Below are 144179 nucleotides of genomic sequence, written 5' to 3' on the forward strand. Positions count from 1 at the left end.
GACCTACACATTCACCTCTCTGTTCATGTCTCTTGCCCGTGTAGCTTCTCTCTCCCTTCTTCTTCCTTGTCTTCCTTCTTCAGGAGGAAGAGTTTCAGTCCATAGTGTTATGTCTGTTACTTCTGGGCCTGTGTTAACATGGAGCATCGTGGTTGGACCTGCCTCCCTCATGGCAGCTGGGTCACAAAAAGAAGGCCTTGTTGGCTTCCTCCAAGTAGCACGATAAACAGCTGTCATGTTCCAGACACAGGAATAAGCAGAAGGATGGAGTTTGTCCTTGCTGTGCAGCAAGCAACTCCCTCCCTAAGCAGAAAGGACTGCTGAGAGACACCTTCAGACAAGCTGAGCTCCCTGAAAGAGGCTGAGACCACTTGAGCTGCTGAAAAGAGGCCAAGACTACCTGAGTGACCTGAAAGAGGCTGAGACCACCCGAGATGCCCAAAAGGGGCCAAGAACATCCAAGATGCCCAAAAGAAGCCGAGACCACCCAAGATGCCCGAAAGATGCTCTCCGACCTGTTCAGCTGCCTACAAATTGTAAATTGGCTCCATGTTTCCAGCTTTCATGAGATTCTGGGTTTGGTTTCTGGTGGTACAGCTGTCTTTGAGTCCTTTCTCCTCCAATAAGTAACCCCTCACTAATACTCCTGTACCTTCAATAAAACTCATTGGTTCACCAAGCTACACTTCAATGTATCCTTACTTTGGTCTGCCATTGGGTCCCTATCTGGGATGAGTAGATGTCTGTTCATGTCTCCCAGGAATATTTCAGACAACAGTCCTTTCCTGTGACTGTCTGTAAGAGAGAGGGTTTTCCCCTAGGCTACCCAGAAAGCTGCCATTTGCACCTCATTAGCTGGAATTATGTCACCTGGCTTTTCTTGAACCAATGTGTGGTGAAGGAAATGAGAATTCCTGTAACCCAAATAGATAAGCTTAGCAGCAGCAGCCAGGTCATCATTCCTGAAGACAGCATTGCTCCTTCCTGCAAAATTCCCACTGGTGCCTTGGTCCTCAGGCAAGGCTTTCATAGGGAACTCGCCAGACCTGGGCTCTGGCTGCTACTGCTGCTTTCTGACAGGATGGATGCCTTTGACTTCTCAAAGGCTGTGGAAATACTCTTGTACACTGGAGAGATTTGTCACTCATAGCAGGTTAATATAACGCTGACTGACCAGTAGCGAGGCAGGAAGTATAGGCGGGGCAGATTAGGAGAATTCTGGGAAGAGGAAAGGCACAGATGCAGAGAAAGCAAGATGAAAGTGCCTCACTGAGAAAAGATACCAAGCCACGTGACTATACATAGACAAGTATTATAGGTTAATTTAAGCGTAAGAGCTAGTTAGTAATAAGCCCGAGTAATAGACTGAACAGTTTATAATTAATATAAGTCTCTGTGTGTTTATTTGGGACTGAATGGTTGCAGGACTGGGCAGGACAGAATCTTCCATTTACAAAGGTCATCCAGTCTCCTCTAGCCAGTGTAATGGTAAGCCCACTTGTAAGATTCAGGAAGCACCTTGTCAGTTTGAGGTGAAAGGACTGTGAAAATGCAAAGTGCTGAGCCTGCTGAGAGCTGACTCTCCTCAGTGGCTGTTCTAGAGCAGCCTCGCAGGGAATGTCTGACCCCTTACTCCGGACTGCCAGCTGCCTTCACTCAGGCCCATTCCACCATCATTGCTTTGCTGGGGGCCCAGTGTCTCCCTGCCTTCCACAGCCATAAATATCTTTTAAACTGAAGACTCTCAAAAAAGAAAAAATCATTGGGTGGTGGTGGCACATGCCTTCAATCACAGCACTCAGGAGGCAGAGGCGGGTGGATCTCTGTGAGTTCAAGGCCAGCCTGGTCTACAGAGTGAGTGCCAGGACAGCCAGAGCTATTATACAGAGAAACCCTGTCTCAATACCCCATCTCCCCCAAAAATAAAGAAAAAAGCCCACGCCTCTCTGCTGCCCATGCTTACAGACTCCTGAGCTCTGTAAAGGTCAGGCAGGAAGATTTCAGAAAACAGCAGTCCATAGCCTACGCCCAAGAATTCACATTGCTGCTAGAATCTGAGCTTTGTTATTCAATAGGCCATTGATCGAAGGCAAATCATGTGACATTTTAACTTTGGTTTCCTTGACTTTACAATGAGAAAGCTGTGTACCTCAGAAGGCTGAACTTGGATGAAGGCAACATTCAAATTGCTTCACACTGTGCAATGGCAGAGCAAGAACTGGTCACAGAAGCCGGGTGTGTATAACATGTGCTGAAGAAGTCCCAGAGCCGCCCAAGTCCAGCTCCTCCGCTCCACTGAGAAGGCAAGGACTTGGGAAGAGTCTGGGCTCCAGGGCCGGGGTTTCTCTGTGTGTAGCCCTGGCTGTCCTGGCACTCACTCTGTAGACCAGGCTGGCCTGGAACTCACAGAGATCCACCTGCCTCTGCCTCCTGAGTGCCGGGATTAGAAGCAGGTGTTACCACCCACCCCCTCAAATAGTTGAGTTTATATTTCCTTGTTTCTTTTTGTTTTTTGTTTGTTTGTTTTGTTTTGTTTTTGTTTTGAGACAGGGTCTTGCCATATAGCCCTGGCTGACCTGGAACTTGCTATGTCGACCAGGATTACCTCAAATGTATTGAAATCCTTTGCCACTGTCTCCCCAAATGCTGGGATAGGCCTGATTTGATCATATTTCCTTGTCTATAATGTGTCAAGGGCTGTGCGGAGTGAGTCTGAGCTCTACCCTTGTGCTAAATGTTCATGGGTTTTCTTTTGTGGCTTCCTTGTCTTCCTATGACAGGACTTCCAGGCTCTTCTCCTAATTCTGGTTTTCCTAAGTGGCTCTTGGGGCCTGTCCACCTTCTGCCCCTTACTCCCGGGGTCCTTGCCATCCTTGGGTACAGGTCTAGCCTCCACATCTCCATCCAGGGGCAGCTGCCCCTCTGGCATCTTCTTCTGAGGCTGCTCCTCGGTTTCCAGGAACTTGTCACTCCCACCAGGCCCCCTCTTTCCTTTGTCCTGCTCAAATTCCTGGCTCGCTGGGCCAGGTAAGAAAGCAGTTTAGCTGGATCCAAGTTGGCACTTCCTCAGATCCTCCCCTGCCTCTGGCACATTCCTTGTGCTTGGGCAGGACCCAGGGAGCTGGAGAATTCCTCTCCCTCCTTAACGTGGGTCTTCGTGTTGGCATGCCAACAGCCCCAAATATTTAAAGCAATCATGAAAATGAGCTCAGAGTCCCATGCCAGAGCCTTGAAAGGAATTAGGCTAAAAACGGGACAAAGGAAGAGGTGAGGCCAAACGGAAAATGCCGTGAAAGGCACTGCCCAGCATGGCTGGGGCCCAGGACGCTCCTCACTGGCTCCATTCATCTGTAGCCAGGCACTGTGCTGGGCACTGCAGAGGCAAAGTTGAATGAGTCACTATCCCAGCACTTGAGGAGCTCACAATCGAGCCAGGGAAGCCTCCGACAATCGCAGCTCAGCACGGTAAGGATAGATAAGAAGCCACCAAAGCAGCCTGCACAGTGGTGCCTCTCCCGGAGTCTGGCCCCAGGCCTTACTTAGGGCAGGTATCCGCCCTGGAGACAAGATAAAAGATGTGCTGCTTACAGGTGGAGGTGAAGGTACAGAGAAGCTCACGGCAGCTTGGGAGGAAGAGAGAACACAGGCGTGACTGCTTTATAAACTGCAAAGACCCAGCCTCTCCACAGGCATGTTCATGCACACGTAACATACAGAACAAAACGTGGAATTAGACTTAGCTTATGATTTAAGGTTTTTAAAAATGCTGACAGAATTGCACTCTCGAAGATCGAAGCAAGGTTTTGAGCAGAAAGCCTTTCTCAGAAGATGCCTTCCAGCAAACAGGGAGAGCGGGGCTGTGCAGCCAAACAGCCGTACCTTCCTGCGGGCAATCAGGCAGGCCACCCTGCTGGAAGGGGCATGGGTTTACTATATCACAGGAGCACAAGAAGAGTGTACTTGTCAGGCTGGGTAAATTGGCAGCCCCCAGGAACCCAGCACAACACCGAGGAAGGTGCCAAGGTCCGTAGAGGTAGATGCCTGAGTGGAAGCTATAAGGGAGACTCGGAGCACCTGCTTACCACGGAGAGGTGGAGGAGAGAGGCGGGTCTAGTGCCTCATTCTGCCAGAGCCCATGCCAGTCCTCAGGACAGGGGTAGAGTATGGCGCTGACCTGAAGCTGGGGTGCTGGGCAGCCACAGCGAAGCCTCCTGGAGAGGCTGATGGTAGCACCAGCTGATGGTCCCCAGGTGCTATGGAAGCCCATTATGAAGAAGTTCCCCAATGCTGACTGGTGTTCTCCATCATTAGCATTGACACTTTTATTTCTTCAAATGTTTCTAGCATTTACTGGGCATTAAGGAGGTAGGCTATGTTAAATCATACGTGTGCTTAATCCTCACAAAAACCTGAAGAGATCAGAATTCTTGTTCATTCCATTTTACAGAGCAAATGATTCCCAGAAAAAAATCAAGATTTGGGCCATGCGTATTTAACAACAGGAGAATGCCATGGGCTAAACTGTGTTCCTCACGGGATTCCTGTGTTAAAGTTCTAACTACTAGCAATCACAGTATGGTGGCCTTTGGAGCCAGAGACTTAAGAAAGAATCATTAGGTTAGGAGGCTATCCTTATAAGAAAAATATTTTTATAACAGAGACAAGTGTAGCGAGACCATGTGAGAACAATGGAGTGATGTTGGTGTCTCCAAGCCATGGAGAGAGGCTCCAGGAGGCACCATCTTGCTGCCACCCTAATCTCGTAGGCTCAGCCTTCAGAACTGTAGAGTTGATTCCTGGTGTTTAACCCCCAGCTGGGTGCTCTATTACAGCGGTCTGTGCAGCTTAGCATGGAAAGTGTTAACCAGGAGTGCCATAGAGATGGGGGAGCATGTTTGCAGGGAGTGGGGTACCCACACAGCACTATCTACTAGTACCTTATTCTCAGCTGTCAGGAGCCAGAGGACCCTCACCATCTTCCACTGGGTTCTGAGAGAGGAAGGCCCAGGATGCCTCGGAGCTGGACAGCAATAGTTCCATGGTATCTTCTTTGATAGCATCAGGACTTGAAAGCAACTGATCTCTTTAAACCTAAAGAGACTAAAACCCAAAGCCTAATGCAAGGCAAGATCATCATAACCTTTCCACTCCAAGTCTTTGTACATTCAAACACCATGAAAAGTGAAGTCAGGGGCAGGCTAACCTAGCTTGAGAAGTCAGACTGATTCCCAGTGAGACAGCAGCCCCACTCTCACATAAAACGGACCCTATCGCAGAGAATGAACCCTCACAGGAGACACCGTTAGAATGAGTCAGCCCCTCAGTCAGCAGCCACTATAGCTAGTCTCTTGGACTCCTCTCATCCAGGCACAAAAGGAAGAAGCAGAAATCTCTTCAGGCTTCCAAACTAAAACTGGTCTAATCAGAGGGGTGAGGAGCAAGGTTCCAAGAACCCCGACCTGCCCTCACTTTTATGTCAGAGTGCCAGGTTGCCTTGAGCTCTTCAGTCAATGTAGAAATCACCAGAAGTACAGAGGGGTGAGGTTTGCTGACCTGAAGACATGGGACAAAGGCATCCTGCAGCTCTCAGGAGTTTGAATTCTCTGGTAAGAACAGACTTCAACAGGCACAGGCCACTAGGATAGAGAGCAAGGTAGCTAAGGAACGAAGTCCTTTCAGAAAGAGAGGGCGCTGAGGCTCAAGGGGAAAGCCTGAGTCTCAGAGGACAAAGGAGGGGTTGTCCCTTGGAAGGTATGGGAGAGGACAGAGGTCCCCTCTGGGAAGTCTAGAGCTAGCAGGGTGTCTAAAAGGTGTACACGTGCATGCACACACATTGTTTTCATGGTACATATGATGTGTGCTCACATGATCTGCATGTTTGCCTGCATGGTGTATGCAAGGGACATGACATGGCTGTGCATGTGTTGTACATATACTGCATTTGTGCGTGCATGTGCACACACACACACACATCTTGGCATTTTAACAGTGTGGATAACTTGGAGAAACAGTTCTGATGAGAAGTCAGGCTCACAGAGCCAGAAGCAGCAGTGGGGTTGGAGTAAGCTGGGGAGGAGGGCATCCAGCAGGAAACTTCCATAGGGAATGGTGCACTCTGGAAGAGGGGTGTGTTGGGATAAGAGTCAGGACAGAGACCTGCTGGATTTTCCATCAGAACTGTGGTTTGAGATGAAGTTCAATTGCTATCCAAATGTCCCTGTATCTATTTCATCATTTTTGTGCTCCCGGTAAGCAGGGCTTACCATCTGCACAATGTCCAGCCAAAGGAACATGAACCAAGAGGAAATTGCACTACCGTACAGCATAATCTGTCTGATCCTCCAGGACGTTAGTGGAGACATGTGAGTCTTCACTCATCTGAGCCCTAATGTCCGGATTGCTTCTCAGCAGGAAGTTTCTCATTTCATCTGGCTGAGAGGAGAAAAGAGTGCTCGTTTTCTGGTCTCACGGCTCCCTCGCTGCTCCTGAATCCCTCTGCCCCTCAGTGGCTGCAAATGACTCTCATGTGCTGACAGGCCAGACGCTGGCCGGCCGGAGTGGGAGTCTGTAATAGTGGGGAGGTGAAGTGCGATGGGTGTCAAGTGACAGGGTCGGAGCCTACCTGCCCACTCTCCCCACCCTCCCTTCTCCCTGCTGGCTTGTCCTCTGGCAGCCCTGGAGGAGGGCAGTGGCCCATCTTAGGCAAGTCACATCAGCTATGCAGACCCAAGCTTCTTCGAAGAAAAATCAACAGTCCCAGAACCCTTTATCTTACATGACTGTGGGGAGGCCCCTCACACAGGGCAGGGCACACAAAGCACTTGGCCGGTAACAATAGCGATTGCTGGTGTGGCTTTCCTGTAAGACACGAGAGGTAAAAGGCATTTCAGGTACAGGAAGCAACTGAATGTTCAGTCCTGTAAACCCAGCCACCATCACTGTTGTCACCTCACAGAGGAGGAGCCAAAGGTGCCAAGAGCTCCTGTAGCTTCCTGTGCTCACGGTGCTGAGCTTCTAACAAAGGCAACCAAGAAAGTTGAAGTATTGGTGGATGGATGGACAAAAATCATGGCCTCCTCTGTAACCCAGAGGCTGGAAATGTTCATCCCAGCACCTCGATGTCCAGAAAGCACAACTAAAGATTTAATGCTCCTACATAGTAAATGGCCTTGCCCACCTTAGCTGGAAGTGAAGTGGCCTCTCTTTTCATTTGGCTTAGTGTGTCAAGTTCAAAAGGGCAGTCCTGAAAAATCTCGAGGTTTGCTAGATCCTCGTTATACACCAGAAGGAAATGAGATGAGAGAAATGACAGAGCAGTCAGACGTGTCTGATGGGACCTGGGCCTGTGCCCAGCCCTGTTCCCACTCTCCTGCCACTCTGCCTTAGTACATACCACAAAAGTTGCATTGAGATGTACGGAAGGAATGAAGAACGTAAACACGGATTTGGTGGCTCTGACCCTGTACAGAACATTCCTTCAGAGTGAGTGGACTTACTTTGTTATAAGGACATACCCATTTTTGTGTGTCTGGTAAAGCCCTCGGACCTGCCTCTCTCCTATTTTCTGCCTGAATTCAGATACACAGAAGTCTGGGATCAAGGGGGCAGCTATGTAGATCATAACCTATCCCTGGCCAAAGGGCTACCACTGCTTCCCACGCATGCCCAGCACATTCCACATGCCCACCAAGTGACATTGGCTGATTGCTGAATCCTGTACCCCTAGCCCCAGGGTTCTCTGAAGACTTCCCAGCTATCAGGTCCAGAAGGCACCCTCCAAGTGCAAGGATCATGTTGGAGGGAGATAAATTTCTGGCTCCTGTGTTGGCCAGGCCAAGATCTGTCTTCTGTTCATGAAGGTATATTTGTTGATTGCTCCCCCCCAGGCAATTCCCTGTCTCCATTTCCAACTTACCAAAGTGGAATCATGATAACCCCTCGTGCAAAGCTCATAAGGGTGAAACTGGAAACTAGATTCTGGAACAGATGCTGAGTACCAGGTACAGGCTGGTTACAGGTGTGACATGTTCCAGATGCCTTCATCACTGCTCTTGTCCACAAGCCACAAAGCACCCCATGCTCCAGACATCCTTGGACAGCATCTATATAGACAAGGGTACCATCTGCGCTAGCACTGTCAAGCTGGGTGTCACGACTGCCTCCTTTGGAGATCTTATTCCACATGCCATTTTGACTCACGTGGTTTGGATCCCATCTTCTTGCCCTTCCTAAGGGGATGCCCATCTGTTATCAAGGACCATGGTAAGTATACCTTTCATTTGCTGCACTGAAGGACAAACTCAAAGTCACAGCACAAAGTCAAGGTAGGTGCATTAAACTGACGTAATCAAAAGTTAAAAAAGAGAGAGAGAGAGGTGTGGTGGCACACAACTTTAATCCCAGAACTCGGGAGGCAGAGGCAGCCGGATCTCTGAGTTTGAGGCCATTCTAGTCTACAAAGAGAGCTCCAGGACAGTGAGGGCTACACAGAGAAACCCTGCCTCAAAAAAAAAAAATCAAAATAAACAAATAAAAGAGAGAAAGAAAGAAAAAAAGAAAGAAAGGAAGGAAGGAAGGAAGGAAGAGGTAAGGAAGGAAGGAAAGAAAGGAAGAAAAAAGAAAGGAAGGAAGAAAGGAAGAAAAAAGAAAGAAAGGAAGAGGGAAAGAAAGAGGTAAGGAAGGAAGGAAAGAAGGAAGGAAGGAAGGAAGAGGAGTCCTCTGTAGCAAAGAGCAGGAAACCCAGGTTTTGTGGTGGCTGTCTTTATAAACTGTCTGACAAACAGTCAGAGCTAAGATCATTTACTCTCCGTTATGGTATACTAAATCCTTTAAAGTAGACGCAGTTATCCCTGTGTATATAGCAAAAGTGAGGAACAGGGAGGGGAAGGCACCCATCAAAGGTCAGATGCCAAGTTTGTATCAGAGCTGAAGTGTGAGCCCAGATCTACCTGGCTCCCAACTTTAAGCTAGGGACAGGTACACTACCTTCTACTATCTGGCCAAAGCCCATGTTTAGTATGGTCTTAAACTAAAATGGATTTTACATTTTAAATAGTTGAGAAGAATTTCATATCACATAAAATTGGATGAAATTATCTTAGTTTTATGAACTTCTATTAGGACACAGCCCCATTTGTTCATTTATGCCTTGTCACCTGCCTTTGTGCTGTGGGAGACAAGCTAGGATGTCTGCAGAAGAGAAGGCATGCCCTCCGAGCCTGGAACCTGAATTCTTGACAAAAGACTTGATACCATTTGCTGTATGCCACACCGACCCTTACAGACAGACAAACAGGCCGTCTTCACAAGTTTTTCTTACTTCAAAAAAAGCTTCCACTTCCACAGAATGTGCGCTTCTAGAAGAGCACACATCCCCACTGCAGTAAGCCTTGGCATGGGGACTCTGACTTTCCGTATGCATGCTGACCCATCTCTAATTTTTTGCTGTCACTGGCTCCCAAGGGGGTTCTGAAGGCCTTGCTGGGGGAACCACCGGCCTCTGGGAAAGGAGGTACGACAGGCCAGAGCAAGCCTAGAAGCAACGGCAAAGGGATTTAGAGCCAGAAGCCAGCTTAGCTTCACGAATTCCTTTGCCCCTTGATTCATGTTTTCTTGCCACATCTTGTTCAGCTGTGGACATGCCTGGGCCCCAGGCAGGGACAGGCAAGCAGGAGATGATGAAAGCACAGGACCTCCAGGCCCTGAATCCTGCCTCCTGCCTCCACCCTGACCGTTGACAGAGCCCCACCTCAGCAGATCCCTCCCCACCGTAGTCTCAGGCTCTATGGAAAGTGAAAGGTTGTCTAGGGTCTTCTGATATGCACACCTTCCTCAGATGAATATGTTCTGTATTGATTACGTAACACCTTAGACCCCTCCACTGCCTGTCTGCAGGGTGAGTCCAAAAAGCAGACTCCATTCTTTGGGGCATTCTTTCTTCTAGTAAGGGCTTTTGGGGATCTGCACATGTCTGGCTCTGTAGAGATACAAATTAAGAGAGAGTAAAGGTAGCCTTCTTAAATTGTTTTAGGAGCTACATGATGACCCAGGCAAGTCAGGTCCCCAAACAGGTGCTGAGGCCCGGTTTAGATTCAACAGACTCCTGGTGCCTTGATTTCCACAAAGCACAACTGTGGCCCAAGCATCCTAGGTCCATTTTACAGATAAGAAAATGGAGACTCAAAGCCGGTCAGTGGTGGTGCATGCCGTTAATCCCAGCACTCAGGAGACAGAGGCAGGCGGATCTCTGTGAGTTGGAGGCCAGCCTGGTCTACAAGAGCTAGTTCCAGGGCAGCTAGGACTGTTACACAGAGAAACCCCATTTCGAACAAAAGAAAAGAAAATACAGACTGAAAAGTTATGTGGAACTAAATGGCAGACTATCTTTTAGGGACCCCAGTGAGGCCAACAGTTAGTTTTGATGGAAATTATCAGGAAGTTAAGCCAGGAAACATGGGTGTCCTGAGTGCTGTCAGGAAGTTCAAAATCTAATTGACACACTAGGTAGCACACACCTGTAACCCCAACACTTGGGATTCAATGCCAGCCACAGTTATGTAGTTAGTTCAAGCCCAGCTAGGGCTATATGAGATTCTGGGGTTTTGTTTTGTTGTTTTGGGAGGTTTCTGTTGTTTTGTTTTGTTTTGTATTTTGGTTGCTTTTTGGGAAGAGTTTGCTTTTTGCTTTTTGGTTTGGTTTTGGTTTTTTGAGACAGGGTTTCTCTGTGTAGCCTTGGCTATCCTGGAACTCACTTTGTAGATCAGGCTGGCCTTGAACTCATTGAGATCTGCCTGTCTCTGCCTCCCAAATGCTGGGATTAAATGTGTGCACCACCACCGCCCAGCGAGTTTCTGTTTTTTAAAACCAAGGTAAATAAAATAAAACGTAATTTGACATCCCACTAGCAACTCAGATCTCTCTTTTGAAAACTACTAACAAAGCAAGGGATTCCTGTAAAGCCATTTGATCCTAGTAGGCCTCATAGTATACAGATGACTTGAAACATTTATAATGCCAGAAAGTGAGGAACTAATTTTTTTAAATCCTCAGAATTACCAAGTCATTATGACATTATGGTATATGTTTTATTCTGTGGTTCTTGGCTCATAACTCCATATTTAAAGAAAGCTAGAGAAACTAGGATTTTTTCTTCCCAAGCAGGGAACCCTAATCTTCACCCCTGTCTTAGAGGTGTCTCCAGAGAAATGATCTGGCCCACTGTGTTTGATGGTAGACCAGAAGACCGCAATTCAGAAAGGGTCTAGCTGCGTGGGGCAAGCATAGCATGGCGCCAAGGACGGTACAGGCAGTGCTGTCGGGCCTCCCTGTTGTCCAATCACACTTCCCCAGGGTTGTCCCTGCTTCAATCATACTTACTCAGTGATGGCGCCACAAAACTCAAAGGACAGGGTTTAGAAAACTTTGCAATAGCTAAACATGCAGAGGAACCTGGAGGGTTGTACGCCCCACAAATGGAAGTTCCCTGTCCAGTCCCTTCCACCTCTCTCAAACACCTCTTCATTTGAACCCTGCATAAGTAAGCGTACCTCCGAGCTCTTGTTAGCTGTTTGAGTCCTCAGCCCCTGAGGGCTGACGGTCTCCAAGAGGAATGGTTATGACTGGGCTGTCGGATGCAGCTGATGTCTGCTGCAGGCTTTACTGCTTACCCACTGGTGGGGAGACATATCACAGACTGGGGGTCACCAAAGTGATTTGTGCTGTGAGCAAACGGTAGGAGAAACGGGCTTGGTTTTTCCTCTCTATCCTTACTGTTGTCAAAACAAGGGAAGCCCAAGAAACTGTTGTGTCTGAGAAGAGCCTGAAGGCAAAGAAATGTAACATGGCTTCCTAGATGGGAAACGCATGTAAAAAGACAAAACTTGAAGCCAGAAAAAAATAACATGTAGCTCTTTGATACTTTAACACTAGCCTTTGCTGGAAGAAATATATTTTACTGTCTTTTTCCAGAGCAGAAATCCAGCTAATTGTGCTTGCTTTGCTTTCAACTGCGTCTATGTGACAATTACTAACAGATGGCGCCCATGAGCAGAAAAGGACATTGGGAAAAACTAAGGAAATCTGAGAAAACTATGGATTTTTATCACATGATGACATAGCAACACTGATTCGTTAATTTTGACAAATACAGTGTACTGATGTAAAAGGTTAAAAATGGAACGCTATACAGATGAGCGGACATAGGAGAACTTGGTGTACTATCTGCTGAAAATCTCTTTTATCTAAAATTGCTCGAAAATGTAAAGCCAACTGAAGTGAAGTAAACTCAAAAGAAAAATGTCTGTGACATTAGTGGACACTTTGTTAGAAATTCAGTCTGAGGCTCCTGCCTCAGAACCTGCCTTCCTCGAGCCAGAGATGGCGATTGCTTGAAAGAGCAAAGCCAGTTTGCCTGGGCTTGGGGGGGTTTGCTCACAGTGGGACTATGGGCGGGATCACTCTCTCCTCTTGTCCAGCCAGTCTGGCGTGGAGCTACCCAACGGTTGGCTCCATCCTTACTCAGGTTTCCCCAACCCAAACACCCCAAATCTGAAATCCTTTAATGTTTGAAAAGTCTTGAGTGCCATGATGATCCCACTCATGCCTGACCTCACATGACTGGGCTGCAGTTAAAAATAATGTATAAGATTCCCTTTGGGAGCCAGGCAGTGGTGGTGCACGCCTTTAATCCCAGCACTTGGGAGGCAGAGGCAGGATGATCTCTGTGAGTTTGAGGCCAACCTGGTCTACAAGAGTGAGTTCCAGGACAGGCTCCAAAGCTACAGACAGGCTCCAAAGCTACAGAGAAACCCTGTCTCGAAAAAACAAACAAAAAAAAAAAAAAAAGAAAAAAGAAAAAAGAAAAAAGAAAAAAAAAAAAAGATTCCCTTTGGGGCTGGAGAAATGAGTGACTTAGTGGTTAAGTGCGTTGATTGCTCTTCCAGATGTCCTGAATTCAATTCCCAGCATCGAAGCATCCTCAGATGCTGTAATCTGTAATAAGACCTGATGCCCTCTTCTGGTGTGCAGATGTATATGTAAACCACTCATATATAAAATATAAATTAATTAATTTAAAAAAGCTGCACAATGGCAACACATGCCTTTAACCCCAGCACTCAGGAGGCAGAGGGAGGTGGATCTCTGTGAGTTTAAAGCCCGCCTGATTTACAAAGTGAGACAGCCAGGGCAATCCTGTCTTGAAAAACAAAAACAACAACAAAATTCCCTTTGAGTTGGGGTATAAGATGTATGTGACATATAGATAAATTTAGTCATTTTGATGGGCATACAATGTGTATGTGACATATTGATAAATTTAGTCATTTTGAGGGGCATATAAGGTGTATGTGACATATAGATAAATTTAGTCATTTTGAGGGGCATATAAGGTGTATGTGACATATAGATAAATTTAGTCATTTTGGACCCCATTCTCAAAACAGACCCTCATGTACTGCTTTATGCAAGTATACACAGAATAAATAGACCCCAGAAGTAACCGGGGAGGAAAGGGAAGGCAGATGAAGATTAACTGTGCACAGTAGAGAAGAAGTGGAAAGACCTTTGCAGGCTTTAGCAGCTGTTTTCCTGCAGGCTTTACGATACAGCAAAACATCTAAATGCAGCCATTTTGGGGGTGTTGAGATAGATCAGTGGTTAAGAGAGCATATTGCTCTTGCAGTGGACAAAGTTTGGTTCCCAGTACTCATGTCAGGTAACTCAAAACCAGCTCCAGGGGATCCAACACCTCTGGCCTTTGTGGGTATCTGCACTCACCTGCACAAGTCCACAGACAGACACAAGCACAAGCCTTGTCCACACAGTCTCTACAGCGTAGTTCTGATGCTGCTCTTCAAGTTTAGCTACCAGTAACATGAAATATATGGTTTCTATCCAGGGGTAGCTGTAGATGCTTGTGAACCCAACTAAAGATGAGATGACCTGTGGGGTCCAGGCCAGCCTATACTACAAGCAGGACCCTATCTCAACAACAACAACAAAAACCCCGAATTTATAGTTGCTTAAAATTCTTGGATGTTTATTTGTTCCTTGTGATTTCTGAAAAATCTAAAAACCTCAGTCAAAAGATAAACAGAAAAAAATATAAATGCTTAAAGAAATAGTTAATGGAGAAGTTTTAGCTCAGCATTTATCCACTTTGATCTCATGGTTTTCTTCTGGTATCTTCTTTTCTGGGAACTTGGGTTTCTGGATCTGGGAAAGGCTCCTAAGAAGCAGGTACTGTGGGCAGTGACAACGGAGGCACCAGACATATACTCCATCTCCGCAAACAAGGTCCCTGCAGAGGCCACCAGGGAATGGAGACACGACAAATGCTGGCGGTGGTGACAGGAAACTGAGTCTCCCCTGCTCTGTCTCGGATCCCGAGACAACTCACTGCCTCTTCCCCCTTTCAGCACCTCCTACCAGCCATTAACCACCAAGGCTCTATACAAACCCTGTTCAAGAGCTCCCCAGAGAACCACTATCAAGAAAATAAATGGTGTGTGTGTGTTGGGGGAGGGGGTGCTTCTTAGAAGCTACCCCTGGCATGATCCAAAAAGAATGAAAACTACAGAGTGCCAGGCTGGTACGGACGCAAACTGTGCTCTGAAGAGCACAGCTCAGCAGCCTTCCTATGGCTGCCTTCTTACAGCCTTTGAAGTCAAGCAGGATAGGTAGACATGGGCTGAAGTCGGGATTATACCAATGGATGAAGCGAGTTGAGGCTTGAAGCAGCCAGAGGGCCAGAATATAAAACCCATGATCATGGTCACGTCTTCTCTTTCCCTCTGGAGACCCAAACAGTCCCGCAAATCACAGTCTGTTTTACAGGATAGGGAAGAGCACTGACCGCTGTGTGACCACCACACTCTCCCACCTCAGAAAGCACAAAGGGAGCAGAGTCACCCAACCAGATGTGCAGCCATCTGTCCATGGTGTGTCTAGGGGCCAGTGCAACATTCATTGATGGTATTTGTTTAGGCGATTAGTTCCTGCCAAGCTCAATGCCTTTGTGTGTGCACTGTGTGTGTGCCTGTGTGTTTGTGCGTGTTCTTGCATTCATGTACGTGAGTATGACATGGATATGGAGGACAGAAGACAGCCTCAGGCCAAGCAGTGGTGGCGCACACCTTTAAACCTAGCCGTTGGGAGGCAGAGACTGGCGGATCTCTGTGAGTTCAAGACCAGCCTGGTCTACAGAGCGAGTTCCAAGACAGGCTCCAAATCTGCAGAGAAACCCTGTCTCAAAAAAAAAAAAAAAGAAAAAAAGAAAAGAAAGAAAGAAAGAAAGAAAGAAAGCCTTAGGCATCAGTTCTCATTTTCCTCCTTGTGTTTCAGACAGGGTCTCTGTTGTTTTTCTACTGGATATACATTCAAGGTAGCTGAGCTGTCAGCTCCCAGAGACTCTCCTACAGGTCCAGACACTTGAACATTTTCCCTACTTGTGGCACTGTTTGGAGTGGTTATTGGGAGGTTCAGCCTTGCTGGAGGAAGTACATCACTGCAGGCAGGCTTTAAGACTAAAGACCCAGGGGGCTGGAGAGATGGCTCAGTGGTTAAGAGCATTGCCTGCTCTTCCAAAGGTCCTGAGATGGTGGCTCACAACCATCTGCAATGAGGTCTGGTGCCCTGTTCTGGCCTTCAGGCATACACACAGACAGAATATTGTAGTAAAGACCCAAATTCAGTTCCAGGGATTCCAAAGAACAATATGTGATAGATATATATGTGTGTGTGTGTGTGTGTGTGTGTGTATGTATATATGTATGTATGTATATATGTATATATGTATACATATATACACACATATATATTCTTTGACAATTTCATACATGTCTATGTATGCAATGTATCTTCATATATACCCCTAATAATCATACTCCATCCTGAACCCCCAATACATCTCCCTCCCTACTTCATGTTTGAGTTCAGTTAACACTTCTTACACAACTTGCTATGTGGTTTCTTGGTATTTGAACTCGGGTCCCCACACTTTCACAGCACTTTTACCTAATAAGGCATCAGCCCAGCCCCCTTAGTTGTCTTCTGGTTGTTGTGCCAAGTGAGGTGGTACCCCGTGCTCATGCTCCCCACAGAATAAGACAGAAGTCTTCAACTGAACTCAAGCTGTCCTCAAGCATCCTGTGCCTCCACTACAACTCCCTACACCCCTGAGGGATGTCTGTGTGGAGTAGCCAGCACTAACTCAGCAGAACACATTCCTAAGGTCTCACAGCAGCCCTGTGGTGTGGAGGGTGGCGACAGGCTTTCTCTCCCATTCAGCCAATGAGGGAGCTGAGCGTAACAGGAGTGAAGTTTGTCAGTGGTCACTGCGAGCGTTTAACAAAGGCTGTGGCTCACGTCCTTAGCTGCAAACACCAAGCAGAGAGTGAACTAGAGGAGGGACAAAGCTTTAAACTCTCCAAGCCCAGCCCCAGTGACATACTTCCTGAAACAAGGCTTCACCTTCCCATAATCTCTCCAAACAGTGCCACCAACTAGGGACCAAGTGTTCAAGTGCCTGAGCCTGTGAGGGACATTTCTTATTCAAAATACCACAGTCCCAAAGGTGGATTTTTTATGTGTTTATTTTCACATACTGATCCCAGTTCCCCCTTCCTCCGTTCCTCATGCTCCTCTCACCTTCCCCCCACCCCACCCTCCACCCACTCCTCAGAACGGGTGAGGCCTCCCCTGGAAGTCAACTAAGTCTGTACCATCACCTCATTGAGGCAAAACTAAAGCTTGTTTCCCCACCATGCCTAGGCTGAGGAAGGTATCTCTCCACAAAGAATGGGCTCCACAAAGTCAGTTCATGCATTAGAGTTAGATCCTGGTCCCACTGCCAGGACACCACATACTGCCCACTGCCACCTGCACTCAGGCAGCCTAGTTTGGTCCTATAATAGGTTCCTCAGTTGTCAGTCTGGAGTCAGTGAGCTCCCACTAGCTCAGGTCAGCTGATTCTGTGGCTTTCCCCATCGTGGCCCTGACCCCTCAAAGGTGGATTTTTGAGGCAGTACATCATTTCTCAGTAGTGGCTTATGATCTACCTTGCATGACCTTGGGCGATTTGTCTATTCTTCTCCCTATCCCCCTCCTGAGGCTAACCTGTAAGAAGAGCTATCCCCACAGCATCACGTGAAGGTCAAATGAGACAATCTGGGTTTGTAATCACTAAGGCTGAGATGTCATTATCTTCCACTCACTAATCACTTCTATCCCTAATTGGCTGTTCTTCATAAACAGATTCTGCCATTAAATTATTTTATTGGAAGAGATGAAAGGGATAAAAGGGAATACATCCACATGTCTGCACATGTATGCACACACACACACAAACACATGCACACACACACACACAGTTACCATTATAAAATAGGCTTGGAGCAATTGTCCTGAACTGATGTCAACACCAGCCTTGAAAAAGAAATGTCGAGTTCTTCAGCCTTTGCACCACACTACAAAAGGGCATTGGCCCTGACTCACAGGTAACACAAATATTTTTTACTCCAATGTGTTTCTTTGTTCAATACACTCTTCCTGTCTCCTCTGAATCCTCTTCACACGCATCAATCTCATAGCTACTTTTGAGTAGTGACACAAAAATTCGGAATTTGATTGTAAAAACATCTCACAGGCTTCTTTTTAAACCTTCGGAGTCCCAAACTAGAGGTTTTGATCTCCAAATGAGCACTACAAATAAGCTTTTGTGAGACTCGTGTGTTCTTTTAGTCTTAAAGAGAAACCTGTTCCTTAATTAAGGATGCACATTGTCAGAACCCAACATGCAGCAAAGACAGCACTAATAAGTAAGAACTATGAGAAGACTGGGGCCACCTTCTAATCACGGTCATAGTTCCCAACATTATTTTATAATTTCAATAATACACACCTCTTCTAAAGAATCAATTCTAGAAGCATTACTTTCTCAGGTCTCTTTTGGAGCCACCAGCGACCCTTCTTTGTGGCTTCCCCGCTTACAGACACACTCATCTTACATCACCTCTGTCGCCTGTCATTTTCACTATTGCTCTAGATCATACGTTATCACGAAATTAGCAGGGTTCGTGGAATGAACCACGAGGAGACTGGACTAGCATAAGGTGGGTGGGAGGCTCTCTGAGACGGAAGAAGGTGAGCGCTCTGTAGTATGTGAGTGCTTCTCACTCTTAGGATGAGCCATAGAGCTGTGAAGCTGATTTGCACTGAGTAGGAACTTTTACTTTAGATCATTTGAGAAATCATTACAAGAAGTGGGCATTGGAGATGTTCTTTCAGTGTTGTAGAAGGGATATTTAGTTCTTCATACTGATGTTGACATCTTGGGCTTGTGTCTCACGCAAAGTCATCTTTGCTGATGCAGCAGACTATTATAAATTATACTATATTATTCTTCACCAAGATCTGGCTACCTCCTTATAAGAAAACCGTGTTCAGCCACGTTGTGGCACATCACAACCATGTTTGACAGGTGGGCAGCAGTGATCTGAGTTACTCTAAGAGTTAGTTGTGGAGCTGGGTGGTGGTGGCGCACACCTTTAATCCTAACTTGGGAAGCAGAGGCAGGTGGATCTTTGTGAGTTTGAGGCCAGCCTGGTCTACAGAGTGAGTACCAGGACAGGCTCCAAAGCTACAAAGAGAAGCCCTGTCTCAAAAAGCCAAAAATAAATAAACAAATAAATAAATTGTCAGTTGTGTATGTCATCTGCTGACATCATGACGATGATAATAGTAGAGCCCACGTCTAAACATACAGACACAAAATGTGGGCAATTGACATTTGAAAACTGTTACCAAGATGTAATCCGGCCTTTCTTGGTTTGTGTTCAGATGCCCACATGGTCAATTATGTTCAATGAATGAAAAAAAAAGACTACTTATACTCAGCTATATTGGCTTGGTAACACGTGTTGTGTGTGTGTGTGTGTGTGTGTGTGTGTGTGTGTGTGTGTATCCTCTTTGGGACTCAGTTTGGAGCCTATGAAGTGAATAAGATAATAATAATATAATAATAAAAATGCCAAACAGTAATGAATACTTATGAATCAAGCTCAGGACTTTTGAAAATCATCGCATTTACCCTCATAAAAGCAAGATGAAGATTATTATTAAGTTCATCCGATAATCCAGAAAATAGACATGGACAGGGAAGGACACTTGCCCAAGGATGCCACAGATACTTTGATACTGAAAATAACTTAAAAGGCTGAGAATTATTGATGACAGATGGGTAGTTGTTGACATGGCGTCCAGCCTTTTGACATCTGCCATTCACCAGGGTCTCTAAGACCTTTTTACCTCGAGGATGCCAAGACTGTGACACTGTCACGTGGTCAGTGGCCTCTCGTCTTCAATTGTGAAAGTTGAGCCTCACTTTCACCCCTGCCCTGGTCTTTCAGGGTGGAAAAACGGAGGGGCTGCCTGGTCCACAGTGGAGGCTGGGTCTCCCTGCTGAGGAAGAGGTCTCTCCAGAGTAGCATCTCACTGTGCACCAAATGTGCAGCCAGAGCACAAAGCCTTTCTGCTCTTGCCAGGAGGCTTCTCCAATAGGACAAAAATCACCTAGTGGACAGTTTGGGAAGTACTGGGCTGGAGGTCATTGTGCTGTGTTTCGTAGTCCCGAGTTTACAGGCCTAAGGAATTTCGTTCACTTTATCCCTTTAATGCTCACAGCAGATACTCAGGAAGAAACAAGGGACAAGAATGGCCCCAGAATGAATGTCTCCTCCTTACCCAGGGCAGCAAGCAGTACACACACAGCCTTCTCACGTCCTGTGCCCAGTGAGGCCCTTCCCTGCTATCTCTCCCTTCTGCCAGGCAGGAATCAAGCTCTGAGAGACTATTCATGCTCCCTCCTGAGCTCTCTGTCCCTCCCATCAGTCTTTTGGGAATGAAACAGATTCAAGTCTTTCTGACTAGAGAAGGTACTAGGTCCTCAAGAGGAACAGAAATCTCAAACCAAGGAAGGTTCCCAGGACTCCCAAGACCTCTCAGAGCTAGGCATTGATTGGCCCTTATCCTCAACTCTGCCCATAGCAGCCCCAAACTCTCTGGAACCCTGAGTCCTTCTATAGGTTTGGTCCTGCATTTAGTCATAGAGAAAACTCAGGATGCAAACCCTGTCATCATTGTCTGGTATGACTGTGGGAAAGTCACTTCCCAGCACTACATCTCCACTTTAAAATGACAGGGTTAATTACCAGGTGTGACAGCACATAGCTTTAAACCCAGCAGCTGGGAGGCAGAGGCAGGCAAATCTCTGAGTTTGAGGCCAGCCATGGCTACATAGTTAGAGCCTACCTCAAAATAATAGATAGATGATAGATAGATAGATAGAGAGAGAGAGATGATAGATAGATAGATAGATAGATAGATAGATAGATAGATAGATAGATAGATAGATAGATGACAGATAAATAGACAGGCAAAAATATAGAGCTAAGTTGAGGGTGGCAAGATGGCTCAGGGGTAAAGTACTTGCTAAGTGCCTGGTGATCTGAGTTCAGTGCTGGCACTCACATAGCGGAGAGAACTACTCTCAAGATTTATCCTCCAACTTGCACACGCATCCTATCACCCTCTAGCATGGACACACACACACCTGGGGATGGGGATGGTACATCTGCCTTGCGTGGCTGTCAGGAAGAGCGGTATCTGTCTGCTCTCATCCTACATGTTTCTGGGTGGGCTGACTTCTCCTAAGCTACGTCCTTCTATCTACCTTCCAGCCACACACAATTCTCTTCCTTTTCTCACTGCTCAAGTGTGCTATGGGTAAGGAAGTGAAGATGATGGTGTAAATGCCACCATCCACTTTGTTTGATTCTCAGCAGTTTTGCAAAAGTGACATGTCTGGCCTGTGTTTGAAGGTGTGTGAAAACTGTACCCATATGTCTTCTCTGTGTCTCCCATTGAGACTCCATTTTGTCATCTTTAACAGAGTGGAATTGATAATATCCTTAACCATCAGACAAATGCAAATCAAAACAACTCTGAGATTCCATCTTACTCCTGTCAGAATGGACAAGATCAAAAACAATGATGACAACTTATGCTGGAGAGGATGTAGGGTAAAGGGGACACTCCTCCATTGCTGGTGGGAATGCAAACTGGTATAGCTGCTTTGAATATCAGTACGGCAATTTCTCAGAAAATTAGAAAACAACCTACCTCAGGATCCAGCAATACCACTTTTGGGTATATACCCAAAGGATGCTCAATCATACCACAAGGACATGTGTTCAACTATGTTCATAGCAGCATAATTCATAATAACCAGAACCTGGAAACAACCTAGATGCCCCTTGACTGAAGAACAGATAAAAAAAAAATGGCACATTTACACAACGGAGTACTACAAAGCAGAAAAAAATGACATCTTGAAATGTGCAGACAAATGGATGGATCTAAAAATATCATATTAAGTGAGGTAACCCAGACCCAGAAGGACAAATATAATATTACTCACTCATAAGTGGCTTTTAAACATAAAGAAAAAAATCCAGTCTACAATTTACAATCCCAGAGAACCCAGACAACAAAGAGAGGACCCTAAGAGAGACATTAATGAATCTAATCTACATGGAAAGGAGAAAAAGTGTAGTGATAAACGGCAGGGCTGCGTTCCTGCTGCCCTGGCTCCCGCATGGCTAGCTTTACACGCGAAATATCATCACACAAATTGTATTCCTTTAAATACTGCCTGGCCCATTATTTTCAGCCTCTTACTCACATCTTGACTAACCCATATAGAATAATATGTGTAACACCACGAGTGGTGTCTTACCGGGAAAGATTTAGCATATCTGACTCCATCACATCTGTCTCAAAGGAGAAGCACGGCAGTCTGGCCCAGAAAGGAGAGGCGGGGCAATTGTCTGAGCCATCTACCTCACTTCCTTCTTCCTGTTCTGTCTACTCCACCCACCTAAGGGCTGGCCAAGGCAGTTTCTTTATTAACAAATGAAATCAACAGATAGATAGAAGACACACCTACATCATTTCCCCTTTTTCTGTTTAAACAAAAAAAGAAAGGCTTTAACTTTAACATAGTAAAATTACATGTAACAACAGTTATCAAGTAAGAATTACAGTTACAGTATTTATATCTATTTTATCTTTTATCATAACTAAGGAAAACTATAACTATCTATCTATTCTTCAGCTCCATCAAAGACTCCAGAAGGACACAATATTACCTAAGTAAATAAGAAATATGCACTTTCCAAACTCTAGAAATGATAGAGATATTTCACTGCCTGGACAGTCGCCCAAAGTTCTTTTGTATTGTTGGGGCATCTATCTTCGGCCTATAGGCCCACAGTATCCAGCAGACTTTCCCATGAAGCAGGAAATTTCAAAGACAGTTCAGTCAGTATCTGCTGTGTCCTGTAGAATGTCTCGCAGACTCTTTCATGAATCAGGAACTCCAAAGAATCATCTCACATTTAGGCAAGTTCAGCAGTCCTCTCTCTGTGGGTTCTTTGTGTCCAGTTTCTGCAATAGTCCAGGCAAGAGCAGTTTCTTGCGCAAATTGCTATCAAACTCCATAAGGATCCTCTTCGATGCCCATCATCTTCTTGAAGTAGATTGGTGCTGCCAGGAGCAGACGTGTCTCATTGTCATAAAAAGCCTTAAGTTATTAAAACATTTAAAATGCCATATTCTGTAGTCTTTGGAAGATATGAAGAATGCCTATTTAACTGAAATATATCTCTACATATCTAGAAAATCTAACTAACATAACTACAAGCTTTACTATTATCAATGATTATTCATTAACAACCTATATTTCCTAATTATACATTTTTAAAATGAACTACACAATCACAATAGCTTAATCAAAATCAGAAATACATACACATATAACAAAATTGACCTTAAAATCCATACCAATGCAAATTATTCATATCTATATCATATCCCCCTTTAAATGTAAAAGAACATTTATAAACAATATTTGGGAATATGGGCGCAGTTATTTCTCTCCAAACTGCTTCCTGCTGAATGGGGGTGCTGTTAATCAGATCTTTCATGGTGTAACCTGTGTGCTAGATTCATCTCAGTCGGCAGTTGAGTGAAGTAATGTTTTGAGGGTGTTCATAGCAACCTTTCAGGAGGGCGTGGTCTATCATACCATATTGGGATAGATGCAATCCCTAGGGTCCCATTTTCTGTAAAAACAAAAGAAGAATCTCTTTTCCAAAGTATCATATCCTTAGATCCAAATTCTGAAGTCAAGGTATTTTCAAAATATCTATGTTGGATTAGTTCAGCAGCATTTGTAAACAAATATCTTTTAGCAGCTGTTGCTTCTTCCTCAGCATTCAAACAATTCAAAGAGAGAATAATAGCATACAGTATCAAGATTTTCTGTGTATTTTCCATCTTTATGTGGCTTTACTTTAACTTCTGGTTCTTTTATTTTTACTTTTTGAGACAGGTTCTTTTTATATCTTTGTCCTGGGATAACTCTGTAGACCAGGCTGTCCTTGAACTCTCAGAGATCCATTTGCCTCTGCTTCCCAAGTGCCGGGATTAAAGGTGTTCTCTACAACACCTTGAACTCACAGAGATCTGTCTGTCTCTGCCTCCTAGGCAATCGGATTAAAGGTGTGTGCTACCACACCTTGAACTCACAGAGGTCAATCTACCTCTGCCTCCCAAGTATTGGGATTAAAGGTGTGTACTACCACAACAAACTTCTCTCTTTTTTGTTTGTTTTTTAAGAACTTTAACCTTTAGCCTGCATATAATTTTAACATACTGTAAACCATTTAGAGGTTTTCTTTGTCTTTGAATCTTTCTTTACTGTATATTTCTCTTTTTCTGACCACACGAGTCTTTAATTTATCAAGCAATATAAGTAGGATTAAAGCCATGGCTTTGACAGCTAGATCCAGCCCATTCCTTAGCTTTCTACGATTCCAGCCTAGTGGCTGAGGTACGGGCTGTATCCCTGTTTATCACCACAACTCTGTGGCCGTTCAAGGTCCCTGCCAGCAAGCAAGCTGCAACAGTGTCAAACAACAATCAAAAGCTCCATAGTCAGGACCTCCTGCTTGAAAGAGGCAGCCCAGGATGGCCCAGAAAGCTGGCATTTTAAAACAGCACAGCTTTTTTCCTGCTACGGCTGAAAACCGAAAAACACATGTTCAGGACCCAAGAAATTGCTGCTACCAAGAAGCCATGCTTTACTCTATTCTTTCCCAAGCTTTCTCAAGCTTTCTGTGGATTCAGTTATCCACGTTGGGTGCCATTCTGTAGTGATGAGGTGTGGGCAGGCCTGCTTTTCATCCTGCCCAGCTCCTGGCTGCCTGGCTAGTTTATGCCCCGAAATAACAACACACAGATTGTATTCTTTTAAACACTGCCTGGTTCATTAGTTCCAGCCTCTAACTCACATCTTGACTAACACATATCTAATAATCTGTGTAACACCACAAATGGTGTCTTACCGGGAAAGATTCAGCACGTCTGACCTGGTGGCTGGCTTCATCGCATCTGTCTCTCTCAGGAGAGGCATGGCAGTCTGCCCCAGAGAGGAGAGGCAGGGCAACTGTCTGAGCCATCTACCTCACTTCCTTCTTCCTTTTCTGTCTACTCCACCTACCTAAGGGCTGGCCAAGGCAGTTTCTTTATTAACAAATGAAATCAACAGATAGAAGACACACCTACATCAAAAAAGACAAGATCTCCTAAGTAAATTAGGAGCATGGGGATCATGGGAAAGGGTAAAAGGGGAGTGGGGGAGGGAGGGAAAGAGAAAAATACATAGCTCAATAAAAACAATTACAAAAAACAGTGGAGTTGAAGCATGAGACATGACTGAGAATTTTTAGGATCCTTAACATGAATTTGAGTAAACTTCTGAGTTTTCCTACAAAAAAGTGTTCCCTTCACACCACAGGTCAGAGGTCCCATTACCACTGAAGCCCTTTGCCCATGTTTTCTGACTATATACACCCCAGTGCTCTCCGCTCATGGCTCACTAGCATGTCTTCCTCTGAGCCACAAGCTTCTTCTGCTCTCCCCAGTCTCCCCTTAGTCTCCCACCCCAGTCCTCCCGGCCCAGCTCCCAGCTGATCTTGGCCTTGACTCATTGGTGCTGACTCAACACAGAATAGCAGACCCCCGGGCAGCTGGACAGTGGACCAGGGCCAGAGCCTGCAGGAATGGGCAAGAAGGCAGGCCAGGGGCAGGGAATCCATCAATCAGCTTGTCACCAAGTCTTTGCTGAGCCCCCCTGAAGACTTGGTCTCATGCCGAGCTGCACAGTGGGGGTCCAGAGAAAGAGGGAATAGAGACGGAGATGGGGCCTTTTCTTCTGTAACAGCTCAGGATTTTGAGTTGGAGTTCCTTGTGTTTGGGGGCCACCAAGCACAGCATTGCTCTGCCCACTGTCACACAGAGGGAGAGATCACATGTTGTGTGCTGTATGCACAGGGAAGGTGAGAAGGCATCGCACCTGGAGGGCATCAAAGCTGCATGTGCGAAGCTTTGGGCATGAGGTTATGGTAGCTGTTTATAAATATGGAAGGGGGTTGAACAGAAACTGGAGGTTTTAAAGCCTCCACAATCATCCCTCCCAGGCCTGCTGGGTGTGGGGCATTGCCTTTGAGTCAAAGCATTGTGTTTCTACAAAATGAACCTGCTATATTACTCCGAGAAGGTCTTTTTTAAAGATATATTTTTAATTTTATGTGTAAGAGTTTTGCATGTAGCTAAGTACACTAAATGTGTGCAATGCCAGTGGAGGCTGGAAAAGAACATCGGGTCACCTTGGATGTCACAGACCATTATGAACTGCCATGTCCTTTGGAAGAGCAGCCAGTGCTCTTAGTCTCCAAACCATCTTTCCAGCCCAAGAAAGTAGTTTTCAAACCCCACTTGCACATGCAGAATGGGTAGAGAGCCATAAGGGATACAAAGGTGTAACAGGGACCGGCACGAGAAGGAAGGGCTGCATTTGGAATCCCAAAGCTCTAGAAACTGGAATCCTCGCACCTCTCTTTGTGCACAGCTGACTTACGCTGTTCAGTGATTCGGTTCCTGGGCTTTGCGAGCCTCAGGTCATAAGGAGAAAGGGGCAGCAATCTCACTGGCTTTTGGGAGGCAGTAGGGCTGTGGTCACTTTCGTCAGGGAAGTAAGATGTGTGCACTGAGATAAGAGTGAGAGGATCACCAGGGGACCGCACTGTCATGCTTGTGAGCCTCCAAGGCTTAGCAAGGGCTCCCCCTGCTGTTCACAACCTGTACTTCCTTTGTGCGCTCTTAGCTTGAGGTACAGAATGTACTTGGCCCTGGGTTAATCAGCAGAACCCTACTGGGAGGTCATTAACAGCACGTCATGGCAGCAGCACTTTCTCTCCTTCCTATTGTAATCTTTTAATCTTCTGTCCTCATCCCTTGCTGAGATTGGCCTCCAGTCAACAAAATCCCTCACCACACGCCACTCTGTCCTTTAGTCTCTTCATCTACAAAAAGAGAACAAAGTTTTTCTGATGCCCAAGCTACTAAACAGGGAGAGGAGCTGAAGGACACAGCTCGCGAATGAAGTTCACTCTCTCCCCATTTGTTGAGCCCCATTTGAGGTGAGAATCCTTAGGCAGAACGAGGAAGCTTTCTAAGAGTCTGTGGCAGCCATAAAATGGGGAAGCAATCTCATCCATTTTGGGAGTTTAGAGTAAAGCAGAGAAGAGAGTGCAGAAAAAAGGAATTTGATGCCAGATAGGCGCTCTGATAGTAGCTACAATACACGGGAGCACAGAGTATGTGGCTCCGGTGTGGCTGACACTTAGGGAGGAAAGAGGACATGGTGGCAGGTGGGGCGGGCTGGATACACAGGGCTCAAGTCATGAGGAGCCCTGTGAAGTATCCCCGCACAGTTACCCAGAGCAGGGTAGCTGTGAGCATTAAACAGGTAATACAGCCTGGGTGATACAAGGTGGATATGCTAGGTATTTCTAAGCTTCACCCCCAAAGCTAATCGGGACCTGGAGAATGAAATGTGGCAGCTTACAAACAGAACGGAGCTGAGCTGTGAGTTGAAAGCATAATTACTTGGTGGAGGAGAGGTGTAAAAGGCTTCCCAGAGCAGGCTGGAGTGGAAATGCCTGTAAATCAGTGCTCAGGACGGCTGAGAGGCAAGGATCGAGTCCCAGGTCAGTCTGGACTACTCAATGAACCCGTATGCAGTCACCACCATCGCCCAAAAAGACAAATATACAAATAGCGCCACCTAATCAAATGACAGCCAAACAAACCCAAAGAAACTTAGAAGGACATCAAAAAAGAAGAGACCCACATGTAATCCTACTACATCAGTCATGTACTGGCCTTCACGTGTGGACAATTTCCTGTGTCCCCATGGGCATACAGTCTCAGAGCAGACAGTCTTCCCATCGGCTCCCTTCAGACTATACTTCCATGGAGCCCACCACCAGCTCCACCCAGAAACAGGGATCTCCCTGAGTCACTGGAACCTCTTGGTGCCCTTTGGGGGTGAGGAGTTTGCTTAGCTTTTCCCAGTCTGTCTGTCTTTACCACTCTACTTATATAGTTACGAATTCCAGAGGACAAAGCAGTTCAAGTCCCTCCTGTACTGACGTTTTCGAAGGGAAAACATTCCGATGACCCCTCGATCTGAGAAACTACTGACAAAAGCTTATTCCTTGGGATATATTTATTTTATGGTGCATTTTTCCTGCAAAAGGGTTTTTATAATTTTTTTTTTTTTTTTTTTTTTGGTTTTTTGAGACAGGGTTTCCCTGTAGTTTCTGGAGACTGTCTACTTAAAATGAAGACTTTTTTCTAACTAGCAGCTCTAGAAAACACAATGAAGTTCACACGGGACCTATAATTAACTCCTTTGAGCGTATTTCTTTACCTTCATTAACTTGGTTACATTCTGACATTGTGGAAATCTAAAACGGACTTAACACTTACTGGCCTGTAACTCTACACCTGCTAACTGTTTTGAACATGAACTTACAATCCTCTTTATTCTGAATTCAAGAGTGCTATGCACTTTTCCTCTTACTCTATAGCACCCCCTAGCGTTCTATATGATGCTTGCAGTCACTTTATGGCACACTTTCCTGCTTTGCTGAAGGGAGAAACATCTCTAAGTAAATACTTTTATGATTTATAGATTCCCAAAGAATTTGTGTAAAATTTTTAGGTCCCAAGGTCAAAGTGCACCACATAAATCTCCAAAACTTAGAAGAATTGCTATCTTTACCATAACCTGTTAGGGGGGTAATTTCCAAAGCCAGTAAACAAACTAGTGGGACACATTGGTACACATAATTATTATTTCTCCTTCCCTGTTCAATTTTTAGGTATGCCTCGATGTTTAATACAAACATAGGAAACAAAATAAGGTGAAAAGTCACAAAGCTGGGGGTCGCTCTAGCCCAGCATTCAAAAAGGTTTCCTTGGTGAATCCCATGACAGCATGTCTCAAGTGCTGCAACATCTTGATATTTTTACTTTTAAATTGCTTTTATTTGGCAGAGATAGCTATGTTTAGAAATTAGCTCGCGAGCTAGGCAGTGATGGTCTAAGTTTTTAATCCTAGCACTTAAGGAGGCAGAGGCAGGACTTGGTCTACAGAACAAATTCTAGGACAGCCAGGGCAGAACAGAGAAACCCTGTCTTGAAAACACCAAAAAGATAAAAGCAAATTAACAATAAAAAAACTCACTCCTGGTTTTAGATTACAACTGCCCCAGTTCGCCGGCTGGCCTTGCCCTTTGGCATCACGGTCCCCTGCAGCCGGCAGTTCTTCGAGTCCTCTGGGTCTTTACTTTGCTCCCAAGAACACCTTCAAAGACACCGAAGTGTACTCACTCATTGTTTCAGGTTTTATCTGCTTCCCAGAAACACTGAAAGCCATGCAGGTGCTTCCAACTGCCTAGCAACGTGCAAGTCCCTCCTCGTCATTAATGAGACTGTGTTGTCTGAAAGCGAGTTCGTCCTAACTTCTTATTTTCAATGTCTCTGTATCTGTGTGCTTAGTGGTCCTTCTAGTCCATAACTTACATCTAATTCCTTATACTTTAGGTCTTTATTCAATTTATACTCTATGTGGTTTACTCACCTATTTTTAGCTTTGACTCATGTACATGTGGTCTTAGGGTTTCTATGGCTGTGACAAAACATGACCGAAGAGCAGATCAGGAGGACAGGGTTTGTTTGGCTCACACGTCAGCATTGCTGTTCAGTGAAGAAAGTCGGGACAGGAACTCAAACACAACAGGATCCTGGAGACAGGAGCTGATGTATGGGCCATGGAGGGGAGCTGCTTACTGGCTTGTTTCCCATGGCTTGCTCAGCCCACCTTCTTATAGAACCCAGGACCAGCAGCCCAAGGATGGCACCACCCACCATGGACTGGGCCCTCCATTGATCATGAAATGAGAAAATGCTTAGAACTGGATCTCTAGTGATCTACCTGCCTCTGCCTCCTGAGTGCACCACACCCAGCCATTGTTTTTGACACAGGGTCGGTCCAATGTAGCCCACCCAGGTTGACCTCAAACTTGCTATGTACCTGAGAGTGACTAAATTTCTGATTCTCCAGCCTCTGTTGTGGGATAATGCTCTTGGGCACTGTGAAGATTTGTCACTCATATTGATTTAATAAAACGCTGTTGGCCAGTAGCCAGGCAGGAAGTATAGGCAGAGCAACTACACTAGGAGAATTCTGGGAAGAGGAAAGGCAGAGTCAGTCAACAGCCAGATGCAGAGGAAGCAACATGAGAATGCTTTACTGGGAAAAGGTACTAAGCCACATGGCTAAACATAGACGAGAATTATGGGTGAATTTAAGTCATAAAAGCTGGTTAGTAATAAGTCCAAGCAATGGGCCAAACAGTCTATAATTATAATTATTATAATTATAAGGCTCCTAGCCATTATCTTTCCTTTTCATTCAACTCCCGTCTCACTGCCCATCTTCACAGCTCCTGTGTCACTTAGCTGTGACCTGCCATGTGAGTGTTGTTAAAATCTTAACTACAAAACTTGTCATTTAGGGGGTTGGGTGGCTCAGTGTCCAAGAGCACACACTGCTCTTCCTGAGGACTGAGTTCAATTTCCAGCACCTACATCAGGTGGTTTACAAGTGCTGGCAACCCCAGCTCCAGGGGGATCTCACACCTCTCACCTCCGTGGGTACCTGCATCCACGTGCACATATCCCACATACACATAATTAAAATAAAAAGTAAAAATAATCACAATGTGTGGTGGTACACATTTTTAATCCCAATACTTGAGAGGCAGAGGCAGGCAGATCTCTATGAGAGGCTAGCCTGGTCTACACAGCAAGTTCCAGGACAGCCAGGACTATATAGTGAGACTTGTCTTTAAAAAATAACTACAACAAAACATTTTGTAGGAAGAATACTGGATGAGAGGAACTTGAACATTCTTAACAAAATAATGCTGAAGGTCCAACTAGAAATTTTCTTTCACTACACAGTATAAACATGTATCAAATTATCACACTGTCCTTACTGTAACAAAATACTTGAGACACTCATGTTAAAAGGCAAGATTTGTTTTGGCTGGTAGCTTCAGGTCATCAATGGCCCAGTTGTTTTGGGGCCCAAGGTAAGGCAGTACATGTTGGCAATACAGTAAAGCAGGGCAGAGCTGCTTACCTCAGAGGGCAAAAGAGAGGAGGAGGAGTGAGGATATCAAATCCCTTTCAAGATCCATGCTCCCAGTGACCTAACTTCTTCTAAGCTAAAAATAAAAGAAAAAAAAAGTCACAGGCAAAGATAAGGCTCTCTACGAATAGCAACGGACAGTCAACTTGTCAGTGGTGGTGCAGGCCTTTAACGCCAGCATTTGGGAGGCAGAGGCACGTGGATCTCAGTGAGTTTGAGGCCAGCCTGGTCTACAATGCAAGTTCCAGGACAGCCAAGACTGTTAAACACAGTCTTTCCCTGTCTCGGGGGGAAAAAAAAACAGCAAAAAACAAAAACACAAGACTCCATCCACAATAGACAGACATCATCCCTGTAGGCGAATGCTCACTCAGGAGTGACTACTGATACAGAAGACACCCTGGTGCGAGACAGTCTCCTTAGACTCGCTCAGGAGCAGGAAGCAAATATTCTCCTCTGCTACATCTCTGCTTTCACCTCCCAACAGCTGGACCTGAGAAGCCAGAAGACAAAGGGACAATGAATCTCCTAGAACACACAGCAGACTACAAAATGTGGTACCTCTAGAAAGATCACCTTTTCTGTTAGTTTGATGGTACAATGAGCCCAAAGTAATCAGACTCAGTATTTTAATTTAAATATAGCCAAAATAGAAGAAATCCATCATTTCTTTAGGGCTCGGCTCTAAGCCGGTGCGTCAGCTGGTGTCATCCTCCGTGGGCTGGGTCCGCCTGCATCCCTTGTTTCCTCGTGTGCCTGGTTTGCGGGTAGACAGCACCCCATGCCAGCAGATTTTTAAGATACTCACTACATCTTGTAGAAAAGTATCTTAAACTCAGTGAAATAGTCCCAGCTGGTGCTATCATTGAGCCTCCAGAAAACCAGTAAATCTCTCAAACAAGTTATCTGGATAGGTAAGGGACACACAGTAAAGGCAATCCCCTCCCGCCACCCCCGTTGAGTGAGAGCCTATTGCAATTCCTCCATTTTAAACACTGTATACTATCACAGTGATAAGCCCCTTCAGTAGACATAATGCAATTAAGAAAGGCAAATCCAAGCTGGGCAGTGGTGGTGCACATCTGTGATCCCTGCCTGGTATTCAGAGTGAATTCCTGGACAACCCTATCTTAAAAACATACAGCAAATCCATACTGCAACACAGGTCAAACACAGCATATTTTGGAGAAGGGGTCAATGCTAAGGAATGAACCTTGGGCCTTGTACATGCTAACCAACCACACTTAAACACTGACATAATTACACACCTGCCTACACGTCTACCAATAAGATAGCATACTGCTATTCGCTTAATAATGCATACAATGCAATCACTTGGCCAGATGATACACCCAGAAATGTTGAGAGCAGCTTATTGCCCTCTGGAGGCTCAGTTTTGATGAGGCTCACACACATGCTCTACCTATGCTGATTGTTTTGTTCCTGGGCCCTAAGTACAACAGCTGACATTCTCAGAACAAGTCCTTTAATAAGAGCAATGGCCTTGCAGCAGCTCACTGTTGGGCATCACATGGGATACAGATATTTTCCTTTCTGTACTTGCACCTAGGAGGACCAGCCAGGGTCACAAAGAATGTCTCCAAACAGTGAAAATCTCTTTTCAAATGGGGGGAAAAATGTAGCATATGCCAAAATAATTAGCCACAAACAAGGCAAAAACTGTCATGTAAATTAACCCATTTATTTAGTTGGCTGTGCATTATCGAGTAGGCTTGGGTATCAAATGCTAGCACTTCTACTGGTCCTTCAGTTCCTTCAGTCTTCTGATGGCGGACTTCACTGTGACGGCAGAAGTCGTGCTGTAAAGAAAAGGTTCCAACTCAATTAAGCAGGCTAACACGTGAAACACAAGTCTGACTTTCTCCTGGAAAGAATTATACCACGTTGTAGTGACTCCCAAGACCTAAGGACTAGTGCTCAGAAGTCACACTGGCATGATGGCAAACCTTAAAAACCACGACTTCAGGCACTTGAAGAATCCTAACGTCCTTCTACACCTGACTTCTTACAAATATCTTAAGGTACTTTCCTTTGAAGATAGTATAGCAAAGGCAGACCACAAGTTTCAAGACGCACACCCTCAAGTCAAGCAGCTGGAGCACAGATTCTATTTTACTCTACTCTTGCTTCTTTTGCCATGCTCCTCAGCACCAGCCACACATCACACTACCCAGACTCTAGGGACCTCGGGGCCAGCACAGCAAGACTAGGACAAGCAAATGCCAGAAGGCTTCACCTCCCTCAGCAGCACCATCCTGCCCTGTCAGGGCCACACCACTAAGTGTGTTCAAAGCTTGTTGATAAAGGTGTGCCAGCCCAAATAGCCTCAAATTTTCCTATGCAATCCCAAACTAACTAATCTCATTCCAAAACTATTTTATAGAAATAACTTGTCAGTTCTGTGAGATGTGAGACTCAGACAGTCCTCCAGCACCATCTTTGCCTGCATGCCAGCATGCTCACTGCCCTGATAATGGACTGAACCTCTGAACTATAAGCAAGCCCCTTCAATGAATTGTTCTCATTTGTAAAAGTTGTCTTGGTCATAGTCATAGTGTCTCTTCAGAGCAATAAAAAACATAAGACAGAAAAAAAAGAAATAATTTGTCAGCCAAGGTTGAGCAAACAAGGATATCAGTAACAGACCCACAGAGACTGTACAATTCAAAGCAATACATGAATCAAATCCCAACTCTCACTTCTAAGAGCTTTCCAATTTTAACCAAAAGTGGCCCTAAATCATATTTACTTCTCCATTCATAAATATTAAACTAGTCCAGTATGTGCCACGACTTGGAGCATGGGCTGTGTGGTCCACACACTTTCCCACAGCACAAAGAAACCACTCACTTGTAGGTTCCAGGCCCCGCCAGCCACTGTTTTCATGCAGGAACCACAGTGCCAGATGCCAACGTCTCGTCTCTTCATCTTGGTCTGGAAATATTTAAAAGGTCGCGATATGAATACGTAAAAACATAAATCTCTAAAGTTTTCAGAGCCTAAACTACGTAAACAAACAAACAAAAGCCACTTGTCTGCTAAGCAGACAAATCCTAAGAATCCAAGTAGGACAATTAGATGCAGACTAGATAGATGGCACAGTACAGATGCTAACAGTCATTTCTCACTGAGTCGTTCAGGTTGTGCCTTTTCCCTCTCTAGAACCAATTAATCCTTCGGCATATCCACATAAACGAGGAATGCTTCGCAAAAACTAACCCCAAACCCCCTATCTTATACCGGCCCACCGCTTACAAACCACCTTGGGTGACAAGCAATACACCCCTCCCGAGGCCAACCTACCTTGCCACAGAAAGAGCACGTGTACTTGGCGTGCTGGCTGATTTCAATTTTCTTTCACCATTTCCGGAGGGAGGCACCATAGCGGGTCCCGTATTTCCCCTACGATCCCGACCTTCTTTGTGCGTTTAGCCTGTGGCAGAGGAAATGACAGCGACACTTAGCGATGGGAAAGAAGTCCGTGCACGCACACAACCACACAGATCCTGCTAGGACCGAGTTTTCCCCAAACTCAACCCGCAAAAGCAGCGTGCACGGGGTGAGCAGGGGCTCCGCAGCGCGCATTCACTGCCGAGCTGGGCCGAGTCCCGCCGAGCCGCCTCCGGGGCTCCAGTCGCGGCCTCCGGGGCGCCAGACGCGGCGAGGACCCCGACAGCCGACGGCACAGGGGACAGCAGAGGCTGCCCCAGACGGGTGAGCGCGGAAAACCACAGAGAACGGCAGATGCGGACGGATAGCGACTTCCAAAGCAGTAACGCAGACACTCACCATGTCGCCGGAACCTAAGCCAAGCACGGAGAGGAAGAGACGCAATGCGCAGGCGCGGTTTTAGACCGTGAGCGGAAGTGACGCCAGCGGCTTCTCTAAGAACTGAACTCTGTGCTCTGGAGGTTCACTCACTGACCCCTGGCGGTGCATTGGGAGGTGTTTAGGTGGGCTGGTGTCCCGTCGGCTGTTCACAACTGAAAGCACACCCTTCTTAGCTGGCACATACACCAAAGTTATACAAAACGGGTGTTATGTTTTTAACGGGTGTGATTTTTTTCTTCCGTTCTATTCGCGAGGAAACAGGTCTTAGGGGACTTGCTTTCAAGTGTTTAAATCATAACGTTTTGACTCTCATTGCTTAACCCCACTAGGTTATACTTTGACCAGATGCTGACCATAGTAAAAGCCTAGGATCCGCTCTCAGGGGAAGTTGCAGTTCATCTGGGAGTCGGTCAAATTCGTCACAATTAGAGGTTATGAAATGTTGCTGATCAGAGCTCTGTGGGTAAGGTAAGGAAGAGGGTCCACTTGAACCCAAGACCCTAGAGCAGCGGTTCTCAACTTGTGAATCAAGACCCCCCCCTCCCACTTAGAGGTCGATCGATCTGTTCACTGGAGTCGCCTAAGACTGTTGGGAAAAGATATTACGATTCATAACAGTAGCAAAATTAAGAGTTATGAAGTAGCATCGAAAATAATTTTAGGTTGGGTCATTCAACTGTATTCAAAGATCACAGCATTAGAAAGGTTGATAGCCACTGACCTAGAATCTGGAATTTTCCAAGAAAAATGTGCTTTGGGTTGGAGACCTGGCTCAGCAGTTAGCGCTGGCTGCCATTCCAGGGCACTATGGCTGGAGTTGGCCAACATGGACGCTCACAACCTTAACTCCGGTTCCAGAGCATCTGACCGCTTCTGATGGCCTTTCTGGGCACCAGACACTCATGTGGTACACACAGTCCTTACAAGCGCCTACATTACACATAAAATTGTTTAAAAGAAAAGTGTAATTGCAAAGCTGAGACAAGTTACAGTCACTCCCGTTTTGGCCTACGGTTTGGTCCTTTGGTCTACCTGGGACTTTCTTCCTATTCGTTCCAGAAACCTTCCCCTGGTGCTTTAGGCAGCCTGAACCAAGCCTGAACCTTAAAACCCAACATCTTACTGTGATCACCATCTATTACCTCCCAGCTTTCTCCAAAGATCATGAGTGAGGGTCTGCTTTCTCATTCAAGACAGTATTTCTTTACATACAACACATTTTTGTTATGCCCAAATCCACGAAGTCCCCTCAAAACCAATAAGGAAACTGAGTCCCTTATGTAAAAGCAAAGAGCCTTTATTTTAATTAAGTTTGCAAACTTGGTCTCTCCGCACGTCCAACGTATTAGAATAACTGGAGAGTCTCAAGCTCAATTAGAATTGGGTTTTTATAGTAGTAAAGGTGGGGGTGAGGGGTCTCTAAGGTTCAGGACCCCTGACGGGCTGACATTTGTCTAGGGGTGTCGTGGTGAATGTGCGCTGGCAGGTGATCCTATCTACAACACTTGGAATGTCAGGCATTTCCTTTGAATGGTCTGCTCTTGGGTGGGGGTCAGGTTATCTCAGCTTGTAGTTCTTTCCTGCTCCCAGGTATTGCTTCAGGATAAACTACTGAGACTCAGGCCTCTTATTAAATTTATCGAGAGCCCAGTTCTACTCTGGCAGGAGATAAGGGTTGGAAATAAAGAACTTCCTTTAGGTGACCTGTCCATACTTAGCTTATCATGGCTGGCCCCACACTTTCAAATTTTGGGCTGCCTTTTCTGAAGGGATGTCCAGGAGAAAGGAAGTTCAGATAACTGTTAGAACATAAGAGTGCAAGAGAGACTCCACAAGATGCTGCTAGGCACTGTGGCATTACCTGACCTTGTTCCCAGTCAGAACTCTGGTAGTAAGTAGCTTCATTTCATATAACTAAATATTAACTACCTCAAATGATTCTTCTCTCTCTCTCTCTCTCGCTCCTCTCTCTCTCTCTCTCTCTCTCTCTCTCTCTCTCTCTCTCTCTCGACAGTTAAGACAGTTTCTTTGTAGCTTTGGAGTCTGTCCTGGAACTAGCTCTTGTAGGTCAGGCTGCCTCGAACTCACAGAGATTCCCCTGCCTCTGCCTCCCAAGTGCTGGGACTAAAGGCACACACCACCACGGCCCAACTTTCAAATGAGTTATTCTGTGTTTTTGTTTCTTCACAACAGCCTGCAGACAGGCATGTGTTTCATATCTTTGCTTCCTTAGAGAAGTGGTTGAATTAAACATTGAGTTTTTCAGGAGCTGAGAACCGTGCTGAGAGGTCACAAAAACCCCAGAGCAGCACAGAAAGCAATAATGATACCAGGTGACCCTGTTTGAAAGGTGCTGTATAGTGGGAACAGTCTAAATGTATGTTCCAGCTAATGTCATTATGATCACTTACAGTTGGAACAATTTCAGTCTGCATTGTTAAGATAACAAATTTTGCTGATCAGTGATGGCACACATCTTTAATCCCAGCACTCGGGAGGCAGAGGCAGGTAGAGCTCTGTGAGTTTGAGGCCAGCTGGTCTACAGCACGAGTTCCAGGACAGCCAGGGTTACACAAGAATTCCTGTCTCAAAAAAGAAAACAAAAATTTCATATGTTGTTTAGGATGCAGGCTCTGTAATTGAAAATCTGGGCTTTTCTACTTACCAGCTACGAGGATTTTGACCAGTTCTTTCTTCTTTCTGTATATTGGTTTCTCAACTACAAAATCTGCATAAGTAATACCTACTTCAATAAAAAAAAATGAAGTTGCGAGTGGGTGGTGACACAAGCCTTTAATCCCAGCACTTGGGAGGGAGAGGCAGGTGGCTCTTTGTGAGTTTGAGTTCAAGGCCAGCCTGGGCTACAGAGCTAGTGACAAGACAAGCTCCAAAGCTACAGAGAAAGCCTGTCTCAAAAAAACAAAACAAAAAATGAAGTTGTGAAAAGTCAATGAGCTGAATGCATACAAAGTGTTTCTCACAGTGCCTGGAACATAGAAAACACCATACAGCTGTGAATATCACTGTCCGGAAGAAGAATTGAAGGCCTAGAATAACCTTGCCCAGAGTCTCACGGCAGTGTAGTGGTAGGACCAGAACAGAGTCTTGGGCTGACTGATCCCAAAGTCATTTCTCTTAAATGTTAGCAGGCACTAACCCATGTCATAGTAACACTGAGAAAACAAAACATAAATCAGGCAGGGTACAGGCTAGATTCTGTAACTACCTCATGGTATGACTTTGGGTGAGCCACAGTCCCTGTATAAGGCAGGACCTCTTGAACTTCCAGCAGCCAATATATTTACAGTGAGGACCTGGGCCAGATAACCCCCGAGGTTCTATCTTTTGTGGTTCCATGAAGTTTCCAGATATTGAGGCTCTTGGGACAGTGGCTGACTATGTAGTTTATGCCATCACTGCCTCATAAAGTTTTATGGAACAAAAGCAGATCTGTTTTTATCCTCCCCATGCATTACTTGAGCTCTGGTTGTATAAATTCAAGAGAAAAAGCAAAGAGTCTACTTTTAGGAGAGTGGGTTGTGGAACTAGTTAAATGTATTTTTTTCTATATACATTTCTTAATATTTCTAGCATGAACATACACTTTTTTATAGTCTGAACAATAATACTATAAAATTAATTCCAGCCAAGGTGAATATGGTGGTATATACTTGCAGTCCCAGCACTTAAGAAGTAGAGGCAGGAGAATCGGTCATCTTCAGCTATGTAGTGGGCTCAAGACCAGCCTGGGCTACTTCAGACTGTCTCAACTTTTAAAAATTAACTCCAACAATCCCAGTGGCAATAAGGACACCAACCACTCAGACCTTGGTTTCTAATATCTCCCAACAGGAAAAACAAAAAGCAAACCAGAGTTCCCTGGAGAAGCAACTAACCCCAGCACTGTGGCAGGAAACTTGTAAGATGAGCTTGGAGCCAGAAAATAAGGAAATGTCTTCAAACCCAGAAAATCCTATAGTGATGGAGGAAAGCCAGAAACACAGGAGCCTGCTGGAAGAGCTCCCAGGCGACACAAGTAGAAAAATATTGAAGAAAACATAAAATAGTATTGATTTACAATCCAAAGAATAAAATTAATATCCACGAATGCATAGAAATAAATAATTAGATGAGTCCATGATAAAAAGAGAAAACTCCCTAGAGCAATGTTAAGTCATTTATGTGGATAGTCTTCCTCCCATTCAACAGGAGCACAACTGCCAGTCTTTGAGTAGGGGGGGGATACAGAAGTTTCTTCCAAAGTAGATGGCAAATCCAGAGAAGGGACTTTACAGTAAAGAGGCCTCCAAGCACCACCTTGACCAGATGACCAGGGTCAACATTAGCAGTGATGTCATATTGGTGCTATGTGTCCTTGCTATGATGTGACATTTTACCTTTGTGATTGCCATGTCCAGCACAGCTTGGTTCTGTAAACCTGACCCGGGTGACAAGAAAGTAAGGACAAACACACAGATGCAACATATGGAACAGCTGGAATCAAGAGGGCCACGTTTACTCTGATAGAGCGGGCCAGTTACACAACAAGCCAGAACCTCAGTGCACTGTGCACAGGCAAGGGAAGGAGAGGCTAGCTAGTGGGTGAGAGGTGCCTCGGTAGGGAAGCAGTCTCAGGCTGTAAACATCCAGGAGGGGTGGGAGTGAATGCCTTCTCTTGCTTTGTCAGTGTTTCCACACAGACCAGGGGAAGGCCTTTCCAGTTCTCCGATCCTGACCTGAGGATCAGTCCCCATGGGGTCTGGGCAGTGGGTTCTTGTCAGTAGTACACATCCACTCAGGGCTTATCCCTCCTTACACATTCCCTCAAGGCTTCCTCTGCTCACCATATGTGATGGTCTTCCAAACCCCACCATACTTCTGGAGACGTATAAGGAGTATGGTGTTGCATGTGTGTATATACATGTTCATGTGTGTGAGCACGCCTGGGAAAGCCTGAAGGACATCAGGAGTCTTCACTTTATTCATTAGGGCAGGGGTCTCTCAATTGACCACAGAGTTTATAAGCCCAGATATCCTGGCAGCCAGCTCATCTCGGGGATCTCTTGTCTCCACCTCCCCAGTTCTGGATTTACAGGAGGTCTACCATGTCCACCCTGTGTTCACAAGGGTTCTAGAGACCAGACTGTCACCACCCTTGAATGGCAAGTGTCTACTGAATCAGCTCTACAGCCCAATGGCTCTGTTCTGAACATGAGAAGAACATCAGACATCCTACTAGAGGGGCTCCTAAAAATGGTTTACTGGTGAGGATCATCAAAAACTCCGAAATCTTGTTAATCTGTCAATGCCGAGAGAAGCCTGAGGCAACATAATAACTGAATGTGTCATAGAGCACGAAACTGAGCAAAGGGCATTGTGAAAACCAAGATCCGAGTAAACTGTAGAGTTAAGTCAATTAAACTTAAAAATATCTGCATGACTTCATTAGTTTCCTATAAATCCCAAGCGTTCTAGACACAAAGTCTACTTGAAACCACCATTCAGCCGCACCATAACAAATGAGGGCAGAGCTAACACAAGGCCTGGAACATCAAGGTAAGAAAGACTTTGCTGACTGGGACTTGTTTTCTTACAGATCACGTGTTAGGTTTATTTGTTTATTTATTTTATGTTTATTTTTTTTTTTTTTTGGTTTTTCGAGACAGGGGTTTCCCTGTAGTTTCTAGAGCCTGTCCTGGAACTAGCTCTTGTAGACCAGGCTGGCCTCGAACTCAAGAGATCTGCCTGCCTCTGCCTCCCGAGGCAACATAATAACTGAATGTGTCATAGAGCAACCGCCCGGGCTACGTGTTAGGTTTATAAAGATTTCCGGGACTTTGGATTCCTTGCCTTCCAAGGTGGATCCACTCACTCTAGAATCTGGTGGGATGGGGGCGGGGTGTTCTAGACAAACTAGAAACTAAGGTTCAGAGAGAACCACATGATTTGTCTGAAGTTACACAGCCAGTAAATGACTTCTAGACTTCCCACTGTATTTGAAAACTCAGATCATTGGTTTGCTTTCTCAGATGCACAGACTACCATCCACCCCATAAGGGGGAGAGACGAAATAAGCTTGAAGTGTCCAGCAGCCATGAGTTCTCTGTTGTGGTGATGGTACCATGGAGATGCTGCTTGCCTGGCTCTTAGCTCTCTCAGTGCCTTCAATCTTGTCTTCTCTCTGCTTTCCTCCAGGATTTGCCTTTTATTCTCCTATATTTCTTTAGCCTGGGCACAATAAATCAACCACAGTCACAGCGACTATCACCTGAGGCCTGTACAGGGTAGGAATGTGCTTAACACATCTCTGTTCCTTGCCAGGCCCTCAGCATCCCTTTTGCGCCCTTGGGATGGACGAATAGCAGAGACCACAGGGGCAGCCACTTATTTCCAGATAGGGGACCAGGGTAACACTGGAAACCTCTCCATGTAAACTGGCTGCTTGCAGAAGCTGCACACCAAAACCTATTTGTGTTAGTGGCAAATGGAATCTATGTTTGGTGGCTGCAGTGTGCAGAAACAATTATTTGCGATGAACTTCCTTCCTGTCTGGCTTCCTAGCCAGGCATAACTTGTGCCCATGATGGCTGGGTAGGTTTGGGCTGAGGCAGTTTTAGCATGCTAAGCGAACTCTTTACTCTGGCTCTAGTTTTATCCTGGATCACCATTCCTGCAAATTCAGTGCCTCCCTTGGTAGCAGCCTCTGGTCTGCTAGGATCAGGGAGGGAAGAGGAGCAGAGCACAGTAAGAATGCGACGAGACGCTGAAAACCGAGACACCTTCATAATGGGAGGGAATTGTTCATGCTCAGAGCGATTTCATCAAACCGAACAATTCTCTCTAAATAGCAAGCTTGAGGAGAGACATACAAATAGTCTCTCATAAATCAGCTCTAAGTGACTGCGAAAATTGTACCTCTCATAAAGTCTCAATTTGTCTTATTTATGGGCAATTCCCATCCATTAGAGGACCCTGAGTTTATAGAAGCTCACCACAATCGTGCTTCCCATTCAAGTCTCAGTAAAAAACCTTTCCTGAATCAGCCCTTCATTCTTCGGAAGCACTCTGTCCAAGTGCAACCTTTCACCTCTCAAGTCATTAACTAAAAGTCGTGTCCAGAGAGGGATCCTTTCAGCTTCTGAGCAACTGGTTCTTGTGGGGCACAGGCAACATTGTATTCTTTCTTTATATGAAATCTGGAGCACAGGTTTGTCTCATGACAGAGCTCTAAAGGGCTTATCCCAGAGTCCCAGGACTGTCTAACAGTCCTAGATGGCCTCCACAGCTACAGAGAAGGACACTGAGACTCAACACGTCCAAAATGGACACACACACACCACACACACACACACACTTTTTGCTTCCTTAGTAACTCCTTCAATTCACTTAAAAATCACCCGGCTTTTGTGAAAGGGCCGAGACCAAGGATCTGGTAGGATCACAGGGTCACTCTTAGAGAGAGGGGGGCAGACCAACTTGAAACAGTGGACAAGTGCATCATATGAAATGGACCACTTGCTATGACAAGTTTGGCACAATTTTTTAAAAAGCAGTTTTAGTATATACGGAATAAATTATAAATGCTCCCATCTCTAAATCATATTAGTTATTACCTTTTGAAGTAGTAACATGGGAGTGAGAGGGAATACAGGACTTTTACTTTTTCACTTATAATGTACATTTCTAGTCATTTTATATTAGATATAGAGTGTGAATAAATGTCCCCACAAAGTCACAGCTGAAAGGACAGTCTTTAATATGTGGTGCTTAGAACGCTGCATCATCATCCAAGAAAAAATTACGTTGACCTATCCCCTCTGGTGGATAAAAGACCAACATTAAAGGCAAAGTAACAATGCTTCTAGAAAATGTAACATTGGGCTTGTGCCTGCAGCAGGTGTTTATCTCTGTTAAGCTGCAAGTGAGAGACTTTTTGTATAGTTCACCATCAGAATGAAAGGGTTGAAAAGTGGCTGGTAATAAAATGTTGACTGGGAGCAAGCAAGAGAAACAGGCAGAGAATGCTGCAAAACCAAGCAACTGCCAGCTGGCCACAGTACCCCAGAGGCCAACTAAGGCTTCATTATGCCATTCATTGAGATTAGTTCCCTCCCTGAGATGCTGAGATTGAAAACAAAATTGAAACAGGTGTTTTAGACTGTTCCAATTACCCCTTCAATTAACCTGACCTGGGGAGAAGTGGAAGGAGGGTAGATATAGGCCCAGACTTGATGTATCCACTTTGCAAAATAAGGAGCAGTTTCAACCCAGTGTTTCTCCCTTTTTTGTTGGGTCTCATGGCCTCTGGAGACAGCCTCAGGTCACGGGGCAGGGCTCCCTGAGGTTTCTTAAAGCATCTGACACCACACGGCAGAGACTGCAGATGGGCGTAGAAGTGGGTGACAAAGAAATGTTCCTGTCCCAGGTTTCTCAAAGCAAACACAAAACCCTTCATTTCCCGTTCCTTAATGTATTCCAAAGTCTTTTCCCTAATGGAGTGATTGCTTGTCTCCATTAATGAGCTGATGGGTAGGGGAAGGGGAGCCCACTACCAGCACCAGGGAGGTGGAAACAGGAGGATCAGAAGTTCAAGGTTATCTTTGGCTACAGAGCAAGTTCGAGACAGGCTTGGGATACATGAAACTCTGTCTGGAAATACAAGTTTGCTTTTTTTGTCTGTTTTGTTTTGTTTTTTTTTTGGAGACCGAGTTTCTCTGTGTAACTGCTCTGGCTGTCCTGGAACTCAAGAGTTTCCGCCCACTCCCGACCTCTGTCTCCTGAGTGCTGGGATTAAAGGTTTGTGTTACCAAGCCCAGTTCAGAAATCACAAAGTCTTATGTTAATATGTTGCTGTATAGGAGAATACATCAATTTTGTTCTAAATCTAAACCTGTTAGTAAAGTTAAAATCACAGTATGTGGTTTATATTATTGGATTATGTTGCTCAAGCCAGAGGGCTGTATGGCCTCCACTTGCCACCCGTTTCCGGTACGTCGGTGACCTCGGAGTTCGTTCACTTACAATGGTTTTAAAAAGTCAAAATAGGTTTATGACAGAAAATCAAAGTTGCACTTGTGTCTATAAAGGAGATGTAGTGGGAAATGCTGCTGTCTCCTGCTGGATAAAGCCCACAAAGGCATGTGCCTTTCTTTGCCTTAGCAATTACTACCTGGAAGAGTGCCTGGCACTCTATGAGGTGCTTAAATATTTGTAGTTGTGGAAAATTTTATTTATATTTTGTGTATGAGTGCTCTGGATGTATTATCTACATGCCAGAAGAGGGCATCAGGTCCTACATAGATACTCGTGACCACCATGTGGTTGCTGGAGTTGAACTCAGGACCTCTGGAAGAACAGCCAGCGCTCTTACCCTGAGCCATCTCTCCAGCCCAAATTGTTGAAATTTTTAACTAAAGGGGGTTATGATAGGGAGTACCTCAATATTTAGGAATGCAAATTATGACAACTATTGTAACAGGGCCAAGATCTTAGTAGGCCCTCAAGACCTTAGCACAATTGACTCCAGATGGAAATGCCATTCAGGCTGTAAACACTTCACGTAGACACCACCACCTGCGAAACTAAAACAAGAGCCTAATCCATCAGTCCACATAGTTCTGGGAAGTCTGTAAATGTACTAACCTTGGTTTTTAGCGTCTATAGTTCTCTTTCTGGCTGTTCTTGTTAACAGAAGTCTATCAACCCAGACATGTTTTTTTGTGCTTAAAGCTCACCTCAGAAAGGCCTGGGGCCACACTGGCAACACCCAGTGTAATTGCCAGCTGGCTGACACTTTCTACTGCCTGTGTCGAAGCAGTCTTTTCTGGTGAATACCCACAGCATCGAGCCAACTGTCTCCTCTAGTTCAGAAAAGCTAAAGGTAATCAAGCCCTCAAGGAGGTCCATCTAGGAACAGTAGAAGGCAGTTGCGGGTACCTTCGGCCTTGTCTTCTGCTGCATGGTAAGAGGAACACGGGCTTTTAAACAAAATCCTTATTCAATGAATCCTTATTTCAATGAATCCCATGATTTCTGAATGCTTCCTTTCATTTTTTTCTTTTCTTTGACCCTTTTAAAATGGAGAGGTAAAGCTGTCCCAATTATCAGAAAAATTCAAATCTCCTTTTGCTTGGGTGGACTGTCTGTCAGGCTGCCTTCATCCAGTGGATCTCCCAGAGCCTGGGAACTACTTCGCAGAAGTACTTCCTGGGTCAAAGGACTCTGCTGCCTCCAGGAGTTCCATGTCATTTCCGTCTTCTTCAAAGGACTGCTGGAAGAGGTCATAGATCGTCTTCTGCTTTGGGTCCTTAATTAGGGAAAAGAAAAGAAAATGTAAAGAAAGAAGTCTAGTCCTAACACATTATACCCTCACGGCCATGCTGAGGTGAGATGTGGCCATTTTATTTAACCAGGGGAACCTCGGCAGGAACCAGTAGCCTGAAGAGATGTCCACCTTCCCCATGTCATCTCTGCTGGCTCATGGGCGACAAAGAGGCTGCTCTCACGGGAAGATTTGTGCTGGGATGTTTTCCTATCCTGGTTTTCCATACCCACATTTCAGTATCACAGGAGGCTGCAGTAATTCTAACTTTCTCCTCAACCCAAGTCCTTCTAAATGGAAGTTAGTTCAACTGTAATTTGTCTTCTGTGACACACTATACGTATCTTTCCGGAGACCCAGATGTTTAAAGCTACAGATGTTCAAAATGCATACCACTGTGTCTGTCCGCTTGTTGGCAACGCTGAGCCAGGCCCAGCAGTGACAGCCATGACGTGTGACAGGCCTGACCATCACCCTCTTCCTCGGTGCTCCTGAGTCTAAAACACTAATGCTGACAACTCATAGTCGAGGAGTACACTGCTGACACCACTGTGGAACCCCAGGTCTGTGACCTGTTCAAAATCAAATGCCTAAGCCAGGGGAGGTGGCCGGGGTGTGAAAATGCTTGTTGCTAGGCCTGCGATGTGGCAACTCCTGTGGTTGTGTCTCTGACCTACACTTGTGTGCCATGGCCCAGCATATGAACGGGGACAGACAGGCAGACACACATACACACAGTGATGAATATACTTTCATCTAATTCCTATATCCCCAAGAGAGCTTCTCTCCCTGCTTTATAAATCTACCAGCATTTTCATAATCCCGCTTCTTGAAATTCCGCAGTAAGGCCTCAAATCTTTGGCTCAACAGGTTTATTCCTGCCTGCTGTGGAATAATCCTGAACACTCTGAGAAGATGTGCTCTCATTGCTAATAGAGAATCTGATTGGCCAGTAGTAAGGCAGGAAGTATAGGTGGGACAACCAAACTAAGGATTGGGGAAAGAAGGGAAGAGTCTGGAGTTGCCAGGCAGACACAGAGAAGCAAGACAGGCATGCCGACTGAAAAAGGTACTGAGCCCCGTGGCAAAAGCATAGATAAGAAATATGGGTTAACTGAAAATGTAAGAGTTAGCTAATAACAAGCCTGAGCTATTGGCTGGGTATTTATAATTAATAACACCTGCCATCACTTTTCTATTATCAAGTCACTTAAATATTTATGTGAATGTGTGTTTACATGCCATGTATATGGGTGTCTGAGGGAGGCCAAAGGAAGACATCTGTAGTGAGGAGTTGCGGGCAGTGCCGGCTTTTCATCCTGCCGCATTTCCCGGCTGCCTGGCTAGCTTATGCCCCAAAATAACAACACACAAACTGTATTCATTTAAACACTGCCTGGCCCATTAGCTTCACCCTCTTATTCACATCTTGACTAACCCATATCGAATAATCTGTGTAACACCACGAGTGGTGTCTTACTGGGAAAGATTCAGTATGTCTGGACCTGGCGTGCTGGCTCCATCGCATCTGACCCAGAGAGGAGAGGCATGGCGATTTGACTAACTTCCGCCGCATTCTGTTCTGTCTACTCCACCCATGTCTAACCTATCAGGCCAAGCAGTTCTTTATTAATTAACCAATGAACAGCAGATAGATAGAACACTCCTACATCAGACATCAGATCTCCTGAAGCTGGAGTCAGAGGCAGTGTTGAGTATCCAGTGTGATGCTGAAACTGAACTCTGTCTTTTGGAATAAGAGCAATAAGCACTCTTAACCAGTGAGCCATCTCTCCAGGCCCCCAAGTTACTCATAACTTGCAGCCATAGCTCCTAGTATATGCAAAGACTTGCAATAGCTCGACTGCATTTCTGCCTCAAGCTGCCATCTGCATCAACCCAATGTTCCTCCCTGTGCAATCCTTTAACAAGATTCCTTTGTTGTGTCATGGGCTCTCCCATGTCCACTTCGAGCCTAAGTTGCTTCCCTTCCCAGGCTTTCTGGCTCTCCGCAAATTAGGTCTCAACCAACCAGTCACTATTTCTTAAGAGAATTCCTCAACATAGATGACCTTCCTTGAAAACTGATCAGGGGAGCAGGACTTGTAAAAACTCCAGACTATTCCATTAACCTTTGCCCCAGGGTCCCAGCTTTTCAGAACAGGAAGTGATAAGAAAGACCATTAGGGCTTAATTTAATATGCACTACCTGTCCTCCCAGAGGAGGTCTCACCCACCCTTGGAAAAACGAGTGCAAGGTCAAGGAAACGTTGCAAACCCCAAGGCAGTCCAGCTCAGCAGAAACACCTGCTCTCAGCCCATTTGATTATAAGTGTGTGCTAGTTACAAACCAGGAGCACACACAGCTTAACCGGAAATAAGCTCCAAGATCAGCTTATTCCTTCGTTCCCCTCTTGGAAGGAAGGCTGTCAAAAAACCGAACACAAACTCCTTTTGTTTTGTCTCCATGAAGGAGGTACAGTTTTCTCTTTTCCAGTTACTAACCCCATCTTAGTAAAAATAGGCAAGGCTGATAAAGTCGTAATCAAATAAATGCTGATAAATCTCATCTGCATCACTCTGCACTTGTACTTTTGGCAGACAGTTTTTGATGGATTTAAAGTTTCTGAGGGAAAGGCCAGGATGAGAAAAAGATTTGATGAGACTCCTTTAGAAGTAGCCTCTTTCAGCTGGGCCTGATGGTACATGCCTTTAATTCCAGCACTTGGGAGGTAGAGGCAGGAAGATCTCTGAGTTCAAGGCCAGCCCAGTCTACAGAGCGAGTTACAGGGCAGGCCAGGGCTACACAGAGAAACCCTGTCTTGAAAAACCAAACCAGGGGGCTGGAGAGATGGCTCAGAGGTTAAGAGCATTGCCTGCTCTTCCAAAGGTCCTGAGTTTCAATTCCAGCAACCACATGGTGGCTCACAACCATCTGTAATGAGATCTGGTGCCCCCCTTCTGGCCTGCAGGAATACATGTAGACAAAATACTGTATCCATAATAAATAAAATAAACAAAACAAACAAATAAATATTTTTTTAAAAAAAAGAAAAAACCAAACCAAAACAGACCAAAACAAGCCTCTTTTGTTTCTAAGGTCATTATTAACTTAGCACAACCACCACTAGCTGAATCACAGTGCTCTCTACAGTGTAAAGGTGAGGCTGTCTTCAGGGTGTCTTAGTTGCTGTTTCTGTCTAAAAGTGTAACTTATTAAAAAAACATGATTCCTGAAAGTGACTCTCAGGCCTATAATACGCAAGATCTCAGAATACCTGGACAGGAAGACCTGAATTTAAGATCTGCCTGGGTAACACATAGCCTATCTCAAAGCCAAAAAAATATGTCTAAAAAGTGGATTTTTTAAAAAATAAATGACTGATCAGAAGCCAGACTTTTAAGTCTTCACCACATGCTCTGCAGTACGTCATTCAAAGAGAGCTGAGGAAGCAGTGGGTAAATGGGAAGGAGCAGATCGAGTCCTGAGTGCGTGAGTATTTTGTGACGTGGCCATGGCTATAATGAGAACCCACGGAAATGGCAATGCTTCCTTCCCCATGGGTGCAGGCTCAGGGGATGGCAAAACCTTCCTCTGGTCTAAGTGCGAATGCTCACAGTGTATGCAAGTACAAGTGCTTACAAACACAGACCAGTGTGTGCAGCATACACAAGTACAAGTGCTCACAAGCACAGACCGTTGTGTGCAGCATACACAAGTACAAGTGCTTACAACACAGACCGTGTGTGCAGCATACACAAGTACAAGTGCTCACAAGCACAGACCGTGTGTGCAGCATACACAAGTACAAGTGCTTACAAACACAGACCGGTGTGTGCAGCAACACAAGTATAAGTGCTCACAAACACCACCAGTGTGTACAGACAGCAGCTGCAGCTCCTCTCCAGGATGAGTGGAACCTGGGGCTGCTCCTCACACAGGCTCCCACCGATACTAGTGCTGCCGCTTCTCATGCTGTACACAATAAACACATGAGGTCTGCTTGTCTGGTAACAGGTACTGCTTCTGGTGGAGTGAGCACAGCCCCCCTGAGCCAGCTATTCTGTATGTGTCTGTGTATCTGTGCCTTTCTCGCATTCCCTAGTCACCCCAGTTAGGTTTCCAGGACCAAGTCATGTAGCAAGGCATGGTGGCTCCATCCTCTCTGGGGCCAAGAAGCCTCTTTTTGGCACCTCTGAGAGAGTTTGGGATAGAATACTCTGATAGAGTCACAGGAGGGTGTTCTCTGATCTCGTCAGACTTTTTTTTTTAAATATTTATTTATTTATTAGTATACAATACTCTGTATTGTGTGTATGCCTGCAGCCATGAAGAGGGCACCAGACCGCATTACAGATGGTTTGAGCCACCATGTGGTTGCTGGGAATTGAAACTCAGGACCTTTGGAAGAGTAGGCAATGCTCTTAACCGCTGAGCCATCTCTCCAGCCCCCTCTCAGACTTTTTATGAGAGCGGACGCTAACAGAGGATAGTGGGTTGAGGTGGGAAGACTTCACATGCCATATGACTCTGTGATAGTTCTGTGGTGGCCCTGCACATGGCTGGCATTGCTATCGCACTTATGGAGACAACTTAACAGTTGCCATGAGTTTTTCAGCTTTATCTCTAGGCCTGATGAAAAAAGACAGCAGCACAGCCTTGGATTTGTGGCCTTTAGGGCATGTGAGAAGCAGCAGGAGTTACTACTGCCAGCATTCCTCATTAGGGACACACACACACACACACACACACACACACACACACACACAACACGAACAGAATGTCTGGGCAGCCCGCCCTTGCCTTCCAGCTCCAGGGCTGAAGGACCAGCTTCACCACCTCACTTCATATAGTTGGTGTTGGCCTTAGCCGTGTAGAGGTAATCAGGTAGCTTCTGTCATCTCTGAGAAATTGGTCTCAGAAGTCCGGCTTCCCCCAGCACTTTAATCTTCTCTTGAAATCAGAGGCCTGTGGGGCGAAATGAGATTCAGTGAGACAACCTACCCAAAACATGAAGGGCTGACTAATGAGGCCCATCTTCCTCACAGGACTGTGACTGTAACACCATCCTCACATGTACTATGACTGTAACACCATCCTCATGGGACTATGACTAGAACACCATCCTCACAGACTATGACTGTAACACCATCCTCACAGGACTGTGACTGTAACACCATCCTCACAGGACTGTGACTGTAACACATCCTCACAGGACTGTGACTGTAACACCATCCTCATGGGGACTGTGACTGTTAACACCATCCTCATGGGACTGTGACTGTAACACCATCCTCACAGGACTGTGACTGTAACACCATCCTCACGGGACTGTGACTGTAACACCATCCTCATGGGACTATGACTGTAACACCATCCTCACGGGACTGTGACTGTAACACCATCCTCACATGACTGTAACACAATCCTCACGGGACTGTGACTGTAACACCATCCTCATAGGACTGTGACTGTAACACAATCCTCTCAGTCCTTCCTGAAATACTTTCCCTGTCTCAATCAGAAACAATCCTATCTGTGCTCACAAAACCAGGTTCAAAATCCTCTGTAGCACAAGAGGCCTAGGAAATAAACCCCGCCTCAGCCTCACTACAGTAATAATGCGAGTTTGCTCAGTCCCTCATGGCAGATAGACCTGCACTGCAGAGTCGTGGTATCTCCGTGCGTGGGGGCTGAACACAGACACAGAGAACGGGCACTAGTGGGATAATGGTAGGAACTTCACATTAGGATGAGTGAGGGACTGACAAAGAATCTGGCGAGCTTTTACTTAGATGACAGACACAATTCCAGTTTTGAAATGTGACCCACAAGGACCTGGTGGAGCAGATATGTAATTTCAGCACCACAAGAATCCGAGGCTGACTGGGTGTAGTGGTGCACACCTTTAATCCCAGCACTCTGGAGGCAGAACCAGGCAATCTCTGTGAGTTCAAGGCCAGTCTACAAAGTAAGTTCCAGGACAGTCAAAGCTACACAGAGAAACCCTATCTTTAAAAAAAACCAAAGGGGGAAGGAAAAAAAAAGAGTCCAAGAGCTGAAGGATCAAAAGTTCAAGACATTTTCTGGGCCTCAGAGGGACTTTCAAGGCCAGCTTGGGCAACTCAGTGAGACCCAATCTCAAAATGAACAAGAAAAAAGAGTTGGGTGCTAAAGCTTAGAGGCAAAGTCCTTGCTTAGTCTTGTGGGACCCTGTGCTCAATCCTCCATATCACAAAAAACAAACAACAGAAAAAGGGACTGCAGCCCTGCCATGAAGCACCATATGGTTCAAAATGAGCCACTTTATCTTGAAAGAGGTGACCATCATATCAGATATCAAGAAGAGAGGAAGAAACACTGCCCCATCCTAACAAGCCATAAGTCTCAGCCGGGAACAGAGTGTTTCTTACACTAAAACTCCATCTGAAGTCTAGGTTCCTCTCCCTCTTGGAGCAGTGGGAAGAGTCCCCTCCCTTCATTCTTACTGGTTTTTCTCATACGCCCCGCAAGTCTCCAAAAGAACGCTGATGATGAAGGCTAAAACGCATCACAGGAAGCAGGAAGCATCACGAATTGGTCTCAGCAGAAAGTATGAGTACTGAGGAAGCAAAGAAACCACCCCTTGAATCACTCAGCTCAGCCGCCCATGCCGCCCGCCCCGGCCGCCCGCCCAGGCCTACCAAAGGTAGTCATCTGCGGTGCCTTTTGCCACCAGGGTAGTGAATGGCCCCAGAGCTCGTCTGTCCAATGCGGTGCACGCGTCCTCGCCTGATCAGCACCTGTTGTGCCCAGGAAAACAAAACAGTTTAAAGGCCTTAGGAAGTCCCTCCTACCACAGTGAGGGGCATCGGGCCCCAGCCCCACTGAGTTTCCTCTAGAAAGCATCTCCCTACCTCATGAAAAAACTGAGAGAAACTCAAACAAACCTCAGGACCTGGTACCTGCAGCAGAAATGCCAGAGCTTATGAGTCAAATACCGCACAGAGGCTCTGCCTCTAGTCTGCCCCTGTGTGCTGAGGGGCAAAGGCAGAAGCATGGTACACACCACGTCCTATCTCTGGAAAATGAAGTTATCTTCCGGGGGCTGCAGAGGTGGCTCACAACCATCTACAATACAACTCAGTTCCAGGGGGATGGGATGCCCTCTTCTGACCTCCTAGGACACCTGCATGCACGTGGTGCACTGCATACATGTAAAGCAAAATAATCATACACTCAAATTTCAGACACAATTTTATAAGTTATTTTCCAAAAATACCCATCACATAATAATATTCCAAATAAATGGTCACAACCCAGAAAAGGGATGTGATATTTATCACAAGATGATTAGGGGTGGCTGTGTTTATATGCTGGTAAGTCCCATAATAACTAAAACCAGGACCCTGGTTTATGAGAGGTCTCAACCTTGGAGTCCTTCCCATCATTAAAGCAGTGGCATGATATGTAGCCAGTAAAAGCAACATGTCAGAAAATTAGAAGGAAAATAACTGTTTTTCTGAGACTTGGGAGAAACTTTATGAGTCTTAGATCTGCCACCACGGCCCTCAGCTATCAGTCATGTCAAGGACACCTGTGTTGTCATTCCCCCCCGAAGCCCCCATGGGCAAACAGCTCACAGGGACAGTTAACAAAGGCGGCCAGGTGAGCGCCTCTGAAGGGTGAGCTGCACACTCCTGGATCTGCACGTGGGCACTCTGTGCCCCTTTGTTCACAGCGGAGATGAGGGCTGAGGACTTTTCTAGTCCTCTCCAGGATGTCACCCTCAGTAAGACAGTTAGTGATCCACAAGGTTGCGGGGAAGTCCTGAGAACGGCCTGCAGACTTTCGGTGCTTGAATAGGACTGAAAAGCAGCAGGTGCAAAAACGTGAGCGAGCAGACACAGACAAGGACCCCAGTGCAAGGGAACATGTGCAGAAAATGCCATCTTTTAAAATGTATTTATCTTTATGTATATGAATGTTTCCCTGCATGTATGTGCACTATTAATGCGTACTATGCATATGAAATGTTTTCCCTGCATGTATGTGCACTATATGCGTACTAATGTATATGAATGTTTTCCCTGCATGTATGTGCAACTATATGTGTGCTATGTATATGAATGCTTTCCCTGCATGTATGTGCACTATATGTGTACTATGTATATGAATGTTTTCCCTGCATGTATGTGTACTACATGTGTACTATGTATATGAATGTTTTCTCTGCATGTAGGTGTACTACATGTGTACCGGGTACTCAAGATGGCCAGAATGACAGCCTGGGACTGGATTTACGACAGGTTCTGAGCCAACCATTTTGAGTGCTGGGAATTGAACCATTGAGTGCTGGAAGGTAGCTAGTGTTTTTTTTTTTAATAGTTATTTATTTATTATGTATACAATATTCTTTCTGTGTTATGCCTGAAGGCCAGAAGAGGGCACCAGACCTCATTACAGATGGTTGTGAACCACCAGGGGTTGCTGGGAGTTGAACTCAGGACCTTTGGAGAGAGCAAACAATGCTCTTAACCTCTGAACAGCTCTCAGCCCTAGCTAGTGTTCTTACTACTGCTATCCTCCCCAGCCCCAAGAACATGTCTTCTATCATTCATTTATGACCCGTGTATTTCTCAGCCCCGAGCATACATGTCCAGGATTCCAGTCAAGTAAGATCTCTTACCCCTGGGTTCCAAAACAGCTCAGCAAACACCACCAGATCAGCTGAGGAGAAGGTGAGGCCCATATTGGCAGCAGTGATAGAGAGCACGGCCACTGAGTGCCCTCTGGACAGCTGGAACTGCTGGCACAGATCCTCACGGTCTGCTGAAGGGGTGGAGCCATCAATTCGGATGTTCTGAACTTTCTGTAGACAATGGGGGAAACTGAGGTGAGCTGCAAAGGCACTCAGGGGCTGCAGAGCCAGTTCGTCTCGTGTCTAGGTAGGGCCCACAGATGGAACCACTCGCTCCTCAACCCTCTGCCTCCAGGGTTGGCTCTCCTTTTATAAGACTGAAGGCTGGACTGACACAATTGTTTAATCACATACCATCAGAAGAAATAATAGACTGTAGTGGTATTTTGTTTGTGTTTTAACAAATAAAGCTTGCCTGAAGATTGGAGTGCAGAGCTAAGTCACTACAGGCCAGGGAGTGGTGGCACACACCTTTAATCCCAGGACGTGGTAGACAGAGGCAGAGAGATCTCTGTTAGTTCAAGGCCACCCTGGGCTACACGAGATTGAATCTGTCTAAAAGAGAAGCAGAGCTCACACAAAGGTGATCCCAGAATTTGGGATCCCACGCCTTTAATCCCAGCACTAGGGAGGTGGGAACAGGGTATGGCTGAGCAGAGAGAAGAACATAAGGCTGGAGGAGACAGGAGACAGTTGCAGTCTGAGGATGCAGTCAGCCTGAGGACAGAATCACTCCTTTGGTCTGAGGATTTGGTAGAGGTAAAAGGTCTCCCTAGTGGCTGTCTGCACTGCTTCTCTGATCTCTCAGCTTTCACCCCCTAATACCTGACTCCACGTTTTTTTAAAAGATTTATTTATTTATTTATTTATTTATTTATTTATTTATTTATTTGTGCAGTATTCTCAGTATTCTGTCTGCATGTTTGTCTGCAGGCCAGAAGAGGGCACCAGATCTCATTACAGATGGTTGTGAGCTGCCATATGGCTCACAACTCAGGACCTTTGGAAAAGCAGGCAGTGCTCTTAACCCCTGAGCCATCTCTCCAGCCCTGACTCCAAGGTTTTAATCATTAAGACCAAGTAGGCTGGCGGTGGTGGTGCACACCTTTAATCCCAGCACGTGGGAGGCAGAGTCACCCTGGTCAACAAAAGGAAGCAAGTTTCAGGACAGCATGACTGTTCACAGAGAAACCCTATCTCAAACAAACAAAACAAAACCAAAACCCAAACAATTAGAGTTCATGCTACAACAGACAGACCCTTCTGTACCTGTACAGAAGCTCATGCAGTGCCTTTTATAAAAGTATAAAAATAGTAGTATGACCATGAGGATTGCCAATTTTGTTTTGTTTGTGTGAGACAGGGTTTCTTTGTGTAGGCTGGTCTGTCCTAGAACCAGCTCTGTGGGACCAGGCTGGCCTCACAGAATTACACAGCAAGAAAACAAAAACAACAACAACAACAACAACAAAAGCAGACATCCTCTGTTTTACTACTCAGGTACTAGTAGAATTGAATTTTCTTAAATGCCTTTGCTGTTACTTCTTCTGCATTTCCAGTAGGAACCAGCGATCTTTTGTAGTGACTGGCATTTTTATGGCTTACATCAGCTCCTCCTGCTAGTCTCCCAAGCTCATTTCCTTATATTCGTTTTCTTCCTAATCCTCTTTCATTTTGCATTAGAAGTATCTTAGTTTTCCTGATGAGATGGTTCAGTGGGTAAGTTTACTTGCTGCCAAGTCTGACAGGCCCGAGTTTGGTCCCAGGGCCACACATGGAAGGAGAGACCCAACAACCCACACGTTTAACACTATAAACATGCAGTAAAGATTCATTCAGTTTTTCTGTCTTAATCCACACAGATAGCTACCCAAAGATTATTTACTGAATAAACCAAATGATTCCTTGATGATACATTTTCTGACTGTTGGACCACATGACTCAGTGTTAATGACTCGTATGTTATACACTGTGACACACACTGCTCAGGGCCAAGTCTTCCCATGTGCTGTCTTTCTCATAGCTGACTTCCATACTTATGCTAGTTCCTGAGATGTTCTTTGATAATAGCTAAGGTTTCCTTTAAAAACTAAACTCAGTTGAGTTGTGCCTATCTGTGCAGAGTCTGTACCCAGCTGTTTGGAAGGCTGAGACAGGTGGATCACAAGGGTCAAGAACCTGTCTGGTCAACCATGTGAGACACTATACAATGTTCTGAAAAGTGAAAAGGGGCACTAGGGCTGGCAATGTAGCTCAGGGTTGGCACACTTTCAACAGCTGAGCTGGCTCTAGTTTTAAAAATAACTATTTTAGTATACTTATTTGAAATCTAAGTACTGTACTAAACTGTTACACATTCTAATAGTTTTAGAATTAATTGTCTTGGGATTTCCTAAAAACCCAAGAGGCTCTTCCAGAGATTACAGATTTAGCTATTTCAGCCTGCTCCTAAACAGTTTTGTATGCAAAATCAAAACCTAAGAAGGTTAAAGATCCATTTCTACAACTTCTAGATAAAAACTCCAAGAGAAAAACATCTGTAGCCTTATTTAGTGAAAATTTTCTTAAATTAATCACAAAAAAAGCTAAGCCATAGCCAGGGCAGTGAGGCACATGCCTTTGATCCCAGAACTTGGGAGTCAGAGGGAGGTGAAGACTCTGTGAGTTCGAGGCCAGCCTGGTCCACATAGCAAGTTCCAGGACAGTCAGGAACACACAGAGAAACTCTGTCTAGGAAAACAAAAACAATGACAAAAGAAAAATCTATAAAAACACAGATAAACTTGATATGTTGACTAAAAGTACAAAAGTTAAATATTTTATTCAAAATAAAGTGAATAAAGGTAAAAAGATAATTGATAAATGATTAATACCCAGAATTTAAAAAAAAATTTCTCAGTCAACAAGCAAAAGACAATCCAACAGAAAAATAGCTAAAATGAGTGTCAACAGAATCCTCCTAGACTGAGCCAAACTATACCCCCCGGAAGGAGACGTATTTTCCTGGTAGTCAGAGGAATACAAATGAATCAGAATAAACCAGAGTTCATTCACTAGGATGGCAAAAGTAAAAATGTAAGCATCTATGTGTATATATGAAGAATATACGAGAACACAGGACAGCAAGGGTTCCTCAGCAGGATTATAAATCTGAAGCAGCTATCTTGAATGCAATCCACTTAAACTGAGACGCCTATTCCATGACTGTGTAAGATCATGCTTGGCCACACACAGGTGCATACAAACACGCTGTACACACAGAGGCACATCTTCAAAGCCTGGTGTGCAGCAGCAGCAGCAACAGCAGCAGCAGCAGGAAAGCCAGCAGTCCGACACTACTCCTGCAGCAGCAAAGGTGCCACCTCCGAGCTATGAGTCACACCAGCTGGAGAACTCTCAGAAGCAACGCTGAGCAACACAGGAATGGCAGATACCTACGCTGCACTACTACTGATGCAAATTCCTTAAATATAAAAGAGAGGCCCAGATTTCAGAGGGGAAGGACACGGTGGTGGTGTTTTCCTTTCCTTTCCCTTCCCTCCCTCCTCCCTTCCCTTCCTTCCTTCCTTCTTTTTTCTCAAGACAGGTTTCTCTGTAGCTTTGGAGCCTGTCCTGGAACTAGCTTCTTATAGACCAGGCTGGCCTCAAACTCACAGAGATCCACCTGTCTCTCTCCCTCCCAAGTGCTGGATTAAAGGCGTGTGCCACCACTGCCCAGCAAGGAATTTTTTTTATTAATTTAATCATTTAAAGTGAGAAGACCCACCTTTATCCTGGGTCACACTTTCTTCTGGCAGTCTATATAAGGGCATGAAAGAAAGGGAAGCTCTCTTGCCTGCTTGCCCTCACCCTCCACAGCAGCCAATTTCCTTCCCTGGCATTAGAGTCTACTTCTTTGGTGATTCCAGCATCTACTGAAGACCAGGCTGAGACAACATCCAACCTCATGGACTGATGACTACTGGATTCTTGGCCTTGCTATTCATAGGCAACCATTGTTAGATTAGCTGGACCACAGCCTGTAAGTCATTCTAAAAAAAACACCTTCTATATGTGTGCGTGCGTGCGTGTGCGTGTGTGTGTGTGCTTGTGTGTGTGTAAGAAAGAAGAGAGAATTCTTCTCTGAGTTCTGTGACTACAGAGAACACTGATGAATACAGACGTGCACTGGGGAAAAAAGAATAAAAGCAGGCTACCTGTTTGGAGCCCAGTATCTTATTACTTGAAACAAGGGCTGGAGGACAGTAACAGTGGTTACTGCTCTTGCGGAGGAGCAGAGTTCAATTCTCAGCTCCCATGTTGACTGCTCAAATTTCCTGTAACTCTAGCCTCCAGGGGACAACCGCTGGCCTCATGGGTACCCATACACATATACATAATTAAAACTAAACAAATCTTAAAAATAAAACAAAACAAAAACAAAAAAAACCCTAAGTCTTGAAACAAATATAGAGAAACTCCCTTAGCAAACGGAGTGGGAGGCCCACAGGTGTTACTTTACTCTATATCCCTTAAACACCAAAGTGCAGGGAATGAAGGAAGATAAAGACAATTTATGGTCCTAAACTAAAGCAAAAGTGAAGAGGGAGTGAAGGTGTCGTGTGTTTCGTTCCAATGACCGTCCTTGGGGCTTCTGCTCACTCTACCCAAGTCCACCCAATGGTACTGGAAAGCCTGACACAGGGACGTACAAATGAAAGGCCCCTGATAGCAGTGAGGGGGACACTCACACAGACACGTTGCCATTTCCTGGCAGGTTAGTTGTTTTATGAACGTAGAGATCAGACGAGTCCCTGGAGACACTCGTAAAGCAAGACTCCTGCTTACGCAGGGAGTACACCAACTATGGGAATTCTGTGGTTCCCAAGTGACGACTCCTCAAAAGGCCCTCACGTGGTTTCTAGAAACCACAGCCTCACTTCTCTGTGCAGTCCTGACCCGGTGCTCTGCAGAACAAGCAGCAGAAGCCGAGACTCTACCCTGAACATCAGAGGGGGCTTACCTTCCTCTCAAGTTCCTTTACAATCGCATCCAGGACCACCTTATGGTGTGCAAACACTAGAAACTTCTCTCGTCCACTCTCCAAAAGGTCCAGGATATATTCACTATATTTGACAATGATAACAAAGTAGATTAAACATACAACTGCAGTTAGTTACCAAAAAGTGACTTCATAACCTACCAGGTCCCTGCCCGCTCCTGCCCATTCTCCCCTCTTTCTGAGAACCAACCTCTGTCTCCTTTGTTCACACCATGTCACACAGGATTTGTGTCGTGTAGATTACTAAGATAACATCAGCCTTCATGTTAGTTGCTACTATCAATTTAATCTGTTTTCAGTACAAACCAAAGTAGGTTAAAGCATTCTTGACAGAAATCCAGTAAGCTCAACATTGAGAAATAAGTGATAGAACAGAAAAGACATTTCAGGGGGCCTCTCCACTTCCCTTCTACTGAGGCCACAGATGGCCGACTCCATAGTTATAGCAGGGCTACTTTCCATTCATTTACTTTTCTCTTCGAACCACTGCATATTTTTAAAATTATTTATTTAATGAGCATGAGTGTTTGCCTACATGTATGCATGTTCACCATGAGTATGCAGAGCCTACAGAGGCCAGAAGAGGGAGTCAGAAATAAAGTTATAGACAACTGTGAGGACCCTATGGGTGCTAGGAACCAAATCTGGGTCCTCTACAAGAACAGTCAATGCTCTTAATCACTGGGCCATCTCTCCAGCCCCAGGTATGTTTTTTCTTAACTTCATATTTCTATCTATAAATCTTGGGTCTTAAAGGCAGAGGTGATCTGTACAGGTAATTATTGCTTACTTTTGGGAACACAAGAGCCCTCACCCATCCCATGGTCATCCCTAGATAGGGGCTTGTCTAGGTAGAGCAGCAAGGCCTTCTTTGGGAAGGACAGTGTCCTGTGATATAGGCAGGTCTGGAAAGGCAAATATACTGTCCTGTAAACACCTAAGAACTATTTTCAGACAAAATTACAACTGACCGCAGTACCAAATTAGACTTCAGTTTGTAAGCACTGTATTAATAGAATATAATTATTCTGAGAGACATAAAATTTGCCGTGATAAAAGTTACAGTTTGTAGCCACAGCAATGACAGAGGCCACAGAATCGATTTGGTCAGCTCCTAAAACCTCTGGCCCCAGCTTTTCTAAGGACCCCTTCCCTGCTCCACACTGACATGGATGAGCTGCTCTGCTCATTTCAGGTTCCCTTTTCATTACCAGAATGGACACATTGGCTACTGCAATACTGTCTGTCTGTCTCATGGAAAGATGCCCGTAAAACGGAAAACAGACAGCAGCAAAAGGGGAAGAGAAGTAGCTGGCAGAGGAAATGGTGTTTTTGAGACAGGGTTTCCCTGTAGTTTCTAGAGCCTGTCCTGGAACTAGCTCTTGTAGACCAGGCTGGCATCGAACTCAGAGATCCACCTGCCTCTGCCTCCCGAGTGCTGGGATTAAAGGCGTGTGCCACCACCGCCCGGCAGGAAATGGTTTTTTTATTTACAATCTAATTCTACTCATTAGACACGTGTGACATTTGAGTCCAGAGGCTCACATGAGATTTGCTCAGTACCTACACTTTTAAAAACTGGGCCAATAGTCACTCTCCAGAGTCAACTACGAGGCTCTGAGTATGAGATACACCGAAGTGGAAACTTTAGAAACAAAGCGCTGCACATTTTGGACAGGATTGTGACAAGGCATGGCCCAAGTTTATGCAGTAGCAACATGGCCAGACTTAAGCTTGGGATGCATTTCCATGTAGTGGGCTTGCCCACTCTGTACAGGGCTCTGGGCTTGAGCTCTGGCATTGCAAAAACCAAAGAAAACCACTATCAACCAATCAACAATTGAGGATTTGTTTCACGGTTATATTCACATTCTAGGGGAAATGGATGGTTGTGGGCCAAACAGCTGAGAAAGTTCCCTCACAGACCCTGGGTTTGTAGGGCATGAGGCAAAGAACTTTCTCCCCAACCCCCGTCTTCTGTCGCTCAGCAGCACATAAGAGATGGGTCAGCAGGGGCAATTCAGGGACAGGTGGGTTGGCCAGGGGAGCTGGGGGGGAAGAGCACAAGGGTCAGGCGGGTTCCTCACTCTCCTCACACACAGATCTCAGTCTCACAGCCGGTGTGGCACTACTTGGCGCACGTGACTTGCTTTCACTGTGAATGAATCACTTGGGCCATTATCCCTCCAACACCAGGTGACACTGAGCAATGAAAAACATCAGGCGAAGTGGACACTGTTAGAGTTGCCTCAAGTACAACTGCAGCGATGTGCACACGTGTGCCTGTGTGTGGCGGCCAGCAGGTAAACCAGACGTCTTCCTCAGTCTTCCCAGTGACCTCAGTCAGGAAAGGTCTCTTACTGAACCGGAGATCACTGACTGGGCTGGGCTGGCTGGCCAGCAAGCTGCCAGCATCTGTCCGTCTCTGCCACCCCACAGCTGGGATCACAGCTGGGTAACATGGCCCCTGGCTTTCTCAGGTCCACGTGCTTGTGTGGCAAGCACTTTACTCACGGGGCATCTTCCTATCCTACCCCATAATCACTGCTTTTAAAATGAGAGATAACAAAAGCTGAACACTGGGGACTGCTTACATGACACAGGGGATCTTAGCTTCTGCTGTTCTGTTGAAGAAGACGATGAGGGCTTCTTTCTGCTCTGCTGCTTCTGTGGAAAGAGAAGATGAGTTTAAAGACCTATTCTCAGTGCTCTGGAATTAGGGACCCAGCTGGAAATACTCTTGTGTTTTCCCCATTTTAGCAACTATATTCTAGAACGTTTTAAAACCATTACTCAAGGGTTTGTATGATTCCAATTCTCCTTTTAAAATACATCTAATAGGCTAGGGAGATGGCTCACTCTCTTCCATATGATCCAGGTTCAATTCCCAGCACTCACATGGTGGCTCCTAGCAATCTGTAACCCCAGTCCCAGGGGACCCGACACCCTCTTCTAGCCTCCACAGGCTCATATGTAGTACAAAAATAATGTACCCATCCACATAGAATAAAATAATAAGGGGGGTGGTGGCTGGTGCACTGGCTCAGCAGTTCAGCGTACTTGTTGCTCATGCAGAGTACCCCACTTTGGTTCCCAGCACCCACATGATGGCTCACAACCATCTGTAACTCCAGTTACAGTGTATCCAATGTTCCCTTCTGACTCCTTTGAGCATCAAGTATGCATGTGGTGCACACATAGGTAAAACACTCATGCATAAAAATATTAATAAATCTAATAAATTAAAATATATTGCTTATTACATAATATATTTATATCTAGTTATATATAAATATGCTTTATACAAAACATACGTAGGCATGTAAAATATATTTTATATAGAATGACCACATATAGGCATATAGAAACACACACACACACACGTTTAAATGTATATAGAGAAGTAGAAATTGTAGAGCTTCTAGGGAGCTCAAATATCTGGGCTCGGAACCTAATGATAAGAATTCAGTAGCCAATACATATAGTCACAAGTATTCAATAAATCCCACTTATTATGAGTGTTTACCTTTATTTTTATTATACACAGCAGATATTTACTATATTATTGACATCTACTGTATTTCTTTTTCTCTTTTTGCAAACTGGGGCTCAAACCCACAGACCTGCACATGCTAAACAAGTACTCTACCACTGACCCACATCCATAGCCTTAGTGGGTTTTATGTGGGAGAAATCAATTTTATCTTTAAAAGAAAAGAAAAACTTTACCAAATTGAGTAGATATCATACTATCCATTAATGGTCTCATTTCTTTTCTAGCATGGGCAAGGGGTTTTGAAACAACTTGTACCCTTTGTTTCTTAACTCCTAGACTCTTACTAAAATGGATGCACTGGGGTTCTCAGATTTCTTGTCTCGCTAAATGACAAGGGAGAAAGGATGCTGTCACTGGAACTCCGCATGGGCCTGCTTCATTTTCTTGTTTCTTTGCTAATAAGAAACCAGCTTCAGACAAAGGCTGCAATAGCTGGTTTTCCTCAGCCTTTAAGGAAATGTTTCCAGCTGAAAAATGAGAAAAGCTTTCATGATAACAGATTTTATAAACTGGCCGCTTGGCCTTCACTTGTCCATATGGAGGACTGAATAAATCTTATAGATGGAGAGGTGTGAACAAACAAAGAACCAGCACTTGACAGGCAAGCCTGCAGGGCCTGACGGAGCATCCATGATGTAGGCTGAGAGGTAATTGGGGCAAAAGTAATGATAACAAGGGTACTTCTGCTGAGTCTCGAGTCTCCTTATTTGTCTAAAACTATGATAACATGGCTCTGTTCAACCTCACTGACTCGGTTTCACAGCTGGCGGGTTTGTCTGTGGACACACGGTCCACTGGCCAGCCACTGCTGCGTCTGCTTCCCGAAGGAAGCTAAGCATTTCATTTGCATCAGGCTGCAGAGGGGAGGGGGCAGTTCTCAGGTACTGGACTGGAAAGGGCTCTGGGCTCTGGGCTGGAGGTTGGAAGACCTTTACTGAGCTAAGACTTCACTTCCATCATCTCTGAAAAGGGAGTGAGAAGTCTACAGCATCTAAGACAAGGGTGACAGTCACCAGCAGGCAGAATTCCAGGTAACTGACACTACCCTTATCCATCTCCAGCACCCTGTCCTACTTATGGAAGCATTAAAATACCCCCTCCAAAACAGGGGATTTGTATAGCTGATTAAAGTTACAAAATACCCAGCACTCCTAATTGTCATGGCTTATCTTAAATTTTACTAATAAAATACTATTTTATTAGCTTGACATGAAGTCAAAGTTTTAGGCTGCATGTGAAATAATATATGGCATACTTAAAGAGCCATATACACACGGTACAGGTTTAAAAGCTGCTCACACAACTGCTGAACTAACCAGAGTACCCAAGTGCTTTGTTTCATTCTTGTTCCTTTTGGCTGCCCTACCTGTCAGTGTGTTTTCTTCCTCAATTAAAAGGCTGGCTGCTCTCTCTCTCTCTCTCTCTCTCTCTCTCTCTCTCTCTCTCTCTCTCTCTCTCTCTCTCTCTCTCTCTCTCTCTCTCTCTCCTTTCCCTCTCCTCCTCCTTCTGATTTTTTTGTTTTTGTTTTGATTTCTTGATTTCTAAACCAGCTGTTCCAAAGGCAGACCAGGTATTAGTGAGAAACACTAAAGTCCTTGCTCCATTCACACATACAACAAACACCATCATAAGTAGCAAAAACCAAAACTGTATCTTTGATCTAAAATTACCACGGCCCTGTCTCCCTGCTAACCTTGTTTCACTGGTCAGGCAGTAAGAGCACACCTAGAGGTAAAAGCAGGTGGAACTCTGGGAGTTTCCAGGACAGCCAGGTCTACATAGTGAGGGCCCCTGTCTCAAAAGCAAGATAAGGGCTGGGGTGAGCACAGTACTTCACACATTCGGCATGAGCAAGGCTCTGGGTTTATAATCCACAGCACAGCCGCTCTATAACCCCTGCAAAAAAGTACGTAAAATTTATAAATAAAGTTTCTATCCACTGAATTTTATTTGTAGAAATCACCAAGATTGATTTTCAGTGACAGAGCCTCTTGTGCTACCAAACTGTAACTTCAGAGCACTGTCCTAACTGGACACAGTGGCATACACCTGCAATCTCAGCCATCAGGAGACAGAGGCAGGAAGATTATAAGTTGGAGACTAGCTTGGGTTATAAGTAAGACCCTGTCTCGAAAGGAAAACCAAACCAGCAGCACCGCAACAAAAAGAACATCATCCATCATGTCCACATCAAATGGACTATACCTCCCTTTCTCTGGGATTCAGGTTACTACATGTGATTAGGCACACATTAAATATGGTATGACAACTCACCAGGGCTTCCTCTAGCTTGCCCCACTTGCTTCTCCCACCATAATATTGAAAACACTGCACATTTTATCTCTTGTCATTTGGGGCATTCTGTCACTTCTCAGAGGCTGATATCGCTGCAGTGACTCACTGTCTTTGGGGGACTATGGGGCCCCGGTGATTTGTGATGATTGATTATTTTCTTGCCAATGAAAAGTATAAGGCTGGCATAAGAGTTCTTCTTAGCATTTCCTACAGTACGACACTGACGAAGAGCACGAAATAAGAGCCAGCCAGCAGGGCATCTTGTAACGCAACTCAAGGTATAAGGGCAGGAGAGCTGCACCTGACCTCAGATCTGTGAGCCTCATTTCACCCTCTGTAAACATGAATTCCAACGCTGACAACCTGAATGCATGGCCCAGGTCCACACTGCAATACTCACATGCTCCCTACACATGTGCAACGCGCACAACACGGTCAGGCTCTTCTTGCTCTAGTTAGAAAAGTCATGTCTGGAGAACTCGGGGCACACCAGCTTTCGGAAGGACACCCGGGGAAGCGAACCCACGCCAACAGTCCCACTCACAGTATTGTTCTTGGTCATCTCTTTGGCTGCTGCATCTAGAGCCGCCTTGGCCCTGGTGTTGATCCGACCAGGATTGACCACCACCATCTTGCGCTGCTTGGCTTGGAAGCTGGGAGAGGACATCAGATTTGAGCCGCCGCAGGCATGATGGCCTCCTCCAGCAGCAGCTTCAGGCTCGCCCAGGTTGGAGGAGCCCGAGTAGTCCCAGCCCCAAGGGAGCTGGAGAAAGAGAGGACAACTTCAGCCTCAGCGCTCCATACAGCACTGCGTTCAGACAAACCTCACCGGGGTTTTACAAGACTGAATGAACCCCAACTGAGACAGATGAGGATAGAAAGGATGTGGGGAAAGCCAGGCATGAGATAAACTGAAAAACCCACGTCACAAGTCGCCCACCATTTGAAACTAACATTTCTATCAGTTAAGTGACTGATGTTTGGGTTTGAAAAGCCCAGAACATAGGTTTGTGCTGGCTGGCTGAAACCAGATCAAAGTTTGGAATCCGGGGGTCCCCTCCAGCAGCTCTAGGTTGAGAGCTCAGACTCCACTCCCTCTCACATAGCTATAGAAAGTATGAGAACCTAAAAGAAAAAACCCTGGCTGGGTGTACATGAGTGGAAGTGGAGCATCTGCCTGGCGTATATAAGTCTTGGGTTTGACCCATCACATCAATCAATCAATCAGATATCAACCAACCAATCATCAGTTACATCCTACCCTTCCCCAGTACTTCTTACGATCTTTATGCGGAACGCCAGAGAGCACAGGTCTCTGCTGCTCTGCAGATTCCCAACTCAGTTCTTTCCTGCCCACCTTCCCGTGATGCCTCTAGACAGTCACTGGGTATCAAATGAGCTTGGTTCAGGGTGCTTCTTTCTCTAGCGAGGTCTCTTAGTGTAGAGAGGGGGACAGGGTTTGCCCTCTGGGCTATACTTTAGAACAAAACTTGGAAAGATGTGAATATCATAATTAACTTGGATATCTTGCCCCTAGTTTAATATTCTTACCTCTTAACCTTATAGATTAAAACTGAATAATGCCAAAAGATTTTAAGCTGGCATAATCACACTCTAACAAGGTCTCATGCACTGGGTTGGGTGGAATAGGACAGGAGGAAGACGCAGACACAGTCCACACCTATGGTTTTGTTGAGGTGAGGAAAGAGAGCAGGAAGGAGAATAAGCAGGACTGGAGGATGGAGCTTCATAATGTCAGACTAAGGCGGGTGGCCAGACTCCTCGGGAAGAGAGGAAGGGGACAATCGGAGTCAGAAGGATGAACTTCACTTCAGGCCTTCCAGTGGGGGCTATCTACAGTCTCAGCTATCTGAGGGAGGAGTCCTAGTCAAAAAGCAGCAAGATCATCTGCAAGAGGACTGAAGTAAAAACAACACAGGAAATTTATGAACAACCCACTCTGGAAACAATCATGGAGAAAGTGAGTTGCAGACTGTGTTAGATGAAATATATGAATTTGAAGACATTTAAACAACTGAGAAGCTACCTTAACGACAATCTATCTAGTCTGTTATTAAACTCTGCAAAGCACTATAACTTATATGTACTTTTTTGAGTACATGGAATGCTTTAAAATGTCTTATTTTTAAAGTAGTTTTTAAAATATGGGAAGCAATCATGAAATTCACATAGCAGTCTATGAGAAAACCTCATAGACTGTCCTAACTGCAGCCATTTCTCCAAAGTATCAGTGGTCTCTGATGTAAACAGATATGTGTGTGGTTTGACCTCAAACACACCTTACTAAAGTCTGAGCTGGGGTGGACTGAACAAACGGTGAACCATGACCTGCAACCACATTCCTGTCTGCAGCACTCACTCTCCCATCCCTGGAGAACTGTGCAGACGGCAGGTTTGAGAGTCGCTTCAGGGAGTGACTTGTGGGCCAGGGGCCACCACTTAGGAGCACAAGCTTGCAGAGAAGCCCTCCCAGGACAGCCTAAATCTGCTCTATCAATCCCACTCTGTTCTACCTGCTCCAAAGTTCTGCATGGTCTTTTGTAGATGAACTTCCTCCCAGGCCAGAAACCCTCATTCACCTGCTTTCTTGGCTCTGCCTGGGAGCTTTCCCTCAACCACGCCTCATTGCCTTTTCTGGGGCCTGCTTTCTGGTGTGGACTTTGCTCCTACAGCCCAGGTGCAAGCCTTGCACAGGACTGTAAGCTGGACCCAAACAGCACCATTCAGAGCCTTACATATCTGTGCAGTAACTACTGGACCCTTTCCTAGAGAATCAGAAATCATTACAAGTGTTAAAACTTAGAAGGATGGGGCTGGAGAGATGGCTCAGAAGTTAAGAGCACTGGCTAGTCTTTTAGAGGCCACGAGTTCAATTCCCAGCAGCCACAAGATGACTCACAACCACCTACAATGAGATCTTGTGCCCTCTTCTGGCATGCAGGCATACTGGCATGCAGTCAGAACACTGTATATATAGTAAATACAAAATAAAATAAAATAAAATGATTAAAAAAAACTTAGAAGGACAGATTTCATCTCGCCTTTGAAAGTACTCAAAGGTCAAGGTCAGAGGTAAACTATAATTAAATTTTCATTTGATTTTCCTGGCCCATTTCTTGGTTCCTATCAAGGAGCAGAAAGAAACATGTCAACACGAAGGTAAAGAATGGAGGCGATGGAGACAAGAGAATGAATACCCGCTTGGCGTCACAGTAGCGCAGTCCAAAGGCATGGAACTGGGGGAAGAACGTTGGCCTGACAGCAATGATTTGTGTGTAGAGCTCTGCAGGCCGGGACATGGCAGGCGTGCCAGACAGCAGGATCGCTCTCTTGGCAACCTAAGGACGAAACAACCAAAGATGCTCTCAGTATTGTGAGGAGGAAACGATGGAGACTGATACCCCTATGAAAGATCCCTTGATACAAAATATCCAAAATGCTACCATGAGCAGGGCTGGATGCCCCACACCCTACCCCAAGAGCAGCAGAGCCCCCCAGATTGTAGCAGTTTCATCTTTTACTTCCTAGGCTCTATTACTGCTGGATGTACTTTAAGTATATACATTTTCATTGTGTGTGTGTATAAGTGTGAGTGTGTATGAGTATGTGTGTGCACGTGCGAGTGTATGTGTGTATGAGTATGTGTGTGCATGTGCAAGTGTATGTGAGTGTATATGAGTATGTGTGTGCATGGGCGAGTGTGTGCATGAGTGTGTGCACGTGCAAGTGTATGTGAGTGTATATGAGTATGTGTGTGCACGTGTGAGTGTGTATGAGTGTGTGCATGTGCAAGTGTGTGCATGAGTATGTGTGTGCACATGCAAGTGTATGTGAGTAAGCGTGTATGTGTGTGTGTGTGAAGGTCATCAGATTCACTGCAGCCAGAGTTGCAGGTGTCTGTGAACAGCACAACCCTGGAAGAGCAGCAAGTGCTCTTCACCACTGAGCCTTCTCTCCAGGCCGTTCTTAACAACAAGCCTCACTCCAGAACTGTGTGATCTCTAAATCAGGGCACTCTAGCCGGAGAAAAAGACCGTGTGCTGTAGAACCCAAACCGCACTGCTAACGTAAGCGTCATATATCAACTGTCATCACTCCTTCAGTCCCTCCGAGCTGCTGTCACAGCACTTACACTTCTGAACTGTCTCTACTGTGGCCCTCGCTTGACTGCAAAACTCTTGAGATTGTGACGGCTATTCTTGGTTGTCAATGTTACTACATCTGGAATTACCTAAAGCCCAAATGACCAGGCACACTGTAAGGGACTTTTATCTAAATCAAATCATTTGATAGGAGAAAACCCACTTCTAATTTCAAAAGGCAGGAAGATCCACCTTTAATCTGGGCCACACCTTCTGCTGGCAGCCTATATAAGATAAGGAAAAAGGAAGCTTGCTCTCACTCTCTCTACTGGATTCTTGGAACTTCCATTGGTTTACATACAACCAATGTTGGACAACTGGACCACAGTCTGTAAACCACTCTAATAAGTCACACACACGCGTGCGCATACACACACACACACATTTTGTAAGTTCTGTTCCCCTAGAAAGCCTGAGAAAGTAGGAACTGGGTTGTTCCTACTTTCTGTGGCACAAAGTAGGTAATCAATCAATGTACACTACATACTGAGAAAAATTCAGAGGAAAGCTAGTTAGTGTTGCAGGGAACATGAAGTAACATGAGGGATCCAGAGCTGGAACAAAGCAGGGGAGACCAATAAGCCTGAATTCCCTGCAGAACAGACTTCTGATATTCAAGTTAAATTTACCATAATGACCCTGCTAGTATCAAGAATAAATGACAGAGACAGCCTGTGTAGAAGCCCCTAGCTCAGTGGTTCTCAACCTTCCTAAGGCTGCGACCCTTTAATACAGTTTCTCGTGTTGTGGTGATGCCCAACCATAAAATTATTTTTGTTGCTACTTCATAACTGTAATTTTCTGCTATATGAATCATAACATAAGTATCTGAAATGCAGGAATAACTTATGTGTGATCCCTGTGAAAGGATCACTTTCCTGCTCCCCTGCCCAAAGAGGTTGCCACCCACAGGCTAAGAACCCAGCTTATAACTAGCTGATAATGTAAAATGCTTCTGTATATGTGTATGTATGCACATATTCATGTGGGTGTATGCACTGTTATGGAGGTGCACATGGGTGACGTGTACACGGAGGCCAATGATCCATGCCACGTGTCTTCTCTACTCACTGTTTCCCTTCCTTTCTGACACAGGGTCTTATCCATTTGGCTGAGCCGTCAGGCCAATGAGCTTAGCGTTTGCCTGACTTTGCTCAAAACTCAGTGCTGCAGATTCAAACTCAGGTGTCCACGCTTGTGCAGCAGGACATTACTCACTGATTTTTTTTTTTTTAAAGAAAAAATGTCCTTTTAACTTCCCAATTACTAAGAACTTTAAATTGTGGGACCCAGTGCCACTGACCAAGCTCGGTCTGCTCAGCAATGGGCAGGAGGGAAATAAACAGGTGGCTGACCCGGCTCCAGGGGACTCCAGGGTCTTCCTTTCTCCAACTCAGACCTGACTCAGGCAGATCATACCCAGATCAGACCTTACAGAGATGGGAAAGAGTGTGAGCCAGGAGGAGATAGTGCCACAACCATTATAGGTAAAATCCCCTCAGCTTTAGAGGAGACCCCGCTGTGGGGCTCAGCGCCTAGAAACTGCTTGCTAACCATGGTAACCTTGAGCTAATGGCAGTATACAAGGCAACCATATGAAGTAAATGTCCAAAGGGAAGTAGGTTTCCAATGGATACGCTGATCATAAAAACAAAGGTGTAACCATGGAAGAAAGAGAATTCCTCATAAGTACAACGAGAACATACAATTCTCAAGATGCACTTCTGCCTTCTCAAACCACTGCCAATACCTAATCCCATTTTGATGGGCAGAGCCATGAAGGTTTCTGGCTATGATTTCCTGCACAGTTTGATGCAGAGTCATTAAAGTAACATGGCATCTTGAATGATGTCTGTAGAAGCCTGTTTGTCGGTTTAGCCTATTTTAAGGAAAGTGGTAAGAGACAAAAAAACTAAAGTGGAAACGGAGAGTTTCACTAGGAGATATTTGCCTATCCGGAACGTGCTCCCAATGCTCGTGTTTGCCTGGAAATATGGAGGCCTGAGGCTAAACCGGCTTCCAGGCCAGGTGGCAGGTTTCCCCCTGGGAGGAGTCAACAGGTCAGTTCTCTCATATACATTTCCCACGCTGAGATGATAGGAGAAGGGACTAAGGCGGGGGTGGGGTGGGGTGCGGGGAATGTGGGTGCTGGAAAAAGCAAGAGAGTGCACTGCAGAAAAGGAAAGGCCGGCTTTGAGAAGCAACCAGAGTGGCAGCTCATCAGCTAAGGAATGATGCAATCTGCTTCCTGTTCAGACCCCAAACTGTCAGTCATCCACGAGGCCTTTGAATCTGTGGCCCACCTGAAAAATAGTTGGCCATGCTTGGTCTATCTCTGAGAAAAGCCACGCGCAGGAAAATAAAGATGTATAAAATGATATAAATCAATGCTAAATAAACTCTGTGTAGTCCAACTCCCTTGGCCAGGAAAGACAGCAAGATGATGTAAGAAGGTAACGGCAGCTGATGAGCAGACACTGTGAGGGCAGGCTGGCTGTCTAGGACGTTTCCTCGGAGCGAGGCATCAGAAAGCCATGCAGGATACTCACCTAGTGCACCAAGGAGGGCCGCCACGCAGCCAGCCAAAGCAGATTGAAAGCGTGAGGCCAGGGATGTTTGTTTGGAAGCAAAGAACTGGGGGTATTTTCAAGTCCATATAACGAACATTCCAGAAGCTATCCCTTTCCATTTGCCCCTAACCGCCACAACTGAGGCCAAAAACTGCTTTGCTGAAACTATTCTGATTGGTTATAACATCTCTCCCAAGGATAGAAAATCAAAATCCATATCTCCAAAGTTGTGCCCTCCAACTTTTTTTTTTTTTTTTTTTTTTTGCTTTGGGATAGGGTTTTCCTATGTAGCCCTGGCTGTAATCAAAAGAGACTCTGGCCTGCCTCTGCCTCCCAAGCGCTGGGATCAAGGGAGAGTACCACCATCCAGGGCCGAGTCCTATTTCTATAACCTTTGGTTATTCTGTAGCGACTTGAAATATAAGGCATGCCATTAAGAGTAGTGATGTAGAAGGTCCTTCTGTTTATATGTAGGCTTTTCATTGGGTTAATGAATAAAGAAACTGCCTGGGCCTATTGAGAGGTACAGAACTTATGTAGGCAGGAAGTGGAACTGAATTCTGGAGGAAAGAAAAGCAGAGTCAGGGAGATGCCATGGATCCGCGGCTGGAGATAGACATGCTTTTGCCGGTAAGGCCACTGCCACATGGTGATACACACACTTAATAAAAACGGGATAAATTAAGATGTAGGAGTTAGCCAATAAGAAGTGAGAACTAATGGGCTAAGGCAGTGATTTAATTAATACAGTTCCTGTGTGATTATTTTGGGGCTGGGGCGGCCCGGGACAAAACAAGCCCTCTCCTTGCAACAGAGTAGGGTTGTGCAGAAGCAGGTAACATCAAAGAGAAAAAATCACGGCTGGCACTGCCCGAGTCCCAGGCCCTCATAATCCTGATGACCAAGACATTGTGAGCTATGAGTTTTAACAAGCTCACAAATCATTCTAGAATTCTTCACAAATAATGTTCAGAATCAATAACCTTCAAGTAAGGCAACCCTCGTTTGGAGTCACAGTGACCAAAATACCCACAGCTCAAAACCAAAAGCAGGCTGACACGCCACTCCCCAAGAGAAGAGCGGTGACCAGAGAGTGGAAGGCCTGAAAAGCCTTGCAGAGGTGCCCCTGCCTATATTCCAGAGAAAGCTGAAATGGGGCTACTGACCTCACTAAGCTCGAAATGCCACACAAACACAGCGCCCCTTCTCGTACTTCATTTATTTTTGTCTGTGCACCATGTGCCTCCCAGAGGCCAGCACTGGATCTCATAGAACTGGCATCACAGAAAGTTCGGAGCCCCCATGTGGGTCTGGGAATAGAACCCAGGTCTTAACGGCCGAGCCTCCCTCTAGGCCGACACCGACCATTCCACACTAAGCCAGGATCACTGCCTTCCATTATCACAACTTGATGCCACTGGCTAAGACCAGGTAGACTGAAGAACTGGACTACAGGTATATGGATTAAAAATACCAAGGTGCTATAATGAAAATATAGACATAGTATAGTTGTAGAATAATATACCATTCTGAGCTTTAATGCTATAGTGAAAATACAACACATAGTATATTTGTTATATAATATACCCTTCTGAGCGTTAAGGCTTGTGTATTATAAGTATTATTAAGACAGCATACATACTAAATTTTTTTGTTTGTTTGTTTCTCTGTGGCTTTGGAGCCTGTCCTGGAGCTAGCTCTTGTAGACCAGGCTGGTCTCGAACTCACAGAGATCCGCCTGCCTCTGCCTCCCGAGTGCTGGGATTAAAGGCGTGCGCCACCACCGCCCGGCTTACATACTAAAATTAAGTACTGTGGTAGATTATTTTTTTCTTGGAAGAACAGTCTATTTCCCCCCAAACATTAGACTTCCAATAATTCCCTCTGAAGCCTGATTCTGTAACGAACTGAGGAAATAAGAATGGCTGGACACAAGGACCCCTTCTTGTCACCTTGCCATACCGGGGCGAAAAGAGATCTACCACAGGACACCTTCTCTCCCCGTGGCTCTGTAAGGTACGGGAAGCCCTCTCGCCCATGCAGAGGGACTTCTTTCTAACCACCAGCCTCAGCATCCTGGGAAAAGATGGTCACTGCAGCGCTGGGCATGAAAGCTTCAGTCTGGGGACAAACCCAAAGAGAACAAAGGATGCACTGTGGCAGTTATACAACAGAGTGCTGTATGTAAGAATGAGGTAGCCATTTGGGATGACATGCAATGATTTTCAGGGCATACAATCCAGGGGAAGATAGCAGATATTATAAAGCAGAAGTTGTTATAAAACTAGGTGTGGGGAGTGGACAAAGTCCTGAGTGAACGTGTTGACATGAGCATGGCCATGTCAAGGACCCCAGCGCCACACACCCGTGGGAATGGCAAAGCCTTCCCTGGTTTAGGTTAGGGAAATGACAAAGCCATCCCCTTGTCCAAGTACTGCTGCTAAGAGGATTGGCCTTTAGCTAAAATCAGTGTACTCGGAGGCTATTTAACCCTAGCTGCCTCCTCCAGATGACTGCCCCCTGAGAATGTTCCTCTATGGAGACTTCCTACAGAGACGGGCTAACCACTCTCCTCTTCCAGCTGCACACAATAAACCCGCCTCCTCATTCAGTGGTATACAATAAACGCATGGAGATTTCAGGCTGCTAGTGTGTCTCTTCAGTCCACCCAATCCCAGCCTTTCAGTAGGAATGTCTATTGCCTGCTCGCTCATCTCCCCAGGCAGGTCAACTCCAATGCTAGATAGGTTGGAGCAGCTAGGTATCGTGGTACACACCTCTGCAATAGAGAGGCAGAGGCAGAAAGATCAAGAGTTCAAGACCATCCTGGGGTAAAAAGGAAGAAAAAAGAAACAATGACTAAACAAGGGCTGTAGGATACTCTGTAGGACAGCAGACAGCACACTTAGCATGAGGCTCTTCCAGCAGCAAACCACTGACTCTGACAGCTATGGCTATCTCTGAGGGACAGCAAAGACCAGGGATCCACCGATGGGAGGAAAAGACAAGTTCTTGTTTGTTTTACTGTAGTGTACTTTTTGTAAACTTAATCATCTATTTTTTTTTAAAGCAAAAAACAAAACCCTTGGATTTTAAGCGGGCAGCTCATTTAGGCAATTATCACAACTTGGCATGATGTCACACACCTGAGAAGTGCGGTACAGGACGCAGAACAAAGACGGGTGTAGAACTGCATCAGACTGTGTATAGAGCAAGACCTAACCCTGCGCTACATGCCCACTGCTGCCCACCCTGACCCTGTGCCCATGCCCACTGCCGCCCGCCCTGACCCTGTGCCCATGCCCACTGCTGCCCACCCTGACCCATGCTACATGCCCACTGCTGCCCACCCTGACCCTGCGCTACATGCCCACCTGCCGCCTGCCCTGACCCTGTGCCCATGCCCACTGTTGCCCGCCCTGAAGCCAGAACACAACAAGCCATGTGTAGATCTGAGAACATGCAGGAGAAAAAAATGTACACAGTGGACCTTCTAGTTAACCACAAGCCTCAGATGGTGTGAGGCAGGTTAATTCTCAGCTTTGCTGGAGATTCTCTGTGATACCCACAGTCCTGGCCTGGTTCTGCATTAGGATAACACATCACACCTTGGCAGCTTTGCCACTACAAGTGATCAGTTTCTCCCGAGTGGTTTAGTGACATACTCTTAGAGATCTTCTTAGGCTGGCAGGAAGCCAAAGGACGACTCAGAATCTCTTCTCATCTGAGCCTGTGACCCTCAATGGGACTTCATGTGGACTGGGTTCTTGGCAGGATGTAAACTAGCTCATAATCCAAGAAGAGATGCCCAATGCCAGCACTGAGGCCCTCCCCTAGCTCATCAGCCTGGACCGCCATCTGTCTTTCCAGGAAGCCCTGCATGCCTGAACAAATGTATTAAGCCCCTTGGAGCCATACTTACTTTTAGGATAGGCACAGCTGCTCGGCAGCGGGCAGTCTTAATGTTTTTGAGGAAGTGTGATTCATCCTGAAAGAAAGAGCCACAGGAGTAAAGAGGGGCATTCCTTGATACACAGACAGGCCACCTGAGCTGCAGTCTGGCTTTGTATTCGCCAAGAGGAAGCCTCCCCCAACCTGCTGCTGTTCAAGGAGATGGAGCAGTAGGCTAGAGGAGGAACCAGGCTCGGGGCAGCTTCTTTATTCTGCTCTGGATAAATTCCTGTCTCTCCCTAGGGCAGTTTTCCACCTAGTAAGGGAGCTGGCAAATACTTGTCCCAACCTCCCAATAGTTATGTGGATGGGCAAAACCCCGAAACCCTAAGAGGTGGCTTGCTACCTCGTGGAAACACGTCAGCATGGTATCAGTCGGATGTGCTGGAGACCTACTACATGTTCTGAACCGATGTCAGGTTCTGAGTCTGGAACCTGCCCTCATGCTTTGCAGAGCAGCAAGGATGGCAGATGCCCTGGCAGCAGGTCAGACAGTTATATCACCACAGCCATGCATGCAAAGCACTGTGGGAACTGAGAAACTGATGGATTCCTGTCCTCTGGGGACTGTGTTAAAGTACAGCATTTGATAGATTTATAGTTATACATCCTGTAATATAAGCAAGCATAAAATTTGCCATATTTTCTAAAGACAAAGGTGTTGTGAGTATATTATCACCCAGGAGGAAGTTCTGAGATTGGCATATTCCAGTTGCTTGCCAAATGACTCTGAGCTATGGTACCCTGTTTCTCTACCCACAAAATGGATCTAATGCTAGTTCCTAGAATATCAGATTGCTACATCTGAAATAAGCTAATGCAAGGGCAGTCTGCAAAGCAGTCCTGCCACCCAGTGAGTATTCCCTGAACCAGGGGCTACCAGTGATCCTACCTCTGTCCCTGAAAGAATCTATTACATTGCCCCCAAATCACTCCATGATATGGTATGATATACAAATATATCATATGCTAAACAAAAAGGGCCTCAAAAGCACAGTGGACAGTGTGAGACTCCTCAAATGTCCAGAAAGCCTCCCCCAGATGCCTGGGGTACTAAATTCATGATCCTGAATCATGATAAGTCCTCATGAAAGCCATGAGAAAGCCATTTGTAGAGAGAAGTTGCAGAAAATGGGTCAGGCATGAAAGGAAATTAGCCCTTGTGACCCTAGGTAAAAAGATACCACTGCCAGAACAAGCACAAGCAGTGGCTCGAGATCAGCCTCATCTACAGAGTATGCATGTGAGATGCCACACCATCCCCTGCTACAGGAAAGTCAGAAAGTGGCAGGCTGTTTGCTTCATCTGATGACAAGCCAACATTGGTGGCAAGCAGTTTGCCCAGAATCTCGAGGTTGGTTGAGTAATGAGCCAGGAGCAGAAACAAATGAATTCTGAAGCCACAAGCCACAAAATCTCAGTCAATGATTCTTCAACATGCTAGCTCTGCAACCAAGGGGAAAGGATGGGTGTGCCTGTACTGCCAGCTTGGGAGAGTTAAAGGCAGTGCTTGGGAACAAAGGGAGAGTAGTGGTTATATGTGAGACACCTAATACAAGGTCACATCATTGTCCCTACATCCTAGAGCCACCCTGGAATATTTCTTTTAATATGTCATTTCTACAGATTGCTTCCATCCCTTCAAAGCCACATTTGAATTTGTGCAAAGCCCAACACGACTCCCCCAAAGACTCATTACCCAAATAGCTTTTATAAAATATGTGTTCCTGTTTGCACACACTGAGAACATAGGGTGGTCACTGAATATCCCTAGGGGTCTGCAGCCATGTCTTCTCCTTTCCTGCTCTGAGTTCCAGCCATGTTTGTATTTGGAAACCATGTCCACGTATCTATTGGTGACAGCTGGCTGGGCACCGAGTTCGCCCAGGTGCGCATGAAACGTATAAAGAAACGGAGAGCAAAGCCAGTTGCTGAAAGCAGTACTGTCAAACTTGGAAGCAGCTGACGACATCTTTAAAAACAACTCAAGTAAAACCTGCTTTTCTTTCCACGGGGACAGGACACGCCTTCACACCAGGTGAAGACAGTTATGACTGCTGAGCTGTATGTCTGAGTCACGACATTCACAAGGTGGTACCAATGCAGGCTGTCACCCTTGCTGACAAGGCTGCAGTCCTTGGGACCTAGAATGCCCTGCTGCACACATGCTGGTCTCCATCCCTGGCCTCCCAGTGCAGGAGGTATGGACTAGAAACTCTAATAGACTTGTTCCACCTGTTTAAAACGCTTCTCCTAGTCAGGCATAAGAGCCATTTTAGGAAAGAAATAGGTCATCCCTACAAAAGAAAGGCAGTGTTTTCTACTGCCCCCTCGACCCAAAACCAATGAGGTCAAGTTCCCAAAGTTGAAGAGCCCCTACAGAGTGTCTAAAGAGACAAAGTACTTCAGGACTCTGCCAAGTCACTTACAATAATGACGACTTTGAAGGGCGTTTTTAGTTGCTTTTCCAACTTGCTAAGAAGATCAAAACTAACAATGTTGACCAAGCCCGCTGTTAGGCGGCCCTTCCCAGTCACCACCACGTTGATGTCCTCTGGACTCAGAGATGGTAGCCACCGAAGAAAGGCCTGCAGATGACAGGGGACAGCAAAACAAAGTGATGACCCCAGCCAACGCATCAACAGCATTTTTTGCGGGAAGTGAGTTTAACATTCCCTGAAGACAGTCATCACCACATCCTCCCGCATCTGCCAAACCCTGTCCATCTCTCCCTGCCTATAGTTCACCAGTTCCTGACAGGACTCTCTCCTGTGAGCAGGTACCTCATGTGCCTACGGTTTCTTCTCTGTGATCTCTAGCTGGTGAGCACAGCAGTTCCTGCTAGGGAAGAATTTTATGAAGGACCCACAAGAGCCCCGTACACGAGAGGCCAACTGTGTTTACTGAGGACTATGGAAACATTGATGTCAGTTTCTTTCAAAGCCACCTGGTGTCCTCCACAGTCCATCACTGGAGAAATCGGGCAACCTGGGGCTGTAGGAAGGTCACTCAGTAGGTGTGCCATATTGGAGCCCGAGCATGTAGGTGCCCTTGGCCTTGCTTAGGCCTACTATAACCTGACATGAGTTCTCTAGTCTTGGTCCTGCTTATAAGCAGCTCCCTGATTCCTCCCATACTTTTGGAGGGAAATCTAACACACTCAGATATATAAAGACAGCTCTCTCCAGGGAGTGGCAGGACCAGACCTCTCAAGCGGCAGGCTGAGGTGTGTCCTCTGCGCTCTGACTCGGTGCCTCAGGGAGAGGCCAACCTGTGAAGAAACTGACGCCTCACATCAGCAGCACAAAGCCATTAAGCCTGGGAAATGAGCTAGGCCTTTCTTCACTGAATGTTTACATCAGGCCTCCATGTTAGGTCATCTGGGAACATAAACGTACTATACACTCCACCCTACAGCAAGCAAAACCAGGGGCATCAGGAAGGAAGGCCTTAGGAAGTACACAGCTCTTGACCTCCTTGAGATCTAATCTGTTAATCTGTAAAGTGGATCACTGAATGCTGTGTCACAGGATTGGGAGACAAAGGCAGTAAAGACATTCCAGAAATCGGGTGCAGTGCAGAAAGGTCTTACTTACAAGGGCACAGAGGAACAGTATCTGCTGAGGGACTGGCAATAGGTCCCTGAGCTAGCAACTGCTTGGCTTTCCTCCCTTTGGGGATAATATGACTCCCTGTTCTCAGGGACCAACTCATCTTTCCGCTGCTCTTTGACCCACATCTAGACCTTGAAAGATCCCAGGCCTCACATCTACACTGTAATTTTAATGTTCTAACCCTAAGGAAACCCTTCCCAGTGATTCCAATACAAAGAAATCTAACCTGCTCCCAGGTGAAGCGCACAGAAGAAGGCACGACCACCAGGAGTGGCCATTCCTTCCGGTAAAAGGCTGCTATACAGATGGCTTGGATGGTCTTCCCCAGGCCCATGTCATCAGCAAGCAGCAGGCGGCCTCTTTTGGATATGGCAAAGCTGCAAGCAGACAGACAGGGTAAGGTGAGTATCACAGTCCATGGGGCGATTCTGTCCATCTTAATTACCCTGCCACCACACAGAGCTGAGGGGTCCCCTCTATGCAGGCTGCAGCACTGACAGGAATGGGCCCCACTCTCAGCCTGATTCTCCTCCCAGAAAGGACAGGGCAGGAGCCACTTAGACAAAATAAGAGAAAAAGAAGGAACCAGAGAGTGAAATGCAGAACAGCAAGTACACTGGAGGGAGAGGTAGAAGACGACAGGCCACAGAGTCAAGAGTGAAGCCACAGAGAGAAAACTCCGTCCAAGCAAAGCACGGGAGCACAGGGAAACATGAGAGGCCATGACGCAATACCCACTCCAGGGGTTTGCTCTCCCTTGAGAAACATGCCCAGGAAGGACAGAAAGAAATGAGCAGAGTTAGAAATACGGCATTCTGAGGATCAAAGCTCATTCTATATGCTCAGGAATAGAGTGGGGCCGGTAGTAACTAAAGCTACGGGCAAAAGGACAGATAGGGAGAGGCTGAGAGCTCGGCTTCCGCAAAGGGCTTTTCCACAGGCTGGCAGCTTCCAGGCACCTTGAAGCACTTGAGTGCACTGGGCCTTGCTCTCAGCATGGAGATGAGGGAGAGCCAGACGGGCCTCAACTGGAATCTCAATCCTGTCACTCAATAGCTGTGCCTCCAACTGCGGCAGTGAGATGGGAGAAAGGAGTACCTGACCCACCATCGGGAGAAATGGTAAGAAAGCCCTGGCACCATCCTAAACACCAAGGAACTGGTTCTGCTACAACCATCATCCCACAGAAGGGAGGAAGTAACAAGAGCCACTGAGAAACTACAAAGATTCTGCGCATCAGACATCTGGTCCCCTGCTCCAAACTCCAGTCCTCTTTCGCTTATTTGTGAAAAACTGATTGCTGGCTCAGAAACCTCGTAGTGAGCTTCGGAACAGGTATTTTCTTTCCTTCTTCTAATCAACTTGTGGGCACTATAAGACTCTTCAGCTGCCCCTGGCCTTCTGGTAAGATTCCCAAGATGCAAAAACTGAGCAGCTCTCTGGGGACCAGAGGCCAGCACACCAAAACCCAGCCGCACAGAGGGCAGCACATCTAGCCTATCTAGAAACTTCCTCGTCTTCTCAGCTGCCACAGGAAGCAGCCTTCCTCCCTCTCTGCAGCACAGAAACAGCATTAGTCCGTGCTGCCAACTGTGGAACACCAGCCACAGGAGCCTGAAAAGAACACCTGGCGGAGCAGGGAGCAAGCCAAAGCAGAGAATTGTGGGGAGAAATCTCTTGCCTTCCGCTGGTGAGAACCAGGTTTCTCTACACCTGCAATCCAAAGCCCTGGTTGACTCATGGAACTGGGAATCAATGGCAACAATAAGCTTTGGTAATAGCACACCTGGCTGTTTAATACTTAATGTTGAGTATTTAATCTAGATGCTTCCAGACATGGATGCAATGAATACTTGTTAAGTATTCATAAAAGAAGCATTTGAACCCCACCTGTGCTAAGTGATGGAATTCAAGCGAGAGGGAGCAAGAGGAAGACCAGGAATCTACCTAACGCCCTCTCTCTGAAAGGGCATGAGATTAGACACAAGCTTGGCATCCACTCCTGAAAGGTCAGCTTCAGGTATATCTTCTTTGGCTTTGAGAGAAGTCTTCTCCAGCTGAGACGCAAATGCCAGGGTCACTGTCTTGGGTAGAGGCTCCAGCTTAACTTGCTGGAGATCACGTGATTTTGTAACTGGAAAGATAAGGCAGAGGTATGTGAGCCAGAATGCACAAGTCCGAAAGACCTGGAGAAAGAGAAAGGGCTTTAGCACACAGAATTCAGCAAGAGGCCTTCTGCTACATGTTGCTAGCTGAGCAAACAGCCAGTGTCCCCTTTCTCTAGTCCTTAATACCTACAGATAAGAGGGTATTCAGTAAAGCAAAAGCAGTTTGGCTGACTATACAATAATAAAAAGAACTGTCTGATGTTTGTGGGTTTTTTTCAACCTAAAGTAATTAATTTTCTTTCTTTATAGTTCCATTTAAATACATAAAGGCTCATATCTACTAATATATAATATATATAATTAATAATATATAATATATATAATAGCCATTCAAAATCACCCCAGAAAGATCCTAAGAAAGCAAGTCTTCCATAGAATGGTTCTAGTCTTGTTTTTGTTCTGATGACTTCAGCATTTGGGGGGAAAAGAGCCCTTAAGTCGCCTTCTGTCAACAGGCAGAAGAAACACTGTGCTCTTCAGAGAGAAGTCATTAGGGGTTCCCAAGTTAGACTGGTAGGACAGAAGTACTACTAACAAACTATCAAAAAGCAGAGTCCATGCACAGGCCACAAACAAAGAAAAACATGGACTTTCAATCTTGTTTCATATGAAAATAACTATCTCCTCTTAAGGCTTTATATTGTCATCTCTATAGTGAAGCAGCTACAGTCACTGTCACTAGGAATATGTGGTGGGGGGGAAGGAGGAGGAGGAGAAGGCTCAGTTAGTAAAAGAACTGGCTGTGCGAAAGTGAGAACCAGAGTTTGGATTCCCAGAACCCAGGTAAAAGCCAGATCCACAACATGAGTCTGCAATCCCAGGTTCCTCCAGGGAGATAACAGGTGAACACAGGTGATTCCCCACGAGTTCCTGGACCAGCTACTTTCATGTATGCAGCAGAAAAGCAACAAAGAAACCTTGTATAAAAAGACAGAAAAATGGGGACTCCAGAGGTTTCCTTCTGATTTCCACACACGACACTGCACGTGCATGCCCATGCACACGTGCTCACACACACACACCAGCTGTTTCTGGAAAGTTTCCATAAACATAATTAACAATAGAAATTAGGTAAGGCTGATGGTTTTAATATGAAGTAGGCTGTTCCCAGAACCTGGGAACAACCTAAATGCCATCGATCGAAGAATGGATAAGGAAAATGTGGTAATTTACACAATGGAGTACTACACAGCATAAAAAAAATTACAGCTGGGTGGTGGTGGCGCACGCCTTTAATCCCAGCACTCGGGAGGCAGAGGCAGGCGGATCTCTGTGAGTTCGAGGCCAGCCTGGCCTACAAGAGCTAGCTCCAGGACAGGCTCTAAAGCTGCAGAGAAACCCTATCTCGAAAAACCAAAAAAAAAAAAAAAAAAAAAAAAAAAAAATTACAACATCTTGAATTTTGCAGGCAAATGGATGAAGCTAGAAAACATCATATCGAGTGAGGTAACCCAGATCCAGAAAGACAATTATCACATGTACTCACTCATAAGTGGTTTCTAAACATAAAGCAAAAAAAAACCAGCCTACAAATCACAATCCCAGAGAACCTAGACAACAATGAGGACCCTAGGAGAGACATACATGGATCTAATTTACATGGGAAGTATAAAAAGACAAGATCTCCTGAGTAAATTGGGAGCATGGGGACCTTGGGAGAGGGTTGAAGGGGAGGGGAGAGACAGGGAGGGGAGCAGAGAAAAAAATGTAGAGCTCAATAAAAATCAATAAAAAGTGATTGCTAAAAAAATAAAGTAGGCTGTTCTATACTAATGTAGAAATCTTTTTATCTCTTAAATTAAATCTGAATATGCTAATTTATACAAACTTCAGGAGACTGAGCACTCAATGTACTTGGCAGAAGCTGTTTTCATCAGAATTCCAGCATTCTTTAGAACCCAAACACCTGGGAAAGACAGCCAGGAGCTGCAGAGCTGCTGGAGGGAAGGGCCTCTGGAAGCACCCCATGCTTTTCTTCCATTCAGAGGGGAAGAACGCCACTGTCTCCCACAGCTCTGTTTCCAAAGTCCCGTATTGCTAGTTCAGCTCACGGGGCACTTCTGAGAACGACATCCTTCCTCTCCTCGTCAGCGCTGCCTATTGTCCTTTTTCGGTGCTGGTGAATGACAGGCATGTGCTGTCTGGCTTCATGAGTCATACAGAAGTCACTTCTACAAAAAGCTCTTTGGCAGGGTGCGCTAGCCACACAGCTGAGATGCTAGTGTTTCCAAACAGCAGCTGACAAGACAAGATCATGGAGAACCCTTCTGGACTGTGACAGCCAGGGAAAACAAAAGGCCTCATGCCAATTTCACTGCGGGCAGAAGGCGTCCAGTCACTTGGAAAGAAGAGAAACCTCGGAGTCACTTTCCTGGGGAAATGACTCTCGCCATGTCCTTGATGACACACTCAGGCCTCACTGCCATTTCTTAATTAGCATCTCAAGCACGTGTTCTACTAGCCTGGCATCAACAATCCGACTTCACACACGAGGAAGGGGATCTCCAGGTGAGAAGTATGGTACAAGTTCCCCAGGTCTGCAGCACCAGTGGAAACTGAGCCAGGGTGAGAACCAGGCTCTTTTCAGAGTGCTCATTCTGGCCTCAGTGCTCAGAGCTGGCGTCACGATTGCCTAATGGGTCAGGTTACAAATGCAGTAGGAGTTTAAATCTTGTTTCTGCCACCCCTGATTTACAGTGACTCCCAAATGTCCCCAGTAAGGCAAGCGAAGGCTTCCTTACTGGGACAATGTAACCAGGAAAAAGCATGTAAAAAATGCAAACTCGGGGCCTAGAAAATTACAAATGTCTAATACAAACTCGAGAAGTGTGCCCATTATGTGCATTTTCTGCAAGAAGAACTGACAGTTTATTAGATATTTTAAGGTCTACAGTCTACAAAATCTCAGGAAGCACTGTGGAAGGCTGACGGTTTCCCAGCCCTGCATCACCTGCAAATGCCACGAGTCCTGCAGTGCAAGTCCAGAAGAGGCAGAGAATTTTACTGCTCACATATTTGTCTTCCTTGGTCAAGGAAGACAATGAAGTGACAGGAAAGAACTAATTCCTATCTCTTATCAAAAATTCAGGTTAAGCCAACAGTTCCCTTTGAGTCAAAAGCTCCAAACAGCTGCCAGAGAACTTCAGATCCACACTGGCCATTTTACTGCGTCAGCCAGATTTTATGGATACTAAAATACCACCTCCTATTCAACTTAACCCTGCCGTTTATAGCAAGGCCTTCCTCAAGGAACAAAGCATTTTTCTTTTGTATTTATTTATTCCTTTGCATTTGTCTGCCAGTGAGACAGATAGGAATTTTAAAAAACAAGAAAAAAAATTTTTTTCAGATAGGGTCTTATGTAGCCCAAGCTAGCCTCAACTTGTTAGGTAGCCAAGGATGACCTTGAACTTCTGCTTCCCCTGCTTCCACCTCCTGAGTATTGGGATAACAGGCACGTGCCACCATACACACTGGTTCTAACACAGGCCTTAGGTATGCAAGGCAAATCCTCTAGGATCTCCAGCCAAGAGAGGTCCTTTCTTACTAAGAGGGCAAGTGGGACACGAAACAGTGAGCCATCTACCTGATACCTGATGCTACACAGTAAGTCAGGAGACGTGCAGCACAGAAAGCAACCCAGCTCCACCCTCTTCCTCAAAGCCCTCACCTGATGAACAGGTAGCTAATGGCTCCTCATCCTGAGGCTGGCTCGCTGCTATGACTGGTACTCACAAACAGCTCCTCCCACCCTCTGGGAGGGCCAATAAATCCACAGGGCACCAGGAAGGGGAAACAACTGTGAAAACTCACTACTGTGTTAAGTCAGAGAAGACTAGTGTAGGCTATGACCACAACCACCTTTCTCTGGCACATTAGGATTTAGGTTTGTCCAAGAAGAATACAAAGAAGAAAACGATAAACCAACCAGGCAGCTCCCTTTTGTGGTCATGGTAGCTGTGCACTCATCCCTGCTCTTGGTCAGTCTCTAAGTCTGTTCAAATTCTTCACATCAGGTCCAGACTTCCACATCTGACAGACGTAACCCCAGATGCAGCCTCAAACCACAACATTCTCCTACCTTCTGGTCATCAGTTCTGGAAGTAAACTGAGGTTGTCTAAAGTCACTTCCACCCCAGCACTCCCCTGAGTTCCCAAGTCTGTATCCTTCACTGTCTATGATGGCAGGAAGGCTTCCAGGCCCTGGGAATTTCAACAGTACCGCCTTGCCCTTATGGATCAAGAGCCCTGCGTCTGAATGGTTTTCACAAAGCTGCTGGGACTGGCAGGCTTGAACAGAGCAAGCCAAGCACGTCTTTCGCGAGCTACTCTGCCCTCAAGTTTATGAAGGTACCAACCACTACTATGGCAGCGGGAAGGAGAAAACCTCCCTTTTTAGTGATTTAAAGCTAAGGCTTCTCCTAAAGGTTAAGACTATGATGAAAAGCAGAGAGGTGGCTTTCTTACTGAGTTTATTGTGCTCCTCCAAAAGAAAGCTCCACTTCCTGGTCTTGGCATCTGCAATGAGAAGAGAGAAAGAAGCACACGTGCACTCATTCACTTTCCAACTTCATGAGCTTCCAGCAAGCTCTCATGATGGACGTGGTGGGCCTGAGGTGGGTACCATAGCCACCACCAGGGAACTTATTAGAAACACATCCACCCCCATCCCATAGCTAAAGCGCTAACTCCTATTAGGAGTGTTTCCATGCACGCCTAAATTTGACACCACTGTCTTAGGGTACAGGAAGACATTTCTTTGTAGGGCAGCTGCTGTTTTTCTGTTCTGCTAAGGTTAAAATAGAAACAAACGGGTTTAGAGTCAAAGCAGCAATGCACTTTACATTGGTCAAGACAATACTGACCGGTAATTAAGAAAACAGTTGGAGGTTCTCTTTGGGAAACTTAAGAGATAAAATGAGTGCCATTAAGAGTTCACTTTCTGTGACAACTGAGGGGTCACTGCCCTGCAGATACAGCTATCTCTCTATCAGGAAAGTCAGTGTGAACAATCAAGGACAGATCTGCAGACAGAGGTCAATCACTTGCCGTAATTCCTGGAATCCATCTGTTTAAACAGTGCGATCAGCTCCTCTGAATAGCCAATGTCAACCTCAAAGCGGGTGCGGGAGATGAGTAAGCACTTCCCTGAGACAAAGGCAAGGGATGGAGCTGAGGGAAGGCCGGTCTGTCCCCTGCCACTGTCATCAACCCCTTCCAATGGCTGTAGGGAGATGGCTGAGAGTTGCTCAGCCGCTTTCACTGTGAAGAGGAGGAAAGGACCAAATGATTAGGAGGATGACACTGGATGACTGTCACCTGACCCAGGACACTCTGAAGGGCAAGACAGAGGGCAGGGTAGGGCAGGGCAGGCAATTCTGTTTCTTAAAATCCTGAATTAAACGGGTGTAGCTTGTGAAGATGGCAGATGCTGTCAGTAATCTCTGTAGGCCGGAGAATCTGCTGGAGCTAACACACCACAGAGCGCCCTGGCACCCTAGGCAGAACTGCTTAGAGAACAAGATGAGAAACAGGACTGGCAGACCACAAACACACGACTTTCCACATTAGCTTATTACATATCGCTGATGTGCTTTGTGGCCTCAAAAAAACAGGAAGAAAAAAAGAAAGAAACAAAAACCCGACACTGACTTAAAAGGCAAATTAGCTAAGACAAGACATTTGCAGAAAACTTAAAAAGTAGGAAGAGGACAAAAGGAAAAGCATGGAGAAGCAGCAGGGAGAGTGGCTCGAAAACAGAAATGTTCAGCTTTACCAACGACCAAAGGAAGGGAAAACCATTTTTTTATTTATCAACGTTGCAAGATAAAACAAACAAACATAAAAAGACATTTATATTACTACTTGAGAAATAAAAAACTTTTGGGAAAATTAGTGAAGTAGGCATGAGTTTTAAGAGATTCTACTTCCGGGAACTGAAAATACAAACATAAACTTGTACACACAAGGCTTCCTTACAGATGCAAAACCAGGAAAGAGGAAGAAAATTAAACAGCAAGAAAATGACTTAGGTAACTCTGTCATATTCATACAACAAAACATTATGCAATCAATCATTTTTTCCTGTCAGTATGAAGTTTTGGAAAAGACAAAGTACAAAATTTACTATGTTCAATAGTGCAAAATATTTTGAGGCTCACAGTGGTCCATTATAATGATGACAGCCATATACTCATCACCCAGAACTGCTAGCTTTCATTAAAATTAAAAACGTTTATGAGAAGGGCAGGGTGCAAATGATACACAAATGTAACACTGTCTCACTTAATGACAAAAAAAGTGGGAAATGTACAGAATCAAGGGTCAGTGGCAGATGAGTCCAGAGACGGGGAGTCAAGTTCCCTTCTCTAGACATTGATGTGCTATTACGTGCTGAGTGTGGGTAGGGTTAAAAAAGCAAAATCCAGGTTAGGGATACAGCTCAATACTGAAGTGCTGACCTAGCTCAGCTGAGGTCCTGGATTCCATCCCTAACACTATAGGAAAAGGGGCGGGGGGGGGGGGGGGCAGGATGAAGTATCCACAGACACATTTAAATCGGTAACTGTAAGAAGAATAACTGGGCCAAGGATGTGGTTGAGTATTTGCTTACTATGCACAAGGCTTTGAGTTTAATCCTCAGTACTTAAAAAAGGAAACAATAGCTGGCGGTGTTGGTGCACACCTTGAATCCCAGCACTTGGGAAGCTGAAACAGGTGAATCTCTAGGAGTGTGAGGCCAGCCTGGTCTGCAGAGTGAGTTCCAGGCCAACAAGGGCTACACAGAGAAACAATGTCTTGAAAAAACAAATACACAGCCGGGCGGTGGTGGCGCACGCCTTTAATCCCAGCACTCGGGAGGCAGAGGCAGGCGGATCTCTGTGAGTTCGAGGCCAACCTGGGCTACAAGAGCTAGTTCCGGGACCGTCTCCAAAACTACAGAAGAAACCCTGTCTTGAAAAAACCAAAAATAAATAAATAAATAAACACACAAACTATACATACACACACATATATAATCTAAAATAAAAAGTATAAAAAGACACTAAAATTATAAGCCTATGTGAAACTTAAAAACAGAAATATAATTTATAAATCCAAAGCCACTACAGGGGACTTCAGGATATCCAGAGGGTTCACACACTCCAGTCAACTTTACCTAAAAAGCCACAAGGAGACTTTTGTGCCTAATACTCTTTAAAAAAAAAAAAATAGGTGGAGCAGTATTAAAAGTAATCATACCAAACAAAAAGTCAAGCTCAGGAGGGATGAGCAAGCCTGCCTATACCTTTACCTCAGATTCCTTTCCTCAGAACCAAGCAAACACATTTCTGTTAAGGTCCAGTCCACAGCAGCCCTAGCAAAGAACAGGACATTACCTAGTCACATGTTTTACAAAGAAGAGACCAAGGAAAGAAGAGAAAATTCCACAGAAATTGGACCATCACTACCCAGAAAATGTCCTGGCGAACCCAAAGAATTCTACCTCATATGCCAGATCCTCAGAGAAGTAATCTGAGCATTGATCCTCAGCTCCTGAAGGGCAGAGAGGAGTGGGTATAGACACAGCTGCTGAGAACCAGGGGAGAATGGGACAAGAGACAGGAATTTCTTTGAAAGAGGCAGCAGGACAATGGGACAGTGTACCGGGGTTTCTTTTGGGTCACCAACCAGCTCCCCAATCACCAGTTATAAATGCTCAGAATTATCTTAGCTCTTGTTTTAATCTATTTCTCTTTATCTACGGTTTGTCTCGGTGCTTTTTTACCTTTCTTTCATCCTGTGTATTTTACTTTCCTGCTTCCTCCATGTCTGGCTGGCTGGTGGCTGCCTGGCTTCTGACCCTGGACGTCTCCCTCTCTTCCTCCCTTGTTCTCATTCTCTTCTATTTTTCTCTCTGCCTGCCAGCCCCACCTATCTCTCTTCTGCCCAGCTACCCGGCAGTTCAAGTCCCTTAGGCAGGCAAGGTGAAAAGCAACACATCTTTACATAGTTAAACAAATGCAGCACTAATAAATGTAACACACCTTTACATCCTTAACAAAGGCAGCAGAAACAAACGTAACACACCGTCATACAGTTACAGAAATACTCTGCAACATAAACAAATGTAATACATCTTTGCCAGGTTAAATATTCCACAAGAGGACAGAAATATTGATATAAGACACACACACACAGAAGACAGAGGGACACCCAGGGCTGGCGGAGACTGGACACCACAGGATGGACCTGCCTGAGCTCCTGAATTATGGGGTTCGCTAACCAATGTCAGAGGTTAAACAATCTTCTCTTTAGGAGCAAGGCCTGGCACAACTGCCTGGCACTGCTGGAGCTGGCACAGCCCAAGGGGAATAGGCACTCCGGTTTCAATTCCAGTTGCATAACTAATTAGCTGTGTGTCCCTGCATTAGCTGCTCACTAGAGACATCATTTCCCCGTTTGTAAAGTGGGTGTTAGGAGAGATAAGAGACACCATGCAGCTGCGGGCTGAGAAGAGCCCAGTGCACAGAACCATCAGGTGCCAGCCCTTGCTAATGTCCCACTTACTCAGGGCTCTGTAGTCGGCCATGCTGAAGTCCCATGTCTTCGTAACAGGATCTGAAATAAACAGAAGGCTCGTCACTTTTTTTTTTTTTTTTTTTTTTGGTTTTTTGAGACTGGGTTTCTCTGTGGCTTTGGAGCCTGTCCTGGAACTAGCTCTTGTAGACCAGGCTGGTCTCGAACTCACAGAGATACGCCTGCCTCTGCCTTCCGAGTGCTGGGATTAAAGGCGTGCGCCACCACCGCCCGGCAGGCTCGTCACTTTTTGTCTCCATTTGTACTCGGACACTCCGTAAGAGTTTATTTCCTGAGCAGATAGAGGCCAAACTCAAAGTTGTTGACGGGCAAGCTCTCACAGACTTAAAAATCTCTATATGAGACAAATAACAAACACGGGTAATTCTGCTTCGTGTAGATGGAACCTCAGGCCCAGGGAAGTCACGGAACTAAGTGGGCTGAGGCAGTCAGGACTGAACTGTCGTGTAGTTGGGCAATGGTATGAGCAGTGGCTCTGAGTAGCAGAGCCAGCCACACCCTAGCTCTCCTCTCAGATGTTACTCAACCTTACCGAGGTAATCCATCACTTTAAAAACTGAAAGGAAGCCAGGCAGTGGTGGCACATGCTTTTAATCCCAGCCCTTGGGAGGCAGAGGCAGGCAGATCTCTGTGAGTTTGAGGCCAGCCTGGTCTACAAGAGCTAGTTCCGGGACAGGCTCCAAAGCCACAGAGAAACCCTGTCTTGAAGAACAAAAAACAAACAAACAAACTGAAAGGAAAAAAAAATCTATGGATTTCAAACTATTGTTTTTAGGCTTCAATGCTACACTACATACGTTGCACCTGGCAGAGGAACAGCCTCCTCAGCAAATTAAGCTCTCTCTACGGCCCTGCACTAGCTGAGTTTGACGGCTGCGTGAGACAATGTCTACCACAAAGGGAAACGCTGGCTAAAATAGAAAAATGTAATGTGCCAATATGCCCTCTTAATATTTATGAGAAACTGTTAGAACAGTGTCCAAAAATAGGAAAAGAAAAAGCCTCATTACCATAGCATCTGCTGGGCAGAGACTTGAACACGGCAATGAGCTCTTCATTGTAGCCAATCTTCACCCGAAAACGATCTCCCATCCTTATGCACGTTCCCTGAACACAGTTTACTTTCTGGGGCGAGGTCTGTAGTTTCTTTGGTTTTGTAGTTTCTGTTCTAGGTGTTTTTCCCCCTAAGGCATAATAGGTGCCCGAACCACTCTGTCCAGAGGTGGAGGGCTTCACAGTCTTGGCCTCTAACTCGGGATCCCTGGGAAACGGTCCAGAGGAGGAAGCCACTGAGTCCTGGGAGCTCTGTGCTTTAGCCAAAGGCTCCTGGGTTATGGTAGCAATGGATGTCGACTTGACCTTATGAGAAGCCTGGGGATTACCCTGATATGGTTTATAACCCGAAGGCTGCTGGTCAGAGATGTTTGGGGGACCTGGGGCAGGGTTTGAGCATGCTGTAGGCCTCTCTCCTTGGATCTTCCATAGCCTCTTCGCCGGCTCTGGTGTACTTGGCTGAACACGGTTGGAACTATGAGCTCTCTGATCAGCAGGAAATGAATTACTGAGATTCTGTTGCTTGAAAAGAACACCGTGGCCCACAGGCTTAGAAGGCCCTGCTGGGAGATTCCCCGCTGGGCCAGAAACAGTGGGGCCTGAAGCCCTGCCCTGAGGCTGTTCTGATAACTTCTCAGCTCGGCGGGCCAGGGCCTTTTGTCGATTCTCTTCAATCTTTCTCTTCTGCTCCTCAGTAAGCAGCAGGGACATTTTGACTCAAATAGGCTTATGCAGGAATGTCACCTTTTAATTGAGCAGCTGGCAAAAGCTGTGAAAGGTGGAAAGACTGACGTAAGCACTGTGTTCACTACGCTCCTACTTTGATCTGACAAGCTTTTGTCCCAGGGAACGTATTAGAAAAAGCTAAAGAACAAACTGAGTTTTCTTTTATAATTAAAATGGAAGTGACACACACACACACACACAAACACACACACGCACAGTAAGGAGCATATGTTAAAATAATGATCCTGATGAAAAAGCAAACAGTATTTCCAAAACACTGTATTTCAGCTGGAGTATTTTTCTCCCTCTCATTCCCTAGCCAAAGTGAGTTAGCCGAGCCCAAGGAAGTTTTACAGGGAAGCCTAGCTTCATTAGAAAGCACAAAGACTTCATTTTAAACTAGAAAGGTCAATGGATTAGACAGAAATAGAGCAACCAACTACATACCATGGCGTGACCCTTGCTCAAGCAGCCTGTTTCCAGCCTGGAGGAAGGAAGGAGAGCGTGAGTCTCAGAGAGTGTGTACACTCAATTGTCCCCTGGTATCCAAGCCTCACTACAATCTGCATGTCAACCTGCAGGGGCCAACACAAGCCAGAGCAGCAGCCTTCCAGCCTGATTTCCAAAATGTATCAGCAAAGTGACTCTTGGAAAAACAAGGGGGGGAGTTGGGGAGATGGGGGCAGTGGTCACTGTACCAAATACGAAGATGTAAAGGGTGGAGTTCAACTGTCATCTCACCTGCCACACGTTACCATGTTATCTCGGGGCACAGTTTTAAAGTGTTCTTTTCTTTTTTTGTTTTTGGGGGTTTTGTTTGTTTGTTTTTTGTTTTTCAAGACAGGGTTTCACTGTAGCTTTGAAGCCTGTCCTGGCTAGCTCTTGTAGACCAGGCTGCCCTCGAGCTCACAGAGATCCGCCTGCCTCTGCCTCCCAAGTGCTGGAATTAAAGGCTAAAGGTGTGCGCCACCTTCACCCTGCGTTTTGAAGTTTTCTTGCCACATACTTGGAAAATACAGCTATTCATTACAAAGTAGGGTCATCCTATACATTTTATTTTGTACTGTGATTTAATTTACCCTATTGGCTGGACCAGTTCTACAGTATTTTAGAAGCAGGGGCCAGAACACCCAATTCTCTGCCGGGTTCAGCCTTATAAAGTTTATAAACATAGGAAATACTCCAGTAGCACTGTGAGTCGTCAAAGGAGGGTCTAGACTCTAAACTTTGGAGGGCTTAAGATTTTCTTCTCTGTTAATACTCCCTTTAAACAAAGCACCCCAAACATCTGTTCTCACAGATGTTACACTACTGCCAGCCAGCAGCAGTTAAAACTGCCTTGTGCTAGGGTGATCTACCTAACTGCCAAGGTCTGGTATATTGACTGACCACCTCAGTAGGGGAGGTGAGACCACGGGATGAGAGGTCGCACTAAAAAGCCACAAACCACAAATGCACCCCCACCCCCCGACGTAGACATCCCTCTTTGCTGGGACCTGAGCTTCACATCCTTTCTGGGGCACCTCCCGAACCCTGCGAGGAGCGGACGTCCCGCCCCACTTTGCCTCTAACTTGGATCCTTCCCAAGCTCCCTCCTCTAGCCGCATTTGGTCTCGTCCGCCTCCAATGCCGCTGCCTCCTTCCCAGCCCACTTTCTTACCTAGCGAGGCCCGGAAAGCGAGACACCTTCGCAGAAGAGCCCTCACCCAGGAGCGTCTCCAAAGCCCTACCTAGACAGTTTACGCTTCTAACTAGACTATTAGAGGAACTGAAACTCAAAACGCCGCCATTTCACCCATCTTGGGGCGGACCGCGGGCCATGAGTGGCTCGGCCACCGTCGAACTACACTTCCCAGCAGCCAATATGGCTAGAGAGGCCGGTCATGAACGGGGGTTTATAACACATTTGGTGTAGGGCCTTCTGGGGTTTGTAGTTTGAGTCCGAAAGCCTGCCAATTGGCTGGCTGGTGAACTAGAGAAGGTGTGACGTTGAGAGCGGAGTAAGGTATGGTGCCTGGGAGTTGTAGGTCTCAGTCTCTCCAAATGTTCAGTCAGGCGTAAAGGCAGCCAGTGATGCTGAGCATTCAATGTCAGTGGTATCTCCACTGGACATCTCAGACAGCCAAACTGATTAATAAAAATTTTCCTGACACACCCCTTTCTAATAGTGTTGTCCTTGTAATTTAAGACCCAGCCTGCCTGAGTCTCCGCTCTCATGGACCAAGAGGAACCGGCATTATTAGAGCCTTCATCAGTCAGTGATGATCGTTGAGATGAACCTCACTTAATTCTTACTACAACCTATGAAGCATAGACAGGATCTCTTGTATCTCAGTCTTGTCTGGAATTGACTCAGTAGCCGATGATGACTCCTGTCTCCGCCTCCTGCAGACCTGCAGACCTGCACCTCATGAGATTTTCTTCTCTCTCTCTCTCTCTCTCTCTCTCTCTCTCTCTCTCTCTCTCTCTCTCTCTCTCTCTCTCTCTCTCTCTCTCTCTCTCTCTCTCTCCCCCTCCAATTTTCTCAAGGCCATATTCAGCTAGTTTGTTATTCTGGCTCCAAAACCCTTGTATCTATCAGATGTGTTCATAGTTGTCCCCAATTCTTGAGCACCCACATTTTTTCACCCCTGCAATGATTGAATATAATATTCTACTATCATCAGTGTATTGTGAAAGTTGCTATGATTCTGTTTTCAAACATAGTTCATTACAATGAGGTAGCTGTCTGAATACGGAGTTAGTAGGTAAAAAGCCAGACAATTAAGGAAAAGAAGCCACAGTGGTGGGTGTGTCCTTTGATAAGGAAAGAAGATGAGGGGAAGGGAAAAGAAAAGAAATTCCTTTATAACTGGGCGGTGATGGCACACGCCTTTAATCCCAGCACTCGGGAGTCAGAGACAGGAGGGTCTCTATGAGTTCGAGGCCAGCCTGGTCTACAAGAGCTATTTCCAGGGCAGGCTCCAAAGCTACAGAGAAACCCTGTCTTGAAAAACAAAAAACAAACAAAAAACCAGAACAAAACAAACAAACAAAAAAAGAAAGAAAAGAAAAAAAAGAAAGAAATTCCTTTACAGGTAAATCCAGAAATTCCAACAAACCACTGACAAGCTAGGTAGGGTGGGATACATATTCCAACATTCAAAGTTTAATTTCTGTGCCATTGTTTTAATTTTCTTACAATAATCACATATTTTGTGTTACTTGAAACATTATTTTCTAATAACAGAGGCTGATGATCAAGTCCTAATAGGCAAAGGATTCGAATCTACTGTGAAAGTTACGAACTATGTCTACCAGAGAATGCTTTAAAAGCCGGAAGAAAGTCTTTATTACAGGTTGGCAGCTATGTGGGGAACTCGGATCCTCACAGCTCCTTAGCGTTTATACACCAACCACATCTCAGTTGGCACACTTCATTTAGCAAGAAGCAGAACTACGGAAGCCAAAAAACAAGGTTAGTACATTTAGGGGCTTTCCTGGATCCTGGAACCATGGCCTGGGATGGATTTGATGGATTAGGTCTCTGTTCCCATTTTGGCAGGGGTGGGGCCTACCTCCCAGCTTTTGAGGTGAGACTAGCACCTCTAACGTGGCATCAACTGTGCTAAGGTCTAGGGTCCTGTTACATAAACATAGCCCCTGTGCCTTCCCTCTTCATTTGTTTGTAATTTCACATCTTCATGGGATTCCCTCAGTGTGTCGGTGCTTTTGTTTTATCTGTAAAGACAAAAGACACTGATGTAGGACAACAGCTCTACCTGGTCCTTTCTCTTCACTGTTAGAGCTGAAACAATGCTGGATGAAATGCTTAGCAACAACAGGTGGAAGGGGAATGTTGCTAGTATTCGAGGGAAACCTCAGATTTGGTTTCCTTCTGCTGGCACCCTTTTCCTGCTACTCAGTGTGAACAGCTGCTGATGTACACATGTGAACAGCTGCTGATGTACACAGTGTGAATACCTGCTGATGTATACGGTATGAATACCTGCTGGTATACATGGTGTGAATAGCTGTTGATGTATACAGTGTGAATAGCTGCTGATGTACACAGTGTCAATAGCTGCTGATGTATACAGTGTGAATACCTACCAATTCACATGGTGTTAATAGCTGCTGATGTACTCAGTGTGAATAGCTGCTGATGTACACAGTGTCAATAGCTGCTGATGTACACAGTGTGAATATCTGCTGATGTACTCAGTGTGAATAGCTGCTGATTCACACGGGGTGAATAGCTGCTGATTAGCCCACACCTGCCTTGCTCTTCCTGTCCCCACCAGAGTCAGTTAATTTGTTAAGACCAAGTGCTGTGCCTTCATCATGCTTGTCATGAATTCATAATGCAGCCACTTAACTCTTGTGGCCCACTCACCCATCAATAGAACAATATACTGTCCTTTGACAAGACAGAGAACAGTTGGAGACATGGAACCCAGGATTCCTGTAAATTTACAGATCTTGTTCCTAGAAATTCCAATGTAGAATGTCTGGAATTGAATGAAAAATGTGCTCTCCTTTCGAGTGCTAACGTCCTAAAATTGAAATAAGTGTTTAGTCTAAAACTCGTCTTCAAAAACTAAACTAATCAGATCCCAATCAAGTTCTGGAGTGACCTAACCTTACTATTGTATTTTTCAAATGTTCTCCATAGGCTGATGTTCTGAGAGCTTATTCTTGAGAAGCTGTGAGACTTTTAGGAGGTGGGTCTGGCTGGCAGAAGTGGGCCACTAAGGGAGGGATTTGAAGATCACAGGAGGCTCTCAGTGGTTCCCATTTCACTCTCTTTGCATTCTGGTCTGCTGTCATGTGAGCATCCTCTACTAAGTGTTCTTGCCGCAGTGAACTGTGCTGCTGTACCACACCGTCCCCACCTAACACGATGGACTGAACCCTCGGAAACTGTGATCCAAGATAAATCTTTCCTCCCTGAGCTGTTCCTGCTGGGTACTGTGTTCCCCATGACATAAAAATAAGACCCATTTGACAGAGTGCTGGGATTGATTCTAAGGCCTCATACATGCTAAATAAGAACTCTACCCCTGAGCTATATTCCTAGTCCTGTTATTCTCAAACCTTGATTCTGCTGCCCTTGTGAATTGCACTTAGCTTTCCAGTGTGTTGTTTATTTTGGAGCCAAGGTTTATTCGCGACTTCCTTCATCACTGTGACAAGATACCTAACAAAAGTGACCTAAGGAAAACATGGTCTATTTTGTCCCATAGATGAGGGTGCAGTCCACCACAGTGGGAAAGTTTGGTTGCAGAAGCTTGAGGCAGCAGGTCACATTACATTTGCAGTCAGGAAACAGAGCCATGAATTCAGATGCTTAGGCCACTTTCTCCTTTTCATTCAGTCCAGGATCAGTGCATAGAACGGTGCTGCCCACATTTAGGGTGAGTCTTCCCACCTCATTTAACCGAATATAGAAACTCCCTCGCAGACTTGCCCTGCGATTTGTTTCCATGGTGATTCTAAATTCCAGCAAGTTGACAATCAAGATTAACCATCACAGAAGGAGAGGGGCATAAATTAACCAAACTCTGTCTGGTGTTTATATCCAGAGACCAGTGGCTCCTACCTCTCCTGTTAGCCTTCTCCCTCCCCCCTCTGTTCATTGTCCTTTCATTCCTTTTTCTCTTTCTTCCCCCCTCTGACTAGTTAGCTATCCACTCACGATGAAAAAAAGAGACACAAAACTGCACTATGATCACAACAGGATCCGAATATATGAGGTTTAACCCAAGTCCTTTGGGATTCTACATCCTCCCTGGGTTTTCCTGGACTCAGGGTCCCTAGAGGACAAATGCTGTGTCTAAGTCACATTTTTTTCCAGTCTGTAATTACTAATTTCTCCCCACCCCCAACTCATATACTCCAGGGACCTGAAAACAAAGCAGTGGTCTTGCTGATACATTTCCAAAGAATCTCTGTAATTTTCATTTCTTGACCCATAAAGTAAAATCAGAAGGGACTTTAGAGGATATCAGTCTCCTCCTTTAGGAGTAAAGAAACAAGCTCAGAGAGGTCAGCTGGGCCTGATTAACCAGGCCAGAGACAGGTGCCTTAGCAGGGCTCTTTCTAGGGCTTAATTAGATGTACAAATGGTCACTGCATGCCTTCCCTTGCCTAATGGCCTGTGTCTGGACACCTAAACGAGATTAAAGTCTCCCTTGGGAGCCTCCTGCTGGTCATGTAAATGTTGGGCTTCCCTCTCCCCGTCTTCTATGCCCTAGAACAGGGCTCGACAGTCTCTGGGGAGGACTTTTTGACAGCCGCCTCAAGGGCACGCCACCACTCAGGTTAATCACACCAAGAGCAAGCACTTCGATGAGATGCAGGAGCAGATGCAAGGCTTTGAGGCTGCTCCTTCCCAGGGTGCTGTGGGTTGCCAAAGTATTTGCATATCCAAAGCACAGAGGAGCACTGTGAAGGTTTATAAGGCAAGAAATTCACCTTCCTTAGTGGTTGTTCCGTTCTGATGGATTTAATGACTGCGTGTAGCAGTTCCGCTCCTGTTTGCCACCCCAGCCCCCTTCCCACAACTCTAAAGTGGCCTAACATCAGGGCCTGCTGCAGGCGCTACACAGAGCTCAGTCCAGAGGCTGTTGTGCTGCCCCTCTCCCTGTCCTCATCTCTCTTGTTGTTTGGGCTTCCTAGCTAGAATTACTTCACAAGCCTCCCTCTCAAATCTGGCACTTTTTCTTTTCCCTTCTGGGACAATGTTACACATTCTTTGCCAAAAGCACCCCCTTGACACCCTGTTTCAATTTTCTTCCACTTGTAAAATGTCACTTTTTCTGTTCCTCCAATATTGCTGCTTTCATTTTTTTTAAATCCATTCATTCATTCATATCTTCACTTTAGGAAAACTCAGGGACTACACATGGGTGAAGGCACCAGGACAGCAGTCAGTCATAAGAGCCAAAGGATGCAATGCTTCCCACAGAAAAGACGAGGTCTAGAGGAGGAGTCAGGGCAGAAAGACGAGAGGAGGAGACTAAAGGCTGAGAATCATGAGGGACCTAAAAAGGCCAGGGAGAGACAACAGAGGGGACCCCTTCAGAGTGGTTGGGAAAGGTGGCATGGGCCCTGAAGGAGGAGAACAGGCAACCACTAGGTCCCAGAAGCAGAGGCAGATGGCTGCCTTAGTTTTCCTGGGGAATTGGGAACAAACCTTATTCACCTAAGATGGAACAAAGATAGAAGAAATGAGGCCTACTAATAGGAAGGTGAGGGTCCCTAACCATCTGCCTAACCCAAAAGTCTCGCTCCACAGTGGATCATTGGCTTCCCCAGAGCTACATAGATTAAACCCTCCCTTCACTTAGCCTTCTGCCTCCTGGCTATTCCAGCCCCTCTGGAACAAGGTTATACACAGTTGGGAGCGGAATGCAGGAAGGGGTGGCTGAAATCTCAGAACCAAGTCGAGCGCCCCTCCCTACTCCCTCCGTCTATGAGGGAGCATCAACAGACTAGACTGTGTGTGGGTCTCTCATGGGTGATGGTGGCTGCTTTGTTAAGATGGTAACCGCTGTGCTATGAACAGAGAGTAGCCTCGAACAGTCCAGGCCCACCATAGCAGGACCCAGCTGGGTCTGAGAAACTGGAAGGAGGCTGACGTGATTGGAGGGGGGTGAGAGGGGATGAGCAACATGGAGGCTTTAGAGGAAAAGATGAGCACTCAAGAGTCTAGATCTTGTCCTGAGGACAGGGGAGGCCACGGGAATTCGGGGATAGGATAGGATAGGATGGATAGGATGGATAGGATAGGATGGATAGGATAGGATGGATAGGATAGGATAGGATAGGATAGGATAGGATAGGATGGATAGGATAGGATAGGATGGATAGGATAGGATAGGATAGGATAGGATGGATAGGATAGGATGGATAGGATAGAATAGGATAGGATAGGATGGATAGGATAGGATAGGATAGGATAGGATGGATAGGATAGGATAGGATGGATAGGATAGGATAGGATGGATAGGATAGGATAGGATAGGATAGGATAGGATAGGATAGGATGGATAGGATAGGATAGGATAGGATGGATAGGATAGGATGGATAGGATAGGATGGATAGGATAGGATAGGATAGGATAGGATAGGATAGGATAGGATAGGATAGGATAGGATGGATAGGATAGGATGGATAGGATAGGATAGGATAGGATGGATAGGATAGGATAGGATAGGATAGGATAGGATAGGATAGGATAGGATAGGATGGATAGGATAGGATAGGATAGGATGGATAGGATAGGATAGGATAGGATAGGATGGATAGGATGGATTGGATAGGATAGGATAGGATAGGATGGATAGGATGGATAGGATGGATAGGATAGGATGGATAGGATAGGATGGATAGGATAGGATAGGATAGGATAGGATAGGATAGGATAGGATAGGATAGGAAATGGCTCTTGCTGCAGAGTGGAGAAGGCCCTTCAGGGAGACGAGTGTCCACAGGAAGACTTCATGGGAAAAGCCATCAAAGAAGTCTGGGGAAGAGATGATAGATACTAGGCCGCATGGTCAGATTGGACCCCCGTGGTGATATTTTTCATTTTATTTTATTTTTTAATTTTTCGAGACAGGGTTTCTCTGTGTAGTCCTGGCTGTCCTGGAACTCCCTCAGTAGACCAGGCTGACCTCGAAATCACAGAGATCTGCCTTCCCCAACCACCCAAGTGCTGGGACTAAAGGTGTGTGCTACCACGCCCAGCCAGGGGCACTATTCTTAATGTATCCTTTTGCTCCTAGCCCGCTATCGCAGATAGTCTTTGGAGACAGGCAGGTTCTGGCACATGTTCAGGGGCTGCATCTAGTGAGGGTCTTCAGATGGACAGGGTACTGCAGCGGCCTGAGCAGGCTGTGCTCAAGGGGCAGAATTTCTCTTTGGAGACAGGCAGGGCTCTCCCCTCCATGCGTGGGATTAACGGACTAGCAGGTTACCCAGAGGGCAGATCTGCTGTGAAAGCCATTCGGTTTGGGTTTCTCTTGATCCTCTGCCTCTTGACATCTTGGAATGGGGATTGATGGAGGCTCAGGGACCACTGCGCCATCCCCAAAACTGACTGTATGCCTGGATCCGACGGCTGCAGGCCTGTGCTGTAAGCTGTCCTCCAAGTCCATGACTCTCCTGCCGACAGTGACAGTCGTGAAATTGACTTAGGAAGTTGAGGTAGCACGCTGAGCTTTCTTACGGACTGTCATTCTTCCAAACATTAGATCACTTCTTTACAGACTTATAAGTCAGGAAAAAGATGGACTGCTCACGGCTATTCGGGGAGAATGAGGACAGAATGAAGGCAAGCAGTTTGCTCAAGTATAGAGAGAACACTGGGGTCTAAACTAAATCTCAGATACCCCAGTTCCTACCGACCTACTATGCTGCTCTGTGGATGCTACAACGGAGGTGAGCCACTAGCATTTGCTAGGATTTTATCCACTGTTTCCATGAGAAATCTCCAAGTTTGTCTCTGATGTGAATTGAAAATATCACATTAGATTAGAAATCATTGGCCAATTACAACATTCCTGAAGACCACAAGGGGGCAGATAAAAGCCCAAGAAGGACCTGTGTCCTCCTGTCATGCCCCACCCCCACACATAAAATGCTTCTCTCTGAGTCTCTCTTTCTTGGTTCTTTGTTTTATCTCTTCCTCACATTTATCAGCTTCTTATCCTTTTCTTTTTCTCTGTTCATCTATATCTGACCTGCCCATAGCATTAGACTAAAGCTTATTATAAATTATTTGCTTTGTGTTGAATTGCTCCTGGTTTTGAGCTCAGGTATTTTTGTTGCTGTTTGAGACCAGGCATGGCTGTGTATACCTGAATGGCCTGGAACTCATCAAGTAGACCAGGTAGGCCTTGAACTCACAGATATCTCCCTGCCTTTGCCTGCTGGGATTAAGGGTTTGGGCCACCATACCAGCCTTGAGCGTAGCTCTCAATAGGTAAAAACAAGAGGCCAGTCTGTTCAGGAATTTGAGGAACAAGGGAAGTTTTAGGAGGCTGGGGGACCCCCACACCCTGTCTCCACAGTAACGGTAACGGGACCTGCGCCTGTCTCCACGGTAACTCAGCCATCATTTAATCACCACCAAAATGTGGGATTCTATGGATCTTGGGACAAAGGTAACTCCTTCTCTTCCTAACGCCAGCATTTCATTTCTCCATACCAGGAGATTCTGTTTAGTGTCCACTCCAGGTTCGCTGCAAGCTCAGATTTGGTTTGTCCACTGAAGAAGGATCCATGGAACAGCTCCAAGCTGCAGGTTCAGGTGTGTCAGGGTGGTAATGGTGCAACGCAGCTTCCCGCGGCAAACAGAGCTGTGCACATCTGCACTTGATGGAGCCACTCAGACTAATTCGGGAAGGAATGGTTCCATTCATCATGAATGTAAATTATCCTAATAGAGCAGCTAAGAGCAGAAATGCTTTCTAGGTAACTTACGGGAAGGGACCTCCCACTCCTGGATGCAATAATAGAAAACCACTGGCTATCAGCTCCATTTGGGAAAGAGTGTTAGCATCCTTTCTGATCACTTCCTCGGTCCTTAGCACTGGCTTCCAGGAAACCAGCCCCCTCTTAGCAATCAGCTCAATATTATTTGTGTTTTAATTTTATTTTTCTTCTGTATCCTTCAGAAAAAGTGGGCTTATTCTTTCTTCACCCTATGTGAGTAAAAAAAAAAAGCCAGTACATATTTCAGCAAATACCCGAAAGGCTTTTAGATTTCTGGCACCAGTCTCTATTTCTGGATTATGGAAGTGAACACCCACCCGTCACTACCTTGTTCCCATTTAAATAGGCAATCCCATGCTTCTCTCTCAGGGCTCTTGTCAACTTATTACAGGTCCCAGGCTTCTCATGTGTACGTTAGTGAAACTATTGTCTCAAAAAAATCCACAAAGAACGACGAACAAATTGCTACAGGGATTTAGTGAGGCGCTCTGATCATGGGTACACAGGGACTAGGGAAATGTTTAAGCTGATGAAGTAGTATCTAAACTGGACTTGGAAGAATAAGAAGGGATTTGAAATCCAAAAGCAGTGGGGAGAATGGTGGTAATACTAAAACATTCCATCTGATACAAGCGCAAAAGCTGAGGAAAACTTGCTTAATTGAATTAATATTTAAAACAGTATTATTATTACTATTATTTCATGGCTCTGAGGATGAACCCAGAACTGCACACTACGCAAGCACTCTACCCCTGAGCTACACCTTTTGTGTGAGAGCTTATTGCTATCAGAAATCGACTAGCAGGATGTTTTCCTATCTGACACGGTCTTTGGGACCCCATGACCAAGGCTGAGTTAGTGAAGGAGAGCTGGGCAGGTCTCTTGGATGAAATGTGATGGAATTAGGTGTCTCTGTGTAACTCTCAGCTGCAATGAAGGAGTGAGCAGCCGTCTCCATATTAACACAACTGATCCCCCACAAGCCTCCTCAAACTCTGTATCTTCAGCAAGCACTTTTTCAATAGTGTGTCCTAATTACATCTGAGACTTTGAAAATATGCCTCAGCACGATCGTTCCCGCAACGTAGATTTTGTTCACAGGGACTGATACACTGCAGTTGTTTGGAAGAATGGGGAGTTTAACAAATACTGTCATTTGATTATAACTGTAGATATCGATAACATAATGTTTGGAGTAATGGTTCCTTCACCAAACCTCCCACTACCTTCCCATACACCAAATATGTGCATCATATATCACACATTCAAAATGGTTCAAAGGCCATCTGAAAACTCCCAAAGGTCAGTTGGGTCTTTACAGGAATTGAGTGCAAAGCTGTAATAATGGTGATACTTGATCACAGGAATTATAAAGCCAGTGGCTGCGTGAGCTTCCAAACCAAGTTGGGCTCCAGAAAAGAGTCAGTTTTTCAAAGGTCCAACTCATCATCTACAGAGGTCTTGGCATACATAGAGTGGGCATAGTCTTACCACCCAATACATCTTTATCCAGCATCTTCTAGGCTAGGTTTTCCTGGGCCTCTGGGCTTCACCCAACCAGTGTATGCTGTTTGTGTGATCAGCAAGTCATTTAGGAAGAGCCTTTTAATTAAGAGGAGATCAGCAATTTATTACATTAGAGCCGCTTAGTACCCTGCCATCTGGCCACAGCTCTTTCTGGCCCCCTTTTGTCCCCCCCCCTCAAGCTTTCACAGGCATTAAAAAATGACAGGAGAGCAACAGAACACCTGCCTGGACTAGGAGAGAACCATATAGCCTTTGCTGGAAGCAGAGAGGAGATTCTAGGAAGAGCTCTTAGTGTCTAACCTTCTCATAGACTGCTTCTACACCTGCAAAGTGGAGATGCTCATGTCCAGCCGGAAGCTCTGAAATGCCTTGCACAATTGCTGACTTTGTAGAGGTAGTCAGAGAACAGACCGAATCTGAAAGCTGCAAGTGAGAAGCTTTGCCATGGGTGATGGTGGCAGCAGTGACCACTACATTGACACTTCAGCGAGGCCACTAGACAGTACCTCCATGGAAGCCCCACCTGAGACCCATTTTGCTGTGACCCACATAGACATCCCTCCTTCTTTTTTCTAACTATTTGGGCTGCCCAGGGAACCTATAGTCACCTCTTGGCTCACTCCACACAAACCTGGATGCCAGGACAGTTAGGGAAGTACAACCAGAGTTTTGGGGGTTTGGGCATGATTAAACAAAGAGCTAATAGCGATCTAAACTAAGAAGAGGCTAGGGGGTCAAATCTGGTGGGTATATTTAAATATGTGGCCACCGGAAAGGGTCTCGCAGCATGATGTGACAATCAGATATGATGTCCTAGAGTAAAATCACTATGAGTAAGACAGCCAAATAAAGAGTCATATAAGCATAGTGTAGACTCAAGGACCGTGAGCAGCACAGCTGTCAGAGACGTGATTTTCCAGAATGGTGATCAGGTCAGATATAGCACTGGATGAAGCAACTCACTAAGAACTTTCAGTCTTATACACTTAGCATATAATAAAAATCGCATTTTTAAAAAATATTTATTATGTATACAATATTCTGTCTGTGTGTATGTCTACAGGTCAGAAGAGGGCACATCTCATCTCAGATGGTTGTGAGCCACCATGTGGTTGCTGGGAATTGAACTCAGGACCTTTGGAAGAACAGGCAATGCTCTTAACCACTGAGCCATCTCTCCAGCCCCTAAAAATCGCATTTAAAAAGCTCTGCTTATGGGGTTGTGGAGATGGCATTTTTTGTTTTTTGGTTTTTTTTTTTTTTTTTTTTTTTTGGTGTTTTGAGACAGAGTTTCGCTGTAGCTAAGATTAAAGCCCTGTGCCACCAACATCCAGCTAAAGTACTTTCTAAACAAGTGTAAACACCAGTTCTGATCCCCAGAACCCACGTTAAAAGCCAAGCAGGCATGGTACCTTGCCTGTAACCCCAACACTCAAGAAGCAAAAATGAGGTGTCCTTAGGGCTGACTGGCTAAGTTAGACTAGCCAAGTCAGCAAGCTCAGCTAGATGCTCTGCTTCTGTAACTAAAATGGACTAAATAGAGTGTGATAGAAGACACTTGAGTCAAGTGGTTGTGGTGCATGCCTTTAATTCCAGCACTCGGGAGGCAGAGGCAGGCAGATCTCTGTGAGTTCAAGGCCAGCCTGGTCTATAGAATGAGTTCCAGAACAGCCAGAACTATTACATAGAGAAACCCTGTCTCAGAATGTCCAAAAAAAAGACACTCAATGTTAATCTCTAGCCTTGACATGCACATGCAAACACGTACATGCATGCCCACACACATGCCCACATGCATATCAATATGCATACACTCAACATATATGTCTTAGACACACACACACATATATGAAAAGGTCTTGTTTACATATGAAGTGAAGACGTTCTTTTTTTAAAATTGTGTTATTACTGGGTGCATGTATGATGTTTTGGCATCCCAGAAATGAAGCTCTATTCTAAAGCTCTGAGGATGGTAAGTTTTCACCTTTGCAAATGTCTGATGGTACATTGTGAAGCTGTAAAGCATTTGTCAGACTGCCCCATTGATGGCCAAAGAGCCCAGTGCCTGGGGTCCTGTCTTCTTGCCAAGGGTGAGTCCCCTGCACATCACTTGGAACAAAACACCTCCTAGGGAGCGATCTTGCGCTAGGTTAAGTTGAAAATGTGAACTAAAGTAAATTAAATTTTAAAATATGATGTGGCATGATCAGGAAACTTTAAATTTGAATGGCTAACAAATGGCATGGCATCTTTCTTCATTTTTGTTAGGCATGATAATAAAAATAGTTTTATGTAAAAATAAATACACACAAGTACATGCTAACACAAAGAAGAAATCTATCTCATGATAAAGCTTAACAGTGACCGTTTAAACACAACATGCCTAGGAGGTTTAGAGAGGACATTTCTGGGCTGGCGACTCAGCCCCCAACTCTCTTCTGGAAATTTCCCTAATATGACTTTATATGACTTTAAAGTCGCATGGGAGTCACCTCCTCACCACACATAGATCAGTGATCTGGGTCAAGTGGGGCCTGTCTGTTGCTTGCACAAAGCACCTGAGACGACTAGAGAGTTTACTTTTTTGTTCTTTTGTTGCCTCTCTCTCTCTCTCTCTCTCTCTCTCTCTCTCTCTCTCTCTCTCTCTCTCTCTCTCTCTCTCTTTCTGTTTTGTCCCCCCCGACAGGATTTCTCTGCAGCTTTGGAGCCTAACCTGGAACTAGCTCTTGTAGACCAGAACGGCTTCAAACTCACAGAGATCGCCTGCCTCTGCCTCCCGAGTGCTGGGATTAAAGGCGTGCGCCACCGCTGTCCTGCTTGTTTTGTTATTTTTTCAAGACAAGGTTTCTCTGTACAGCTCTGGCTGTCCTGGAACTCACTCTGTAGACTAGGCTGGCCTCAAACTCACAGAGATTCACCTGCCTCTGCCTCTGGAGCACGGGCTTAAAGGCATATGCCACCACCATCTGGCTAGGGATTTTATTAAAATAGAATAAACAGAAGTTTATTTTAAGAGCCTAGCACCAGCACTGGTTTCTGATGAGAGTCTCAGGGTGAACAGTGTCACATGCTGGGGCTCAGGGTGTATTAGGGACACTGCCTGTCTTGGAAGGGAAGGCACAGCAGCAGGCTCAGGAGGCAGGTGATCACATCGAATCCACAAACAGAAACAGAGAGTAGCAGATGCTTAAGCTTCACTTCTGTTTCTCCTTCTCATTGATTCCAGGACTCCAGCCCATAAAATGGTATTTCCTACACTTAGGGCGAGTTGCTGTTTCAACTAACCTAATCTAGAAAAGCTCACACAAACCTGTCCAGAAATGTGTTTCTATAGTGATTCTAAGTCCTATCAAGCTGCCAATCAAGGTTAGCTCATCACAGGAGGAGAGACAGTAGACAGGAAGAGGAGGAGAGTGGGCCCACGCCCACGTGTCAGGAGCAGAAGAGAGCAAACAGAGAGAATGGAACTTTTTTTTTTAACATTTATTTAAATTTATGTGCATTGGCATCAGATCTCCTGGAACTGGAGTTACAGACAGGTTTGAGCTGCCATATGGGTGCTAGGAATTGAACCCGGGTCCTCTGGAAGAGCAGCCAGTGCTCTCAACCACTGGGCTATCTCTCCAGCCCCTGGAACTTGTTTTTGAGCAGTCTGTCACACCACATCATATCCCCGCGCTGCAACTAATCTAGTTCTTCCCTCCCATGAGAGAAGCCTGATGCCTTCTAAGGTGGCATCACTGATGACCTAATCACTTCTCACTAGAAGCTCCGCCTTCGAAGTTCTGCCATGCCTCATTATCATGACTCTAGCATACAAACCTGTGGGGTACAAAACTATGTAAACCACAGCAGGAAGACTGGTGGGTGCTAACAGTCACAGGAATGGTACCTAGAGCACAGCCTCAGGCTCTGAGGTCTCTAGAGACAGCCTGTTTCCCGCGTTTCTTGAGGTTGGGTAAATTAAATCCCTCCATGGTTTCTGTGACACATTGTAGACACCTTCCAGAAAATTCAGTTCATTTGATCTCAGGCAAACTAAAATTGGTGTGTGTTGCTTATAAGATCCTCGATAAGAGCCTCTCTTTCTTAGAACAAACCATACATGAGAAGCAGGTCTGCGTTAAAGACAATCACCGTCAGTTAGGCTCCTTAGAAGTCAAAGTCAGAGAAACGCTGAGTTTCTGAGTTTGGTTGTATTTAGACAAACTCTATAGAGGGAAGCAGTTGGACTTGGAAAATTCTCTCCCTTGACCTACACGAAATCTATCATCTAGTCAGAATAACTGTAATAACCATGCTCCAAAGGGGCCCCTAGTAACTCTGTCTGCTTGGTAGTCATATTCCTGTTTTTTCACTTCTTATTCTGGGTAGGACTGGCTTCTATCATCAATCAGATACCACAAAACCTCCTATGTCACTTGTGACCTCTAAGCAGAGGTCCTGAAAGGCATTGAGGCTCCCAACTTGTTCTTCCAGATCACTCACTAAAGAGGAAACTGCCTTGTCTGTTGGCAAAATCTCTTATGCTACCTGCCAGGAGGGCCATGTGGTGAGAGCTAAAGGTCCTGCCAATGCCCGGCACTGGCTTGCCAGGCAAAGGAATTGAGTGTGCCATCTTGGAAGCAGGTCCTCTGGCCCTAGCCAAGAGCTCTTAGATGAATAAAGCCCGACAACATCTTGGTACGATCTCCTGAGAGACTCTGAACCACTGAAACCATGAGGTAATAGATACCCACCATGCTTTGAAAATTTTGGTATGCTCCAAAAAAAACCAAAGATAAAGAAGCAAAAAACCAAAGTCCCCGAAATGACCTATAGGCCTTCAGATGGTGGCTTCTCCCCGTCCTCTGCCTGCATTTGGAATGCTTGCCCCCTCTCATTGTGCTTTGGATTCCCCACCATCCTGCTTTCTCTGGAACATGCTAGCCATGCTCCTGCCTTGGATGCTCTGCAGCTTTGGGCTCTTTCCTGGACCACTCTTCTCCACTCTTCTCCAACATATTCAAATGACTTGCTGCCCTCACCTCTTCTGTTTCTTGGTTCAAACTGCATCTTAACAAAACCTTCCTGATATTGCTTTCTTAAAAGGGGAGCCATCTCCCTTCCCTGGAAATTCCATCCACTTGTCTGTAGTGTGGAGCTGTGGGCCGGCTTCCCGCTGCCCGGCTCCCAACCACCGGCTAGCTTTACCCAAAATAATTACACGGAATAAATAAACTGTATTCTTTTAAACACTGCCTGGCACATTATTTTCAGCCTCTTACTCACATCTTGACTAACCCATATAGAATAATATGTGTAACACCACAAGTGGTATCTTACTGGAAAGATTCAGCATTTCTGACCTGGTGGCTGGCTTCATGGCATCTGTCTCCCTGAGGAAAGGCACGGCAGTCTGGCTCAGAGAGCAGAGGCATGGTGATTTATTAACTTCCCTTCCCAGCATTCTGTTCTGTCTACTCCGCCCACCTAAGAGCTGGCCAATCAAATGGGCCAGGCAGTTTCTTTATTAGCCAATGAGAGTCCTCCATCACTTGTCTTGCTTTCTTTGCTCCAAGGCCTGTCACACTGATTAACACACTTTATAATTTACCTCATCTTCCTTTGTGTTGCCCCTGCGACAAAGTTCTTGCATGTTTTCTTCATTACTTTCCTAGGGTCCAGGACAGCACCTAGCATAACTAGTTCTGAAAAAAATGAATAGGAACTGGTGCAGTTAGCTTACGCCATTGAATACCTTATTGGTTTCCTTGTAGAAGTACTAGAAACTATGAAAAGGTTTAACATGAAATAAAAACTGTTACCTGGAAAGATCCAATGCTAGTTTTCCTGTGTCCTCCTCTCTGTCCTAATCAATGCCCTTTTAGTTGTAAGGAAATGACTCTGACCCAGACAAAGTGGGTATTTATCAAAGGCTGCAGGAGACTCTAGGGAAAATCGCAAAGCACAAATTGGCTCTGGGCATTAAGGAAGCTAACTTCCAACAGACTCTTAGTCTTGAGCTTCTCTCTGGCTCTGGGCTTAGTGTCTCCCTCCTGCCACTTGGCTTCCTCCTTTGCTGTACTCTGGTCAGCTCCCTGTAGATCTTTCTCCAGGTCTCTCAGTTCACATGTGCTCATGGCTGCCTAGGGACCACCTCGATTTTCAGTCTTGCTGGTCCAGTCTTTTCAGTCCCAGTTACAAGAAGACTGATTATATCGTCATGAACTAGGCATCCTTGTATGGTAACCAAAGTCATAAATCTGTATGAGTCTGCTGGGTCTACCAGAAAGTGAGCGTGGCTCAAAGGACAAAAATTTATTGTTTCAGGATTTAGAGGCCAGAAATATGAGGCAGGCCAGGTTCCTTCTCAGGAACTGGAAGAAGAATGTGCTTCGTGCCCAGTTTTCTGTGGCTTCCTAACCATCTCTGTCATTCCAATGGCATTCACTAGTGTCTAAGTTACTTCATCTGTTGCTTCATTAAAAAAAAAATACCCTGACCAAACACCTTAAAGAGTTTATTTTGCTTACCGTTTGAGGTTAGTCCACCATAGTGGAAAGTTACAGCAGCAGGAGCCCAAGGAAGCTAAGCACATCATAGCCTTCCACGGTCAGGAAACAGAGTGAGCCTGGCAGTGATGGTGCATGCCTTTCATCAGGGCATTTGGGAGGCAGAGGCAGTAAGTTTCAGGACAGTCAGAGCTGTGAAGAGAGACCCTGTCTCAACAACAAAAAAGAAAAAAGAAAAAGGATATGAATTTTAAAAGTTTTTGATAAACATTATCAAGCAAATTTTCAGGATGTTAGTTGAGAAAACCTATTCTTCCGGCCTCTGTGTCAGTGTCTAATAGAGCATTTTTTTTGTTAGCCTAATATGAAAATAATATCTTCAGATATTTTGTTTCTAATTTTGGAGAAAATTTGAATTGATTATTGTTATTATTAGGTTTTTAAAAATAGGGTTTCTCATTGTAGTCTTGGCTGTCTTAGAACTCACTCTGTAGACCAGGCTGGCCTCAAACTCACAGAGATCCACCTGTCTCTGCCCCAAAGTGGTGGGATTAAAGGTGTGAGCCACCACTGCCAAGCTGAAAATTTGAATTTTTCTTCACATTTATTAGTCAGGAAATTTCTTGTTCAGGGAATTGTTTCTTCAACTAATTTGTTTAATTTTCCAAAGGAATTTTTCTTATTGATTTGCACTAATTCCCTAGTTTATGGATATATAACCTGTAATATGTTGTAGCTATTTATATGTTGGTGAGATTGTCAGAATATAGTGAGAGTCCTCTTTGTCAAACCCTGACTAAACAGAACCAGGAGGACAGGAAGATCTTCAAGTAAGGTTTTCTTTTCTTCTCCTTTTCTTATTTTTATTATATTTACTTATTTTTATTTTATCTCAGTGTTTTGCGTGCGTGTATGTATGTGTACCATGTCCACGCAGGGCCAAAAGAGGCCAGAAGAGGATGTTGTATCCCCTAGAACTGAAGTTACAGATGGTTGTGGGCCACTGCAGGTGCTGAACCCAGGGCTACTGCAAGAGCAGCAAGGGCTCTTAACATCTGAGTCATCTCTCCAGTCCCATCAGACAAGACTTTCTTGACCACAGTAATGGTCCTAATACCATCCATCTAAATGTGGTTTCAACACAAGTCACAAGGACATCTAACAAGATGTGCAAAAACATTTGACTGTTTCAGCTAGGGAAATGCTGTCAACCCCTGTGATCAGCCCCTACAGGAACCTGACGTCCTCCTCTCAAAACAAAATGAGCAACTTTGTTTTTTAAAAAACTATGGCTTGCTGGGTGCTGGCGGTGGCGCAAGCCTTTGATCCCAGTACTAGGGAGGTAGAGGGAGGTGGATCTCAGTGAGTTCAAGGCCAACCTGGTCAATGAGTGAGTTTTAGGAGAGCTGGGGGTTACATAGTGAAACTATATCACAAAAAGCTTTAAAAAGAAATAAAGAAAGAAAGGAAAGGAAAGGAAAGGAAAAGAAAGGAAAGGAAAGGAAAGAAAAGAAAGCTATGGCTTCCCTGTATCACCAGGAGCTCCCCTAGAAACTCCTTCCGTAGTAGTCCAAACTCCACCTTACTGTACTTTGCTCCCTGGATATGCTTCTCATTGAGGAGCCTTCTCTCTGAACTTCTTCTTAAATTGATAATTTGTTGTTGTTGTTGTTGTTGTTTCTTGTAGGGCCCGGGTCTGCCCTTGTTCCTGTGGCTCATCTTGAGGACAGTTTCTGGTCAGACGACTAAGCATCCTGTTTGTTCCAGTGCTCCCTCTGCCCCGCCTGGTGATTTGCTGTAGGGCATTGTTGACTCTATTGTTGGTATGGTAATTTCCCACCTGCCTAGGTGGAAGTCCTTGTGCAGCAGTTAGATATGGTAATTTCCCACCTGCCTGGGTGGAATTCCTTGGGCAGGAGTGGGGTATATAAGATTTTCCCCAAGGCTAAGTAAACGGCATCCTTCCGAATGACCAAGGTCTCTTTGTGTGTTCTTTCAATCTCCAGGCCCTTGTCCGACTCGCGTAAGGTACAGTGGTGCGCGAACTGTACCGAGGGGGTAACACAGAAAGGGCTGTTACAGTTTCTATTTTAGGTAATGGGGATTGAGCTCAGGGTCTTGTACACAATAGATAAACTCCCCACCATTGTTTTTTTTTTAATTTCCATTTTCCTAATAACTATTTGGCCATTTAATGCATGTTAGAAGCTCACCACCACTGTTTTATTTTCATTTTTAATAGTAATTTTTGAAATACAAAGATTAATCTTAATTAACCTTTGCCTTTCTGGTTTCTTTCAAGAACTTGTTTTTATTCCTAAGTTTTTAATAATAAAGTTTTCTCTTTAAAGTTTTATTTATATTTTACTTTTTGTGTGTGAATGTTTTGCCTGCATGTATGCTTGTGTGCTTGATCCCAGCAGATGTCAAAAGGGAGCATAAGTCCCCTGGAACAAGAATTATAGATGGTTGTGAGCCACCATACGGATGCTGGAAACTGAACCTGGGCCTTCTGCAAGAACAGCAAGTGTTCTTAACTGCTGGGCCATCTCAAAAGCCAAATAAAGTTTATTGTTTTTTTTTTTTTAAAGGAATTCTGCATTCGTAGAGGATATAAACAATTTAAATCTTTCCTATCCCTCCACTCCCATAGTTAATGTCTCCCTTACATCAAGTGTATTGGCCTGGATATTCCCATTACTACTTGCAGATTTATCAGTAACTTCCAATTTTTTGTTGTTTGAGAATCTCATGTGCTTTCATAAAATCTGTGTGGCTTTAGTAACTTTAGTGGCTGATCAGAGGAACATGGTCAGACTGATGTCCTAGATCCTGAAGCTAAGTCACACTCTTACAGCATGGGCTCATTAAGTTCCAAGTCTCCACGAAAGCAGCCTGACTACCCTATACCACCATGCTGGACAGGCTATGTGCAAATACTTGATGATGTGAGCTGAGCCCAGAATCCCAGCCATTTGTACCAAGGAAGTTAAACATGTGGTTGAAGCCACCATGGATTCTCTTTCACAGTTTGTCAACTGAATATCACCAAGTAGCCTCTGTCAACAGCAAGTGGAGCAGAAGGATCAACCAGCTGAGCCCTTTACAAATCTGCAGGACATTTGCAATTGTTGGCTTAAGCTGTTAAATTTTAAGGGTAATTGTCACTTCATTAATTTAATTTAAGGTAATTTAAGGGTGTTGTCACTTCATTACGTGACAATAGAAAACTGGATCATTACTTCTTGCCTAGAGTATCACAACAGAATCATATTACTCTTTGAGATGCAGGTAAAGGCATTGGAGTTCAGGGAAGTGGGAGAGCCAGGACCTTGACCCAGCATATTTTTATTGGTTGGTGTCCTAGTTAGGGTTTTTATTGCTGTGAGAGATGCATGGCCATGTCAACTCTTATAAAGGAAAAGATTTAATTGGCGTAACTCGCTTATGGTTCAGAGATTCAGTCCATTATTATCATGCTGGGGTGCAGGCAGACAGGGCACTAGAGAGGTAGCGGAGAGTTCTACATCTTGCAGTCAACAGGAAGTCGTCTGAGACACTGGGTGGTATCCTGAGCATAGGAAACCTCAAAGCTCGCCCCCACAGTGACACACTTCCTCCAACAAGGCCATATCCACTCCAAGAAAGCCACACACCTCCTAATAGTGCCACGCCTTATGAGATTATGGGGCCAATTACATTCAAATTACCACAGTTGGTGATAACTGGTACTATTAAATCTTGCCATGCATGTTAATGTCTCTAATCCAGGCACTTAGAGACTGGGTCAGCTGAATCTCTGTGAGATTGAGGTTAATCAACATGACAAAATGACACTCTGTCTCAGAAAGAGAGAGAGAGAGAGAGAGAGAGAGAGAGAGAGGAAGAAGAAGAAGAAGAAGAAGAAGAAGAAGAAGAAGAAGAAGAAGAAGAAGAAGAAGAAGAAGAAGAAGAAGAAGAAAAAGAAGGAGAAGAAGAATCCAATAGGGTGAGCAACTATCTTTAGGTAGGAGAAAATGCAAACCAACCCTAACTACAAAAGACTTTGAAATAAAAAGCTGCTTTCTTCTTCTAATGGTAATCTGTGTAGTGTTTTAAAGGCATCGTACATAGAGTTAAGCTTTCAACACTAACTCTCTTAGTTTAATCCTGACTCCTCCCTGTGAGCACACTCCATTGATGCTCTCCTGACTCCTCCCTGTGAGCACACTCCATCAATGCCTTCCTGACTCCTCCCTCTGAGCACATGGCATCGATGTCTTCCTGATTCCTCCATCTGAGCACATGCCAACGATGCCCTCCTGACTTCCTGTGAGCACACGGCATTGATGTGTTCATTTTAAAGACAAGACAATGGAACTTTGAGGGGTTCAGCATTGTGTCCATCACCATAAGACTAGAGTCAGAGCTTGCATCTTGGTGCTTGGTGTCTGAGTCTTAGCCACAGGATCACTTTCTTTTTCTCAGATTTTGTCAGTCATCCTTGTTGCTGAGACAGAATATCTGAGAAAATCAACTTAAGGAAAGACATTTTCTGGCTCACAGTTTGAGAGGGTTTAGTTCATTAAACTTGGCTCTATTGCCGCGGGGAGCATGAAGGGTGAGGAGGAACCTCATGGAGAGGAACTCGGTGGAAGAACAAAGTGGCTTGCCTCATGACTGTCAGAAAACAGAGAAGATGTGCACAAGAGGGGTAATGTGGTGTTTTACTATTATTATTCTTTTGGTTTTCTGTGGCGGGGTGTCACCCAGCTCCCAAATAAACCATTCACATGGAGGCTTATTCTTAACTATAAATGCCCTGCCTTAACTTGACTTATTTCTAACTAGTTTTCCTTAACTTAAATTATTCCACCTATTTTTTGCTTCTGGACTTTTTCCTTTTCTTATTTCTGTATATATTGCTTTCACTCTTACTCCCTGGCTGGCTGGGTGGCTGGTCCCTGACATAATCTTCTCCTTGTTCTCTTGTTGCTCCTTCCCCTCTTCCCAGAGTTCTCCTTCTCTTTATTCTCTCTGTCTGCCAGCCCCACCCATCCTTTCTCCTGCTTCACTATTTACTGTTAGACCATCAGGTGTTTTAGACAGGCAAAGAATCACAGCTTCACAGAGTTAAAAAATTGCAGCATAAGCAAAAATAACACACTTTAAAATGATTTTTCCCAACAGAAATGTCTAGAATAATAAGATAAACTCTTTAAGGCACAGTCTAGTGACCTACTTCTTCCAACCAGGCATTACCCCCTAACAGCACATTCAACTATGGATTAACTCACTGATAAGGTTAAAGCCCCCATTATTCAATAAACTCTGGAGGCAAAGCCTTCAAGGTTTTATCTTGAAGCCTTCAGGGGACATTTTTAGACTCAATGTGTGATCGCCTCTGAAGGTTGATGGTGCTCTGATTTCAGCTTTCAAGAAGTACTCCCTTTGCCAGGAGACACATCTGATCACTTTTTCCCCACCAGACCCTGCACATAAGTATCTCTGAGTCTGTAGGATCCAAGTGTGGATCCAGAGAGTCTTGAACCTTACAAAACTCTCACTCCCAAAACCCAACCCTGGACTTGGCAACACCAACAAGGCACAGGAAAGCAAGCAGTCCCTCTGAGCCCAAGACTTGGGGCCTTCTTGTTTCAGACACCCGAATGGACAGGGTAAAGTCACTTTCAGGACTCATGCATGGGAGGATTAGGAACAAGGACTAACCCATCATCTTTCCCACTAAACTCAATATGATGCTGGGTTGCTCTGGTTGTGTTTGACGCACAGGAAGGGGAACTCAAGCCACAATGCCCTAACTAAGACCCTCGCCTGCTGAGACCCTCATGCCATTCCAGAGCCTCCCTAGAGCTTCCTCTCACTTACCTAGGAGCAAGCTTACGAGGTTGTTTCACTGTTTTACTTCTCAGCAGCCACCTCACCCGTCAACCCTCAGGCCGTGCCCCTAGGCACAGCTGCCCTACAATTGCTATTGGCTTTCCTTCAGTGTCCTCTGGGGAATAGACGAATGGACGCCACTCACTGCTCTGTTACTTGGTCCCAAGTTGGTCCCTTCCCTCTGACACTTCAGTGTCACTGTGGCCCAGCTGTATAGGGCAAGAAAACTTTTCTCTAAGCCTGGGTTAATGGAAGAATAATTATGAAAACTATGGATTACTAAAATAACCATCCCTCATCAGATCAGGCTCACCCTTAGGATCAGATTCCTTATCTCACTCCCAACCTGCCTTCCTCTGACAAAGGACAGCCCTCCTGCCGCCTCAAATACTCATGTTGGATACATCCCAGGCCTCTCTTGGCCTTGGGGCGTTAGCTGAAGAGATGACCTACATATCTCTTTACATCCTTAGAGCCAATGTAAAATTAAATTTTTGCCAGAGCAATTGACAATGAGAGCATTCATTTGCTTCAAGGGCAAGCTTTTCTCCTTCCCCTCACCACTGAGGTATGTCTGGCTCTGATAAGACAATCACAGGACGGCTGGACATTAATCAGTCTCTTCAGTTGGCTTCTACAGTCTTATCCATGTATACCTTGTTACACAATGAATGGATGACTTGGTCAAAACCAAGGTACTCCCCCCCGATTCCAGTCCATAGTCTTAGACCAACTGGCTTCTTAAGTATTTAGACAGCTTCCCCTTTACAACAGAGAGTATAAATCCTTAGCACAATTCCCAACCCCATCAATACTATCCTCCCCATTTCAGGCCAGTGTCCACTCTCGAAGCCCGAGATCATTAATCACTCTCCCTCCTGGCAGGTTCTTTCCACCAGCTAACGCTCCCCTCTGACTTACTCTGCCCACCTCTCTCCTCTGTTCCAGCCTCCAGAAAGAGAGCTAAAGAAGCACCCACCTGCTGGAACAAGGGGGCCGGAACTAATCCCCAGTGTGACGATTCTCCTCCGTTGCTCTCTCCCACCTCCCCCACCATCCCTCTACTTCTCAGGAGCATGGCAGACCTGACAAATCTGGCTTTTGTATTTCCTTCTGGAATCTGCCAAGGGGTGAGAGGAGGACGCAGGAAAAATCCTGGGAAGGAACAACACTTAGCATGGTCAGCTAAGCTTTGGGATCACTCAGACTCCATGCTGTCCTGTGCATCAGAACAGCTCTCTCTCCTACACCCAGATCCCCACCAGGGATGAGTCACACCTAAACAGGAATGACTCCAGAGAAGAGGCAAAGGCTGGTGCTTTTCCTGTAGTCCCACTACTTTATTTTCTTCGAAGCCTACTACCTAATTTCTGCAAGCCCCTGGTCATGGAAGCATGAATGAATTGAGTGACTGGTGCCTCGGTAGGAAGCTAAGCTATAAAGCAGGCCACTCCTGCTTGCTCTGAGCTTCTTGCAGAATTAGCTCTTTGTGCTAAAAGAGGCACACTCCTGGGCCTCTCTTCTGCTCCCAGGAAACCTCCTTTAATGGTGACCTGCTGGGAAACATGCCCCGTTCTTTGTTATCTAAGACCTTAGCAACTCAAATGGTAGGAATTGAAGGCCTGGTAAGAAAGGAGGGTGTCCTAGGCAGGTGGGTACTGTAGATATTTTTAGGTTGGCAGAGCCTCAGAGAACCCGTCAGACCACAGAAACCCTCCTACTCCACCTGTGTGTCAGCTTTAAATTTGGATCGGATATTGGTGCCACAAAAGATGCCGTGTCTCCTGCCAGTGGGAGGGCCCATTCTCCTCCTGTGCCATCTCTGGCTTTTCTGCCCTTCTGGTATCCAACTGGCTGGACTCAGTCTAACAGAAAGCAGGCTGCTAGACCAATCTATCTAGACCATCTGTCCCGGAGGAGGGTTGTGGTCTTGCTCATGCCAGTCCTCAGTAAGAACCAAGTTCCAGAATAGGAACTTCAGGAAAATGAGGACAATTCCTCAGCTTTTTTATGGCCTCTTTAGAAAATGGAATCCAGTGTTAGGCAGGGGATGTGAGGAAACCTGGGCAGGGGCAGGACAGTTAGAACTTGTGGCTTCTGGGCCTGGAACTGCTGCTGCTCAGCACTGCTAGGGTTAGGAGTCAGTTCTTTCTGGGCTTCAGTTTCCTGTGTAGATTGAGAAATTTGGGCAGGTTGTATCCAAATCTCATTGTGCTCTTGACCTTTATGGATGCAAGCTGATCCAACATGAAAATACAGCTGACTCACACAATCTCTACAATGGTGCAGTGGACCTGAAATCCTGGTTATGTGTTTTATTCTAGGCAGAAGCAATTTGTTATATCTGGGGAAGCATGGAGGGGCCTAAGCAGCGCTCCCTTCCACTTTGTCTGCCGGTACAAATAAAACCTAGTGTGGGTCGTCCATACCTGAAGCCGATCGAGATGAAGCTGCTATGGGGTTCAGTTGGCTTGTGTACGCTGGCCTCCGACGTACTCCTGTCTTCTGGACTGCTCTGAATGCTTTCTCACACTGAGGCTCTGTCCCTCCCCCACCTGCCTCCCTCAGGTCACATTTTATTGGTTGCGAACTGTAGCAAAGGAAAGGCAAAGGACACCCATGTGTCATAGACGCACGGCTTTGTCATTCAGCTCCCCTTCTCTCCTGCAAGCTTTGTGTGTTCTCCGGTCCTAGATAGATGCTTCCTCTGGGATTAGAAGAGAGCATCGAGGGAGTTTCCAGGGCTATACACATTTGTAGTGAGTCTGCATCAGCTGGAAAACTTTGAACTGCAGATAACAAGGAATCTGATTCAAAGTAATTTGAACAGTAAACTTTATTTCCATATCAAAATAAGAAACCCAAAGATGAAATGAGATCCAAGATAGGTGACTAAATGCCTCACCCAGGTCTTCAAGGGGGAGTTTTACTCCTCCTTCCATTGCCAATGATACTTCTTCTTCCATGGCTTCCTATGGTCGCACCATAGATGCCAGCTGAAATTATAGATGTCACATCCAGACACGGGGATGGCCAGGCAAATAAGTGAAATGATCAAATAGCTTCTAAGTACCCATAGTGATCAAAACCAGTCATTGCCAACGGTTTCTTCTTTCTCTTCCTAGATAAGTAAGAAACTAAATTTTCCATGCCTCTTTGAAATTAGTGTCTTGTGACTTCAAGTGATAGGTAATTCTGGGATGACATATTTAAGAGCTGACATATGATGTTAAATGCCTGATTCTTGTGCCACAGAAATAATGGCCGTATGTGTTACAATAGAGGTGCATGGGCTAAGAGCAAGTTGGATTGCTAAGAAACTACATGAAGACTTGATTTCTGTAGTCACTTGAATTTCACTAACTTGATGTAAAGCCAAGTGAATTTTAAAAAACTGGAAATGTAGTGCTATTTGTTACTACAGCAAAACATGACCTATCCTGACCGAAGCAATGACTGAGACAAAAATCAAGTCTTTCTAAATCACGAGTCTGTCTTTAACCATTGAGCGTATTGCTTTCCTTGTTTCTTCATCAAAGAGATTTTTGGAAGTGATAACCTTGGAAGAATGAGAGAAGGCTAGAAAAGAAAGGGATACTCATGAGAACAAATTATCAGAGGAAGAGCAAGGAAAAGGTTAGTGCATAATCATGCCTATTATTCCTATTATGAACAACTTTAAAAACTAAGAAAATTAAAGAGAGTAATCTTTAGAAAAATATTTATAGACAAGGCCTGAAGGAGTTTTGATCTTGGCCAGGGAATTAACTGTGGCTACTATTGGCTGAACATAGTTTTGTAGCCTTCTCCGGGGAAGCGTAAGTGAGAATGGTGTCTGCTTTGGAAGGTAAGCACCAAGCCGCGGTCCTGAAAACAGGACAGAGCTCCATTCAAGTCATTTTCTCCCTGTGTGGTTTCCCTCTTTCTTAGCTTAACAAGGACAACCTGTTGACCTGTTGATTTAAGGCTTTTTGTTTTGTTTTGTTTTGTTTTGTTTTGTTTTTCTTTTGTTTTGTTTTTGTTTTTCGAGACAGGGTTTCTCTGTAGCTTTGTAGCCTATCCTGGAACTAGCTCTTGTAGGCCAGGCTGGCCTGGAACTCACAGAGATCCACCTGCCTCTGCCTCCTGAGTGCTGGGATTAAAGGCGTGCGCCACCAATCGCCCGGCTTTAACTATTTGTTAATCTTAGCTGCCTCCTTCTTTCAGTCCTCTGCAACCACTCTCAAGTCCCAAGGACGGACAAACCAAGTTCTTGTATCTAAGTCTGGAAATAACCTAGGTAATGGGGTTAATATTTGTGCCATCTCAAGGCAGTTTGTGTAATAAATCACACATTACTATGAAACCCAAGTTTAAACAGATTGCATAGGAGACAAGAGAAGCTGAAATGTCTTACTTTTCTGAAGTGAAAAAGAGACTACTTTCTATTTAAGAAGCAAAGACTTGACGATGAAGATGGCCCATTGCTCACATGTGCACCTGTATATTGATTAGAACCGAATGCCCGAGCCTACTGCATCTTTGAGCAGGTGTATGTGGGTCCACCCCCTGGGGAAAACTAAAAGAGGAGTTGCTGATTAGCATGTTTATGCATTTATTGTTAGCTGTAATTACTTGTTTATTAAGGCAGAGGCTTCCCCGCTTATTACAATCATTATGTCTGTCAGGAAGAGGTAATGCTCTCGAATTTCACAAATGTGCGAATTCCACAAACCTAGCCAGCCTCAGCTAGAACCTACTCTTAATGAAAATGCAGAGAAGTTCATTTTCAAAGAGACACGAGGCTTTTATTTTAGCGAATATGGAATTTTCCTGTCCAGGAGGACCACAAACTTTTAGGTAAAGAGTCTGCTGCAGACTCTGCATTTTTCACTAACTGCACTTTTCTTTATGCATTGTGCAAGGTAGTTATGTGATATGTGTGCTCTTGCTCCCATTATCTTACCTCCCTCTAGTATAGGAACGAACGGTCCTATTTTCTACATAAAGATTCTGAGAGGCCAAGACCGTGCCTGTACAAGCATGCGCGTGTGCGCATGCGCACCCTGCTCACCCACATTTAAGTTCATTGGAGAACATTGACTAGGCCACTTTTTCCAGTATGCATAAATTCAAGAGGGTCTGTGAAGCGGGTGATTTCTAAAAGAACCAGAAAGTAGGGTCTCTACAACACAAGAGATGAGTCATAGTGGCATGTACAGACAAGGCCACTGCAATGAGAAGAGGCCATGCTGTTTGCTGAGAAAGACTGAAAACAGTGCCTTGCTGGGGAGTTGAAAGACTAAGATCTATGGTCTGGATGTTGTGGACAAGAGTGGCCAAGTTAGGACATTAAAGCTCATTAGTTGGGGCTCTGATTACCTGTAGTCCTTTTTGCTTTTGCGGATTTGCTGGGAACAGAGATCGTGACCCATACGAGATGCTGAGCATCAAGTGGTCTCTGACTGTGGCGGTGCCAGGGGTCAGGGTAGCTGTAGTCATAATGGGAAAAGCTGGCTGTTGGTGAGTGTCGTGTGCCAGACACCATGCAAAGCAGTTTGCATTCATTTTCTCATTTAATCTTTATCAAGCGCTATGGAGTTGGCTCATTTTGTTTGCAAATGAGGAAACAGCACAGAGACATTAAATGAAGTGACCAAAATGAAAAATTCAGAATTGCCAAAATCAAGGTTCAACAACCCCCTTCATGGGAATCAATGGAGTCCTGAGATGTGTCTCATGCACTAGGCTCGCTCTTCTACTCCGGACTAGTTTATAAGACTATACCCTAAATTCGAATAAGCAACTCTGTTAAACTGGCATATTTACTTATATGCAGTTCATGAATCCTAAGTGGATAGCTTAATGGATTTTTAACCAATATCCATGTAATAGCTTTCTATTTCAGTAATTAGCTAATCTGGATGGGTAAAATGCTGAATATACAGAACTACTGTTGCAATTAAAAAAAAACTCCAAGTAATGTCACTTCGATCATAGTCACACAGCCTGCTTTGGTGTAACACAAACTCTTGTTAAAATTGATAGAACCCAAGTCTTCATGGCCTATATTGTCTGGGAAATCAGATGCTCAAAATATGGCAAGTGCCTAAGTTAGCGTGTGATAGGTCATTATTTGTGTTTTTGTTAATTATTTCCAATCTCTTGCACAGACAAACTTCTGTGCTCTCTATATAGGGAAAATAGACACATCCTGTGAACTTCCCAAGAGGAGAGGATATACAATTTAAAGATTTTATTATTGCTACGTATGTATCTTAAAAAATCAATACATCTATCTGTCTGGCTATTGATCTACATGTATGTACACATTGGGTAGTTATTTAAGAAGGCTCTTTTAAAGCAACGCTGCATTAAGTGGGCCCTCTGTTCAAATGGATATATGTGCATGGCTAAAATTTTCATCATGTGGGTATGCAGCACGGCTCACCTGTGAGCTGGGGGTTTGAAGTAAATACAAATTATATTCTGATTAAAGGCTACCAAGCATACGCACTTCTCAGACACTTGTGATTCCATGCATAGTCACATGTGACACAAACAAGTTGATAGGCCATTTGTGGGGTATGCCCTGTGGAGGGCTCCTCCCCAGGCAGAACAAAAGCCCTCCAGTCCCAGGATCACTTGTGGAGTGGACTGGTCAGAAGAAGAGCCCCGAGAAGCATCCACTAACTTTTCATATGAGCCTGACTTTGCAGACAGCTATTCCCTTAGCACAGTTGGGAAGCAGGTTCCTTCTGGCATGTCCACTGTCTCATTGCAGGCTCACTGAATATTTAATGATACCATTTGCCTTCCCAGAAGGAGCTCAGAAAGGCTGAAACTGTTGTGGTTTCAGGAGGTGGGCCGCAGGGCTGGTGTTGATACAAAGTAGGCTGGCCAGTGCCCTCTCCCTGGAAGCACCTCCAGACTGGAAACCCTGAAAGAAAGTTTGAAGCTGGGGAGATAGCAGAGCAGGGAGACGAGGCCATCTGGGTGGTTCCAGGCACCAGGGAGGAGCTGTAGGGAGGAAGAAAACGAAGTGCTGAGCTGGAGTCAGATGGTTGTGCTCTGGTACGATGGAAACTGAAAGCTAGCACTCACATGGAAGCGCCTGGCTCGGATGCAGGTCCGCACAAGGACCATGGAACGGTGAAGCCAGAAAAAAACCTCATTTCTCTTCTGTTCTCAAATAAGTATTTTACAGATTGAAAAACTGGAGTACTGCTTATAGATGATCTCTGGAGTCATATGGATATGTAGTGGCCCAATGTGTTCATTTTGTCTGCTTCTAGATTATTCTCCAGTCAGCAACCCGAGGGATCTCTCAGATGGGTACATCTGAGCTACATCCTCTAGCCATCAAGTGATCTTTTCAAGACTCAGGTCTGTTGCTTTAAATCCTTAATGGCTTCCATGTTCCTGTGGAATTGAATGTGAACTCACTCCCCGTTGCTAATGACTTTACATAGGATTCTCGCACCCTTTAACCCTTCCCAAAGCATCTGGTCTCCAACCAGCCATCACTCTCTTGCTCCAGTGTGCCACCATTCCCACCTTTGCTTGTTGACTGCCCTATTGGAACTCTCTGACTCAGTTCTTTGTGTGTGTGTGTGGGGGGGTGTGGGTGGATGTGGGTGTTCGAGACAGGGTTTCTCTGTGTAGCTCTGGCTGTCCTGGAACTCTCTCTGTAGACCAGGCTGGCCTTGAACTCACAGAGGTCCGCCTTCCTCTGCCTCCCAGGTGCTGGGATTAAAGCTGTGCCCCACAGCCACAAGGTTCAGATCTCTTTATCATTTGTTTCTTCTCCCGGCTTGCATCTAGGCTCAGGGATCATTTCTACTTTCCCCTGCCAACACAAATACCACTGACTCATCCCCTATCCCATTTTTCTGTTTCTATTCTTTTTTTTTTTTTTTTTTTTTTTTTTTTTTTGGTTTTTTTCGAGACAGGGTTTCTCTGTAGCTTTGGAGCCTGTCCTGGAACTCCCTTGTAGACCAGGCTGGCCTTGAACTCACAAAGATCCGCCTACCTCTGCCTCCCGAGTGCTGGGATTAAAGGCGTGGGCCACTACCGCCTGGCTGTTTCTATTCTTTCTAGCATTTATTACTAGATGAAATTAACTTGTTGTACTTATTTTGTTTACTTATCTCTTTTTTCATGCTGGGCTATAAACTATATAAGGTCAAAGACAGCATTCTGTCTTGCTTCCTATCCCTGGGAATAGTGTAGACTTCCAGTTGCAAAGAAGCAGCTCTCTAACACCTTCTCCATTTCTCTACTTTGCCTCTTATTAATAATGATTTAGACATCACTCTGTCCTTGTATCTGGAGATAATGTGAACTTATGCAGGAGGGCAGCTAGCCCTCAATATGGTGGCTGATAACCGGAGGGTGAGAACTCAGCTCTGTGCTTGTTTTTCAGAGTCGTGGTTTTGAAAATTAGAGAAATAACTGCCTGTCTGAGCATTGTCCAAGGTTGGGGTAGAAAACCTGGGTGCAGTGACTGATACTGAAGGTCTTTATGTATATGTTATTACTTGTGCAATAAATTATCCGCAAATTCAATGTGTTACTCTCTTATTTGGGGACACTTTCCTGTTCACTAGAAATTCATTGAGAAACATGGGTAGGGTGACATGAATGAAGAGCAGAAGGACCAGAAATAAGCATCCATTTCAAATTACTCCTTGTCCGTGGCTCAATGACAAACTTCAGGAAGGAGAAGGCTAGGGATATTGGTTAAGATGAGGCCTCAATATATCTGGGGATTTTTATCATCCGTAAGTACAAGAGAAGTACGCTTACAGTGATGATGATGAATGCGGTGGCAGTGGGAGCAATCCATTCAGCAAATGTTTCTTAGACGCTACTATGGGCCCTCATTGACTAATGCACACAGCATCAGCATGAGACACCGCAAACCCTGCCCTCGAGGTCTAAACCTCAAAGGAGGCATGGAGAAGATGACACTAGTGTTCTGTTCTCACAAGCTCACAGTCATGTGGAACGTAGTCTCTATCACCAGAGTCAAAACTTTCTCTCCTCTAAGTTGTTCAGGCTGATGCCTGTTCAAAAACGGAGTCAGCCAGAAAAGGAGTCCTCTGCATGTGTTGGAGGTGGACAGTGCAGTTCAGACTCTCTCTCTCTCTCTCTCTCTCTCTCTCTCTCATCTCCCCTTTCCTTCCTATGTTCTCCCTTACTCACCCCCATTTCTTCCTGACAGTTTTGTGCTATGTAGCTCTGGATGGTCTTGAACTCACAATCCTGCCTCTGCTTCCCAGGTACTGGGATCACAAATGTCTGCCGCCATACCCGGTGAGAATTCACTTGTTTTTCTTTAACATTTTTAGATCCATTTTTTTGGATTGTATGAGTGTTGTGCTGCACATATGTATGTATGTATATATGTATGTATGTATAGGTGTGTGTGTGTGTGTGTGTGTGTGTGTGTGTACTTCATATGCATGCACGGTGCCTGTGGAGGTCAGAGAAGGTATTGAGTCCCTTGGAACTGGAGTTATGGATGGTTGTGAGCCACCATGTGGGTGCAGGGAACTGAGCCCAGGTCCTCTGCAGGAACAAAAAGGGCTCTAAAGCTTCTCTCCAATCCTTTTCTCCAGCTCTGCGAGTTTCTATATTTTTGTTTCTTAATTTATTCTGTCTCCCTCCATCTGTGTGCATGTGTGATATGTGAGTACATATATGACACAACACATGCATGCATATAAGAGGACACTTTTACATGGGTTCCAGGGGTTGAGTTCGGGTTGTCAGGCTTATGCAATAAACACTTTACCTACTAAGCCATTTGCTGGCCCCAAGAATTCCTATTTTTTTATGAGTAGTCTAAGTACCTATGAAGAGGGTATCTGGCCCTGTATAGAATAGTTGTTAATAATTTGCATATTAATGGAAATTCTGCAATTTTTCTTTAGAGTCCATGCATTTGAAGATGGTCAATGAAGATATTGCAGAATTTGGAAAAGCAATTTATAAGAAAGATTAGCATATGGATGAATTATGTATAATATTCACTTGCTGAGTGATCTAGAGCTCAGAGCTTTCCAATTCCTGTAAAACCTCCCCTGCCTTTGGCACACTCTGTCTAGGCAAATAGACAACAACCAGCCTGGAGGCTCCTGGAGCTTCCCTGTTCAGAGAATTAAGTAGAACAGTTGCTAGAATGGGTCATATTGGATCTCTGGCTGTCCTACTATTTCTCCCTAGACTATTCCTTGGGCCTCTCATTCCATCACTCTTCTTGAAGTTCATATGACCCCAGCATATTTGTATGCAATGAAATATATCTGAAAACAACCTCGTTTAAAAGAATAAATCCATTAAGGAGCTGAGAACTTTCTGGCGTGAAATGAAAAATATTGATTGCTTCCTACCTGTTAGCAATGAAATCCCATCCAGTTAATTAACCTGCTCAGCGATAAAGTTTATTTTTGCCCTTCACCTTCGTTCCAAATCTTTAAAGCCATTAAAACAAGTACCTGGTCAATGAATAAATCTTCTCATGGAGAGGCATTTGGAGCCTTCTGTAGTCTGGCTCCAATCACATTCCTGCCTTTACTTTTAACTACTTGCCTCCAAGCACCTTCCACCCTAACCGAATGGAAGAGCTGACATATTGTGTTCCTACTGCCAAGAATTACTTTCTTCTCCTGAATTCTTTCTCTTTTTTCTACATCTTTTAACTTTAACATCAGTTTGGATGTTATTTCCTGAAAAAGGCTTTCCCAGAACTCTGGCACCGATCCCCACCTCCCCCAACTTCTTCCCACCTCTCCTAATTGCTGCTAAACTCTAGGTATTACCTCCCTATCCTGAACACTCCTAAGACTCTTTATACTTGGATCTACTTTTGTGTGCCTTAAATTTTGAGTGTGCACATATTTCTCGTAGGAGACTCTTGAGAATGCAGTTCTAACCAATTCATTTCTGTATTCCCGTATCTTCCAACACCATTCCTTACCTATGATTGGTGTTCAGTAAATGTTTTCTGAATGTTTTAAATGGAGATCCATTGATTTAACATTTTCTTTATGGTTGTTTTTCCTCTTGAGGCTCATGATTCAACACTAACATTGAGGGAGTCTAATTCAGTGAGATGTTTTTCAGGACTCATATTACATTCTAAACAGAATTCACAAGGTTCTGGTTTTCTATAGACAATCCAGTTGTGTTCCTGCCCCCATCATTAGCAGCTTTCTATTTACAGATAGCTTTCACATGCAATGGCAGGGTGGAACAAGACAGTTTGAATACAGGTTCCAAATCTCTCTGAGATGCAGCTTTTCTGTCCCCTGCCCCAGTTTACAATATAACACAATTGGAATTAGCATTTCATGGGTATAAAACCTTAAAGCTCAATTTTAGATGTGACAGGTACTCAGTCATTTCACACTGATGGGGCAAACATATAGTTTTACTGAAAAAAAAAAAGCCATTGACCCATTCAGTCCTTTCCCAGATCACCTGCTGGACTTTGGATGCTGCTGATGAAAATACAAGTACTAGTCCATACAAGGAACTCTAAGCCATGTGGAGGAAGACAAACATGTGATGAAATCAGTCTTATAGAGCATGACCTGCACAGTGCCAGAGGCAGATAGATGCGGGGCTGTGTAGAGTATAGACGCTTTCAAGTAGTTCATTTTGCAGCAGTGTCCTTGCAAGGATCAATCATTTAGGCATTATTTGATGGTTATTAAAAGCAGTGGCACTCTTTTCTATTCCATTTATTTGTTTAGTGCCTGTGTGCGTGTGGGGAAGCATGTGTATGCCATGGTACCCACATGGAAGTCAGAGAAGAACGTGCAGGAATTACATCTCCCCTTTCACCAAGGATCCCAGGGATCAAACTCAGGTTGGTCAGGCTTGGTTGTGGGCACTTTCACCCACCAAGTCATCTTGCAGGCCTGGCATAATTTTCAGATACTGACTTTGAGCAGGATCTCAGCATTCATGTCAGCTTCTGGGACATGATTTAGCCAAGCAGCCACGCTTGGTTGGTTGACCAAGACCTAGATATCGGCCTTTGCTCCCTAGGGCTCAAGGGAATGAATCATTCAGAGACATCTGCAAAAGTGCAGTTTTCTTCTGATTCACTGAGCTGAGCTTCATGCCAATGGTATTTTGGCATGGCAATCTTACTTTCTACTCTGTCTATGGCTTCAGAATATCTAAATACATTAGCGTAATTAGCTCAGCTGTGTAGTGACTCACTGGAGTGTGTTTTTTAAGTCTGTGACCTTGGAGGAGTGGTGAGTGTTGGGGGGGGGGATTCTAAATTATAAATGTCCAAAGTCTGCAGCTGTAAACACTGAGTATTTATGCAGTCTGTTTTTGGTTTCCTTCTCTTTGGGGCTTTTTGCATTTAGGGATACTCTTCTGCCCATCAGAAATTCCTCCAGAAGGATGGGTAGGGTAATACAAGTCAGAAGAAGAAAGGGTAGAGGAAACTAAAATCAATTTCAAATTTCTCCTTGCTGGTGGCCCAGTGGAAGACTTGGATTGGGGGGGGGGATAAGGGATATAGGTTAGCATGAGACTGTATTATTGCTTTGGATTCTTATGACTCACAGCTGAAAGAACATGATGGCTTGAAGATTGTGGTGATGGTGGCTATAAGTCACTAACAAATATGTTCCTCATCTCAAGCCATCGAGTCAGGCTTATGGGATAAATATGAAACCAAAACACAGCAGAGAATGGGAGGGAGAAAGGGAAGAAGGGACAGAGGGATAAAGGAAGATAGGGAGAGAGAGAGCCTTTCCCATTGCAGTTTAAATTCTAGAAGGAGGAATTGTTTGAAAGTTTAAAGCCCTTTTCTCATGAGGTCTTAGTCTGAGAGATTTAATCTCCAGCAGGTACCAGCTTCGATATGATAGTCACAAAACTTTATCTTTTCCAAGCTTACAAAGTGACATCCACTTTAAGTGCTTTCAATAAAGAGCACCATGGATCCTGGTTTAAGAGGCACTAACTGTATCGGGTGTATACGAGCTGAGGGAAGTGGTGAGAGGGTACAGTGAGCAGGGAGCCAGCAGGGAGTCTACGAATAGTACTGTCCACCCGAATCCTTTCCAGCTGAGGGAAGACGTGAGAGTGAGTGCCGGCATCACTCCACCATCCAAGTTCCCATTCTGCCTCTTTTACTCTTCACTGCCTCCTCCCTCCTCTCCTAAATCCCTCCTTCTCTTCGTTACCTCCCTTTCCCCTGGTTCCTCCCCATCCTTTTCCTTCAAACAGTTCTCTCTCCTCTGGCTCGCTCTCTCACAGTCTCTTTCCCTCCTCCATCCCTCAGCGGCGTCTGCGTCAGGCCCCCACTAGCGTGACGCGCGGGGTCTGGGTGGGAGCTGTCCACTCACCCAGGTGCTGAACGCAGCAGCGGCTTCACTGGCCGCGCGGGTGGAAGTAGCTGGGCGCCTTCTCCGCTCCAAGAAGATTGTTTCCAGTCCTCGGACCGTCAGTCTACTGCCCCGGCACCTCCCTTCCAGCACCACCCCTTTGGGAACTGAGCCAGGGGGCAGCAGTCGCGGCGGCGGGTGCTGAGCAACGGCGGAAGACAACACCTGGCAGCAGGCTGGAATCTGATTTACTTCCTTTTCGGTTTTTCTAAGAGATATATTTATATACGGTTCTGGGGAGTCCAGGAACAAGCTGGAGCCAAGTGCAGTCTGCCTGACCATCTCGGCCACACCGTCTCTATTCCTCCTCCCCACCTTCGGTTTACACCGCAAACAAGCCTTACGTCCGTGCTTCTGCGAGGAGAGGTAGCAACAGCAGCGAGCCCAGCCTGCCAGAGGCAGCCGGAGGAGGGAGGGGCGGTGTGGGGGTGGGAGCAGAGAGCGGGCCGAGGCCCCCTAGGTGGGGGAGCGGGGGCAGAGCTGCCGATAGGACCTGGCAGCCGCCCTCCTCCGCCCCCACCCGCCAGAAGCACTCTTTCCTGATTATCTGAGAACTGAATTGTCCATTAGTATTTTTTTTTATTCTCCCCATCACTTCCCCACCGCCCCTACCCCCCACGCCTGCCTTGTCTCTGGTTGCATGGCAGCACTGCCCGGGGGCGGGGGCTCAGGGCCAGCCCCCCGGGAAGGAAGAGGAGGAGGATCATGAAGCCTGGAGTCGCGACCGCGCTGGACCGCGGGCAGCAGCCAGAGGACCAGCAGGAGCAGCTCCCGCCCGGGAGACACCAGGACGCCGACCAGCAGTCGCTTCTGCCGCCACAGCAGCAGCGCCGGTCGCGTGCAGACCCAGAGCAGGAGGACGACGACAGCGACCCAGAAGAGGACGAGGAGGAGAAAGCGAGGCCACTTTCCAGCTCGGACCTGCCTATCTTTCAGCTCTCGAACCTCGCCCGAAGGGACCTTTGATGGAACCAAGGGGAGGGGCCTCGGATTTACACACCGCAGCTGGAGTGGGCTGGGGGCTGAGGTCATGTAACTATTCCTTTCTCCTGTCCCCTCTCCACGCCCCTCTTCTCTACCTCTTTTCTCTACTCCATCACCTTCCCTCTCCCAAGCACACCCCTCCTCTATTCAGGACCTTAGGCTCTGGAAGCAAGCAGCCTTTGGAGGGTTAAGGATCTTTTTTTCCTACATCCTTTCCTGGTCCACCGCCCTATACCCCACCTCTTCTGTGTAGCCTTTTGGCTGCATAGGCAAAGCACAAGCTCTTTGCCCGATTTCACCTGCAACCAGTTCCCCAGTTCCTCTCTTAAAAGCAACTCTGGTGCTACTGGTTAATTGCTCCAGTTTTCTGCCCAAGAGAATTAGAACTTCTCCTAACCTTCTCTGCATCCTCCCCCCTCCCCCCCAACAGCTTCTTACTACCTGAGGAAGCTTATCCTTCCTTGCTCACTTGCAGTCCTGGATTCTTCATCGAGCTGGTTTCCCTAAGCCCAGATCTAGCTGCTCCAAATTTGATTTATAATCTTCTCCACCCTTTTATATAAAGGAGATTTACTACAGCCTAGAGATTTAAGAAGAACCTAGCAATCCTTTCCTTGGGAACTTTTAACAAGTAGACATTGTTCAGACATCTCAGTCTTGATGCTTCTTCTATTGCCCCTATTCTGGGGTCAAAGACAGAAAGGAGACAACTGTCAGAGCTAAGTCTGAGGTTGGGGTGTGGCTGCCAGGACAAGAAAACTTTTTTTACTTTGCGTTTTTCTTAGGAGCGTTCAGAATCATCCACTAGCAGTTGTCAGCCTAGGAGGTAATTTATTTGCTGCTTGGAGGGGTTGTAAGAAGAGCCAATAAGAAAGGAGGTTCTTCCTTAACACAGAAACACTGTGGACCCCAAGCCCCACCCTATCCACCTCTTCAAAGACTCCAGCTGCCCCTCTCCATTCCTCTGCTTCCCGGTCACATGCTCATGCCCCTGGGTGGGCTGCTGTGGTGCTGCTGCTGTGGCTGCTACTGCTGTGGATTGTGCACCCCAGCTCCCCAGATGTTGCGCCACCAGGGTCTCCTCAAGTGCCGCTGCCGAATGCTCTTCAATGACCTGAAGGTTTTCTTACTGAGACGCCCCCCTCCAGTGCCCCTGCCCATGCACGGTGACCCCCAGCTCCCTGGTGTGGCGGCCAACAACAACACCCTGCCGGCTCTGGGTGCCGGGGGGTGGGCAGGCTGGAGGAGCCCTCGAGAAACCGTGGGAAGGGAGACCCCTCCTCTGCCACCTCCACCACCTTTGCCTCCTTCTGTGGAAGATGACTGGAATGGCCCAGCCACAGGGCCACCTGCCTCCCTGCTCAGCAGTGCTTCCTCTGATGATGAATTCTGTAAGGAGAAAGCTGAGGACAGCTACTCTCTGGGAAGTAGCTTGGACAGTGGTATGAGGACTCCCCTTTGCCGCATCTGTTTCCAGGGACCAGAACAGGTGAGTCCTTTCCATTTCCCCTGCTAAGGTGTGTGGTATCTCCAGGCCATGAAGATTGCCACTTAACTGTTTGCCCTAGGGAACTATCATGCTGTTTCTATTGGCAGAGACAGTAAGTGTTTAGAGTTTCTCAGTGATGTTTTGGTGAAGCTTGACCAATAGGTGCCTGAAGGAGCCTGTTCTGTAACTAGCTCAGTTGCACTTGGATTTTGCACCCTCCCCCAAAGCAAGTCTCTTCAGTTCCATGCCCAAACTTCCCTAAGCACTCAGAACAGAAGCAATGAAGTGGAGAGACTCAGAGGGACCTTCATGTTTGTTGCTGAAAAACACTTTTAGCTGGTTTCTTGCTAGTAACCCCCTCAATCCATAGTCACCTCTACATTCATATTTCTTCCTTTCCTGAAATTGTGCCAAGATTATGCTCTCTCTTCCTAGTCTCATAGAGTGAAGTCCAAAACCCCTGCTTGTTTGTTTCCTTTGAGACTACCTCAGTTTGCCAAGACACTTTTTGGTGATCTTGAATTTTCCCTGTGTTGGAATCAGATACTTTAAGCCAGAGTGAGTTTAAGGGACATTGGGTAAGAATCTTGCCATATCTATTCCCCTTCCCTTACACTTTCCTTATTCATGGCATGAGACAGAGATTTTCTTTCAAGTCAGGCAGGGTCTCCCTTCCTTATTTATTCAAATTTCCACAGACAACTCTCTCATTACTCCAATTGTCTAGTGTTCACAACACTGCATGGATATGCTAATCCACAACAGTTCTGAATTGTGAAAACACATAGTGAAGAATCCCAAGAAAACAAGACTCACCTGGAGGTCAGGTCTCCTTAGTGACGGAGGAGTGGCAACCTTTGATAGGGATGTGGGCAGGGTTCTGTGATCACCTCAGTGACCTCTTCAGCAGTCTCTTGAAGTGGAGAGGTCCTGGGTGTTCTTGCATAGGTGTCAGTAGAGTAGGTTGCCACATTGGTGTTCCTGATAGCCCCCTTCTTGCTAACTCTATGAGACAGACACAGGCTTAGCTAACATTTTCATTCATTTTTCCTCTCTTGACTCTGAATGGGCAAAGCACTTAGGGACTGGTGATGCCTGGGGCTACAGCCTAGGCATTGTGAAAGGAAGTAAAGAAGTCTCTCTGAGAGACTGAGGGTTGGGCTCCTCCACTTATGACTATGGTTACCTGAAGCAGCAAATGCAATGCTGGTGGCTCAGGAGGTCCAGGTTGCCCATTCTTTCTTCTAGCACATTGCTCCCTTGTCAATACCAACTTCTGTGGAAGGAGTGTGGGTCTGTGGCTAATAGCAAAGATGAACCTCGCTTGGGTCAGGATTTGTCTCATTCAGGGACCTCAGCTTTCCCAAAACATAGAGTGATTTTGCTTATTAACTTCCAAAACTATTTCTTCCTTTCCCCATATGGGCTGGCGCATGTGTGCGTATCACAGGGGCTATTGGAAGTGTGCCTTCTGGCAAGAGCTCTCTTGTCTCTAGAAAACAGCAAGTCTTGGAATGTGTGCTGAGATAATATTTCACCTGCTGTGAAATATTCTTCAAATAACTCTATGCCTCTAGGCCTCCATTCCAATTTCCACGAGATAGCACTTGCTTTCCATAGTCTTCCTTTGTAGGAGAGCCCAGAAGTGTGAAAATACCTTGTAAGGGATTAACATATTATTAACATGTTTTTCGATCATGGAAAAGCTGCATTTTATTGGAAAAAAGGAAACAAAGGGGCATCATTAGTAATACCCTAAAATGCCCTCTTGTGACCCAAGGGCTGACCAAGGGCTGGGAACATCTGCTGTTCATCATCTTTACTGTGTGTTATAAATGAAATGCTGAATAAAAAAGCTACCATCACTGGAGGAATAGGTTCTCTTATTATGTGGGAGGGGCTGTGCTCTTCACTGTGATGGGACCAAATCAAGCCCTTCTTAAAAATGATTATCACAGGTCAGGCGGTGGTGGCGCATGCCTTTAATCCCAGCACTTGAGAGGCAGAAGTGGGTGTATCTCTGAGTTTGAGGCCAGCCTAGTCTACTGAGCAAGTTCCAGGACAGCCAAGGCTATCCAGGGAAACCATGTCTTGAAGAAAGAAAGAAAAAAATGATTATCGTGTTTGGGGGCGGTTACTTGCTGTAGGAGCCGAGAGGCTTTCCTGGGATCGTGCTACAGTGGTAAGAAGAGAAATGGGAGTTGTTTCCCAGTTCTCACTTTTATTTACAGAATTTCAGTGAGGAAGAAAGACAAAGGAGAGAAGCTGGGGCTCTAGAGAAAGAGGAAAGAGGAGAGGTGGAGACAGAGAAGGGTCAGGTGGAGATTTCTGTGTTTCAATTTCTGTTCAGACAGACAGACAGACAGACAGAGATCACTGTCAAACAGTTGTCTCTCCCTGGTCTAGGAGAGGAGTGATCTGCCACCTGAATAGCTAAATGGCTTGGTTTCCCCCCCCACCCCTGTCCAAACAAAGAAACCAAAAACTTGCCCTCCCACATACCATGCTCTCGTTTGCCACTACTCGAGGATCCAAAAGATTGACAAAAATAAAGATTTGGTCTCCTCCTGCAAAGTGCTTACAGTAACACAGTGAAGGGCTCCAGGGAGATTCAGTTAGGTTCACATTTGCAGGTTTCCACAAAGGACTTTGCATCTATTCACTAGTGTGTGCTTATTTGATGGTGCTGTGGCTCCAGGACTAAGCCTCCCTAAGTGAACAAAAGCAGATGAGATTTCTGCTGTCTTGGAGCTGGCCTTAGGGGGGGGGGGGCACAGAAACGGGCAAATAAACTACTAGGTAAACAAGGTGATTGAAGATGGAGAACCACAGTGAAAATAAGTAAGACAAGACCATACACAATAATGAGTTAACCGTGAATAAAAAGAAGGGACAAGATAGTCCATCCACCTTCCATAGGGCAAGCAGGGAGAGCCTTCCTAAGAATGCCCCATCCAAGCCGGCACCTAAATGATGTGGACGACCCAGCAGGGTACAGATCTGGGGGAAGCCTTCTCTCTGCATAAAACAACAAACTCAAAAGTTCAAATGTGAGTAGACTTAGAATGTTTACAAAACAGAAGAGAAGTTCTGGGAGGAGAAGGAAGGATGGGGTATGAACAAATGCTTTGAGAACCTGTTGGCTCCATTCTAGAAAGTTCCTGAGTAGCCATTCCATTCTCCTCTCAGTCATTCGTTCATGTAAGACTGTGTTCATAGACCCCCGAGAGTGTGTGGCAGGGGCTTTTGCATCTCCCCTTATTCTCTACTTGTGGCTAATGTCTAACCCTCCCAGAAGAACAGTGCACCGTGGTTGGTATGGTGAGGCTGCCTGAGGTCAGATGGCCCTAACTGGAGTGATGAACTAGTTATATGGCCTAACTGCCTCCGATTCCTCATTTGTACGATAATGACAGTCCCTGCTTTGTAGGGTGACTCTGAGCCCCAAGTCAGTCAATGCTACAACAGCAGCCATAGCAGTGTTCCGTTGCGGGTTTATTCTCTCCAATGCGAGACAGATCCCCTTGCTTTGTTCAGCTGTGCCCCAGCCACAGGCTAGCAGGAGGGCTGGTGCTGTCGTGGATGGCTTCTCTTGCACATATAATGCTCTAGGCACAGAGTGCTGTTCCTCTGTTTCCAATACCAAAGTCTTTATTAAGAGCCAACTAGGCCTGCTGATTCACTGAGCAGAGGCTAGAGACACACGTTAGATGTGGCCCGGTCTTCTAGGATGTCACCATCTAACCCAGACATCACAGGACCTGACAGAGATCAAGAACACACAGAAGATGAGCCTGAGTGAATTTCGTTATTATCTGAACAAGAAAGAGACAGGTTTAAAAACAGCCAGTGTGTTAGATACCTATTCAGAAAGAGAGGTATGGAGGATGGTGGGGAGGGGATTTGCTACTTTCCCCCAATTAGTAAGGAAGGCTTCTCTGTTGCCACTGAAGACCAAGTGAGAGGAAACGGATTCCGGCTGAAAGGTTGAGGCTAGGTAGAAAGCAACAGAAAAGATGTAAGAAAAGTGTGGATTCACAAAGAGACCACCTGCCAGGCTGAGAAGCTGTGGGATGCCTGGAGGTGGGGCTCAGGGCTAAGGATGCAGTCTAGAGCAAGGTCGGGAGTAGACACACACTTTGGATTTAATGAAAAGTAGGAAACCCGTCTAGAGGAATTTAGAAGACTTGAGTGCTTTTCTTATTCTTCCTGGGCTAACTTCCTAAGAACTTTGTTTACAGAGAAAGAGAATAACAAGGAAGGTTTTAGTCAGTGTGGTGGGTTATTGAACCATAGAATAAAGGTTTACAAGGTTCAGAGGAACCTTCTAGATGCATGGAGAACTCTGGGAATGAAGATCCAGAAGAGCAGTTTAGGCCCAGATGATGCATTGGCTCTTCTAGGAGCTGCTGTTTGAGTTTGTATTTCCTTGTGAACTTGCTTCATTCATACCTCTTTGCGCAATGAACAAATCCATACCTAAAGCTTGTGAATCTTAGACAGATGATACTAGAAGCTCTCCCACTGTAGGCAAGAATATCTACAAGTAATAAAGCCATCTAAACAGACTTAAATATAGCTCTCTCCTCTCAATCTGACTACTGTGTATTCAAAGTAAGTAGGAGAATGAGTTTGAATTTATAAATTTTAGATTTGTCTGAATTAGCATTGGCCGATGGAGATATTCACAGACCACTCTGATTCTCTCGTCCACGTTCTGTCCACACCATTTGCTAAACAGTGGTTTCTTCCCATAGTCCTCTAGCCTAGGATGGAAGTTTATAGACCTGAAGAAAGTCCTCCCTGTCCTAAGAGCAGGCTCACCTCTATCTGAGCAAGAACTCCAGGGTACAGGTAACTGGAGCACATTCCAGAAGAGGGACCTGGCTCTTCATCTTTTCAGACTCCTTCTCTGTTGTCAACTGTGCTTAAAGAGGGAATAGCTATTAACTTCTAAAGCCAGAGGACTTGTCTGGGTCCAAGGGAGGCATTAAGAAAGGACCGTAAGATCCCAGGAGAAAGCAACCTGTGTGTGCTTTTTTCTCACCAGGTCATTAGATCTCAGCCCAGTGCCTGGTACTCACTTCAGTGCTCTAAATTAAGTGATGATATGTTTGCTCTAGTGGACATATCTATAGTCAAGATAATTGAAAAAAAAAGAGAGAATGTTTAGGAGAAAAAGTAAAAAAGCCCACTTCCATCCTGTGCTGAAAGTACGTTGTATGAAAGAAGGGCCATAAAGGGGAGTGCCTTGGCTGGTGAGGGATCTCCAGGGGAGTCAGTTTGAGCTTTGATATTATCAAGTACATTCTGCCAAAGCTAAGCAAAGATGCCATAGACTGCTTTAGAAAGAAATTTTATGGATGTCTGGGGCTAGAGGATGATCCTTTCTTGGCTTGAGAGTTTCAGTTCACAAAGGACATTGTTGGGGGCGGGGGGGGGGAAGGATTTCTTAAATCCAAGCAGAAAGAAATGACACCCTATCCTGCAAGGCTTATCTAATGTTGGGACATCTTGTCTCAGTAAGCAGAGTATTCAAATGTGTCCTTTAGAAATAAATGGACTTTGTCGTTGTTTATAGGACCTCCAAATTTTTGGTAGTCCTATGATTGGTGCAACCATGGCTTTTCACCAATGCACGTACCAGGGTAGGGAGCAAGCTCTTCATGCCTGATAGGCAAGACAGCACCACGGATGGAAGAATACAGGTTTCTTCTCGAAAAGGTGGCCACTATCTTCAGTTTTTCTATTGCTGCCTTTTAGTTTTTACTTCCATTTAAAGTTCCTACTTCAGCTTCTATGGGTCCTACTAAAACTGTAAGCTCCAAGGACCCTTTCTTCATCTTCATGCTAATTCTTCATTACTAATGCTCTACTGTCTGCTGGGCATTGGTATAAAGATGCTCAAATCTCACAGCCAGGTACCTGGATATTTTGCCAATTTGGGTATTATTAACATGCACAGACCATGCTTATGGAAATACCAGAATATGTTTCTTTCTCTCTATCTCTATCTTTATCTCTTTCACACATACACACACACAGAAAGAGAATGAGAGAGAGAGAGGAGAGAGAGAGAAGAGAGAGAGAGAGGGAGGGAGGGAGGGGTTGGGGGAAGATACTCACTGTCTTGACAGCTGTACAATCAATTATCTGTTGATCCTTCTCACCAGTGGTTCTCAGCCCTCCTAATGCTGCGACCCTTTGATACAGTTCTTCATGTTGTAGTGATCCCCAAACATAAGATTATTTTTGTGGCTGCTTTATAACTGTAATTCTGCCACCATTGTGAATTGTAATATAAATATCTGCTGTGCAGGATATCAGATATGTGACCCCTGTGAAGCGATCGCTTGCCGCTCCCCAAACGGGTTATGACCCACAGGTTGAGAACCATGTGCACCTGTTGCTCTCTGGAGTAATCTTGCACTTGCCAGTCTGCATTAGTTTGGGACGCTTTGACTCACTTATTGGGTGTGGCTTCAAGCTCAGTCATTCATCTAGAGAGTTACTAATACAGCTAGAAGGGCAGGAAGTTGTGAAATACGGATTCTGAAAGAGCCAGAGAGAAGGTAAACATGGGGAATAGCTGAGAACGCGGTTGGAGAAGCCCAGCTGTCTCCTATGAGTGTAGGATAGGGAAGGAGGCTGAAGGAAGAGAGCATCCTAGAAGGACTGAGGGAGTGAGTGAGCCCTTCTTGTTTGATGGAGAGGAGGTAAGCCCGAATGTAAAGGAGCTGACAAGTGAACATTGTGTGGCCCAAGCTGCACAGCATCCCCTCCCCTACAGGAGATGAATTGTATGCAAGGCAGGATTTACATATATACATATATATTATATCCAGTGCACATTTGATATCTCCTTGTTTGGATGGGAAAAGCAAAAATGGATGTACACAGGGGAGCTAACCTCGTGACAAAATTGAATAAATTACATTTTCCAGAATATCTTTTACTTGTTCTTTAGATGTTCTTTATACATACATGACAATTTCATATAAGAGAGAGTATGTATTGATGTTATCTACCCCTGACTCCCCTTCCCACTCCCTCTGACTGTTCCTCAAAATAACCCCTTCCACTTCATATCTTCTCCTCTTACTTTTCTTCCTTTTTTTTTTTGTTTTTTTTTTTGAGACAGAGTTTCTCTGTGTAACTTTGGAACCTGTCCTGGAACTCACTCTGTACACCAGGCTGGCCTCGAACTCTGTGAGTTTGAAGCCTGCCTCTGCCTCCTGAGTACTGAGATTAAAGGTGCCACCACTGCCTGACCTTTTTTTCAGCACCGAGTGCAATCAGTGCTGCCTGTTAGAATTCTTGATCTCGTGTGGGTGGCCACAGTGCAGGGAGCGCATGAGAGCGGCGACTGTATCATGTCCAGAGGCAGCGTCTCCGAGCTTTCGCCCATCATCCAGCTCTTGTGTTCTCCCCACCTTCTTCCCTACTGGCTTCCCTGGGTTTTGAGCTGAAGGGTGATAGACATGTCCCAGTTGCGGATGGACACTCAAGAGTCAATTATCCTGAGCACTTTGATCAGTTAAGAGTATGTACTTTAACTGCTTGCCCATGGTAGAGAGCAGCCTCTTTGGCCAAGGTTGAGAACAGCAGTAGCCTACGGTATAAATGTAAATATTTAGAAGGCGACTGAACGGCACGCCCATGGAGCAAAACAATGCTAATAGGTTTTCCACTAGAGCCCGTGGGTACTATAACCAGGGTTATAGTACCAAATATGACTTTCCTCATGAGGAGCAGGCCTCAATCCACCCAGAAAGTGGTTGATCTCCTCTAACCTTCATGTCACCATTGCACTAGTGGGCGATCCTGCCTGGATGCTCAGGTTGTGGCATTCAGGTTCATCACCTGGGGCTTGGCAACATCATTAATGACCTGCCCCTCCCTGTGGCCTTCTTCTGGAACCATCAAAGCTAGTCAGAGTGGAAGAAGTTTTCTGGTTAGTTCCAGAATGATTTTGTGTCCTACAATCCATGTGTCTTATATCTTCAGCAAAAGGTCTTACTCTCTGTTATGATGACAGCAATAGCAATAACTGTGTTGTTTGGGGGAGTCCCCAGAGACTCCCTGACTAATAATTTGTGGGGAGATAGCCCAGTCTTGGCACTTGGCATTTTCATTTAATAGCCTGTGTCTTCTGGAGGAAAGCATTGTCAACCCATTCAAGGTATCTGTGTTCAAACTCCTTTTTAATACTATTTAAATAATATTTATTTAGAGACAGGGTCTCGCTATGTAGCCTTGACTATCCTGAAACTCACTAAATAGACCAGGCTGGCCTTGAACTCACAGAGACCCGCCTGCCTCTGCTTCCCAAATGCTGGGATTAAAGGTGTGTTCTGCCATGCCTGGCTTTAGTAAAAATTTTAAAGATTCTTTTTTTTTTTTTTTTTTTTTTTTTTTTGCTTTTTTTCGAGACAGGGTTTCCCTGAAGTTTTTTTTGGAGCCTGTCCTGGAACTAGCTCTTGTAGACCAGGCTGGCCTCGAACTCAGAGATCCGCCTGCCTCTGCCTCCCGAGTGCTGGGATTAAAGGCGTGCGCCACCACCGCCCGGCTTGTGATTCTTTTGATTTTTAAATCACATTATGTGCGTGTTTGAGTGTGGACATGTGAACTGCATAAGAGAGAACATGTGGCATTTGTTTTCCTGGGCCTGGATATGAATTACATTTTGAGTACCAGGTAGGTGCTATCAGGAGAAGAGGTGGAAATCTGAAAATATAGGCTCTGCCTCGCTCTAGTATCCAAGGAGTTACCCCTTACCCCATAAAGGGATACCCAGCTCCTAGGTTTTAACTCAGCTAATAGCTCTTTGCAGGGGGTAGGCAGAGACAAAGTTTCCCTACATAGCCCTGGCTGTGCTGGAACTTACTATGTAGACCAGGCTGACCTTGAACTCACAGAGATCCACCTGCCTCTGTCTCCCAAGTGCTGGGATTAAAGGGGTGCACCACCACCACACCCAGCCTCATAAGCATTTCTCTAGGCTGTGTGAAGCTGGCAACTAAAACTAACTAGGATAGATACAAAACTCCTTTCTTGAACAGGATTAAGAGAACTAGTAAAAACAGTCAGCAGTACGGGGTTACACAACGGGCCAAATACTCAGTACTGATCTATGAAATTTCAAGTTGTCTACAGAATTACGGTGGAAGATGGATCAAATTATTTTTCTCATTTATAGAGAGGTTAATCTGAATGTGATGGGAGAAAGTCAAGACCTGCAGAGCCCTCCTGAAGCTCCCGTCATGGCTAAGACGTGACTCTGCACAGAGCAGGACCTTAGTCATTGCTGACTCTCCTTCTTCCCGGAGCATGTGCATTCCACATAAATGATGCTATCTCTGGTCCCTAGCACATGCCTGGTAGGAAGCACGTTTGTGAGTATGTATGCACCTGTGAACTTATGTGTATAAATTAAATTCCTAGTATGGCGCTTAAAGATATTCTCTTCAGAGGCCCAACCAATTTAACTTTCTGTAAAATTTGTCTGTAAGGACAAATACTGATGGGTATTGACCTAGCGACTGTAGAAATCATTATCCTGGCGTGAGGTCACATGGCCAAAAACATATTTTCCTCACTCTGTTGAAGAATGATGGGAAAAACAAACTTTTTTTAACCCCCCCCCCCCCCCCAGACAGGATAGACTTTGTGTCAACCACCACCCGTGCCTCCGGGAGCATCGTCACACAGGCTTTGACATCAGAAGGTGTGATTTCATTTCCATTCAGGGCCCTTCCCAGGTTGGCCATTTGTCTCATTCCCCTATGCCTGGATGTCACTGTTTGGAAGACAACCGTGCAACACTAAATGTGAACACTCGTAAGAAAGTTGACCCTACACACTAAAGATCTAAGCACGTGACAACCTGTCATGAGTTAGGGTATAGCTCCCTTTCCTTTGGTGTGTCTCAGACATTTAAGGTCATATTTGGAGCCCAGCATGCACATGTCTAGATGGGGAGTCTCTCTGCTCAGCCTCTCCCACTTCCATGTTGCCTGACTCGGCTAAACTCTGTCCTCTTCTGGGGGTCAGAAAGGCTCTACCTCAGTCATCCTGATCCATTTCCACCACCATCATGTCCTTGATTGATCTTTATCAAGCAGTGTTCTATGCTTGGCAGCAACTGTTAAATTTAAAAAAAAAAAAAAAGACCCTTTACTCTGAGTCCCCAGAAGCTGGGACCAGACTAAGCATGCAGAGCAGCAAACAGAGAAAGGCAGAGGAAATCCTCACCCAGTGCATATCAGCGAGTTGCTTGCCTTCCAGCCATCCCTGAACTCGTGTTCTGGAATATCTGGGGTAGGGTGGATGTGCTTCTAAATGACATTGACTCACGCAGGAGAATACTATTCCTGTCCAGTGTGATCTCGCGCCTTAGGATTGTATCCGGGACAGAAATTTTATTGCAGTAGCAGCCTGCCTTTAACACTTTTCCAACGTTGTTACTCTCTCTTGTAAACAAAAAGAGAAGGCATCAGACTCAGAGCCTTTGGCTACGCTCCAATATCTAAATAGAATTGTGGATTATTTTGTTCATATGTCTATTATTTTTAATAGTCTTTTCATTAACACAATGTTAACAGTAAAACAGAGCAGGAAGTTCAGAGAGTTCCCACGCACTCCCAGTCTTCTTGCCGCCAGCATCTCCCGCCCAAGAGGTATGTTTGTTACAATTGATTAACCAATATTAACCTCATTATTACCCAGAGTGCATCAGGGTTTGCCTTAGCTCTACCTGTTCCAAGGGTTCTCTCCACCACTCCGAGGCCCATGTTCGTCTCCACCATTATAGTATCAGACAGAATGACTTCATTGCCCTAAAGCTCCTCTTTGTTCCACTTCTCAGTCATTCACTTCTGCCACCCACACAGTCTGACCTTTTACAGAACGTCAGCTAGTTAACTTTTACACTTAGTAATATGCATTCGCATTTCCTGCATGCCATTTTAGGAGTGCGCGCACACTCGCACACAGTAAATTTTAGTACTCGGTAATATTTTGATGAACAGAAGTCCCACAGTTTAGTTTTTGTGGTAAATGACACTGGTTTTCATTTATGGAAGTGATACAAAGCCATCTTTAGAGTAAAGGCACTGAAATAAAGATGTGAGATAATTAAAAATAAATGAAAATTTTAAAGAAAGTAATATAGGTGGATTACATATACAATATCCATGCTTGAAGTCTGAATAATGCTCCCCGGGGCTTCACACCTTGTCCTAGTGATATTTTATCATTCTATGAAGAAAGATTTGCCCGGAAAGATGGCCTTGGAGTGAGGAGTGCTTGCTGCTCTTCCAGAGGACCCAAGTTCGATTCCCAGCCCCCACAGGGTGGCTCACAACTGTCTGTAACTCCAGTTCCAAAGAATCCAATGCCCTCTTCTGGCCTCCGTATGCACAACATTCATGTGCGGTGCAGTCACTTGCAGACAAAACACCCATACTTGTATTTAACAACACCAACACACACTAAAAATACAAATAAATACATCTTTTAAAAAGGGTTTATCTTACCTCACAGTTTGAGATTGCAACCCATCCTGAAGGGGAAGGTGTGGCAGCTGAGCTTGGGCTGAGCTTGTTTATCTTTGTGTGAATCAGAAAGTAGGGTGTGGGGGTGGGGAGGATGCCTGCGCTCTGCTGGTTTTCTTCCCTACTGCCCTTCTTGTTCATGAAACAGTGATATCCACATTTGGAGTGGCTCTCTCCTCCCCATCAAACCTCTCTGGACACGGCTTCCTAGCCATACCCAGAGGGGTGGCTCCTAGGAGATTCTAAGTCCAGTCAAGTTGATAACAATAATAACCATCATCCACTTTAAAAACAGTTCTGAAGCCTTCATGGGCACTAAAAGGACCTCAGGAAGGGCTGAAATGCAGAGCTGGAAACCATGATCTGCCTCTGAGCCTATGGTGTCATAGGTTCTACATTTTAAGCCCTAAGGTTTTTTCTTTCCTTCCTTCCTTCCTTCCTTCCTTCCTTCCTTCCTTCCTTCCTTCCTTCCTTCCTTCCTTCCTCTCTATTCCATTCCAAGGTGGCTGACTGATTGTGCTCAGAATACTCTATCTTAGGAGACAACAATGTGGGAAAAAGAAATGTAGCCACAGACCTGAAATCCTAGGACAGATAAGGACTAGAGCTTGGGCCACCACGTCAGGAGGATGGGACTATTTGGTAAGATACATGACCAGGTGTCCAGGAAGGAAATGATATGTCACCCAGGCAGAGGCTGGAAGAAATGCCTCATGAGTTTCTCTTTCCCTGCTTCATGGAACTGAAAGCTGCCTGTTTCGGACAGGGCAGTTGCTAGATGGGAAAGTTCATCCTGTGGGACACTGACGTGAGGGGGCCCTACTTTTCATGTTCTGCATTAAATCTGGGGTTTGTTTGTTTTGTTTTTCCTGTTACTCAGTAAATGTAAGTTTCCTGAATACAATCATCAATTCCCACTCCTGAGTTGGTGTGCTGCATAATTTTATGTCAATTTGTCATAGACTAGAGTCATCTAAGAGGGGCGATCCTCTTGGAAGCAGACAAGATTGCCAGGCAAAAGTTGGAAGCATGAGGGGTGGAGGGGGTGGGGAGAAGGGGAGAGGGAGGGTGAGAGGGGAGAAGGGGGAGGGTTGGGGAGAGCTTGGGGGAT

At 45.4% G+C, this 144179-nt stretch overlaps 1 protein-coding gene and 1 long non-coding RNA gene across 2 annotated transcripts; both read right to left on the reverse strand.

Moving 5' to 3' along the window:
- Positions 1–32366: 32366 nt before the first annotated feature.
- Positions 32367–34516, reverse strand: LOC119821003. Its single transcript, XR_005286570.1, has 2 exons — positions 34244–34516; positions 32367–34139 (listed from the first exon to the last, which is right to left on the reverse strand). It is a non-coding gene; the product is annotated as an uncharacterized LOC119821003 (long non-coding RNA).
- Positions 34517–44609: 10093 nt separating this feature from the next.
- On the reverse strand, positions 44610–93094 carry Smarcal1 (SWI/SNF related, matrix associated, actin dependent regulator of chromatin, subfamily a like 1). The gene is given in 26 exon segments (XM_042055631.1): positions 44610–44642; positions 44644–44664; positions 44666–44729; positions 44731–44843; positions 48723–48834; positions 50073–50140; positions 51789–51803; positions 52482–52706; positions 53528–53710; positions 58542–58644; positions 61175–61244; positions 64972–65077; positions 65079–65117; positions 65119–65148; positions 65150–65194; positions 67650–67790; positions 75087–75152; positions 77545–77703; positions 78956–79106; positions 80677–80863; positions 85365–85415; positions 85947–86159; positions 89448–89498; positions 90488–91299; positions 91704–91740; positions 92917–93094. Coding segments are annotated over 24 exon segments (3000 nt in total). The 5' UTR covers positions 91242–91299; positions 91704–91740; positions 92917–93094.
- Between the last annotated feature and the right edge of the window lie 51085 nt (positions 93095–144179).

This window comes from Arvicola amphibius, chromosome 8 (genome assembly GCF_903992535.2).
Source record: "Arvicola amphibius chromosome 8, mArvAmp1.2, whole genome shotgun sequence".
NCBI classification, from domain to species: domain Eukaryota; kingdom Metazoa; phylum Chordata; class Mammalia; order Rodentia; family Cricetidae; genus Arvicola; species Arvicola amphibius.